The sequence below is a fragment of the Microchirus variegatus genome (genome assembly GCF_963457635.1).
Source record: "Microchirus variegatus genome assembly, chromosome: 16".
NCBI classification, from domain to species: domain Eukaryota; kingdom Metazoa; phylum Chordata; class Actinopteri; order Pleuronectiformes; family Soleidae; genus Microchirus; species Microchirus variegatus.
The window spans coordinates 16,822,908-16,960,012 of NC_139817.1; the positions used below are offsets into that span (position 1 = coordinate 16,822,908).

The 137,105-nt window shown below is 41.5% G+C and overlaps 1 protein-coding gene across 1 annotated transcript; it reads left to right on the top strand.

Annotated features, from left to right (window-relative positions):
* The first annotated feature begins 58,082 nt into the window (after window positions 1–58,082).
* On the top strand, window positions 58,083–116,433 carry LOC310937894 (paralemmin-1-like). The gene is made up of 7 exons (XM_083902279.1): window positions 58,083–58,350; window positions 76,472–76,552; window positions 97,638–97,759; window positions 112,381–112,495; window positions 113,208–113,229; window positions 114,200–114,331; window positions 115,278–116,433. Exons 1-7 carry the CDS (start codon window positions 58,300–58,302, stop codon window positions 116,126–116,128), a joined length of 1,374 nt encoding a protein of 457 aa, XP_083758405.1. The 5' UTR covers window positions 58,083–58,299; the 3' UTR covers window positions 116,129–116,433.
* Window positions 116,434–137,105: the final 20,672 nt, after the last annotated feature.

A 137,105-nucleotide genomic window follows, 5' to 3' on the forward strand; every position in this document is an offset into this window, starting at 1 on the left:
CAACAGGGAAAATTGATTTGCAGCCGGGAAGATCCACACATTCAAACACATACACAAATAGACAACACCAAATAACATGTAACATATAACGTATCATCATGGGCAGATTAAAGGGACCTACTGCAAGATAAGATATGATTCAAAATGCCAATAATGTACACTGTACAAACAAATAAATAATAAATAAACAGCAGGGGCCTAAAGTGCAAATACAACAGGTTACAACAGCCATAAACAGTCTGTATATACATACAATTAATTATCTACTGTTTAGCAACTGAATGGCCGTGGGGACAAAGGAAACCTTAAATCTCTTGGTGCGAAGAGCAGGCACCTTCCACCGACGGCCTGAGGGCAACAATATAAACTCAGACTGGAGGGGGTGATCCACACACTCCCGAATCAAGGGAGCCTTCCTAAGAACTTGCCTGCTATACATATCAGTAAGCTGCATTTGACTCCTCCCTGTAACCTTACTGGCCACTTTAACAAGGTTGGCGAGCCTGTTTTTATTGGCCAGAGTCAGGTTTCCATACCAGGCAACCACACAGAACATAAGAACAGATTCAATGAAGCTTCTATAAAAGAGGGTCATCATCTCCGAACAGACATTAAAAGAATACATTTTCCTCAGAAAATAAAGCCGTTGCTGTACTTTCTTTGTTGTGGAGGCAACATGAGCGTCAAAACACAATTTATTGTCAACGACCACTCCCAAATATTTATAGCTGTCCACCAGCTCAATCTCTGCACCTTTAATGCTGGTTAATGCAGGACAAGGTTTGGACTTCCTAAAACTGATAATCATGTCCTTCGTCTTTGACACATTAATATGAAGAAAGGATTTATCACACCATGATACAAAATCATTTATGACGAACCCATGCAACAGCTGATCCTCTTCAAGAAGACTCACGATGACGGAATTTAATAATGTGACTGTTAGCATAGTTGCTGCGACAATCATTCGTGTACAATATGTATAATAAAGGGGAGAGACAACATCCTTGAGGAGATCCAGTGGAGGACTGCAGCTGATTTGAAAGGGAGCCATTTACCCTCACACACTGGGAACGGTTTGTTAAAAAGTCTAATATCCAGCCAACAAGATTAAAATCCAGATTAAAAAGACTGATTAATTTCTCTGCCAAGAGATGTGGCTGGATAGTATTAAAAGCAGAAGAAAAATCTATAAACAACAATCTGGCCTGAGTTTTTGATTCCTCAAGGTGACGATAAAGAAAGTGTAACAATGTGACAGTGGCGTCCTCCACACCTCTACCAGCCCTATACGCAAATTGCAGGGGGTCCAGTAATTCCTCTACCTGCAGTAAAATTTCATTTTTAATGAGCTTCTCTAGGGTCTTCATAACTAGAGATGTCAACGCCACAGGCCTGAAATCATTTAGTGATGAAGGCTTTTTTATCTTTGCAACGGGGACAATAGTGGAATGTTTCCATAACTTAGGGACCCTTTGTTGCTGGAGGGATAGGGTAAAGATAAAATGGAAGATGCTGCTCAGCTGTTCAGCACAAGTTGCGAGAGTATGGCCACAAATGTTATCAGGTCCAGGACTCTTCCTCTTTTTAGTTTGTTTTAAGTATCTTTTGATATTTTTGACATCCAAAGAAAAAGCAGGAGGAACTCTTGTTGTGTCCTTTAATGTATTCACCGTATCGGTGAAGTCATGATTATCAAATCTTGAATAAAAACAGTTTAACTCATCAGCCAACTGCTTATCAGAATTAAAACCAGTCAGGGCAATGTTCCTGTCACCTCTATCAGTACACCCAGTCATAAGTTTCATACCATTCCAGGCCTGTTTTAAGTTATTACTGCCAAGCTCAGCTTCAATTTTGTCCTTATACACAAGTTTGGACCTTTTAATTTCAGATCTAATCTCCTTCTTGATTTCTCTAACCTCAGTAACATTACCCTCCTTAAAAGCGTTTTTCCTTTTCTGAAACAAGCCTTTAAGGTCTGACGAGGTCCAAGGTTTATTATTAGGAAAAACCTTCACAACCTTGGTTGGAATGACATTGTCTCTGCAGAAGGAGATGTAGCTGCATACCACGTCCGTCAGTTCATCTATATCGTCCGAAGAGTCTGTGAAAACCGACCAGTCGGTGCAATCAAAGCACCCCTGCAGGGCGAGAGAGGACTCCTCGTTCCAGAGCATCACCTGCCTACTGCGCACCTTCTCCCTCCTCAGCACAGTCTTATAGACAGGGTGAAGATGTACCGTATTGTGGTCAGAAGATCCGAGGGGCGGACCCGCCACGGACCTATATGCTCCCTTTATGGAGCCGTAACAGAGGTCCAGCGTTTTCTCATAACGCGTAGGGCAATTGACATACTGATAAAAACTGTTCAGTGTTTTCTTTAAGTTACAGCGATTAAAATCTCCCAAAATTATATTGGGAGCATCAGGAGAATTTGATTGGAGGGACTGAATCACTCTCGAGATGGTATTGGCTGCAACTTCCACGTTTGCCCTGGGATGTATGTAAACAATAGTGACGTAGACACGAGGGAATTCCCTCGGAAGATAAAAGGGTCTCAGAGACACTGACAGGAGCTCAATGTCCGGCAGGGAGGAGCACACTTCAAATAAACCTTAATAAAAGGTAAAATGCCATCCCTTTACTTCAGTTTCTAATTAAACTACCTCTACTGCCTCTCTCACTATCTTCCTCCACCAAGTCCAACGATATTTACATAAAAACATAAATTCATCCTTTAGTTTGTGTTAGTGGAAGTTTGAGGAACATTTTGTTTGACATATTCTGGATCTACATTTAATAAATTTGCTAATTCACAGGAGACTCAGCATTTTATTTTATAATTTATATATCTCTATATCTTTATATAGCACCGGTTACTCCAAGAGAAGAATAATCTTGAGTGCAAGAAGCTGAAGTCGTGGGAGAAACATATTCCTCTGGAAAATTAAACTGTTGTTCCAGACGGTTGATTTGCAGAGCACATCTTCCTCATAAATGTGACATGCAGATGTTCCAGCATCTCCAGTGTCTCCGTGCTAAAGTGCTACGGAGTCCTGAGAAGTCTGAAAAGGCTTGTTGACAAAAGAGAGGTCAGACGAGAGTTATTCAAACTAAGCAGTTCAATTGAACCATAAGCACATAAGCTGCCGCTCTGTATGATGGCAGCGGCAATTCCACTACTTCTGAACTCGTCAGACCTTGAAGAAGAAACACTGAAAGTTGTTTTCTGCTCTACCAAATGTTTACTTTAACTGTCAAACAGTCCAGAGCCTTGAGTCTGTGTTTTAAGTTTTTTATGGTTAGTTTTTTGTCTCTTTATTGTGTTTTTCTATCTCTTTGTGGTCAGTTAGTCTCTTTAAGACTACGTATGGTCATTTGAGTTCACAAGGAGTCACTTTGCATGTTTTTTGAAGATATTTTTTGTGCTTTCTGTTGTTGTTTTGTGTCAGACTTTTGATAGACTTCTTAACCGAAGATAAAATCTCTGGTTATTATTAGTGGGTATAGATAATTTGACATACTGTATGTAGACGAAGAAACTGCTTGTGCACAAATGGTCGATGAAAGATAGTTGAACTCAGATGTTGACATTGATTTGTATGAAGTGGAAATTCTTGGTCACAGGTCATGTGTAGACTCAGTACAGTCTGAGTTTCCTTTCAGAAGTAAGCGATAAGATAGTCTGGATCAACATAAGCCAATGTCAGATTATGATGAGACTCTCAAGGCTATAGATGTATTATACTTACTTACTCAGGATGACTAAGACATTGAGTCGAGCATTTGTGGGTCTGTCCCTTTGCTGCTTGAGACACATAGAGTGGTCCTGTTGCACATATGAGTGAGTTATGAAGGTCTACTTACATACATTAACTTGTTTTTATGGTCCAAAACCTGCTATTTTCTGCAAACAAGCCGATCAAAATCTCCCCTCACTGACGCTCGTCTCAGCTGCGGTTTCAGACTGAAATCTCACACCCAGAAGACAGAGTGTATTGTGATTGACCAGCCAGCTTAGAGCCTTCCCAACTGTCTTGTGATTGGCCAATACCCGGGAGTGACATAATCAGCACACCCACTCTCAGAAGCGCAGCTCCCCCCTCTGGAACGGTGGATGCACTGCTACTCATTACCAAAGTATTGTTTTAACAATGTTTAAAAATAGCTTCGTCACAACTCCCCGCTGCAGACCCTTTTATGACTTTGACCCGGAGTAAGACCCAGAGTCAGAAGACACTGTCGCTCGTGAAACACCTCCACAATGGACGTTCTTCTTCTGTGGTTCAATATATGCAACCGGATGTACCCGGACTAGTGCCCGGAGCAGGAGGATCTGCTGTTCAGGAGAACTGCTATTCACTAGTGCTGTCAGGTTTAACTGACTAACGCGAAACCATTTTAACAGCGTAAATTTTTCTATTGCGCGAATAACGCTCTTTTTGGCCGAGCACACTGGATCTAGATAGACCGGAAATAAAACTACAGAAAATAAGCAGCACGAGCTGGTCGGGAGCACACACACACGATTAAATGCGATTAATCGCGCGTTAACTATGACATTAATGCGATTAATTGCGATTAAATATTTTAATTGTTTGACAGCACTACTGTTTACATAACCAGAAGGGAGATATCGCTGAGCCCGAGATTACAATAAAACACAGCGTTCTCAGCAATGGCTGAACTGTTTGTTTCGAAACTTCAGGGCTTCGTAAACGAGGTAATGATGCAGATACACACTAAAAACACAGCGTTAATTGGAACTTCCGGTCTAGGTCCGCTTTAAAGTACTGCCAAATCTTTTATTAGCTGAAATTATCGTAGCATTTTCCCCCTCAAATACAAAACTAATGTGTCTCATTTGATACAGTGTGGTGTGACGCGAAGGATAAGCAGTGTGTTTTCAGGAGTCATTTGACTGTCAGGGCCCTTTGTCCTCAGTCAGGAAGAAAGGAATATCAACTTTCACTTCATGACCCGTATAATAAGCTTATCATGTCAAATACTGTATTATTCCACAGTGACTCAACAGCAGCATGGTGTCCTATTTCTCCCACAACAACACGGTATAATTAAGACATTGAAATATTTATTATGATGCGTTTGTACCATAATGACATTTACTGGCAAAGAGTTCATGTTTTGAGTCTTAAAGGGACACTGTGTAGTATTTATGGGTTTATATAACCCAAAATCCACTCTTTTATACATATTATGTGCTTCTGCATTGTCTAGTCTTGGATAATATTTTTTGTTTCATTTTCGTAGGGTTTCAAAAAGTCATGTAAAATAACGCCATGTTTCTACCGGAGCCTGTAAGGACAAACGCGAGAGAACAAATCAAGCGTCTCTTTACTTGTAGCGGAAGTCCCGCCTCCTCTCTCTCTCCGCTTCGTCTGCTACGGCAGCGGTAGCTCGCCCTCTCCCTCGCCTCAAGAACCTCATCTGCTGACACGGAGAAAGACAACGAGGACGACATTTGACCGGCTATGATACCGTAGCGCTCAGGGAAGGGAGGGGGTGAGCAGAGGAGCAGTTCTTTGTTGTAAATTTCTGCTCTCCTCTAGATGGCACTATAAACTACTTACTTCACCTTTAAATAAGTTTAAAATATAGGTGAAAGTGACTTCTTTTAAAGGTCTCATCCTCCAACTACATTTGTGTGAAATGAATAACCCTCTTGCTCCATGATGTCCTCCTTCTTCTTCCTGCAGTGATTCCTCATTCTGGCTCTCAGTTAAGTGGCTCAGTGTGCTTCAAAAGACTCTTTCTCTTTTTTTCTTCCTTCTCCCCCTCGCTGCACTCCATCTGAATGAAGTGGCTGAATTTGTCTGGCTCTCAACGCTCAGCGATGAAGTCTCGGCGCAGTAGCAGTGACACACGGCCGTGTGAGTTTTCTGTGCGTCTACGGCTACGCTTTATTCAAGAAGCTTATTGATCCAAAGGTATTTGGTTTCCTCGGCGGCTCCTAAGCGGTGGGGGCCCCGTTTCCATGGCGACATAACAGGCTGGCCGTGGAGCTCCGGCCTTGGCTGTGATCAGCATTGCCAGACCAGACAATGAGGTTTTTAAATGCACTGCTGTCTCCGCAGAGACTACTTCCAACTTCATTTTCACAGCTGGAAAATACAGTCATTGAGAAATAGGTGTTAGAAAACACACAAACAGTGGCCTCGCTGCATTAATATGATCAACAATTACAACTTCACAGCAGCTAGGAAATATGTCCCACACGGTCTGCTTTACTATCGTCTTTCTATTACCGATTGTTAATTACGAGCAATTGTGAGTTTCAGAGGGACACTACTAAGTTTATTTTTTGTCCGAATCTGTTTGGGGCAGGGGGGGAATTATAAAAAACCAAAACAAATGTTCTGAATACTGAATTAACCAAAAACGAAAATGCAGAGCTGGGTTTTTTATGGGTTAACTGTCCCACATGCACTAAAACACTTACACACCTAACCCTAACAAACGAAAGTAACCTTAACCCAACCTAACCCTAACCTTTTCTGAAATTTGTAAAAAAAAAAACAACAACAACAATGAAAAACATGCATCCACACTGTTTTGGGGGGGGGGGGGGTCGCTGACCTGCTGCTATAAATAACTCAGCCCAGGAGGTTGTCATGGCAACCAATAAACTGATGCCAGGGTGGGGAACCGCTTTTCTCCCTTGAAGAGAAGGCGAATACAGAGAGAAAAGGGGGTGAAGATGTAAACAAGAGGGGATGGGATCATGGGAACGGAGAGGAATCCAGACTAAGAGGAGCGGGAAGAAAAATGAGATAAGAAAGAGGAGACGAGGGTGAGAAATAGGATAGGAGGGGGATCAAGGAGGATTGAGAAGAAGACCTCGGGGTGACGATCGAGGGCCCAAGGGCGTGGATAACTCGGAGGCCAAGCGGAACAGAGGGTTTGAGGATGAAAAGGAGCAGTCATTCATTATCTCATAGAATGCATCCAATTTAATGAGAGGCTTCAGAGCCAGGAACAAAAAGACAAAACATCTAATTTTCACATCAAATAAACTTAAAGAAAAATATGTTCTTTCTTAGTCTGGTGAAGGAATTGTTGTTAAAAATTTGGTTTTTCCTTCAGCAGACTTCTTAAAGTTGAGCTCAAACCACATGGATTTTGGGACCAATTTAAACGTTGATTTGACAACCTAAGAAATATAGGACGGCCTACAGTAGAGCAGTGGTTCTCAATCTTTTTATACCAAGCACCACCTGAGCTAACGCTAACACAAGTCAGCTGCAGACTTTTCACAGAAGTTAGCTGTAATCCCACTGAGATAATTTGCTCTGTCATCCTCCTCCTCTTCCTCACATATACTTCACACACTGGTATAGTGGTCAGTATTACTGATTTTCCTCCAAGTACCACCAAAGGAAGCTAGCTTATCAACACAGTTGAGAACCAGTCATTCTCAAATGTCCACCGGTGTGTAACCTCCATTTTCTAATCACGTCATTGACCTCCAGTGGCCTTCTCATGTCAGAAAGCACGTTAACGACTCTTTCACAACTCTATCAACTCTCCTTTGTTATTTCCTCCTTCTTCTTAATTGGCTAATGTAATCTTCGGTTTCAAAAGGGTTTATTCTAAGGTGAGGAAACCACTTATTTTGGATAGCATATTTAATTCCCACAAACATTTCTCCATAATGATAGCCCCTGGACCTTTGAATCAAGCTTTTCTTCCCTATTCAGTTGTCTGCCATGCCATTGGCAAAAAAAAAGTATTCAATACAGTAACTTGAGTAAATGTATTTTCGTTACTTTCCACCTCTGGCTAATTAGATGTTTGCATTATCGAGCAGTTGAACAGGTGTACCTTATAAAGTGGCTGTTATAAGTGTTCTTTTTCCAATATGTCTGCTCTTACCAGAGGCACCTTGTGTCACATTATTACTTCCTGCCTTTTATTGCACGTGTCAGGCAGACGCAGGGCGCTGACCTGGACTCCGTCTGCCTCCCGACTCCCATACTACATGCTGTCTGCCTTAATGTGTGTGGTGTGCTGCCGTGTGAACAGACACTAATGCTGACATGAAGCTTTACCAGGATCACAGGGAGAACAGGGGGAGGTGGGGGAGTCACAGCTGGGAAGCGAAAGGGTGCAGAGGGCAGGATTGATGTGCGAGAAGAGGGCAACGGGGAAGACGGATCGGTTTAAGTAAGTGTGGAGAAATTAGTCAGAAGAGGTTGAAGGGGAATGGAGGGCAGACGTGGAGTGGATGTGAAGGGGGGGAAAGGATGCAGTGAGAAGCAGCAGAGATGATGTGGAGGAACAGGCTGACAACAACAGTGAGGGGGGAAATGTGGGTTAAGGAAGAGAGAGCAGGGGGGAGTAGGGAGGATTAGTGAGGCAAAAACAAGAGCCCAGTTATACTGCAGAGGGAGCTGGAGCTTCTCATCCACGCCCACCATAAATCATCACAGACATTTTTCTCTTTTTTTTTTGCACTGTCCTACTTCGTTCTGTTTATCAGTGTGATCATAAACACAGACACACACTATCGCCGTCCATTTCTACACATCTCTTCATCAGTTTATCATCTTATTTCTTCAACTCCTTCATCACCTGTCCGCCTCTCAGCTTCACTCTCATGGGAGGAAACTAGACATTTCCTCTATTAAATCTGATATTTCAAATGTCTCCTTTAAGCAGTCCTCTTGTCCCAGTATCAGAACATGAGCCTTTCTGTATGGAGTTTGTATGATCTCTTCAGGTTCTTTGGGTTCCACCAACAGCCCTAAAACATGTAGATTAGGGAGTAGGTTAATTTACTTTGAGAGTGAATGGTTGTTGAGTGAATGTTGGCCCTGCAATGGACTGGTGACCTGTCCAGGGTGTACCAAACCTTTCACCCTATGAAAGATGGGACCGGCCACATGTAGGATAAAGTAGAAAATGAATGGATAAATATTGTAAGGGAAAAACATATTCTGCCTTCTCTAAAGTTATCAGCTCCCAGTCCTAAGCACAAGCCTAAACGGTGCCTGCCACAACTATCTAATCACGGCACTGGCACCAGTCTGTTGTCTACAGAATTTGTCTCTTCATGTTATGGCTGAGCCTAACCTACGGTGGCCGACAGGGGAAAACGCACTGCAAACCCCAAAACACCAGCAAATGAGAAAACACCGGCAAGTAACAAAACGCCAGCAAATAGAAAACACCAGCAAATAGAAAACACCAGCAAATAAGAAAACGCCAGCAAGTAACACAACGCCAGCAAATAAGAAAACACCAGCAAGTAACAAAACGCCAGCAAATAAGAAAACACCGGCAAATAAGAAAACACCGGCAAATAAGAAAACACCAGCAAGTAACAAAACGCCAGCAAGTAACAAAACGCCAGCAAATAAGAAAACACCTGCAAGTAACAAAACGCCAGCAAATAAGAAAACACCGGCAAATAAGAAAACACCGGCAAATAAGAAAACACCAGCAAGTGACAAAAAGCCAGCAAGTAACAAAACGCCAGCAAATAAGAAAACACCAGCAAGTAACAAAACGCCAGCAAGTAACAAAACGCCAGCAAATAAGAAAACACCTGCAAGTAACAAAACGCCAGCAAATAAGAAAACACCGGCAAATAAGAAAACACCGGCAAATAAGAAAACACCAGCAAGTAACAAAACAGAAGTGCTCCGGGTCTGTGGGGGCGCTGTCGTGCATGTCTTCGACCAACCTGTTGACTCGCAGTGTTGGAGTAGCATCCAGCTGCAGCCCCAGAGACCAACACCCTGGAGTGACAACAACACCCTGGCGTGATAATAGTGGTTTAATGTACAGGATTTTTTTTCTAAAAACTTTATATACACACCGAAACGACGGGAGTGGTTTGACAGAAGTGATTTTTATCTTAAACAAGAACGAAGGAAGAATATAAAAGTACGTTAGCCTGTCCATATATTGAGCGCCACAGCGGGGACAACGACCACCACCTAACCGCCTCCCTGGAGCCCCAGAGCGGATACAACAAGCACCACATACACACACCACCTGGAGCTCCGCTGTTATACTTTTTTCACCGTTTTACACATTTTTCACACTATTAACAAATAAAACATTGTCAGATATCAATGTTTCTTCCCTTTACTACTACTCACTGTTTATTTGTAAAACTAACTAAACTAAATCTTAAAAATAAAATAAAAAAAATTGTCATGTCATAATTTTACAATAAAGGTTTCTATTTTTTATTGTTTGAACGGTGATTATTGTTGTAAGTTTGTTTGTAAAACTAACTAAACAAAATCTGTCACGTCAGGGTGTTGGTCTCCATGGCTGCAGCTGGGTACAATCGCAGTGTTGGGTCAAAACATTTTTTTTTCAAACTTTATTTAAAGTTTTCCAGTACACATATACAAATATACAAAATACCTCAAAGGGAATATAAAATTGCATCTCATCATTTAGAAAGGATACCTCGAGTGTAACCTTGCCTTTATTGCCTTGTTGTGATTGATTTGTTTTCACTGTTGTATTTATTCTCAACAAAGCCTTGTAGATTTTATTTATTTTATTTTATTTTTGATATAAATAGATCGACGAGATGCAATTTTATATTCCCTTTGAGGTTTTTTTGTATATTTGTATATGTGTACTGGAAAACTTTAAATAAAGTTTGAAAAAAAAATGTTTTGACCCAACACTGCGATAGTACCCAGCTGCAGCCACGGAGACCAACACCCTCGTGACAGATTTTGTTTAGTTAGTTTTACAAACAAACTTACAACAATAATCACCGTTCAAACAATAAAAAATAGAAACCTTTATTGTAAAATTATGACATGACAATTTTTAAAATTGTATTTTTAAGATTTAGTTTAGTTAGTTTTACAAATAAACAGTGAGTAGTAGTAAAGGGAAGAAACATTGATATCTGACAAGGTTTTATTAGTTAATAGTGTGAAAAATTTGTAAAACGGTGAAAAAAGTATAACAGCAGAGCTCCAGTGGGTGTGTGTATGTGGTGCTTGTTGTATCCGCTCTGGGTCTCCAGGGAGGCGGTTAGGTGGTGGTCGTTGTCCCCGCTGTGGCGCTCAATATATGGACAGGCTAACGTACTTTTATATTCTTCCTTCGTTCTTGTTTAAGATAAAAATCACTTCCGTCAAACCACTCCCGTCGTTTCGGTGTGTATATAAAGTTTTTAGAAAAAAAATCCCGTACATTAAAGCACTATTATCACGCCAGGGTGTTGTTGTCACGCCAGGGTGTTGGTCTCCGGGGCTGCAGCTGGATGCTACTCCAACACTGCGAGTCAACAGGTTGGTCAAAGACCTGCACGACAGCGCCCCCACAGACCCGCAGCACTTCCGTTTTGTTACTTGCTGGTGTTTTCTTATTTGCCGGTGTTTTCTTATTTGCCGGTGTTTTCTTATTTGCCGGTGTTTTCTTACTTGCCGGTGTTTTCTTATTTGCTGGTGTTTTCTAATTTGCTGGCGTTTTGTAACTTGCTGGCGTTTTGTTATTTGCCGATGTTTTCTTGTTTGCCGGTGTTTTCTTATTGGCTGGTGTTTTGGGGTTTGCAGTGCGTTTGCCCCTGTCGGCCACCGTACTAACCGGACTGGGGCAAACGACTGACAACGCTACTGCAAAGTCCTCCCCAAGGTCAGCTCCATGTATCAGCAGAGAAAGCACCTTTAAATATCCTAACTCTGAGACTCACAGGCAGACTGACAGAGGATGCCCGACTGTGAACATACTTGTTTATGTTCGGCATTGTCTCAGTTCTCCTCAGATCTGAGCTGCTTCCAATAAAGCCTTGCTCGTCTCTGACTCCAGAAAACTCCATCCTTGGTCATCTCACCAAATAATCAAATCTCTGCAACAGATATGGTTTAGATTATAACTTCCTTCCACTTCACTTCAAAACAAGAGAATGCAGTTTTTACATTAACCCAAACATATTTAATTATGGATTTAGGAAAAATATAAAGAAAACAGAAACAGCCGCCCAGTCTGAGGCATTCTTGGGTGTTAACAAGAATAAAGCTCAGTAAATGAGAAATAAATGTACAAATCTTCATCCTTTCATTCATAACAAATGAGTGAGTAAAACTGGAGCAAAGGTCAAAGTTGACTCCACAGACTGGGAGAAGATCAGATGTCTGACTTCAATCGTCTTTGCTGCTCGTATTCTTGTTGACATGAATGGCAGCAGATGGAAGCATGAATGGTGGCCATGAGGTTGCGAGAGGAATGGATTGAAATGTAACCATGGCAATGCTGATTGAGCTACTTACGCTGTGAGACACTTACACATGGTGCTCACAAATAAAAGCCCCTCTTAAGGATGTTGTCTGCCCAGAGATCTAGACGGCACCGCACTATAAGGAAATTTGTCTTTAAAACGAAAAATCCCATCGGTTTTGTAAATGCATATCCTGTCCTTAAACTAATCTGAGAGTAAATGGATCGTTATTCTAATCTATAATCTGCACAATGAGTGTCTGGAACCCAAAAATAGCTTCCTAAATCCTTCCTAGCGTCCACAAAAGACGGATTTCTTTCAGGTTTTTCAATCTTGTGAGGACATATTGTCCAATTATTATACAAAGAGACACAGGCTTTGTGGGTATTCTTTCAGAAAGTCTGCACAATGTGGTCTGAAAGTTAATACTTTATAAGTTACATACGTTTCTTTGTTGAGTTTCTGCGCTGCATTCCACACAAAGGAGGTGAAGGGAGATGTCGACTCCGCCCCACACACCAAGAACATCATTTATTGCTGACCAGAGCAGAAATGTTCTGCCCCCGAAAGATAAGTATTGTAGACCAACATCTGCAGGAGATAAATAATGTAGACGTACACGCTTTTGTTTCCTCCTTCCCTCCCTTTGCAGGCATCTACATCCTCTCCTCCTCCTCTCCTCTTTGTCATCTCTCTCCTTCTCATACACAGTCTCACAGGTCAGTGAACACAGCACAAGTACAAATGTGATGCGATGATTCCAGAAGCCGCCGGTCTGTGCATGCTGCACAAGATTCATGCCTCGCACAATAAAGCTGACAGCTGACTTTACATACAGTATCGTGTGGAAACAATAAAAGGTCTCTGGAGCATTTTATTTTTATCCAGCAAAGGTCATTGTTGTCTCATTAGAATGATTTTTGGATCCACAAACGATGTGAACTGATGTGGACGCTACAGCGAGTATGAGGGGCCACATATGCAGAATAAGAATAGTAACATGTCAAGATTAAACCAAAAAGATTAAAACTCAGAAGTGGCTGTCATGTGAAAAATTAGTCAATGTAGATTTAAATCCCTACATTATATTCTAACTTTATTCTCAAAATTTGGAGTTGAATTGTCATCATGGCAAAAAAACAAAAACATAATGCTTTATTGCAGCTTAAAATAACTGTCCATGAGAACAATCACAAAACAATCAATTAAAACCCTTCTTTCTTGCATTTAAAAAATAAATAAATCACCTAGAAGCACAAAAAGTGAAACACTTATCTAATTATAACAATAAATACCTCTGTTTCATTCTAAACTAACACACCAATGAGAAAACAATTATTTTTTTGTACTCACTTCTGCAAACCAAAAATCCATTCCAGTCAGTCAGTGAAATCCAGTCCGGATTTCTTCTCCTGCTGCTGAGTTGAACACCTTCGTCCGTGAACAGACCATAAACAGACAGTTAGAGAGGATTAAACCCAGCGAATGTGGACGTTTACTTTGACTAATTAATTTTCGGGAGAAAAAAAATCATGTACATGAGGAAACTGTGTACATTTAAACCACATCCATGATTTAAACAGATTTAACTATGTCTATTTCACGTACATCCTGAAAACGCGGCGGTGCTGCGTCATCAGAGAACTGGTACATTCCGGAAGTTAATACAACGCAGAAGTTGAATATTGGTGTCCACGACCGACCAATCAGCAGGCAGGGCTGCTATAGCGGGAGCAGTTCAAGTGGGCTTGTACTTATTTGGACACATGATTTAAAAAAAAGTATAGTACAGGTAGTTGTGTTTCAAGGATTCTTCCACAGTTTTGAAGTCTAAATAAAGCTGCATCCTTAGTACAATTCCTCGAGAATTGTGGGTAATCAAAATGTATTATTTTAAATGAATAATACCTATAAATAGAATGCATTTTCGGGGGAACTGCAGAGTGTGCTTGCTCGGGTGCATTTCACTAATGTGAGCAGCTTGTAACAGCTGTTTCTCAATTTACAGACACACAAAACATATTTGTATACCATAATATCAACAGTAATTGTAATGATTTAACCGTGTTTAGATTTGAAATGTAACACCTAGTGTATAAATGCATTGACATTAAAAGTGTGAGATGAACCTCTTTTTTCTGCGATTGACAGGTTCAACATGTAATCTCTAATGTTGCCCATCGTGAAAGGATGTCTATGGATATATAAATATGCCTTTTTTACCCAGTGGATGCAAAGCAACTTAATAATGTTTTTATGGGTAATTTATGGCTTCGGTGAAATGGCTGCTGCCATAAGGTTGCCACCTGCCTACCCAGAATGCATTGCTAGTCTTTAAACACTGCAAAGCAACACAATAATACATAATCTTCCATAAAAGGAAGATTATGGAATATTAATTTGTATGCTTTTATAGATGTAAACATTGGAATATTATTCTCCTATCAACCTTTGTACTATCATCACAATGAAACAAGTTAGATTTGAACACCATGACTGTGAAATGTATTAAATTTGTTGGGTATATATAACATATGGTTCTCAAACACTGTTACATATAAAACGATGTAAGCCCATACAACCACATGGCATGATCCTCATGATGTGTGACAATGCAAATCTGCACTTCAAAAGATGGTTAGATAGTGTATGGACAATGATGACAATGTACAGTTGTTTGGTCATATAAATAAGTCTGTGAAATATCAATGTAATTTAAATGATTTTTTTCCCCAGATCTTGTGCTTCCTCATATTGGAGTCCCGAGTTCATGTACAAAGTTTGGTTTCGATACGTGAAAGTGTTCCTGATATATAAATATATATATATATTAAGGCTGTCAAAATTAACGCGTTATGTAGCTGTTGTATGTGGCGCTGCTGGCGCAGATAATGATATAATCATAACATTAACAGTCACTGTCTAACTAACGGGGACACAGACAGCAGCTAACATTAGCATCAGAATGCTAGCTGACGCTAACGCTAACTAGTAGAAGCAGTGCTTCAAAGGTGCTGATGAGGAAAACATCCTATTTTTTATTACATTTATTTGTACTTTTGGTGTGTAACTAACTGAAATACTGTGTTTGTAGATGCCTGATTTATAATGGAACATGACCTGAGTACCTGCGTGACATCATATCATGTGACATCATAATGAGCTTTTAGTGGTGACGTCAGACTGACAGGAGAGCAGAAATTAGATTAGATGATGTCACAGTGAGACACTGTAAACACACACTTGTACTGTCACAGTACTACATGAGTCCAATACAGCGTAAGCTGTACTAACCCTGCCTCCACCTTCTCCCTGTTTACAATATTTAAGACGTTATGTTATATTTATTTTTTTCCCACTGTTTTGTTGAGTTGTTTGAGGGCTTATTATCTTTATCAAATTTCTATATCTTTATATCTAACGTTGTTATGGTAAATTTTGCGTAACACTTCTTCATGCATCGCCATAACATTTGTGTTACTGGCTGCAACTAACTTTTATTTTCATAAATTATTGATCTGAAGGTTTTTTTCTTTATCGGTCAATGAAATTGTTGAAAAATGTTTCCCAAACCTTGAACTATTAACGTCCGATGCCCTGTTTTGTCCACAAACCAAAATGATTCAATTTTAATGATTTATTTGTGATATATAAAGCAAAACCTTACATAAAAAAATTTTTTTTATCAAAAAATTGCCCATTAATTAGTAATTTATTAATAGATGATTGATTGTTGTACTCGTCTTGGTTGTCAACTCACCAAAGCATCACATATTCTTATTTTAAATCATATTTGGATGTATATGTGAAAGTGTGGTTTGCATTGTGTGATTTTGTTTTGATGAAAAGCAGCGGTGCTTGAAACATCACCTTTCTTCTTCTTCTTTTTTGTTGTTGTGGTGCACTGAATAATTGAAAACTTCAGGTTTGGATGCTTCTAGATTTAGTGTCTTTTATTGCAAGAAGAAGGAGAAGAAGAAGAATGAGATAATTATGAAAAGAAAAATGTACAGAGAAAGCAGTGGGATTCAGACCCTGGGAAAAGGAAAAAAGAATTATGCAGGCAGCAGAGCAGCAGCAGTTATTATGAAACCATGTTGTTTTTAGCCTGGGCCTTGGGGCAACAATGTAAATCTGTTAGTGCTAACACACAAATTAGGTCAGTAATTTTGCACAAACACAGATAAATGCTAATTCTACAACTGATGACTATTTGTATTTTCTATTTTCATTGCTTATTCAAATCCTATTATGTATTTGTATCTTCTTATTTTGCCCAATGTCAGCTGGGATCGGCACCAGCGACCCTCATGTGGTAGATAAAGCAGTAGACAATGAATGAATGAATTAATTAATGAATGAATGAATGAATTAATGGAAATTCTTATTTTTGTCACTTCTCAGGTTTTAAAGTGTAGGACATTAACTGTACTTAAGTAACAAAAGTAATTTTTTTTTTCTGATTTAAAATGTACTTTTAAATAAAATAATACAAGTTTTTATGGTTAGGGTTAACCCCCCGTCTTAATACAAGTTAGTACTAAAAAATACACAGATAAGTTAATTAAATTATATATTTAAAAAAAATATTGAAAATAAACATGGGGAAAAATACATATGTATAAGAGTTGTGATTATTTTGACCGATATTGCGATTATTTCACGATATCAGAATGAATGGTGATTGTTTACACGTTTATTCTCACTTTAATTTGAAAATGATATTTGTGCAGATCAGATGCTCTCCTCAGTCTGTAGAACAAGATGTGTGTAGATCGTGACAATTATTCATCTAAAATGATATTTTGACACACATTTTAACAAATATTGCAATTTCGATAAATTGTTCAACCCCAGATGAAACCTGGGGTTGAACAATTTGAATGAATTGCACTTAGGTTTATATTGGGGTTAATACTTTGTTTACACTGTCAGAATGAATGGAAATCAATTTCAGTGTGTGTGTGTGTGTGTGTGTGTGTGTGTGTGTGTGTGTGTGTGTGTGTGTGTGTGTGTGTGTGTGTGTGTGTGCAGGCATGCGGTGCTGCTGCTGCTTCTCTCCATTTTAATGGCAATTCCACCAGAGCCTTTCCCATCTCCCTGTCGCCATGGCAACCGCACGGGGTAAGCGGCCACGTTTGTCTCGGGGGCCCTGGCCTTCTTTTACGTGCCACAGCTGCATACACACACGCACAAACACACACACACACACACACAGACAGAGAGAGAGAGAGAGAGATGACAATGATCTTCAATTCAAAAACAAACATTTTTCTGCATATTTCACACACAAATGATACAGAATCTTCTCAGGGAACCTCCATATAGAAAAAAAAGAAAAAATAGGGTTCTCCCCCCCCCCTCCTCCTCGAAACCAAACCAATGCTTGGGAATTTCCATTTTACTGTTTCTCCCATAAGAAGAGGCTCTCACTCTACTCTTTTTATCATCTGACTGGAGGTATTAACATGATCTATGTGTGTGTGTTTTCCAGAATTTACTCATGTTGTAGGAACCTATAGAGTCACATTATGGGGTCTTGTCTTCCTCATAGGGACAAAAATCAAGTCCCTATAATGTTAATTATAACATTTTAAGGTGAAAATCATTCCTGAAATCATGGAAACCAGACTCAGAGATGAGATAGTTCATTATTTTTATATTCTAGTTCACTGATTCACATTTATATGGGTTCACATCAGCCTCAGGCATGTGCTCAGTTTAACTGTGCTAACCTTTCACCTCCTGAGATGATGACATGACGCCAGAACCGCACTATCTCCTATCTAATTGGACTTTTGAAGGCGAACAGACGAAAAGGAAGCACGCCCGGACCTCTTATCTGATCGGAGGCACTGAAGTCTGCCGGAATACCTTTCAGTTTCTTATGGGGTGAGTTTTCATTAACGTTGTTAATCTATGTTATGTTAGTGTTCATTCAAAGTCACATACAGACGCACATAGGGACGCTGTTTTTTAATAATCCACTGTGCGTTTCATAACGCCGTTTGGCTACATTGTTATTAGCTATGCTTGCTTAGCTCGCTAGCTCGGTACTGTATTATTACAATGAGAATGATGCGCACATCGAAACTTTTGTTCGGTCAGATGAGCGTATTATAAGTCGTAAGGGGAGCATGTCACGGCCCTCTTTGAGATTTTGTACACCCGCAGGTTCAGTTTGATAATTCAAATGCTTTGAGACGAAACTCCCGTGTTCGAAACCTAACATTGCATTGAATGATGTGTGAATGCCACACCTTTGCATGCATGAATCACACGTGATTAACACAATGTGTGATGAACGTGTTAATTACACGTGCAATTCATGCACATAAAGGTGTGGCATTCACATATAATTCAAGCAATACTACTGATCAATCTATACTGATTCAGTGATTAAATGCCTGTTAACATGAACCATGATCTGAAACAAGTATTTTTTTATTTTTTTTCAGAATCCTGGGCATAAGGATTGGCATGTGAAGTTGCTGCCAATATACATGAGGTCGGCTAAGGCTCTTGGTATGTGTATAAATTGATTTCTATACAATAGCCAAATGCTTATATAGACTGCAATATGTAATGTGTAAAATGACTTCTTTTTTTAGGAAAAGTAAAATAATTATTTTCATTGTGGTTCTTGATGTCAACAGGTAGTGGAACACAGCTCTCGCCTCAATATTCCGCAGCTTGTTGGAACGGCAGATGGCAGAGTGATAGTAAAGACCATCGACTGGCAGACACATCTGAGTCCCTACATTCGAAAGCTCCCACAGATCAAGTTATCAGCACTTTAGGTATTTATATTCAAAATTCTGCAATTTATGAATAAAAAAATCACGAATGGACATGATATGTTTTAAATATCCTGTTGTGTGCTTCTATTCTGTCACAGCTTTGATGCCAACAGACCAGGTGTGGTGCTTGCTCAAACTCACAGTGATGCAGAGCCTATCGAGTTTCAGCTACTGCGCAACCCAGGAGTTCTGCCCCCTGTTGACAGTCTTCCCGTCCTGGCCCCACCTGGACTGACCATGGACAGGCAGACGTATCTTTTTGAAAAAATCAGGCCTTTCTGTTCTGATGAGGCAAAAGACTTCACATGCCCAGCACCAAAGGTTACAGCACAGAAGAGTAAGCAGAAGAGGGTGCGCTTGTGATGTCATCATTTAGCCTGCATATCAACTGTGATGGACAGAGTGGGTACAGCCACATTGTGGGGGAGGAACTGGTATTGAAGATGATAATATAGTCCATGGTCTGGAAAATATTGAACTCTCCTTCACACACTTAGATATATTTTATTTGATATTTGAAGTATGTATCTATCTTTCACCTTTCTTGTTTCTCATTTTTATTCAAGTGCTTTTTGTAACAGAAGAATTTCCCTCTGGGGATCAATAAAGTAAATTCTGATTCTTATCAGTCCACTGAAGTACTTACAGCAAGTGACACTACATTGACATGAACTACATTCATTCCTTTGTTTTCAAACTGCTACACTGTTACTGTCCTGTGGGCTAACAGACATCAGATGTCACTGACAGCTAGACTGGGTGGGGGGTTGTGACCATGTTAATGTGATGCAAATGAGCAGCTATTGGCCTGGCTCCTCAAGAAGGTCGAAATCTTTCAGGCTGAATTTCTCCCTAAAGCAGTTTGAGGAGTGCCTACATTCAAATGGCCACATCTTCTTCAAAAATGATCAGATGGACATGTGTTTCATTGTTGGAAAGCTTAGAAATCACACTTTCGGAATATGTAAATATCTCCAATTGTCCCAAAGTAGACTTGTGAACCCTTTTGCCATGGCTGGACACAAATATATAAATGGGGATAAAGGTGATGAAAAAGTCAGCTCTTCTTCCCTGTAGCAAAGCAGAAAAGAAAAAGAGGGAACTAAGAAGATAAACACACAAAGTTTGAACACCTGGGGTCCGTTTCACAAAGCAGGTTCAACAAACTCTGAGTCTAACCCTGAACTCTGAGTTGATCTACTCTGAGATAGGAAACTCTGAGTTTTCGGTTTCAGAACAGCTGATTTGAGTTAGTTTGTTCAACTCGTAGTTTCACCTCGAGTTAAGCGCGTGCACCACAAGTATAAAAAGACAGCATGAATGGAGCCCCGTTTTGACAAGTCACCATGACAACGGGAAAGCAGAGGGCAACGTTCTTCACTCACTGGAGTTGAAAATATTAATGTGCTCATACAATGAGTTTGAGCATGTTTTTAGCAGGAAGTGGAACACAGCAGCAAAAGAGAGGGAGACGGCGTGGGAGAACACTGCTGCTGATGCGGAAGTTTAAATGTTGTCCTTTGCACACTTAATATTACAGGGGGAAACTGCTTGAGTGGTAGACTATTCATTTATTTAATTAAGGTGAATTTCCACAGGGGAGAAGCGCACTTTGCAGCAGTTTAAGATGAAACATTGTTCAAACGGGTAAAACCTCGGCATAATCTCATGGGGGTACCTCATTTTGATCATGTTTTACATTGTGTTAATAAGTAAATATGAAGTGGCTGTTTGACTGTACAGTTGTTTTATCCCCAACATAATGCTGTTTTCACACACATAAATTACTTCTCATTCTTTATATCCCGTTCAAGAGAACGGTGTTCATTTTAGGACATCCTCAGACTCAGGTGTCAGACTCAGAAAAACATCTGTCAGACTCAGACAAAACTGCCTCAGCGTCAGCAAAACTTGTGTCAGAGTCAGAAAAACTTGTGTCAGAGTCAGAGAAAGTTGAGTCAGACTCAGAGAAAGTTGAGTCAGACTCAGAGAAAGTTGAGTCAGACTCATGAAAAGTTGAGTCAGACTCAGAAAAACATGTGTCAGACTCAGAAAAAGTTGAGTCAGACTCAGAAAAACATGTGTCAGACTCAGAGAAAGTTGAGTCAGACTCAGGAAAAGTTGAGTCAGACTCAGAGAAAGTTAAGTCAGAGTCAGAAAAACATGTGTCAGACTCAGAGAAAGTTGAGTCAGACTCAGGAAAAGTTGAGTCAGACTCAGAGAAAGTTGACTCAGACTCATGAAAAGTTGAGTCAGACTCAGGAAAAGTTGAGTCAGACTCAGAGAAAGTTGACTCAGAGTCAGAAAAACATGTGTCAGACTCAGAGAAAGTTGAGTCAGACTCAGAAAAACATGTGTCAGACTCAGGAAAAGTTGAGTCAGACTCAGGAAAAGTTGAGTCAGACTCAGGAAAAGTTGAGTCAGACTCAGAGAAAGTTGAGTCAGACTCATGAAAAGTTGAGTCAGACTCAGAAAAACATGTGTCAGACTCAGAAAAAGTTGAGTCAGACTCAGAAAAACATGTGTCAGACTCAGAGAAAGTTGAGTCAGACTCAGGAAAAGTTGAGTCAGACTCAGAGAAAGTTGAGTCAGAGTCAGAAAAACATGTGTCAGACTCAGAGAAAGTTGAGTCAGACTCAGGAAAAGTTGAGTCAGACTCAGAGAAAGTTGACTCAGACTCATGAAAAGTTGAGTCAGACTCAGGAAAAGTTGAGTCAGACTCAGAGAAAGTTGACTCAGAGTCAGAAAAACATGTGTCAGACTCAGAGAAAGTTGAGTTAGACTCAGAAAAACATGTGTCAGACTCAGGAAAAGTTGAGTCAGACTCAGGAAAAGTTGAGTCAGACTCAGGAAAAGTTGAGTCAGACTCAGAGAAAGTTGAGTCAGAGTCAGAAAAACATGTGTCAGACTCAGAGAAAGTTGTCAGACTCAGGAAAAGTTGAGTCAGACTCAGAGAAAGTTGACTCAGAGTCAGAAAAACATGTGTCAGACTCAGAGAAAGTTGAGTCAGACTCAGGAAAAGTTGAGTCAGACTCAGAGAAAGTTGAGTCAGACTCAGGAAAAGTTGAGAAGACTCAGAGAAAGTTGAGTAAGACTCAGGAAAAGTTGAGTCAGACTCAGAGAAAGTTGACTCAGAGTCAGAAAAACATGTGTCAGATGCAGAAAAAGTTGAGTCAGACTCAGGAAAAGTTGAGTCAGACTCAGAGAAAGTTGACTCAGAGTCAGAAAAACATGTGTCAGACTCGGAGAAAGTTGAGTCAGAGTCAGAAAAACATGTGTCAGACTCAGAGAAAGTTAAGTCAGAGTTAGCAAAGTCAGGTATTCTGCATTTACTTGTGTTATGGGGTCTATGAAGCATGCATTGTAGTGTCAATCCCATAATGCTTCTCAGGTATATGAATGAGCAGTCAGCATCATTGATTTGTTCAATGCATTCACATACAGCTAAAAAACATGTTGGGATTACATAGATGTCATGCCCTGGAGGATTTAATGAATACCAACGTCACGTTAACTTAGGGTGTAAACCATGGATTTGTTAATAAATGGCAAAACAATTGATAATGAAGTGAATACAGTAAGCTGAAAAGTAAACTGATGTAATTAAAGATTAAAATGATCAATACAATTGTATTATGTGCAGATTACCCATAAGGCACTGCAGGGGTATGCACAGGAAGTAGAAGGCAGGATTGTTTTGGTCTGGAAAGTAGCTCCATTTTTTTTTGTATAAAACGTTATTGAACCTTTATGAACATACACTGTAACAAATCTCTGTCATTTCTACAGTTAAGAAAATACAGTAGTGTTTTGTTCTAACATTCTACAAGATGTCACTGTATATTGCAATGCATTATGGGTAAAATATAATTACAGTAATTGCAAGCATTTTTCACAGTATCACGTTGTAAAATTACAGGATGGTCATGTTTTCACTTGGTTCTGACTGTAAACGATTCGTATTTCAGTCAGTGATAAAGTGCAGCATGTCAGTCTCCTCTCCTCAATGAATCCACACAGCAGCTCGTTAATACATCGATAATAAGTAAATAAGAAAAAAACCCTTATTGCCTTAACTTATTCACATTTCTCAAAAAGTTTTCATATCGTACGGTCCACTGACAGCAGCGCCGTTCCCGAGACGCCACATGATCGCGCTTCGCTGTGCTTGTACCCAGATATGCTCGTCCCCAGCTGTGATGTCAGCGTAGGTTTTGTTTCAACTTTACTGAAGCGAATTTCCGATATTTCTAATAATATTTGGCTTGTCTTAGATTCTGTCCTGATGATAGTTTAATCTTTTTTTTGGACTTCCATAAAGCCTTTGACACAGTAGAACATAACTTCCTATTTCAAGCTATTGAGAGAGTTGGATTTGGTGGTTTTTTTTGTAAAGCTGTAAAGTAAACAATGTACTCCAAAAAGGCAATAACTCTATCACATTAACAAATGGGACATCACCGAGATTTGAGCTGCAAAGGGGCATTCGGCAAGGCTGACCTGCCTCTCCCTACTTTTTCATTTTATGTACACAACTTCTTGCACACCCATATTAAAAATAGTGCTTTAAAGGGAATTTCAATTGCAGAAATAGATCCTTATTATCCTCACCCAACTAGCAGACACTATATTATTTTTTAAATTATTATTATTATTATTATTTGAAACTCCCCCTGGCTCTCTTATGTGTTTGTATGTATTAAAGACTGTCATGTAACACATTTCCTGTAGAATTTACAGCAACTTACAGTATATTACATTATATTCCTGGATATATTTTTTTGCTGTATATAAATTACAGCAATGTATTTTTGATTTATATTAGAAACAACCATTAATTGTATTTTAGTTTACAATATTATCTTGTATTCCATTCAAATTACATGATTTACCTGGCAACTAATTTTGCCAGTAAATAGCTGTTACTTATTCGATTCGATATTCGATATCTTATTGTGTAATGTTTTTTACAGTTAATCTTTGTTTGTCACATCAGCAAATTAAGCACACTGTGATTACTGATAATCCAAAATGTATCAACACTACATTAGATCTTCAGCTGTTAAATAAAACAAGAGTCAGTGCTGCAACAAAACCAAACATTTATTAAGAATCAATACAGTGAAAGATGGGTTTTCCTAAGCAGAGATACAAAACACAGTAGTTCAACATTGTTACCTAAAATGAAGCATCACTCCTTTTAAATTTAACAGTAGCTCACCAAAGTTAGTTACTATCTCTACAGTGTACATAGTTGATTCTAGCTTTGTAAATTTAAATACATGGTTGTGTTGAATGAGACTGGGTTATAAATGTTTTATCAAAAAACACATTTCACCCATTTACAGAATACTTTGCATGACCAACACTTTAAACAGAATCTGGAGCACAGCAAATGGTCCATATTCATAATCAATGCCTTATTTTAAGTGTACATCATCCCATTAATAAAAAAAATAAATACATAGAAGGCATAAACAAAGATAAATAAGACAGACTGCAATAAAACCATTGCAGCACAGCCACTCATTGTAAAACAAAATCAAATGTGTAAAATGTAAAAACGAACCATATTGGAACTTTGGTTGTTCCAACCACTTTTGTGGTTCCAATACAGGCTTAGAGTCATTCAAAGTCCACTATTCTTTTGACAAGTGCAGAGACATGAGGGCTGACAGTTGTTGCTCCTCTCTTGTACCTTCCCACTTCTTTGACTGTTCCACTTTGTTGTCTTCGTTCCAGTGGTTGGGTTGATCCCGATGAAGCATCTGAAGTCACAAAATCAGACAAAGAGACACTTATCAGTTTTACAAATATGCAAAACTGTAAAACAAAAATGTGTCCATGCAAACTGAAGCAGAAAAGTGGCTTTCTGATGCAATACAATGGAAATGCAGGAAGCTGAATAGAAGTAATACCTTATGTTATTTGTTATGGAAAATGTAACAAAACAGTAATCCACTAGAATCCCCTTCAAGCACATACCTTTGGATGAATTCCAGGGTGTTTGACGCCTCCTCTTGGTACACCAGATTGAACTCATAGTAGCACGTAAAAAATGCTGCCATTCCTGCGACAGTATTCTGGTGTGGACCCATGACCACTTTGCCCTCCATGCTCAGCATCCAATTTGTTAGAACATGACCTGAACATAAACAAACATACATAGAGGTGTGGATGAGAGACTGCTGGCAGAGCAGATTGAAATATGCCTGTAAGTTAGTGTTACTGTAACTGCATGGCTGTGTTTGGTCATAATGCATTCCCTCAGATGAGTATCTGACACACATGACGCTACTTTCAAATGAGACGATCAGTAAATGTCGCTTTTTTTGCCAATTTCAAGCTGAAGCATGGTTAGGTCTGCAGTAAAAGTTACCTTGATGATCTAGCCCAAAAAAGATACACACATTGGTCACACAGAGACTGTACATTCATTGATAATATCATATAGTTATTAGGTATAGATTAAGGTCATAAATTCATCAGACTGTCGTAGTATTATAATAATATAAGGCCCTCCGCTGTCTCTCCACTTGCTGCTCTGGGGTGTGTGTACTCGCGGTGTGTTGATCGCGCAGTGGGGCACTCTCTCTTCATTCAGTCTAGGGCAGTGCTTCTCAATTATTTCTGTCATGCCCCCCTTAGGATGAAGAAAACATTTCACGCCCCCCCACTCTCCGCCACGGCTATAAATAGTATAATTTGTCTATTAAATTGTACACTTACAAAAGTACACCTCTGCATAACATTGTATGCTTATTAACATTAAAGAACAAAATACATGCCACACGCTTACTGCTGCACGTAACATTGGTGCATTCAAGGTGTTTTTCTAGCATAGGAATTTACATACACGCCGCGCGGCGCATTAATCGTTTTTGTAATGGAGCCGAAATCGTGGTTAAAATTCCCCCCTGGCATCGCAACGCCTCACTATTTGAGAAGGACTGGTCTAGGGGGTCTCTCCTCCCAACTATTTCACTGTGAAAGCGACGCCACCAAATCCATTGTTTTCTTTTCGTTCAGCGTGCCCTCCTCTGCGTGTCACGTTTCTAATGTACGTAGCTAGCGTTAGCTTCACTTAATCAGATTTTTGCTAGCTAACATTTGCAAAAACGGTGCAGTCTGAGTCTCATACCCGTATATTCCACATACAACACGACTAAGATAAATAAAATAATGTGAATTACAGTCTCTCACACAAATAAAGAAATAAATAAGAAAGAAAGAAAGATTATTCTTACCAAATTGCTGGTTTTGCAGCTTTCTAATGGAGCTCACAACGTTTACATCGTCCCTGTAGGCAACACAGACATGTCTAAATTACACGCCAAGTTAAAATAGAGGCATTTAGAACACAGTAGGCTAACTAAATAAATTAAACGTTAGTGGCATTTTAACATTTTATCTATGACTACCATTAAATTGCTACGCCTGGGATTACTTGTTTGAAAAATATTCTTGAATTAACTTTACTTTTAAACGTGCAAACCAGGCTGATACACAGTCAAATTACATTGCATGAGGTTACTACTTGAATCACATTTTAATTTTGTAGGCTAATAATGTCTTACTTACACTTTATTGAGTGGATGGATGTGGTTGCACTCCCCTGATTCCGCCATCAAGTCCTCTGACAAGTCATCTTTTCAAAATCAAACTGCCTTCTAATACTAACAGTGTTTAACTGAAATACAAATCGTTTACAGTCAGAACCAAGTGAAAACATAACTATCCTGTAATTTTACAACGTGATACTGTGAAAAATGCTTGCAATTACTGTAATTATATTTTACCCATAATGCATTGCAATATACAGTGACATCTTGTAAAATGTTAGAACAAAACACTACTGTATTTTCTTAACTGTAGAAATGACAGAGATTTGTTACAGTATTCTGGTGTGGACCCATGACCACTTTGCCCTCCATGCTCAGCATCCAATTTGTTAGAACATGACCTGAACATAAACAAACATACATAGAGGTGTGGATGAGAGACTGCTGGCAGAGCAGATTGAAATATGCCTGCAAGTTAGTGTTACTGTAACTGCATGGCTGTGTTTGGTCATAATGCATTCCCTCAGATGAGTATCTGACACACATGACGCTACTTTCAAATGAGACGATCAGTAAATGTCGCTTTTTTTGCCAATTTCAAGCTGAAGCATGGTTAGGTCTGCAGTAAAAGTTACCTTGATGATCTAGCCCAAAAAAGATACACACATTGGTCACACAGAGACTGTACATTCATTGATAATATCATATAGTTATTAGGTATAGATTAAGGTCATAAATTCATCAGACTGTCGTAGTATTATAATAATATAAGGCCCTCCGCTGTCTCTCCACTTGCTGCTCTGGGGTGTGTGTACTCGCGGTGTGTTGATCGCGCAGTGGGGCACTCTCTCTTCATTCAGTCTAGGGCAGTGCTTCTCAATTATTTCTGTCATGCCCCCCTTAGGATGAAGAAAACATTTCACGCCCCCCCACTCTCCGCCACGGCTATAAATAGTATAATTTGTCTATTAAATTGTACACTTACAAAAGTACACCTCTGCATAACATTGTATGCTTATTAACATTAAAGAACAAAATACATGCCACACGCTTACTGCTGCACGTAACATTGGTGCATTCAAGGTGTTTTTCTAGCATAGGAATTTACATACACGCCGCGCGGCGCATTAATCGTTTTTGTAATGGAGCCGAAATCGTGGTTAAAATTCCCCCCTGGCATCGCAACGCCTCACTATTTGAAAAGGACTGGTCTAGGGGGTCTCTCCTCCCAACTATTTCACTGTGAAAGCGACGCCACCAAATCCATTGTTTTCTTTTCGTTCAGCGTGCCCTCCTCTGGTGTCACGTTTCTAATGTACGTAGCTAGCGTTAGCTTCACTTAATCAGATTTTTGCTAGCTAACATTTGCAAAAACGGTGCAGTCTGAGTCTCATACCCGTATATTCCACATACAACACGACTAAGATAAATAAAATAATGTGAATTACAGTCTCTCACACAAATAAAGAAATAAATAAGAAAGAAAGAAAGATTATTCTTACCAAATTGCTGGTTTTGCAGCTTTCTAATGGAGCTCACAACGTTTACATCGTCCCTGTAGGCAACACAGACATGTCTAAATTACACGCCAAGTTAAAATAGAGGCATTTAGAACACAGTAGGCTAACTAAATAAATTAAACGTTAGTGGCATTTTAACATTTTATCTATGACTACCATTAAATTGCTACGCCTGGGATTACTTGTTTGAAAAATATTCTTGAATTAACTTTACTTTTAAACGTGCAAACCAGGCTGATACACAGTCAAATTACATTGCATGAGGTTACTACTTGAATCACATTTTAATTTTGTAGGCTAATAATGTCTTACTTACACTTTATTGAGTGGATGGATGTGGTTGCACTCCCCTGATTCCGCCATCAAGTCCTCTGACAAGTCATCTTTTCAAAATCAAACTGCCTTCTAATACTAACAGTGTTTAACTGAAATACAAATCGTTTACAGTCAGAACCAAGTGAAAACATAACTATCCTGTAATTTTACAACGTGATACTGTGAAAAATGCTTGCAATTACTGTAATTATATTTTACCCATAATGCATTGCAATATACAGTGACATCTTGTAAAATGTTAGAACAAAACACTACTGTATTTTCTTAACTGTAGAAATGACAGAGATTTGTTACAGTGTATGTTCATAAAGGTTCAATAAAGTTTTATACAAAAAAAAATGGAGCTACTTTCCACAAGTAGGTCTAACTCCGGGCCGGAGTAACCACGCCATCCGTCCCCTTACCATTACGGGCACTCCCCTTACACGCGGGCACGCCTCCTCAACACTTTTCATACACGCAGGCACCTCTCCTCTGACGTGATGACGTTTGCTTTTGTCGAAACTTTATTTATACACGCGTATCCCATGCAAACTCATTGACAGAGACTTTTTACCACGGTGTGCGACAATAATAGAGACGAATAAAATACTCGCTGACATTTATGAACACATAAGTGTACTTTGTATGCAATTTATGAATAATTAAAGCCACTTTGTAAAGTATTAAATAATATAGCCAAACTGCTAAAATATATAAATGCAGATTATACACATACAAATAATATATAGTTTCTGATATAATAATCACGTTTACAAAATGAAGTATCACGTTCATAAAATATAATTATAACGTTTATAAAATGTAATGATCACGTTTATAAAATATAATGATCACGTTTATATATTACAGTATCACATTATAACGTGATACTGATCCCCAAAAAACATTTCCACTGTGACGGCAATAGCTTCTGTAAAATGTAACGTTTGTGAGTAATTTAATTTATTTTTGCAAACTTCCATGATCACAGCAAACTGTAGGTTATAAAAAGTTGTGTTTAATAGCCTACACTTTTTGAATGTCTTATTAGTCTGTTTGACAGAAAAAGTATTAGAACTATAGAAGTCTACTTGTTCTGTTTTTACACTCCCATGAGGTACAACTACGAAATCACTCAACAAAGCTTTCAACAAAATCAACAATAAACTAAACTATTGCTGATTATGTCATTAAGGAGTTGTTACCTATTTCCAGGTAGATATGTGAAACTCTGGTATCTGAATCAAACACAGTTGGACATCAGTGGATATTTTGATGAATGAAGTCATAAAAAAAGCTCTGAAACACTTGATTCTGCACAGAAAGTTGTATAACTTTCAAATCCATGTAATGAATACAAGAAATTAATGATATATTATTTTTATTCGTGTAACACAAAATAAACTTTTTACACTTTTGACAAAGAGCCCCTGCTGGAACAAGGGCCTTTCTGCATGGAGTTTGCATGTTCTTCCCGTGTGTGCGTGGGTTTTCTCCAGGTTCTCCGGCTTCCTCCCACAGTCCAAAAACATGCGATATGGGGATTAGGTGAATTGATCACTCTAAATTGACCGTAGGTGTGAGAGTGTGAGAGTGTGAGTGAATGGTTGTTTGTCTATATGTGGCCCTGTGATGGACTGGCGAACTGTCCAGGGTGTACCCCGCCTATCGCCCAATGTCTGCTGAGATAGGCACAGCACCCCCCGTGACCCTCTGGTGGAGGATAAAGCGGTAGATAATGGATGGATGGATGGAATACAAGAAATTAGTGATATATTATTTTTATTCGTGTAACACAAAATAAACTTTTTACACTTTTGACAAAGAGCCCCTGCTGGAACAAGGGCCTTTCTGCATGGAGTTTGCATGTTCTTCCCGTGTGTGCGTGGGTTTTCTCCAGGTTCTCCGGCTTCCTCCCACAGTCCAAAAACATGCAGATTTGGGGATTATGTGACTTGGCCGTAGGTGTGTGAGTGTGAGTGAACGGTTGTTTGTCTCTATATGTGTCCCTGTGATGGACTGGTGAACTGTTCAGGGTGTGACCTCGCCTATCACCCTATGTCAGCTGAGATAGGCACAGCACCCCCTGTGACCCTTCAGTGGAGGACAAAGTGGTAGGTAATGGACAGATGGATGGAAAACAGTTTGACTCGAATCACAGTCGCTGAAGAAAGTCCTCACTCTCTAAAGCGCTCTGGAATCTGGCCAAGAGGCTTTGGAGTTTGAGCCTTGCTTCATCAGACAGGTGGCTCTGAAGCTGTTCACTGAGCAGCGTTATCTCACTGATAAGACAAAATGATACAACAAAATGATGAAGTCATTAATGACACTCACATACATTTGGGAATATACACTGCTGTGAAAGTTGGTTTAACAGTTTTATAAACTATCTGACTTACCTCGAGTCAAACTGAGTTCCACATTTGTACATCTCAGTGGCTTTGACCAGGGAAATGGAGTGTACAACTGCCAGGGCGAATCTTGTTGCCTATGTCATGAAGATTAAGATTGTGTTGGACAGTGACCATGTGTTAAAAGGAGACATATGCAGTTATATAAAATATGTAGTCTTTGAATCAGTGTCTGATATCTCACCTCTGGCAAAAGTACATCCATGACTTCTTGTCTGTCTTTGTACTTTCAAGTACTCCAGACAAGAAGCTCATCACCTTGTCCACTTGGTCGTCGTCTTCAAAAAGAATGACGACCCTGTCCTCCTTCTTGGCCCAGGGAGACACTTTGCTGCCGCTGATGATTTTCTATAAATATATTATAGGTTTTTCGTTTGGGTATTCATATATAAATACAATAAATAAATAAATCCCACACAAAATGCTTTTTGACAAACTCACTTGAAGGTGTTGCAGCATGCCTTGATCCTCAGTAATTGCTTTAATTAACAGGCAACTGGACTCACGCCGTTTCTTTCTTGCCTGTTGGGCCCTTTCCTAAAATGAAATTATACAATGCATAAATATGCAACACTGTATATATTCAAGTACTTTGAATAAGACAATTTCTTTCCCTGATTATTTGCACTTCCTTACGTACCACAAGACTCTTTGTGGATGCATCATCGGAGCTGACCACAGTAACATCACTGCCCTAAATGGATACACAGATAAGTTTGAATGAGACGGAACACATCTGTGTGTTTACTGATGTATGAAAGAAATGCTTAGACTAACCAAGTCTTTTGCAGGAAAGATGTACGGCATCTTGCTGTATATATGGTCATCTGCATCCGATGGCACCTGTAGACGATCATCATCACAATCAGAATTGTGCCAGCATGTGTCATATGCAAATGTTGCAAATCTTCAAATGGCAAATCGGACACTGAAAAGTGTCTGAGTCACATTGCCTCAGCTCAGGGCCTGCTCCAACAGGAAAGGTCATGTTGCTCTGTAAGAGAATTTTAATATTTAATATTTAATTACATTTCTTTTGTATTTTTAATAGGGAACATGTTTCATCGACAATCCAGTAGAAATTAACTGCCTATAATTAATTTGCCTATAAGACTTTACCTGTCCTAAAATATATGTAGGCTAACTGAAATTAAATAAATTTAACTGTTGACTGTGATTCAACAGAACTTTTTATCTCTAAACGTGAAATATATTATTCATTATCAAATGTTTCATCTTTACAATTGTAGAACTGAGGTCACGTTTTCAAATTAGCAAAGCTGTGTGCAACTTCAGTCATTTAAAGATTTAAAAAAAATGACTAGATAAAACTAAATAAAGAGCATGTAGTTTATCGTAAACGTTTCTTAGTGGACAATGTGACTCACTTTGTCAATGTTATAACCTGTATGAGTAAAGGCATTTAAGAAATCATTAAAACAAACTAGAAAAAAAAATCGCTTCTCTTGCTTTCTGATACAGTCGCTACGGTTATAACATGTAGACACGAGTCACGACTGGTTAGCAAACTAAACTTAATTGACTTAATCTATAATGTATAAATAACGACAATAAATACAGTGTTCAATATCAAACTGTGTATTAAACCATTCTTACCTTTTCTTCCGTCATTTTTAGAACTTGCGTAGTTCTGCAGCTTTCCTCTCTTTCTAACTTCTTCGCTTCTAGTCCTTCTTCAAATACGACAACTTCATCACGTCAGGCGTGATCTCCACCCAATCAGTGTTGAGGAGGCGTGCCCGCGTGTAAGGGGAGTGCCCGTAATGGTAAGGGGACGGATGGCGTGGTTACTCCGGCCCGGAGTTAGACCCTTCTCACTTTCCAGACCAAAACAATCCTGCCTTCTACTTCCTGTGCATACCCCTGCAGTGCCTTATGGGTAATCTGCACATAATACAATTGTATTGATCATTTTAATCTTTAATTACGTCAGTTTACTTTTCAGCTTACTGTATTACTTCATTATCAATTGTTTTGCCATTTATTAACAAATCCATGGTTTACACCCTAAGTTAACGTGACGTTGGTATTCAGTAAATCCTCCAGGGCATAACAACTGTGTAATCCCAACATGTTTTTAGCTGTATGTGAATGCATTGAACAAATCAATGATGCTGACTGCTCATTCATATACCTGAGAAGCATTATGGGAGTGACACTACTATGCATGCTTCATAGACCCCATAACACAAGTAAATGCAGAAAACCTGACTTTGCTAACTCTGATTTAACTTTCTCTGAGTCTGACACATGTTTTTCTGACTCTGACTTAACTTTCTCTGAGTCTGACACATGTTTTTCTGACTCTGACTTAACTTTCTCTGAGTCTGACACATGTTTTTCTGACTCTGAGTCAACTTTCTCTGAGTCTGACTCAAGTTTCTCTGAGTCTGACATGTTTTTCTGACTCAACTTTCTCTGAGTCTGACTCAACTGTCTCTGAGTCTGACACGTTTTTCTGACTCTGAGTCAACTTTCTCTGAGTCTGACTCAACTTTTCTTGAGTCTGACTCAACTTTCTCTGGTCTGACTCAACTTTCTCTGAGTCTGAATCAACTTTCTCTGAGTCTGAGTCAACTTTTCCTGAGTCTGACTCAACTTTCTCTGAGTCTGACTCAACTTTCTCTGAGTCTGACACATGTTTTTCTGACTCTGAGTAAACTTTCTCTGAGTCTGACTCAACTTTCTCTGACTCAACTTTCTCTGACTCAACTTTCTCCGACTCTGACTCAACTTTCTCTGACTCTGACACAAGTTTTTCTGAGTCTGACACAAGTTTTGCTGATGCTGAGGGATGTTTTTCTGAGTCTGACACCTGAGTCTGAGGATGTCCTAAAATGAACACCGTACACCTGAGTCTGAGGATGTCCTAAAATGAACACCGTACCCCTGGTTAATTTAGATCCTGTTGTATTTCTGTTCTTTCTCCTCTGACGTCAGTGGGTCAGATTAAATCCCAGCTGGGTTTTCTGTCTTGTATCACTGGCTCATCTGACTTGACAGAGTTTCTGGATCCACAGCTAAAACTCACTGGAGCAGAAACAAACTCCCACCTTTTTTGAAGCATGTGTTTGTGTGTGTGTGTGTGTGTGTGTGTGTGTGTGTGTGTGTGTGTGTGTGTGTGTGTGTGTGTGTGTGTGTGTGTGTGTGTGTGTGTGTGTGTGTGGGTGTGTGTGTGTGTGTGTGTGTGTGTGGATTCTGACTTGGCAGGAGTTAGAGACACAGACTACTCTAAAAACTTGAAATATGTTGATCGGAATCTAACGAGTGAAACTAATCCGTTTACAATCACTATGAATTTAAACACAAACCTGTATTTTTAGTTGAAACATTCTGACTATTGTGTGTTTTTGAAGAGTTTCCAGTCACTCCCTCTCTTCTCTCATTATTGAGCTTCACCAGCTGATTTTTTCTTATTTAAGGTAATCAGCTGAATGTGAGGGTAAATACTAAAGACACGATTATAAATGCCTTAAAGCAGCTAACATATATAACATATCAAACATGAACACATTTCCTCCACTTTAAATCTGCCTAACAGCGCCCTCTAGTGATCATGTAGTGATAGTACAAGTGCATGGACAGTTATTTTACAGCATTATTCACATCTGGTACTGAAAATGTGACACATTAGTTTTCTGATTGATCGATTGATTGATTCATTCATTATTTTTTTAGGTGGAGCCAGGAGTTAACATAATTGTAGAATATAGCAGCAGTTAATTACTCCATAATTTTCCAGCTTTTTATCCCTGAAATAAATGTGTACATGTTTTTAAATAACATGCAAACACAAATGCAAATTTGCTGTCATCTTGATTTGGTCCAAAGTAGAGTATCATCTTATAAAAGTGTTTCCACATTAAAAATACACACACATATGTATATACATATATCATTTTAAAATATACAAAAATTAGGATAACTAATATCATATAATAATATTTAATGTAATATTTGTAGTAAACTACAGACAGACAGCCGGGGTCAGCGAGTTGCCAAAGTCAGACATTTTGAGTGGACGTCATTAATCCACAAGGTGGCAGTATACTCAAAAACAAACTCCAGGATAACAATTGATGACACAAGCTGTACAAGTTTGTACACTGAATGACTTCACATCATTGTGTGAACTCATTTTAACAAATGTTTGAATGTTACGAGACAAGTTTATGTTTAAGTGATTGGAGCTTTAACATCAGAAAAAAATTACTGAATTCCCCTGAAGACAACATTTTTTGAGTCATTGATTCATTTTAGCACAACGACCTGGAATAACTGCACTCACACACACAGAGTGAGACAGAGACAGAGAGAGGACAGCAGCTGCATGTGTGTGATGTCCATTTAAGGTCACTACCTAAACCTGAAGAGCAGCTTGGGAATAACTGACATACCAGGCAACATGATAACAGGAGCTGGATGTGAAGAGTCAGGAGAGGACGGAGGAAGCAGAGACGAGAAGAGGGCGATAAGTTGAGAAGAAGCAATCTCTACAAGTGTGAACGCGTGACAGACTCTTTGACTCGACCTTCACTCTTTCACTTAAAGGTCACATAGAGTGGTTCTGTTGCACATATACAGTTAGGCCCATAAATATTTGGACAACGACACAGTTCTCTTTATTTTGGCTCTATACACCACTAAAATGGATTTGAAATGAAAGTAACAAGTTGTGCTTTGACTGCACACTTTCAGCTTTAATTTGAGGGCATTTACATCCAAATCAAGTGAACGGTGTAGGAATTACAACACTTTATATATGTGCCTCCCACTTTTTAGGGGACCAAAAGTAATTGGACAATTGACTGAAAAGCTATTTCATGGACAATTGTGGGCTATTTCCTAATTATTTCATCTTCAATGACACAGGTAAAAGTTCTGGAGTTGATTCCAGGAGTGACATTTGCATTTTGAATCTGTTGCTGTTAACTTTCTATATGAGATCCAACGAGCTGTCACTGTCAGTAAAGCAAGCCATCATTAGGCTGAAAAATCAAAACAAACCCATCAGAGAAATAGTAAAAACATTAGGTGTGGCCAAATCAACTGTTTGGAACATTCTTAAAAAGAAAGAACGCACCAGTGAGCTCAGCAACACCAACTGACCTGGAAGACCACAGAAAACCACTGTGGTGGATGAGAGAAGAATTCTTTCCCAGGTGAAGAAAAAAGTGTCATGGCGTGGACATGTATGGCTGACAAACATAACTGGTTCCCTTGTGTTTATTGGTAATGTAACTGCTGACAAAAGCAGCAGGATGAATTCTGAAATGTTTCCAGCAATATTATCTGCTCATATTTAGCCAAATGCTTCAGAACTCATTGGACGGAGCTTCACAGTGCAGATGGACAATGACCCAAAGCATACTGCAAAAGCAACCAAAGAGTTTTTTAAGGCAAATATGGAATGTTATCAGTCAATCACCTGACCTGAATCTGATTGAGCATGCATTTCACTTGTTGAAGACCAAACTGAAGGAAAAATTCCCCAAAAACAAGCAGGAACTGAAGACCGTGTCAGTAGAGGCCTGACAGAGCATCACCAGGGATGAAACCCAGTGTCTGGTGATGTCTATGCCTTCCAGACTTCAGGCTGGAATTGACTGCAAAGGATTTGTAACCAAGTATTAAACAATGAAAGTTTGATTTATGATTGTTTAGTTTGTCCAATTACTTTTGGCCCCCTAAAAAGTGGGAGGCACATATAGAAAGTGTTGTAATTCCTACACCGTTCACTTGATTTTGATGTAAATGCCCTCAAATTAAAGCTGAAAGTGTGCAGTTAAAGCACATCTTGTTTGTTTCATTTCAAACCATTGTAGTGGTGTATAGAGCCAAAATAAAGAGAACTGTGCCGATGTCCAAATATTTATGGGCCTAACTGTATGTTAGTTATGGAGGTCTACTTACATACATTAAGTTGTTTTTATGGTCAAAAACCTCCTAGTTGCTGTAAACGAGCGGAAAGAAATCCTCTTTTCTAACGCTGTTCCCCAGCCGCAATATTTCAGACTCAACTCTCACACCCAGAAGACAGAGTCTTGTGATTGGCCAGTACCCGGAAGTAACATATTCAGCACACCCGCTCTCAATGTACGCAACCAGATGTGCCTGGAGCAGGAAGATCGGCTGTTCCGGAGAACCGCTGTTTACGTAACTATAACAGGATTTTCAGAGATCTCGCTGAGCCCGGGATTATAATAAAACACATCGTTCTCAGCAATGGCTGAACTGTTTGTTTAGAACCTTCAGGGCTTCGTAAACAAGGTAATGATACACACTAAAAAACAGCGTTAATTTGAACTTCCGGTCTAGGTCCGCTTTAAATCCTCTGAATCATGTTTTCATTATCCGCGGTTGTTTGAAAATCAGCCTCATTTTCTGACAATATTCTGCCTCTGTGGTCATATTTCTGATAAACTTGAAATTCTTTCCTCTCTTTTTTAATTATTTGCTTAGTATCTTGATTAGTATCATCTTATAACTAACTGACAACCTAATAACTTGACTGACAAACAGATCGTAATAAATAATCCTGACGTAAATGTCTTCTTCTTCTTTTTTGGAGATGACAGACTGGACGCAGCTTTTGCGTTATTCTGCCCCCCACAGTCTGAAGACGTATCTGCATTTAAGGGGTGTCCCATTTCTAAGTGACAATATAACCCTCAACACTTGGTTTTGAGGGCCAGTTAAGATAAGGGTTGAGCTTGAGGGTTAAGATAGGAATTGGAATTGGCCCTATGCATTATTTAAAGTCCGTACAGAGAAACATCCTCCAGTATAGAGGACACACTGCTCTCTGTGAGCGGGAAATGGAAAGAATATACTAAAGGGAAAAGGGACACAGAAGAAGGGGGTGAAATAAAATGGAAAAAATGAGAATCTTACTAAAATAAAAGAGAGAAAATGATTGAAAAGTGAATAAGAGACACTGTTTTCCATCTGTCTTCCACTCAGTGCTGTTAAACACTCAGAGTGCAGGTTATAGACCCAATAAAAAGGCTGCCGAGCTTCTTGTTTGGATAAAATATCTGAGGAAAGTCCCGACAGACTAAACACATCTCACCACACTCGCACAGTAGCGACGGATTTAAGTTTAAACTGGTCCACATTGAGCTCTGATGATTTTTCACTTTAAACATTGGCCAAATTGATCTCGCAGCTGCTGTTCCTCTTTTTACAGCACGTTAAAATTAAAGGGTTGGTAACACTTTGTATTAAGGAACACATATTCAACATGCACATAAGCAGCATACAAGCACTTTATTCGTAAATATTAAGAACATTAAAGATCTACATGGCCTTCACTTCAGGATAAGAATAGTAATCCCGGATTTCCATCCATTTCTATGTAGTTTTTAAATCATTTTACTCTTCTATTATGTCACTATTTTTCTATTTTATATAGATTTTTATGTGTTATACCTTTTTATGTTGCTGTGCCTTTAAATCTGTAAAGCATTCTGGTCAGTTTTTAAATGTGCTCAAGAAATAAAGCTCACTTGACTTGAGGTAAAAAAGAAAAAAGAAAAAAGGAAATCAGTCAAACTCCAACCGACTCGCTTTACAAGCGTAATGTTGCTGTTGCTGCCGCCATCTGTGTTTACGTGTAACGAATCAATTGTGAGTGGCGGGGAAATCTGGACACAACAAGCTTGAACTATCACTTTAAGGTGCAATGGCCAAAGTTGGCTCTTAGTGCAAAAAAGGTGATAATCTCATCTCTAAAACCACAGAGCCTTTACAGTGAGTTGGCCTCAGTGAAAGTCAGCGAGTAGTTGACTGATGTATGAGGCAGTGAAGGGACTGCATTTTCATGAACACAGTCCTTTCATCCTCCCTGCCATCGCAATGGGCCGCGGGCCGGTCCAAATTGCATGAAGGGCCAGTTCTGGCCTCCGGGCCTTAAGTTGAATAGCCTCGGATTAATCTGTTGATTATTTCCTCGATTAACCTTTTGGTCCATAAAATGTCAGAAAATGTTAAAGCAGACCTAGACCAGAAGTTCCAATTAACGGTGTTTTTTAGTGTGTATCTGAGTCATTACCTTGTTTATGAAGCCCTGAAGGTTCTAAACAAACAGTTCAGCCACTACTGAGAGCGCTGTGTTTTATTGTAATCTCGGGCTCAGCGAGATCTCTGAAAAAACCCAGTCCGGTTACGTAAACACTGGTTCTCCTGAACAGCAAATCCTCCTGCTCCGGGCACTAGTCCGGGCACATCCGGTTGTGTACATTGAACCACAGAAGAAGAATAACGTCCGTTGTTGTGGAGGTGTTTCACGAGCGACAGTGTCTTCTGACTCTGGATCAAAGTCATAAAAGGGACTGCGACGGGGAGTCGTGAAGAAGCTATTTTTAAACATTGTTAAAACAATGTTTTGATAATGAGTAGCAGTGCATCCACCGTAGAGGAGGGAGCTGTGCTTCTGAGAGTGGGTGTGCTGATTATGTCACTTCCGGGTACTGGCCAATCACAAGACTGTCTTCTGGGATGAGAGAGTTGAGTCTGAAATATTGCAGCTGGGGAACATCGTCAGAAAAGAGGATTTCTATCCGCTCGTTTACAGCAACTCGGAGGTTTTTGACCATAAAAACAACTTAATGTATGTAAGTAGACCTCCATAACTAACATATATGTGCAACAGGACCACTCTATGTGAGCTTTAAAAAACGTTGATAATTGTTTTTTCAAACCTGGAAATGACGATGTTCTTGAATGTCTTGTTTTGTCCACAAACCAAAATGATTCAGTTTTAATGATTTCTTCATTATGTGGAGCAAAGAAACACAGAAAATATTCACATTTAAGAAGCTAAAACAATCAGAAATCTTGTTTCAATCATGAAAAAAAGCTTCAAACCGATTAATTGATTATCAATTTGAGCATTATCAAGTTGACGATTAATAATCGCTGAATTGTTTCAGCTCTACGTTATATTTAAATGCGGCACGCTACAGTTTTAAAGTGTTTGACGTGTCGTTGTTTAATATCCTTTCACTTAAACTGTAGATCACTGCTTTATTGGATGGACCCAGGAGCTCAAGAGTGTTTTAGAGCTCATTTTGTTTAAAGAAAACACTGCAGTCATGCAGAATCACCACAAAAAGCACTGTAGGGTTTATAATAATCCTGACCTGCCTCTTTAAATGAATCCCTGCCTGCTTTCTATCTTGAGAGAGAGGGGGAACGCTTGTTCTCAGGGCAGCAGCCTGGCCTCTCCTTTCATTATACTCCATCTCCCCTAAGACTCTCTCTCTCTCTCTCTCTCTCTCTATCTGTCTCTCTCATCCTGGTTTGTGACTCTTTCACCTCAGTTTCCTTTCTTACGCTGTCTCACAGACATTAAACCTACACAGCTGACACGCATGCACGCACACACACACACACACACACACACACACACACACACACACAACACACACACACACACACACACACACACACACACACACACACACACACACACACACACACACACAAGCACTCGTCCCCTCCCACTGGCAGAGCCGGGCAATGCAGGAGCGGCGGCAGCAGCATCCTCTGCTCTGACGAGGACACACACTAAAAAACAGGCAAGGAGGAAAGAAGGAGGAGGAAGATACGAGGAGGGAGGAGGAGGAGGAGGGAGAAGAAAAGACAGGAGGACACAACTCTGTGAAGAGGACGACGGAGAGGACGAGGAGGAGAAGGAGGAGAGTGGAAGTGCTGCAGCCATGTCAGACACACCTTTGCAGGGGAACAGCACAGCAACAGCACCGTGAGTCTTCTCCTCCTTCTTTATTTCCATCCCTCTTTCTCTATCTCCTTCTCCTCCACTTGCCCGCATCCCTCCATCCCTCTTCTCCTCTCTCCTCTCCATCTGACAGGCTGGGTTGTCATGGGAACCCGGAGCTCTGTCATGGTTGAGGCTGCTGCTGCTGCTCAGTCATGACTGGACGAGGAGACACGCGGTACACCATGTACACTCCTCTCCTCCTTGTGTGTGTGTGTGTGTGTGTGTATGCTTGTATTTGTCACCTCTTTAGGATCCTCTCCTCCAAAAACACTGACCTTGTCAGGACCAGAAGTCCTCATGAAGACCCATACCGGGTCCTGATGAGGCAGAACCTCATTTCTGAGGGATAGTTAAGGGCTAATATTTGAATTGTGGTTATGGTTTAGTCGTTAGCTGCAGTGTTCTGAGGAGAATATCCACGCAAACCTGTGTGTGTTTTAGCAGAGTCGGTGAGAAGACTGCAGCTTTTGGTCCAGATTCAGACAGCCACCGTGCCGCAGACCCCTTCTTCCTGTGTGTTTCTACTGTGTCCTAAAGTGTCCAAAATCCCCGTAACAGCGGTAGACGCGAATATATGCAAGATATGATGTCTAAGATGTAAGAAAAGGGAACAGAAACTTCCCTTAAAAAAAACTACAGCAAAGATGACGAGTGTCAGGAAATGCATCATGAGTGTGTTTAAGAATGAAGTCACAGGCTGCTGAGTTTCTTTATATTTTTCTATATATAAATGTTGCTGATACAACTGTCAAGTCTTTGATGTCACTTCCCACGAGAAAGAGAAGCTTCAACGACTCAGCAGCCTTTAAAAAGGAGCAATCTGACCCTTCAGGTCCCAGCGATTTAAATAAAACTAGATAGATTTTGTAGCGCTTGTGTAAATTCGCCAAAAACGATGAACATGTGTACCAAGTTTTGTTCATGTATGCTAAACACGACAGGAGATGACCTACTAGCACTTTTTTGCGTCACTCTTTAGCCCCTCCCACTTACCATTTTCCACGCTTTTTCACCAAACCTTTTAAATACGTCAGTTTTCAGGCCTGACGTGCTCTCAAAAATCTGTGAGTTTTTGGGCATGGGAAAGGCCTCAAAAATGCGATTCATTTGGTGGAATAATAATAATAATAATAATGATAATAATAATAATAATTATCCCTACAGTTTCAGGAGGGTTCTTGCACAGTCGTGCTCGAACCCTAACAAGACAATAAGTGATGCATACTGGTGTTCACGTACACTGACGGGTGCACGGATGTTAACGTGATCGAGTCCTGTTTGACCTACGGTTTCCAGTTACTCTGTGGTTTTTGCAGCCACAGACTAATGGAAATGAATAGAAAAGAGGTTTTCTCCTCAGAAATGGACTCTTAAGTGGCCACTATACAGTCAGGTGTGACAGAGGATTTTAATAAAATATGATTTACCTATATTGCAAAATGGAAAAAATTCTGATAATTTTCAATTAGTTTTAGAGAAATACAGACTACGCTGCAGTTGTATTATTGTATTAAAGACAGACACAGTAACACAGAACTGAATAAGACAAGAAAAACAGATACAATTAGATTTAAAAAGATTAAAATCAAAGTCAATAAAGAAGCAGTAATGAATCTTGAATTGAGTTCTTTAAAATGCTCCTGTAAATCAGGCTTTTTAAAATAAATACAAATTTAGTCCAAAAGCACACAGCTATTTAATCCGGATGAAAGTGTGATTGCATTCACTCGGTTGTTGCTCCTGTGTTCAGCTGTGGGCTAAAAGAACTACTTAATGACGGCGATACTGTAGTACGAGCAGGCGAGTGGGAGTTGTTCTTTATTATTCACAGCTCAGAAGGTGTACTCCACCTTATTTGTGTTCTGGAAATGCTGAATGCACAGTTGCTGAGTTGAATTTGGCCTCTTTGAATTAAAGGAACTCAGAAATGTACAGTACAGTAAATATTATCTGAGCTTCTCAGTGGTTTTGGTCCTGTCCGAATTTGCCATGTTGTTATCGGACAATGTCCGTAAAGATTACAGCAGCTTTTATCTTAAAGGTACAATATGTAGTATTTATGGGTTTATATAACCCAAAATCCACTTTTGTATACATATTATGTGCTCCTGCATTGTCTAGTCGCTGTATAATAGTTTTTGTTTCATTTTCGTAGTGTTTCAAAAAGTCATGTTAAATAACATGACCGCGGACCATGGTTGCATTGCCAATGTTAGCAGCGAGACGCCATGTTTCTACCGGAGCCTGTAAAGACAAACGCGAGAGAACAAAACAAGCGTCTCTTTACTTGTAGCGGAAGTCCCGCCTCCTCTCTCTCCGCTTCGTCTGCTACGGCCGCGGTAGCTCCGCCCTCTCCCTCACCTCACGAACCTCATCTGCTGACACGGAGAAAGACAACGAGGACGACATTTGACCAGCTGCGGATACTGTAGCGCTCAGGGAAGGGAGGGGGTGAGCAGAGCAGCAGGTCTTTGTTGTAACTTTCAGCCTCTCCTCTAGATGGCACTATAAACTACTTATTTCCCCTTTAAGTAAAAAGATCCCGAAAATGACTAATCCTATGTGAATAGACCAGTTGTAAATAAGTCCATAAATATTCTGTCATATCCTGTTTACAAGTAGTTTTCCGCAGATTTTCAAGCATTGAAAAGTCTGTGACAAAGCTTGAGTGTTTTCGGTATACAATGAACGATTTTTCCAAACCAAAACTAGGTCGAAAGCTTTAGCTTTTGACTGCGGCATGTTGATGAAAGAAGCAGAGGAGCAGTTTGTTGTTTCAGCCTCTCCTCTAGATGTCACTATAAACTATTTACTTCACCTTTAAGAAGCTGAAATCAGAGAGAGTCACACAAACCGGTTCCTTATTATATTTTACACACTGTACATTTAACTGACACAGAGAAGCCTTACTGTTGGTTTGAGTGACAGTTTACAGCAGCTTAGCGTAGAGTGACTGTTTGTAAATTGTCCTCCTCAGAGAGACACAAAGCCGATTTTCTTCACTGTACAGTGGTTAATGTTAGATTAGGTAACAATCACAGTGTAATCCAGTTTGGTCTACTGTACCATCATCACAGGGAGAGAGATTATGTTAATACTGTAATCATACATGTATTGTAAATTTCACACTACAGTATGTATGTAGCAAGCTAATACTATCTACCTAACTTGAAGATAGATTAAAGACAGTCTGGGTGCACTGCTTTGCATAGCGTTAGCTTGCCAGCTCGGCAATAGCTATAGTGACTCATCAAGTGAGTATGACAACAGTAGCGAACAGACATGAGGCGTGTCCCAAATGCTAGGCTGCGGCCGACGTCGACCACAGCCGGCGGAGAATTCAAACGCTGCGAAACGGGATGGTCTAGCCTACGTCTTCTTCTACTACTTCTTCACGGCAGTCGGTAGGCGACGCTTGTCGCCACAGTATAATCTGATACTGTCACTGTAGATTAAACAAACCAGATTAAACCAGATTAAACCAGCCAGATGTATATTAAGTACTTAAATCTGAGCACAAACTAAAATCTACAGCAGTAAATTAAACAGTAATATTAATCCAAGCTCATCAGATATAATACAATTGACATGTCACTGCACCAGGAGTCATCAGTTCACTGTCCCTGTCCCCTCTTACTCCTCTGAGGTTCTGATCTGGTTGGGTCCTCCTCATCCTCCTCCTCCTCCACCCACCGTCCTCCTCTTCACCCACTGCTGCAACTTTGCCCTGGTCTGTCCTCACGGATGAGGTGCTGTGACAGAAGCACTCCATCGTCCTCCATCCCTGAGGACATCCCAGGGCAAAGATGCAGCAGTGGGCTTCCCATATAATGTAAAACACTGAACAGGATATCAAACTAATAATATTGCATACCATATCTTTACTTAATATTTGTTTTTTAAGTTGTCTTTTTAAGGGGTTTTTTTTGGCCTGCAAGGGAGTTACATTTTTCTGCAGGTTCATTCTTTCCAAAATACTATAAAGTACTATTCAGAGACAAAAGACAACAAGGGAAGATGTAGTTATGTAGTTTTAGCACAGGGGGTTTAAATGACACACGGTGCTGCCCCTTTTCACAGTTAAAATGATCATTATAGACATAACAATACACTTATCTGTTAGGAATGACAAATGCAATATGTATGTATTTGCCAGAGTGAAGAGGTGAGCACATCTCTGAGGCGAATAAATCAAGCATCATGATTAACGTAGGTTTCTTGGCGTGGCGAAATAAGCATTATATAAAGCTATGTTAAAGGTACACTGTTTAGTATTTATGGGTTTATATGACCCAAAATCCACTTTTGTATACATATTATGTGCTCCTGCATTGTCTAGTCGCTGTATAATATTCTTTGTTTCATTTTCGTAGTGTTTCAAAAAGTCATGTAGAATAACATGGTCGCGGGCCGCTGCATTGCCACGACGCCATGTTTCTACGGGAGCCTGTATAGACAAACGCGAGAGAACAAATCAAGCGTCGCTTTACTTGTAGCGGAAGTCCCGCCTCCACTCTCTCCGCTTCGTCTGCTACGGCCGTGGTAGCTAGGGTGACCACCCGTCCCGCGTGCAGACACATCGCTTGAAGCCATGCGTCCCGCAAATTGAGACTGTGTCATGCATAATCAATGCTTTCTCAAAAAAAAGTTGGTCGCTCTATATCCTGGAGCCCGAGGCAGCCAAACGAACATTACTTGACAGTTCAGTGCAGCGTCAAACGCAGCGACAAAAGCGTCATAAAACCATATCTAACTTTAACAAACACAGACATGCTGCATACCTACAGAAAGGTCAGAAACTCAGCTAAAAGCTCATATAAACCATTCCTATGTTCACGAAACACAGTTAAGACACCGATGGATCAAACAGCAGGATCGGGAAAAACCGCCACAGTGTTGAAAAGCGGCACCGGAGCGTCAGCGTGATTATGTCAAAAAAACCAAACATTTTTATCACTCTATGACCAAGATTCACGGATCCAGCCCCAAAATAAGAGCAAAACAACAACTGACTTTCAAGAAATACAAGCAGAAATGTTGTCTTACCTTTGCTGTTTATCAAAACAAGTTATTTCCACCGGAACAAAACCACTTCTAATGAAGAACTACACTTTCCAGCATGCTTTGGGAACAAATCCCGGTCTGATTGATTACAGAGCGACATTAGATTGCTTCAAATACATTTATGTCCTTTTGACTCGCTAATGAAGTGATTCACACGCATTTGGAGACGGGGGTCTGATTCTACCGGTTTAGAGGTTTAAAACGAGCTGTCAATCACCCTAATTGACCAAGGTAAGCCAGAGCTATGGCGCTGCGTAACTGAAGACGCTGCAGACTCACAGAGTTGTCATTACGCACAGCACAGGAAGCATTGATTTACAGCGAGTTATCAAACTTTTTTTCAAAACAAGTTCTTTTTAGATCTGTAGTGACAATAAAATGAAATTGTTTTTTAATAATTTGGTACCTAGAAATCTCAAATGGCACAGATGGTGCCAAGCTGTGCCAAAAGTGAGAAAGCCCAGACATCTCTTTAATAAAACCTCTGTAATTTCACTCTGCTTCATTTCAGCAGCATCAGACTTTGCACAGCTCATGTCCACATGTTGTTACATGACCTTCCATGTGTTTTTAAGCTCCTACTGCATATTTTAAATGTGATATTTGCTTTAAAATGAAATATATTTTTAGGCGAGAAAAAAAAATCCTTTAGTTATGCTGTGTTCCATGTACATTTACTCTGACACAGTGGCATCTACAGTGAAACTTACACCTCTGGTGAAATCTCACAAGTGTTATCTTCATTTTGATATCAAGATAATCCACATAGAGCTTGTAACTGCAAAGGGTTTACTCTATTTAGTTTGGGCATGTCATTTTCGAGCAGGGACTCCAAAAAGGGGGTGAGGGAAGAAGTGGTTAATATACCATGTAAGCTGATATGTGCTAGAAATGAGTAAACCACTATTAGTGAGTCTGCCCGTGAGGTGGGGGCACCGCCACGCCAGGCAGTGTCCCACATTGTCCCTCAGAAACATACCCCTTGTCCCCCCTTGGGCTTATTTGCAGGTGGTCATCCTAGTGGTAGCTCGCCCTCTCCCTCGCCTCACGAACCTCATCTGCTGACACGGAGAAAGACGACGAGGACGACATTTGACCGGCTGAGGATACCGTAGCGCTCAGGGAAGGGAGGGGGTGAGCAGAGGAGCAGTTCTTTGTTGTAAATTTCAGCCTCTCCTCTAGATGGCACTATAAACTACTTACTTCACCTTTAAATCAAGTTTAACTTAAAACAAAAGTTTGAAACTTACGCCATGATTGAAACTTCTGTTTCAAGGTGCTGACAGACAGCAGACAGCAAATGTGGCGGTCAGTCTTGTGGGTCCGTGTACGTTTTGACCGTTTGTTTTTTCATTGAAACCAATGAACGAGAAGAAATATCGCGGTTGTTTCGTTTTTCCGTTTTGAACCAAAAACGAAAAACCATGTTTTTCTCGCCGTTTTCTTGTTTTTGGTTCAAAACAAAAAACGAAAAACGAGAAAACCAAATTCAAATAAACGGCCCGATTTTGGTTTTTGCAAATTCCTTTTTTCATTTTTCGTTTCTTAATTATCAGTTTATGGCGGTGATACCGGAAGCAGAAGTGAGGCTTAAAAACTTCAAAATAAAAGCGCGCTAACTTATTTTCATACATTTTATACCGTTCTCGTTGTACACCGGTATGTAGTACATTTATTTTTGGTAAGTGAAGCTATAACAGCTGGTTGTTTGGAAGAAGGAGACTTTTTTTCCATTTCAGAACCACCCATACCTCCTTGAAGGGATGAGGATGTGTAGCAATAAATAAGGACTGTTGAAAAAGTAAAGAGTCATGTGGTGTCTTCTTAACAAACACCCTTCAGTAGACCTGGCTTCACTTACCACACAGTCACCGCACCACCAGTGCTCGTTTTTGAACTTCATCACTGTATCACCATCATCATCATCATCATCCGACCTCAGCTCAGACTTAAACCTGCATGTCCTTCTGGCCTAACTCTGCTGTCATCTTGTAAGCATCTTTGACAGCTCACATCAGATAGGTTTATCTAACGTAACGTCAGCTATTTAGTCAAACAAATCACACTGTGCTATAAACTGAGTCAACACTGTTTCACAAGATATTTCTCCATCTTCTCCCTTTACACTCCAGTGTATTATAAGACCAAACAAAGCATGATGTTATACAATGTGTATAGTTTCAGTGGAAAAATAAAAATGGGAACATACTCGTTTATAAGCACATTTTGACTAAAACTACAAGTCTTGAACCCCGGCCCATAAGTTACGAGACTAGTGCCCACTCACCCACCATGACTCCTTGTAAGTGCTCACACCCGGGTGTAAATAGACATGTCTTTAGTTTTGAAGATTAAAAAAAAGTATTCATTGTCAGTCAGTGATCGAACAAAAATTTCTTATCAAGTCTATCTATATCAGTCTGTAATAATACATATGCTGAATACACACCAGTAGGTTTTTAAGTTTGAGTCAATAAAATATGTTAAACACCTCATGACAACATGAAATGTAAATATGATTCACTGTAGTCACTATACAGTGTGACTGCTCACTGTATTGTCTCAGCTCACGATATATTTGGAGACTTAGATTTCACTTCTATTGTTTACTTTGCAGTGCTCAGATGTAAGAATGCTGTTGCACCCTATGCAACATAACATATCAAATGTGAGCTCAAAGGCCTGATTGACATTGCTAGATATTTTCAGCATTTGAAGACTGTTTTACTTTATTTTAGGCCTTGGAAAGTGGCCTTCCCTTTTCCTTCAAAGTCAGTGTTCTGCAGCTATAGTTTAATTTATGTTTATGTTGATTTCATTTGTGCGAGGCTATGATTATGTTAACATTACAAAACGTATTCATGCCACTGAAAGTATATACATTGTATAACATCTCATGTTTTGTTTTGTCTTATAATTCATTGGAGTGTAAAGGATAGAGAAATATCTTGTGAGTAGCTGAGCGCTCCACGTTTCAGGCTGATAAAATGCCATAGTTCTCTCCTAAAACAGTGTTCACTCAGTACATAGCACAGTGTGATTTGTTTGACTGAATAGCTTAGGTTACATTAGATATACCAATCTGAGCTGTTAAAGATGCTTGCACATGACAGCAGAGTTAGGCCAGAAGAACATGCAGGTTTATGTCTGAGTTGAGGTCAAATGATGATGATGATGATGATTCAGAGATGAAGTTCAAAAACGAGCACTGGTGGTGCGGTGACTGTGTGGTAAGTGATGAAGGGTGTTTGTTAAGAAGACACCACATGACTCTTTACTTTTTCAACAGTCCTTTATTTATTGCTACACATCTTCATCCCTTCATGGAGGTATGGGTGGTTCTGAAATGGAAAAATATATATAATATAGATAAAACCAATGGTGGATACAAGCCTAAAAGGTTGCAAAAAATACCAGATGAAATGAACACCTTTCAATAGATCTGTATCAATAACCTGGAAAATATCTATCTATCTATCTATCTATCTATCTATCTATCTATCTATCTATCTATCTATCTATCTATCTATCTATCTTTCTATCTTTCTATCTATCTATCTATCTATCTATCTATCTATCTATCTATCTATCTATCTATCTATCTATCTATCTTTTAAGCCGTGTCAGTCTTGACTGTGGGTGATGGGGACCCCTGCTGGTGCTATTTATTTAGGCAGGTTAAAAGTTTTCAACAATATGAATTCACATACTCAGTTAAAATAATTATAGCCTACGTCTCCTTCTTCCAAACAACCAGCTGTTATAGCTTCACTTACCAAAAATAAATGTACTACATACCGGTGTATAACGAGAACGATAAACAATTTATGGAAATAAGTTAGCGCGCTTTTATTTTGAAGTTTTAACGCCTCACTACGGTATCACCGCAGTGATATTGATAATTAAGGAAAGAAAAACGAAAAAAGGAATTTGCAAAAAACAAAATCGGGCCGTTTATTTGAATTTGGTTTTCGCGTTTTCCGTTTTTTCGTTTTGAACCAAAAACGAAACAACCGCGGTATTTCCGTTTCTCGTTCATTGGTTTCAATGAAAAGACAAACGATCAAAACGTACACGGACCCTTGTGACTTGTGCTTATTAATTACATAAATACAGGTACGACTTTTAAAACAGAAGAAACGTTTAATTTGTTTTGTTTGATTGATTTGTCATACCTGGAAAATTGGATTGGAAAAGTTTTGCTGCTGGCGCGCAAAGAATTGTGGGATATGGTCGGCTGCGAAGGATACCCCAGAGCTATCCTTCTCAAACAAGCTAACGTCTGACACAGTCACTGAACTAGAAATACAGCTACTGGGTTGTGATTCGGCTCACGATCGCCAGCTTTCGGCAGTGCTGGCGCTAATTAAATATTGAGATTTTAGACATTGCCTTGCTAAATGTTGGAGATTAATGCAAGTTTTAAGTCTTTTTAACTTTAATCTACAGTTCCGCATTGTTTGCTTTGACTCTTAAAGGGGAAGTAAGTAGTTTATAGTGACATCTAGAGGAGAGGCTGAAATTTACAACAAAGACCTGCTGCTCTGCTCACCCTCTCCCTTCCCTGAGCGCTACGGTAACCGCAGCTGGTCAAATGTCGTCCTCGTCGTCTTTCTCCGTGTCAGCAGATGAGGTTCGTGAGGTGAGGGAGAGGGCGAGCTACCGCGGCCGTAGCAGACGAAGCGGAGAGAGTGGAGGCGGGACTTCCGCTACAAGTAAAGAGACGCTTGATTTGTTCTCTCGCGTTTGTCCTTACAGGCTCCGGCAGAAACATGGCGTCTCGCTGCTAACAGTGGCTATGCGACCGCGGCCCTCGACCATGTTATTTTAAATTACTTTTTGAAACACTACGAAAATGAATCAAAGAATATTATACAGCGACTAGACAATGCAGGAGCACATAATATGTATACCAAAGTGGATTTTAGGTAATATGATCCCATAAATACTACATATTGTCCCTTTAAGTGACAAAAACAAATTGCTTAAGTGCCAAATATCATGTTGATACGTATCCTTTTGCACTTCTATATGGTTTATACAGAAATCCTTTCACTTTTTGTTGTGGATACACATTGTATACCTGCGTCTCATGTACACGACACCACTGACACAGTCATCCCATCTTTCCATTCTCACACTGCCGCCGTCTCCTTTATTGTCTGAGCTCATTTTTAATCACCAATGTTGTCTCTGCGGGCCGTCCACTGATTCAGCAGAAAGACAAGGTTGTATTTGTGGTCGCGTAGACTTCAGACACCACAATGGCAGATCGCCCATTCTTTCTTCTGCTGCTGCTATTTATGACACACTCAGTGAAGTGTGCAAGGGATAAGACACTAACGGTGATGGGATCCAGTCCTGCAGGGTGGCCGCGCAACAAAAACAACAAAGAGCATCAAAGAGCGTCGAACACATGAGGTCATGGTTATTTCTCACGCTAGTGTTTGTTTGTGCTTTGTTTAAAATGCAGACTGAGAGTCGTATGGGCTTTAACTCAGAGGTTTTATATAAGAAACTGAGGTAGCTTCTCAGTTTGATAAGCGAAGCCTACGAAAAAATATGAATATTAGGGATAAAGTTGTTTGGAATTATGAGAATAAAGCGTCAAGATGAGGACGCCCTTTACTAGCGCAATGTTGCTGTTACAAATATTTTGGTTTAGGCTCCACAAATAAGGAAATAACTTAGGCCGAATTCCAATTCCACCCCTTCCCCCTGGTTTTTGCGCGTTCATGTGAGGGGTAGGGCTGTCTTGTTTCTCATTAGGGTTAAGGGCTAGGGCCAAGCCGTAGGGCTAAGTAGCCCTTGAAATGAAGATTCCAAGCACTTGAAAAGGAGGGTTTTGAGGAATTTCCAAGCATCGCCCGCGTCACCTGTCAGCTAAGTTTGAAAGCCGGTAAATCTTTTTGGAAGCGATGGCTCAAGCCAATGACTCGCACAAATGTATTTTCAGCATTTTAATTATGACAGTAATGTCTAATGATACTATTGCGGTCTTCCTCAATTGTCAACGTTTTTTCTGAATCACAGTTTGTTTTGAATTACTAGCTAGTAGTAGCCGATGCTAATATGCCGGTGTTTCTTTCGTAAGTGGTTAGCTAACTGCTATCGCTATTTGTTTAGATGAGATATCCGATAACCCTTGACATGACACGTTAAGGTTTTAAGTTAAATTAGTGCGCAGTGAATGTGTTACTATTACTACTCCTTGGTTGATTATACCGGCGCACTGCTTTGATGTCGCTTGCCGACTCGAATGTCGATGTAGCAGTCCGCAAGCGTCAAGTGAGGATGTTCTTAGGGGAACATTATTACCCCTAGCGGCAAATTATCATGACCGTCAAGAAAAACTGAGTCTATTTTTAGGAAAGAATGACACAGACTTGGAGGAAATCGTCTCTTTTGTGGAGGAGGAAATAGCTGCAAGGCTACCGCTAGTTGTACATCTGCGTGCTATTGCTATTAATAATGAATAATGACAAAAAGCATCTCATAATATTACGACTTCATTCTTCAGTTTGGCCCTAATGCTCAGTCGTAGAAAAGTGACTGTCATTGTCACTCGATTTAAAACATCATTAAACATTTTCCTGTTGAGTTAATTGTCTCAATCTCTAGTTTCAGCTCTTCTTCAATAGAACACAATGTCATTTTTAACAATGATGTTCCAATTTGGAGGAAAATAGACAATAATGCACAACACAAGTGTGACTTTTAAGCTGGCAATGGATGTAAGTGATGTCTTATGGATGCAAAACGTCAACTTGGCTGCGTTTAACCGTAATTTATCCTGCAAGTGTAAACACAACATTCATTTTTATATACAGTATTTGGATGAACCAAGGATCTGAAGCCATGAAAACACATTGTTTTGAACACTATAGTACTGTTACAGTTGGACCAAAATCCCCCAGGCTTTTTAAACAACAACTGTCTTCAAAGAAACAACTAAGAGCAAGAAAATAGAGAGGGAAAAATTATTTTTCTTCTTTCTGCAGCACTGAACCTTTTATTATATTAATTACAGTAATACTGTGTCCTTGTGTCGAACCACAGAGAGCAACGTCACAACGCCCTAAAGGCAGAGAAAGCCAGAGCTGTGCAAGAAGAACACAAATCTTTTGAAATGTATTGAAATGATCTGGTTTTGGTGGACAGGATTTGTTTAAAAATGTTAAAAAGCCCCAGTCTACCACTTCAAGTAACAGGAACAGGAAAAGAAGATCCACCAAGAGGCACCGGATCACTAGCTGTTAATCAACCCTCATAATGAAAAACAAAAGAATACAGAAATAAGAAGAAACACCAGCTTCTCAGTAAATCCCCCCGTTTTTGTTCTCTCTGCATTACAAACCGCACAAAAATCATTCCAGTGCTTGATGTGTGTGCAGAGAACATAATACCACAGAACTAGAAACACACACACACAACCGTCCATTCAACTGTAAACAAATTGTAAACACATTACCTACTACACCAGCAGCCTGTTGTAAAATGAGACCTCCTCACCACCGGGCAGCAAAAAACTTCCATCCATTCCGTGTTAAATGAACATTTAACAAAATCCATGACACTAAAATATATTTTCCTCATCTTGACACCAACTAAAGCCAACAGAACTCTGTTGTGACCTCTATTACCTTGATTACACAGCAGTGATGCAACACCAGCTCCCCACACTAGTGTTGTGTCGGTCAGGAGTGATTCGCTTGAAAGTACGAATCATTTGAGTGAACGAACTGACTGGGATCACTTCATGAACTGATTCGTTCCATTTTTAGTTCAGTTGAGCTCAGCAGCGAGCGTGGCGGCCCATAGTGGAACTGCCGGGTCCTGTGAATCACTCGTGAATCTTCGGCAAACGACGCCAGCCAACGTGCGCTGAGCGGGGAGGGAGAGGGAGTGACAGTGAACTGTGTCTGCCCGGCCATGCTGCTGTAATTTGTACACTGTCAGTACACTGACTCACTCATGATTCGCGCGTACAAACGAACTGAGAGACAGAGAGCTGGTGAACTGACGCTGAGGTACGAACTGACACACAGAGAACTGGTGTACTGACGCTGAGGGATGAACTGACAAACAGAGAGCAGGTGAACTGACGCTGAGGGATGAACTGACACACAGAGAGCAGGTGAACTGACGCTGAGGGATGAACTGACACACTGAGAGCAGGTGAACTGACGCTGAGAGACGAACTGACACACAGAGAGCAGGTGAACTGACGCTGAGAGACGAACTGACACACAGAGAGCAGGTGAACTGACGCTGAGAGACGAACTGACACACAGAGAGCAGGTGTACTGACGCTGAGGACATGAATCTCGTCCGCGCTGTCACTCACTCACTCTATGACCCGCGGCGCACACGTACTGCACTCAGGGAGGAGGTGAGTCACGTCGTAGCGGGGCACTGGGCTCCTGCTTAGAACTGAACGATCCGGTGAACGAATCTTTTGAACGAATAATTTTAATGAACTGATTCAAGTGATTCAGTATACTCAAATGAACTGCCGATCCCATCACTACCCCACACAATTAGAATCACAGAACTCACACAACTTCTATAAATATAAAGTACTTTAACATGTTCACATGTGTGAATCCATCGTATTTCTTTCAGGTCCTTCAGTTCCTGCAGTAAAATAAGTAAAAACTTCCTCTAAAATAAAGATGTTGTGTGTGGACGCAGCAGCACATCATATAAAATGAAACAGGACGAGCTGGTGAGTGATTTACTGCTGAGAGAAACAAAGAAAGATGCTCTGCAGTGACAAGGACGACCCTATACTCACACTTTTATTGGTTCACACTTTGTGTGTTTGTGCGTGTGTAACTGGTCTTCCTCATGTTGTGGGGACCTTCATTTGGGAACGTGTCTTCCTTATAGGTACACAAATCAAGTCCCTTTAATGTAAATGACTACATTTTGAGGTGTTTTACAGTTAAGTTAAGGTCCTTTGAAGTCAGGGAAACCAGTGCATGGGTGTGTGTTCTTGTATGTATACCTTTGTGAGGACCAAAGGGCTTTTTGGTGGTTAAGACTTGGTTTTAGGGTTAGGGTTATTAATTGGGTTTAGGTTTAGGATTACGGTAAAGGTTGAGGTAGGCAGTTAGTGTTGGTTAAGGTTAAGGTTAAGGAGCTAGGGAATGCATTATGTGTGTTTGTGTATCTTTTCTACAACCAAAAGACGTAAACAATAGGAAATTAGGACATTTTTGGGTGAAGTGAGGACATTTTGGCTCGTTCTCACACCTTTTTGGGGGGTTAAGACCTGGTTTTAGGGTTAGGGTTAGGCATTTAGCTGTGAAGGGACTCGGGAGTGTGTGTGTGCGTGCATGTGTGTGTGTGTAGACAGACAGACACAGTCCCTCAGTGATGTATAAAAAATGAATGAGATGAAGGTCGGGCCTCCTCTCTCTCTCTTTCTCTCTCTTACACACACACACACACACGTTTTCTTTGGCCATTTTTGTTCATTCCCTCGCCCTCGTACTCACTTTTTGCATGTTGTTATATTTGTGTGTGTGTGTGGTTCCACATCTGGAGGCCATTACATCTGGGCCCGGCATGTGTGGGAGGCGGGGCCCAGGCTGGCTGTGCAGTGAGGTCATCGTGTCGTCGTGGCGATGCAGCAGGAACAATGATGCTGTTGTCTCCAACGACGACCAGCCAACGTAGCTGACACCAGAATTAAACGACGGTTATTTGGGGGGTAGGGAGGAGGTGAGAGTGTGAAGACAGAGGAGAAGAGCATGAATGTAAAAGTGTGACCGTGGAAACGACTGCAGTGTGAGGACTGCCAGGATTCTGTTTTTGGAGCGGCTGTAAAGTCAAACAGCTGCACGGCTAAATCTGTAGTTGGGTTGAACTGCGCGTATGTGCACACTTGAAAGATGCAGCTCTGTTTTAGTGAAATATGTCGCAAAATATGCGACAGCAGCAAGCGAGAGAAAACCAAACAGAGCAAAGTTTGCCTTCCACTGGAAAAAACTAAAAATAAGCCGTTTATAAGTGATACTTAAACATAAACTGAGTCAATCTGTGAAGGAAGAAATCACATCATTTGAGGTTATCAAAACAGTGTTGCAGTAAGAAAGCACAATTACTTAAGTACAAAATTCACGTATCAGTGCTTTACTTTGTTATTTATATTTTTAGCAGCTTTTACTCCACTACATTTCCCCTAATTATCTTCGTTACTACCAAATAAGATCAGAAGAAGAGTTGGTCTGTAAATGGAGCTTTTGTGGTCTTGATGAGCTGCTTTAGACTACAGTTTTCACCCATTCACAAGCTTCAACATGGGGTTAACATATTAGATGAAAAAAAAAGTCAGGAATTTAACTCACAACCTTCCAGTTATTATGTTATGTTATGTTTGTAATAGAAAACGAAAGAATATCTATTTTTTAAAAGTGTTTTTCACTCCACAAAGCGCAGCAAATAAAACTGTCAACACTGAGTCCACACTCAGACTTGTCCGCGTCCATTATCTCGGACGCGGGAACTTGGACCAAAGTGACCGTTAAGTGCTCCCCGGTGGCCCTTAACACCAAAATCCCAGAGAATTTAAAACGGCGAGTGGTTTCACGTGCAAATGTGGACGCTGACATGATCTATGGCCAAGGATGAACATGGAACACGTTTGATTTATACGACTGATTCAGTCCAGCAGCTGCAGCCGTGCTTATTTACTGTGTACTTTTGTCCTGTCAGAGTAATGCAGTGGCTGTGAGTGTGTGTGTGTTACGTGCTTCTGTATTCCCTAAAGACTTGGCCGTCGACTTCTGCTGCTGCTGCTGTTTCTCCTTATAAGGTTGTCTGCTTGTGGAAGGAGGGATGGTGAAAAAGGAGGGAGAGAAAGAGAGGAGGAGGAATTTGAAGAAGTGGAGGAGAAGGAAGAAATAGAATTGAGGTGGGACAGGTGGAGAGAGATGGGAGCAATGAAACGAAGTAGGGGGGGAAAAAGTTTTTTGGAGGATGAAGAGCAGAGAGGGAAAGGTTAATCTGAGAGGAGAATAATATATACAAGATGTAAGGGAGAAAAGAAAGAGGACGTACATGGAATGAAAGAGCGAAGGAGATGATTAACAGTGTGGATGGAGAATTAAAAAGAAGGGATGTCCTGTGTATGAGGGATAACAAGAAGATGATACAGTGGGCAGGGAGGAAGAAAGATGAGGAGAAAGGAGAATGAGAAAGTGAAGCAAAGTATAATAGATGAGGTAAATAGTTAAACTCGATGAAATACTAACATGTGTTTATTTGCAGCCATCAAATCACACAGACTCACTCGTTTGATTTCAATTTGTCTGTTGTGTGCATTTCGTTGTACCAGATATGAAACTCTCAGGTCAAAATAAAAGTTTTAGGGCCTTAGTAGCAAATATGTGTCAATTTACACAAATAAATTACAATAATAATTGGTCAAAGTTGATTATAAATGAAAAAGCATCAGAAAAATCAGCAATCTCTACCTAACGGGTGAGATGAGGGGGGGGGGGGGGGGGGCATGTGGCAAAGAACAGCTAATTACAACAGTCCACAGTAATGACCGCTCATAAGGGAAGGCCATTAAAGGTCCAGTATGTAACATTTAGGAGGGTGTACTGGCAGAAACTCAATTTAATATGTGTAAAATAAACATTGCTTTTTAATGTTGTAGCCTTAGAATAAGCCTTGTATTTCGACAAGGGCCTTGCTTAACAGAGGCGGCCATTTTGTTTCTACAGAAGACCAAATTTCAAAATCAGCAGATTTTGCAGCAAAAGTGTTTTTGTTTTCTACACTCTCACCAGTAGATGTCACTAAATCTTACACACTGGAACTTTAAATTATGGGGTGACTGTACTGTATGTACGTGATTCTGCAAAAAAACCTTGTTTTTCTTTCATTCCTACGGAGCTCTGCTAGGGTCAGGTGTGGAAAAAATAAAAATCACTTGTAAGAATAAAACACAACATAATTCAGTGATTTACTGTAATAAAAACCAAAACAGAGTAACTGAAGCAAAAATAAAATGTTTTTAAAATATAACAAATGACTCGTTTCCCCTTTTCCTCTATACTTCTGCTTTAGTTTTTCTCCTCTTCTTGCTGTCACTTATTCCCTCTCTTCTCACCCGCCGTCCGCCCACAATCACCAACTTTTTGCCACCTCTCCTCCCCTCATCCTTCTTTCTTTCTCTCTCTCTCTCTCTCTCTCAGCTGCTCCTCCCAGCTGTTTAATCACACATGGCTCATGCCTTAAAAAAGAGAGGGAGGGAGGGGACAAATGGGAGGAGAGACAGGGAGCGAAAAAGAAAGAGTGGGTGATAGAGGCAGAGAGAGAGAGAGTGAGTGGAGTGTGAGGCACATGAGCCAGTGAATGAGAGAACTGAGCGTCCACTGTCTCCTCACTGTGGTTGGATTACTGAAGACGAACCTTCATCTGGATCCTGGTCCTCTTCTCTTCCCTCCCTCCTGAACCTTTCTCCTCGTCTCTGTCTCTCAGACTCAAAGGGACTCCCAGCTCTCTTGTTTCCCCATATCTCACCTCTTGTTCTCTCGTTTCACCTCCCCTCTCTCCCCTGCTCCCCCCCCCTCCTCCTCAGGATGTCGTGTGAGGAGGCTCAGCTCCATAAAGAGAGGCTGCAGGCCTTGGCGGTAAGTCCAAGTGTTTGTTTTTTAATCTGATGTGACCTTCTGACTGTCTGTCTGTCTGTCTGTGTGTGTGTTTGTTTTGTCAGCTGATTTTCTGTCTCTGTCATCCACTACTCGACTTGACCTCATTGCGCTCATCGTCATTCGCAAGACGCAGTATCTCACCTAGAACTTCCACATTGCTTTGGAGGTTAAAAAAGTTCTCTGCATCTTTGTTTGTCTCTTTTCTCCAAAAACCAAAGTTCACATTTGTTTTTATTCGGAAAATTGATTTAATGTGACGCAAACTGAAAGCCTCATATTTGAGTCTGACACTGTTAGCAGCTTGAAATCCTTGAAAATCATTAAAACTTAGGATCGAGTGCTTAAAAAAGCTGTATGCATTTCTTTCACAAAAAAGGATTATTGGCTGAATAATTTGCTTATTAGATTGAGGAATAAATAAATAAATACTGGACCTCATCACTATCTCTATCCATACCAAACATTTGATTTGCTAAACATGTCTGAAAGTGCAGCTACTTCCTATTACTGATATTGTTGTGTTTGCAAACCACCGAAAACACGAAAGAAAAAGAAAAAATGCTTACACTAACCCCTAACATGTATTTATATGTATAATATGCAAATCTACTTAAAGTAAAACCAACATTATTTAAGTAGCCACTTGAATCTGGGTTTTGTCGCTATATTTGAAATTTTGTCGCTTTATTTGAAGAATAAGAAGACAGTGAGAAAAACATAGTGAAAAAAGACAGGTACATTTCAGGTACATGACTGCTAACTTTTGAGAAAACCTTGGAGTGAGACATCTTGGCATGCGGGGCAAATGTATGGCTGGTTCAGTCGAGGTTACCACCACACACCCAATAGTAATATGTTATGCATTCCAAGCTTATTAATGCTTTAAACACTATGCTTTATGTATTATTAATGCTTAATACTTATAATGTTTTATACAATAATAAGGTAAATAACATTAACACCCTTCGGATTCAATCCTACGACCTTCCCGACACAAGACCACCTACTTAACCACTGGGCTAACAACTGCTATTCCTTTCTTTAGGTGTCATTTAACAATTAGATCAGATTAGGAAAATAATAAAAGACGCAAAAGAAGATGTATGCTGTAATAATGTGGTTGGAACGTCATTACCGACCTGTACTGGAAACTCGATCCGTTCTGCGCATGTGCTTGGCTGAATTCCTAGAACCATTGACGCTCGGACACCTCTCTTGCCGCTCAGTACGATGCAACTGATCGTGACTGAACAGCGGGTGCGAGCGGTTTCAAACGTTTCAGAGGATGTACAGTTCAATATTGTAGTCCTCGCAGTCTCTACAGGCATAACTTATCGATCACGAGTGGCTTTTCTCAGGTTCAACAGATTAGATAACAGATAAACTCAGCTGTAAGATATATTCAGAACCGCTTTTAATCGTGACATGTACTTCAATGTGAGAAATCGGAGATGTGGTGTGAGAGCTTGAGAAGTCAATCAAATGCGTGTCTCATGGCCAATGCGTGAGTGTTGGCAGCTATGATACAATGTTTTCAAGTCCATGGAGTATAAGAATAGCATAACGACACGCTAACAACTAGCAGCAAGCTAAACCAGAAACCACCTACTGCTAAGTGGAGGCTAGACACACTTTACTTATTAATAAATTAATATCTTGCTAGCTTAGTTTGAGCTACAATCATTAGCCCGTCATTAACTATAGCTTCTTTGGTGGGAGACTAAACACTAACCGACGTAACAAAAGCTAAAATAAACAAAACATGTAACACGTAATGTTCTTCCATTACTATTTTATTCAAAGGAAAAGTAAAGGTGGAAAATCTCCTTTCTGACCACTCTTTTTAAAATAAGCTTCTCTCTCTGTGTGTTTGTGTTTCGATGCAAAACATTATTGTGTCCCGTAATCGGTTCAGGCATCTGCTGAATGTTTTTTTGCTCGGGCGCTGATAGCGACTTCAGAGCAACAGTGAAACCAGGGTTCACTGCCTGCGACTAAATTTGGCGCCAGCAAGGAACCACAGCATACCACACACGCTCAAGGTCCGACACACACACACACACCCACACACACACACACACACACACACACACACACACACACACACACACACACACACACACACACACACAGTGGAGGCTACAGCAGCAGCAGCAGCAGTGGCAGCAGATGGAGAAACTATTTTGGCCACGTAAAAAACATGGCAGCCATACCAACCAGTCAGGCACTTAAGTACAGAAGGAGAGAGTGGAAAGTTCTCATGACTCTTGCATCATAGTTTTGTTCGTTAATTGGTCAAAACATCTGTAAAAATCACTGATGAGCTTCATGTTTTTAAGTTGTGGTTCCTACGGTGTATAAATATGAAGGGCGTTTTCCAGTTTTAAAAGTCAAGCTCAGGAAGTCGGATGGAAGTTTGTTACCAGGGAGAAAAAAAAATCCACAGGTTGCAAAAAAAGAACTCCACGTCTCATCACGTCATTTCCAACATCTGTAAACATTTCCATGACAAGTTAATGATCTAAATCACTACTTTCAGCTCTCATTCAAGAGAACATGATTTCAAATTTTGGAAATTGTGTGTTCCCATTTAGAGGAAAATAGATGTATTGTACTGTATAAGTGGACACCAGGAGATTGACAGTTGGTTTCGTCCAATAGGAGCCTGGTTGCAGGTGTTTTTGTTGACTACGCCAATCGCTTAATCAATTAACCGTTGCAGCCTTGCCTCATAATAAGTACTTTAGGCAAGGGCCTTGCTTTTTAGAGGCGGCCATCTTGTGACACCATGTTTCTACAGCAGTCTAAACAGACGACATGGCCCAGAACATGCTTTTCTGATACACTGAGATTGGGTATTGTATATACAAATTGTATAGGTGACCCCAAACTTTTGAACGGTAGTGTATATGAAGGCCACGAAAGTCCACTTGGGAAATTGGGATGATTGGGCAGTTATCAGTCACGATGAACTCTCACACACTGGACCTTTAAACGTCTGTGTTATTTTTACGCCAAGAAAAACCAAGGCTTCGTTCGAAAAAATTTACTGCTGGCAGCTGCCGTCCAACGTTTCGCCAAAAACGCCACAAAGAGCACTCTGTGTAATCCCCGCTCTATTCTGAGGTACGACTTTTCTGACACTGACCAATAAGGTCAAGCGTTAGACACGAGTACAACGTTTATGCCTCTTTGTTTTCCGTCCAAACGAGCCTCTGTCTCGCGTCAGCCCGAGTGTGTGCGTTCGCTATCAAAGACAATAATAGTACCACAAATAGCTTTCAAGCCCTTGTTAAATGGAGAGAAGGGCCTACAATTACACTAATAGTAATAACAACTGTGCGAGACAGCTCAGCTCCCAGTGACACAGTGTAAATACAGACGCCGGAGAAAGTTTCCCAGAACACGTCTGAGGCGAGCAGAGAGGACTTTGTAGCCAACGTCATCAGAAACCTTAATTAAAAGAAAGCATTTTCAATCTGGTGGTGGTTAGCGCTGCGCGATGAGTCACTGAATAATCAAAATAAAGTGCAATAAAAGACAATGCAGTTGCTTGATGAAGACAACATTTTTGACAAAATGACAGAGCACAGTGGACGGATTCCAGAAAAATGTCAAAGCTAAGATGAAAATTACAATTAACGTAACGCAGTAATAATCAGTCGTACCAGTTATGAATCATATGTCAAACACAATTGATATAACAGACGTGAAGTCTTATAATCTGTGTTCTATGAAGACAAAAATCTTAAAAGTTTGTCATTTCTTTTGTACTTTATGATTTTTAAACATCAGTAAGAGAACACCTGACTCACTCGGTCTGACATTGTCCGTTTCCCAGACTAAAATTCCTGCTGAGTGATGATGAAATAATCCCTGTTGCTGACTTACGTGTGAGCAATGAATCGCTTTCAAATCAAAAAAGTTGCAATTTGAAATAAAGCAATCTGCAAATCGGAAAAGGCTGCATGTTTGACTGTTCTGTCAAAGCAATTTGTAAATGAACACAAATGTAACACAAAGATGTTGGAAACTGTTCATATCTTTATGTTCTCATCCATATATAATGTCTGGTTCATGTCATGTGACTCATGTCTCTTGCTGGGATTGTAAGATTTTATAATTCATCTTTTGTTTCAGTATACAAAAACAAATAAAGTGGATGAATTATCATAATAAATGGCATTACATAGCACTATTATCATTATTTCATTATAAAAAAGACATTTATCTTTACGATTTTAGATGGAAAGAAATGAATTCTTCATTTAGTCTCATTTTGAACAAGTATAAAAACACAACTCCCAAACAAAGACAACACAGTGACACATAACAACGAAACAGCTACACAAATCACAACAGATATGACAAAGTATGGCTTTAACAGAGATGTAACGTTCAAGGTATTTGTCATTTAATGTTTATTACGGTACAAACAAACAATTATGCATCGCTATCATATCTTTGTTCTCGGCATTGATCGCTTGTAACACAAAAGGTCGGAGATGTATAATCTGCGTGCTTATTACCACACACACAGTGTCTGATAGTGATTATCTGCAGCTCCACGTCCAAATAATTGCTCAGATTAGGTGAAGTGGTGAGGTCATGTTTCTGTAATTGCTATATTATTAACATATAATTACAGCAGTTAGAGGAAGCAAAGCAGAGTTGAGGGTTTACCCCCCAAAAAACTGATTATGTTTGTCCGTGTGTGTGTATACTTTTATTTTGCGTGTGTGTAAATGTGTGTGTGTTCTCACCAAAGCTCTGCCCGTGGTTTTAAGATAACCCAATGAATGAATGAATGAATGAATGAATGAATGGTGAGTGTGTCACCTTTGTAAAGAGCTGTTGCCTGTGTGGCCTTCTCACCACAAAATAAGTGTGTGTCGGTGTGTGTGTGTGTGTGTGTGTGTGTGTGTGTGTGTGTGTGTGTGTGTGTGAGTCTGCGTGTGTGTGTGTGTGCGTGGTTGCGTGCGTGCGTGCGTGCGTGTGTGTGCACTCATTCACTCACTTCTCTATAGTGTCTTTGATATGTTTACACAGATGACCTCAGCTCTTTGGACTCCTCTCCAAGTCTAAAGCGAATTAGGAAGTGATACTTGAGGATTGAAATGAGGATGATGAGTGGGTACCTGGTGTTCCTCATGTTGTGGGGCATTTTTAGCCTTTTTTGTGCCTAATTTGCCCATGATTCTGCTGATTCTGACATGTTTAGATCTCTGTGAAGTAGTCTGTGTCATGTCAGGGTCGTACTGGAGGCTTGACAGAGGTGAAGGTGTTAAGGTGGTGATTCTATGGCTGCTGGTGTAGGTCTGAACTAATGGACTGCATTAATGGCGGTAAATAGTGTTGGGGGCGAGGATAAACTTGAGATAAGATAAAACAACAAAAGTTGAGGTAAGATAAGATTAAACATGATAAGCTTGAGATAAGATATGCTGAGATAAGGTAAGACAAAACATGATAAGCTTGAGACAAGATAAGATAAGATAAAACATGATACGCTTGAGATAAGATAAGACACAAAAGATAAGCTTGCGATAAGTTAAGCTAACCTAACTTTATTGATCCCCATGAAGGAAATTCAAATGTAAACAGTAAAGTTAGATAAAACAACAAATGTTGAGACGAGATAAGATGAGGTAAGATAAGATTAAACATGATAAGCTTGAGATAAGGTAAACCAAAACATGATAAGCTTGAGATAATATACAATAATATGAGGTAAGAGAATATAAAACAGAAAAAGATAAGCTTGAGATAAGATAAGACACAAAAGATAAGCTTGAGATAAGTTAAGCTAACCTAACTTTATTGATCCCCATGAAGGAAATTCAAATGTAAACGGTAAAATTAGTTAATATCAGTAAACAGTGTTGTGGCCGGAGCCTGATTCTGCATGTGAATTTGATGTTGTCTCTGTTGTAAACCTGACTGACACATTATATCAAACACGTCTGCAGCTCTGAAGAAAAATCTACTCAGAATGATTCAGATTACAAATAATAACCTGTGGTTTGACTCGAACGCAGAATATCTGAAGATTTTTCCAGCTCTTTCAACAGAATCACGTCCACATCATGAGGATCACATTAAACTCATTCAAAACAATTCATACATTAAAAAAAAAGTGCCTGAAGGAAAGAAGCAGCTCCCAGATTTAAACTCAATCATTTGTTACAGATTAACCTTTGACTCTGTCATTTGCTTGAATCTGCAGCTCATTTTATTTTGAGTCAAATAGAGCCCGAGTGATTTTTTATCCCCGTCTTATATTATTTTTGTGTAAATTAATACCATATTAATGTGGTAAAAGTTCAATAATGTGGTGAAAGTTATTTAAATTGATCCCTGTTTCTCTGGGCATTGATGTCTTACAACCAACTGTTATAGAAATCCATCAAAAAAGCAGTTTTATACATTTTTAATGGGGCTTATTTATTATATTATACAATAATACATAGTTATCATACAATAATGCATATTTATCATATAGTTATTTAATCTCAGGAGACATATACAAAACAATGTGATGTACAGATAGCGTTTGAAAGACTAAATCCCTCAGTATGTCACACACTAAGTCAGTAAAGGACTTAATATGTGACGGCGACATCATGGTCCACTATTTTTAAGAGTTTTTCCTTAGAGTTTTAGAGTGTGTGTGTTAATTTAGTTTAATTTTAACCTATAACATAAAGGTTTGTATATTATCGTTGTTCGGTCTGTACATATCACCATATTTATACTCCTATATTTATTGGTAATTCACTGGTCAGGGATAATTCCTGTGCTAATATTTGAAGCTAAATTGTTGTTTTCCTCAGTAAATTTTGCTCATAAAGCCTCAGTCAGTGCACATGGGCGGGGGCTCGGTTAATGGGGGTGGGGTTAGTGTGTGCCGCTCGGGGGCAAAGTCATTCTGATGGAGGAGGAGGAGGAAGGCAGGGGTGTGTGAGGTTTGTTGGGTCTGGGGGACGCCAGGCTTTACATGGCGTCTAAAATTAGCAGCAGCTGTCTTAGACCTACTGGACATTCTGGTGTGTGTGTGGGGGGGGTGGGGTGTGTGCGTTTCGGCATACACATGCTTCCGTGTGTAAGTGAAGTTGATGGAGACAGCAGAGGTCGTAATGCCAGCTTGAGTGGAAGAAATTATTTTGAGCTTAACTGGACGGGGAAACAATGCAGTGAGTGACAGAACAGAGATATACTTAAGACATTGGTTCTCAAAGTGCGGCCCGGGGGCCAAATGGCGGCCCGCAGAAACATTTCCGGCCGCCCACAATGAATTACAGTTGATAGTTTTAATCCAGGAGCTACTAAGCTTGTTAAATGTTTATTGGACATTACTGGATACAGACCAATAAGTGTAAACAAAAATTCTGGGTATTTACCTGGTTTCTATATGGTGAAATTTAGTGTATTATTGGGTTAGAAGGTAAGAACAATGGCCAAAATACTGGGTAATTACCCAGTAAATTATAAAAAGTGATATAAAGTGTTATTATATTAACGCTTAAATTACTTTATATTAACGATTATATTACGTAACGCTAAAGTGTAGAACTGCAATCTGGTCATTAAAATTATTACAAATGGGATTTATTTCTGGGATTTTTCAGTTTTTTTTCTTTGGCGGCCCTGAGTCCAATGTTTGGGTTCCTAAATTGGCCCTCAGGTATCAAAACTTTGAGAAACCCTGACTTAAGAGGACTCTGAGGTCATTTTATCAGCTTTAGCTTTAGTCACATGGTTGGTACTTATTTTCTTATATATATATATACTACATATTTGCATTTAAGAAGCTAAAAATTACATATTTTTTCTTATTTAAACAAAAATAAGACCACGTGTCTCTGTGCATATGCAGAGACATTCACGGTGGACAGTGATGTGTATAGTTGCCACCTGCTGTTATCGCATGACAACGGTACGCGGGTCATGTCAGCGATGTGCCGACATTGCATTTGTGCCGACACAAGCTCCGCGCCACGGCGGCAGGAGTTACCAGGTTAGCACCTCGGTGCAAACCAGCTCCAATAAATTAGCATTGTCTCAGGAGAGACACGCTTTAAAACTGTCAAAGTCCAGTTTAACCAGGATCAGTTTGGTATCAAAGATCACTGATCAAGACCACTGCACTGGAAAATGAGGAAAATGAAAAGGTTAAGTATTAGTTGTGAAGCCTAGAAATAAGATAAATCTTGAGATGAGATTAGTGAAGATAAGATAAGATAAAATAAAACTCAAGGTTGAGATAAAATAGAACAAGTTATGCTTAAGATAAGAAACAAAATAAGCTTGAGATAAGATAAGATGAAACAAGATAAGCTAAGCTAATAAAGGCTGAACTAAGCTAACCTGAATGTTATTGATCCCCACAAAAGAAACTCAAAATGAAACAGCAAAATGTCATAAAGATAATTATTTTTATTTAAATGTTATGGAAAAGAAACAGAAACCAAGTGAATGTCTGATTATGTGGCAAAACAGCAACACTACTTTGTTATTAACAGGTATTATTATTGAATAGAAGAGAGTTTAGTTAGTGAATATTTGAAATGATTAATTAATTGACTATTTTTAAAACTCAAACTAGATTTAACGATTAGAGACAACCTGAAAATAGTGAATAAACAGATAACAGAATTGTGCTGCAGAGATGTTGATGTGGACATCTCAGAGATCTCAGAGAATCAAAGTTGTGACATTTAAAGCATCAGGGACTGTGTTTCAATCAGTCTGTTCTCTAAGTGTTCAGGTATGACCGACTGCTCCCTGACAGGAAGACGATCTGCTGGGCAGGGACATGTCTCCTCTGGGTGTGTCGACATGTGCAGAATGTGACCCATGTGGACCTCGGCACCCACTTCTGTCCATGCGCACATCATCAGCATCAGTACAGGAAACCAGGAGGTCTGACACAGTAGTAACACACAGATGCATCACTGATACTGAGTGTGTGTCTGTGTTCTTGTATTTGTCATCTCTATAGAAAGTTTCTGGTAAACCTTTTCAGGACCAGTAGTCCTCATGGAGACCAAAACCTGGTCCTCATGAGGCAGGAACTCGTTAAGTTTGGGACGAAGATTTGGAATAGTGATTAGGTTCAGATTAGGTTCAGGTTCGAGACTTTGCTTATGTTGTCCAAATGTATGGATGTCAATGTAGTATCCTCAGGAGAACTCCTGAAACCAACCAGGAAATAAGGATATATAGAAGAGCCACTGGATTTGAATGGAAGTCTATTGGGTAAATTAGCTTCTTCTACTTTACTCCATATATATCATTAGTTAACATTTTCCTGAGGAGTTAAAGCAGAACTTTTACCCTAATTTAACAACAGTCATTGTGATGGTTAAATGTCTTGTTACAAGGGGAATTGGGGTCTGTCACCACTGCCCCCTACTGTTTGTTAGTGGTAAAACCAGGCTTGAACGATCGGTCCTCAGAAGCTTGCAAAGTTGTGAGAAACAGCTATAAGGTCAAGTAGTGATGGGAATTCCGGCTCTTTTTAGAGAACCGGCTCTTTCGGCTCGGCTCACTAAAAAGAACCGGCTCTTTTGGCTCCCAAGCGCCTCTTCAGGTTGTTTTATTGCTTTCATTAATTTATCTACAACAATATAAAATTATGCACAAAATGAATTACTAAGTAAAAAAACGTGCTTTTTATTCATATATGTTTTTATTTATACACTCCACATAACATGTAAAAAATAAATTATAAAATACAAAAACAACTATTTACAATTCAACTTTTTCCTTTTAAACAAATTTAAAGTGAAACAACACAAAACACTGCAAACCACAACATAGTAAAATATAGATTAAAATATGCAAAACCAAAAGAAAAAAAATGAACACCCAGATCTTTAATTAAGGTCGAGGTTGGCATTAAGAAATACCAAGTGCCTTAGCTGTGCAGGTTGTTTGTGGAGCCGGCTCTGTAGGATATTCTTTTCTTGCAGACTCTACACTCTGCCACTGTTGTCAACAAAATTGAAATGGTTCCAGATTTTGCTTCTTTTCCTGGTGTCACTCATTTTCTTACTATGGTAAATGTAGATGTAAATGTGTCGATGTTGTCTCTTCTTTCTCCCTCCTGCTCTGTTCGTGTGTTACTGCTGCGAGTGTAACTACCGCCCCTCCCCCCGCTGCTCAGCGCAAACACAAGGCACACATGCATATTGACCAATCACGTGCGGTGCGAAGAGAAAAAAAAGTGAGAGAAAGAGAGAGAGAGAGAGAGAGAGAGAGAGAGAGAGAGAGAGAGAGAGAGAGAGAGAGAGAGAGAGTGACAAAAAAAAAACAAAAAGAAAAAACACGGCTCCCAAGAAAGAGCCGGCTCCCGTCGTTCACTTCAAAGAGCCGGCTCTAAGAGCCGTTTCATTCGCGACCGACCCATCTCTAAGGTCAAGGCCGCACTAGCGTTATTTTAGATGTTTACACACATGCGTAAACATTGGACTGGCTTTTATCGGATTGCGAGAAGTAAAAGCATTGAGGCTAAAGAGGTGAACAATTGTTGGATGGATGGTTATGTTGGTGTCTTACTCCGAAACTGACGGAAACTGACGGTATCGACAGGTAGCAGTTCTATTTTTATTTTTGCTGTCGCGCCAAGCTCAAAAGAGCAGATCGCACCAGACAGCAAGTCCGACACGGGGTAAGGGGAGCTCCGTAGAGAAAAAGGCTCCAGAAAAATATCAATCAAAAATCAATCAAACTTGCTAAGTTCACTATAGTTACAGGTTGTCGTCAGTAGATTATGATGATGTAGATTTTCGTAAATTATGGTAAAATTAGGTAAATTGGACAATCAAAATTGACGGTGAGTGTGAGAGTGGATATATGTGTCCCTGTGATGGACTGGCGATCTGTCCAGGTTGTGACCACGCCTATCGCCCTATGTCAGCTGAGATTGGCACAGTGACCTGTATGTGGAGGATAAATTGGTAGAAGATGGATGATCAGAGGAAAATAGACAAGTGAGCTTGACAGATGTTCACTAATATGTGTCCACAAAGACAAATCGCTCATCATGAGTGAAAGATGCTTGTGAGCGACATCAGACTTGGTCTTCGTGCACCGCTTCTTCTCCTTTTGTTTTCCTTTATTCTTGTCGCTCTAAAAATAAACCCATCAAACCAGAACCTGTCCACTAACTCTATGATGTTTTGTTCCAGAAACAAGTTAGAAATCATGACTCATGATGTATTTATTTGTCACTGAGTCATCCAGAGGTGTTTGAAATGACAGGAGAACACACGGGTGGAGACAAAGTGTGAGGCTTTGTCCATAATGAGACAAAAGGTTGGAGACAAGCACGTACAGATTATTACATACAATAGTTTGATATTTTGGGGCAGCCATTGCAGCTGCTGTTTAGAAAAACATGTAACCTTATCTTTGTCTACAGTTTTTCTCTTTTTCAGTGAATTCTGCTGAATGTAAACCTCACTTTTATCACTTTTCTGTCCCGCCTGAAAAAGTGCTGTTAAAGACTTTCTGAGGGCTGATAACTTTATGCAAATTTTAAACACAGGAAACCACCAGAATCTCAAGTTTTCTGGTAATGAAAATAAAAATACCGCAGAAGAAAACTGAAAGTTCACCGTGCTGAACTACAGGATTATTTCATAGTGTAAATGTTTGACTTGGTCTCTGCTGCCAAAATCTTTAACCCTGTGGTATGAGAGGTCACTACACTCTGGGCCTGATTTACTAAAGCTTTGCGCGTGCAAAAACGTGTGCAAACTGGATTGCACACGCAGATTAGCGTTGATGCTGATCTACTAACAGGGCGCAACGAGGAGCTCATCCCTCAGACGGGCAAAATAGCACCCGCAACCCATTTAGCGTTCTTGCCTTAATGCATATGCAATATGGGGCGTTTACACGCTATTTTGCGTGTGATGGGAGGAGAAAATGTAAATATGTTATTTTAGCACGCGCAAAGTGATTTATCAAACCTGAAACTGATTGCGGTGTTTATTTTTGCGTCTATATTTAGCACGTTTGAAAGGCAGGTCTTAACTGGCACAGCGGTGCGCGGCGCGCACATGGCTGCGGTTATTTATAGTTATATATATTTGTAAATCAGGAAATTACGCTTTTCCAGAGCATGTTCAACTACGCGTTCACAGATGACGCACATTCATTTCTTATTTGGTATATCTGAATAAATTAAACATAGATATCCAGAGGAGAAATGCGTGTTTGTACTGGTATGGGCTTACCTTGGTCTGCAGTTTGTGGTTCAAGGAGGGGTCGTACCTATGTTCCCCGGTTAAGACCGGAGGAACGGCGAACCCCGCTTTACCTTAACGGGTCCAGCTCTAACCTGGTCTACTCTCGGTGCACGGCGAAGCGCAGGTGGCACAGTGCGCACACGTCACCAAAACCTCACAGGCAGGTTACCCTAACTCTAACCCTTCCAGTTCCAGGCACATTTAAATGCAATAAATAATCACAACAATCACTATTTAATGTAACTATCTGAATCAGCTATAGATATGTAATCTATATCGATTGTCCCGTCGCCTCTGACGTCAGATCAAAGGCTGTTGGCACGCGTAATGGAAACTCAGCATGACTGAATGAACACAGATTAAACCAGGGACGGACTGGGACTAAAAAGCCGTTGTGATGATCCGCTTTATTTATTTATTTACTTATTGATAAGAAAGTCACTCATCCATTAGATCCATAGAAACAGCAGAACTCGCTCCCTGGCAGCTGTCAGTGAGCTGCAGGTGAGTCAGGAGGAGAGCGCAGCACCTTTTTTTTTTACGGCAACATCCATAGTCCATAGTTTCCTTGTTTGATACGTCAGGCAATGATGGAGCTGTCCAAAATACCGACGCAGGATAATAATAATAATACTATAAAAAGGTCGTATGGACCCGGGGAACAATATGTCATATTTGCCTCGATCCCAGTTATCTGCTCATCGCAGAACGTCACTTTCTGTTCAGTGGCTTCAAATTTAATTCAGCGCTTCCGTCTGCTCTTTCTCCATGTTGACTCTTGACTCGCGCAAAATCCTCATTTAAATAGGGCGGTCTTAACCACTTCTGCGCCTGTAGTCAATTGCGGCCGCAATCTTAGTAGTTCACCCGCAAAATGTAACCCAGTAGCGGGCGCAGTCTTTCTGCTCGCGCAAACAATTTAGCGCTCTCTATTTGGAATCTTAGTAAATCAGGCCCTCTGTGTATAACAGTGTAAAAGCCTTTTTTGTAAATAGTAGAAACAAGACACAAGTGTGTCCATTTTTTCCAATAATCGTGGGGGAAAGAGACATTTTCTACTTGAGCAGAAAAAAAGCCAAGTGGGGCCAAAAAAAGACTCCACTGAGTCACAGTGGAGTGTGGGAAGTCATGAGTGTGTGTCACCAGGAATGTCCACATATTTTCCCGAGGGGGAGCAGACGCATTCACACGAGTGTAAGACAGTGAACATAAGAGTCATTTCAGCTTAGTTTCAGGATTTATTTCTGTTTTTTGAGTGATGGAGGCAGCAAAATCACTGATTTTTCTTTTTGAATTGTGTCAGGAGATTTAGCTTTAGTCCACTTACTGCTTTACTACTGATGAGCTTCTTGTTAAAAAACTAGCACTGTGAGTTTAACGCGTTATTAACGGCATTAACACAAACCCAGTTTAACGGCTTCAATTTTTTATTGCGAGATAAATGACTTGCCAGCCAAAGAGTTGTAGGCTAGCGTTACATGTTGAGTCGATGGTGAGCGCTGTACGTTTCTCCAAGCGGGCTCTCCATATCTAAGGAGACCTCCGAAGACTGCTAGCTCCTTTAGCTCAGGCTAGTTCATTATGGCAACAACACATTAAACCACGGGACTGTCTGCGTTGAAGAACGGATCTTTATTCACACACACAGCCTCTTTTGTAATTGTGTGGCTCTCACAATAAGAGGAATAACTCAAAATATGAAGGGTGACAGATATATTCACCTGCGGCTGGCTAATGTAAACACACGAAACACATTACTTTCTGCTTCACCTACGCACCTCTCTGACGTCACACGCAATAGTCAGTAGTACACAAACGTCTCAATCCTACAGCGCACACACATACACAACAATTTGCTTCGTGTAAAAAAAAGAAAACTTTTTTGACACAAATTTCTATGTTGATAAGAATATTAAAATGAGGAAAAATAATGGTAGAAAAAGAAATCAAGGGACATTTAGAATAGATAAAAAAGTGCGATTTATTGTGATTAATCGCAAATTAACTATGACATTAATGCGATTAATTATAATTAAATATTTTAATCGTTTGGCACTACAAAAAACACAATTAGGTTTGAACACTAAAGTCAAAACGGACTGAGCCGTGGGTTTTATTCTTCCTCATGCTATTCTTTTTTCATGTGCAGTGCTTGTTTCTTGGCAACACTGCCCCCAAATGAGCAGCTGCAACTCAGGGTGCTTTCACAGCCAGAGCTGTTTAGTCTGCTTCAAATGGACCCGATTTTATCTGCTTGTCATATTTACCATATAATACTGTATTTACAGGTCCAGTGTCCAAAATTTAGTCTGAAATAATTTTCATTTGGCCGAAATTGAAGATAAAAGAATTGCACTTTTTACATTTTTATTATATCATTGAATTGTTGTTTTGACGGAGGCTGACATCGAGAAAACTCTTCTGCAAACTATACAAATCTTACACACTGTATCTTTAAAGCAGAAGCAGAAAAGCCTGTTTTGTAGAGTTTATTTTGAAAAGCAGATTAAAAAAAGATAAATGGCAACCAGACAGTGAGTGTTTGATGTGAGGATGTGGAACTTCTGTGAGTCAAGGCCTTGTCAGCACAGAACACACACACCGATTTATCAGTGTGTGTTCGTGTGTACAAGTGAGATTTTGTGCTACTGAGTGTATTTACCTTTGTGTCTGTGTGTGTGTGTGTGTATGTGTGTGTGTGTGTGTGCGTGAGTGCGTGTGCGTGAGTGCATGTGCGTGTGTGTGTTTTAGCCATTCCTCGACCACGTTCCCAACGTTCCCTGACATCTGGTGACCAAACCTGTGTGAACCGTTGCTGTGAAGGTTGAATCAGTGTTTGTGTGTAAATGTTTGTGTGATAGAGCTCAGACTTCAGTGCAGCTGTTTTCGCAGCCTGATTAAACCACGTGTCATCAGATTGTTTCGCGCTTGGTTCATACTTGACGTCGCGCTCCAGAAATTACGCCATCATCTCTGTCCCGCAGTGACACACACACAGGTTATAGAGTCAGATTCAGAAAAATGTGGCATTGATTCAAACCTGACGAAAACAAACTATATAAACTATTTTCAGTGTTTTAATCCTGAGAAAGCACAGACTAGACCAGGGGTGTCAAACTCATTTTCACTGAGGGCCACATCAGCATAATGGTTACCCTCAAAGAGCCAGATGCAACTGTCATACAGAATAAATGTAACTAAATGTAACCAAATATAATGTAAAATAAAGGTAACTACTCCGTAACATAGTGCGAAATAACTTTCTGTATTTACTACTTATTCAAGTTACAAATATGATGCATTATAGATGTAACCCGGTCCGCGATGGTGTTTCTTGACAAACTAACAGTTTTAAAAGTCTGTATCTGGTCAAGGCAGACCTGCTCACACACCTTCAGCATGCACTGCTTCAAAAACACATCCTCAGAAAAAGACTTTGAAGCACCGGTGATTTATTCAGTCACTTTAAAGCTAGATATCACTGCCTCATCGTTTTTGGTTGTGGCTTTTGTGAACACATTCTGCTGCGATCACAGTCTCAATGTCAATTTCACTCGTCGCATGATGCATATACAATGATGCACTGTGATCTCGTGGCAGGATGCTGTCACTTTGCGGGTAACGCAATCGCCATGCATTGTGGGAAATGTAGTTTATTATAATGCATGCCTTAAAGCAGCATAGACCTATTTTAACACAGATTTTTAAGACCAATTAATCACTCGCGGGCCACATGAAATTACGTGGCGGGCCACATCTGGCCCCGGGCCTTGAGTTTGACACATGTGGAGATTCCAGGGATTTGGGATCTGATTTAACGTGACTTCAGAATACAAACAGACTGTCAGCGTCGTCAGTTAATAGCTGTTGTGTGTGTGCAATGCTTTGTGCAGAGAAGACCATATGACAATCAGTTATAAATATCACACATGTTAAATCACGTCTGTTAATCCCTCATGCTACAGGATAATTTGCGAGATAATCTGTTAAAAACAGGCTAATTATTATTGATAATTTATTGATAATGCATATATGATTATATGCATTATCTCGTTGATTTCCTGTTGTCATTTGCTTGCAGTATGGAAGCAGCGTTCATAGGCAAAGATTTTACTGTGAAAAATCTTCTTTTTTTAAATTTATTTTGTAAAGAACACTCACCTGCTAGCTCTCAATTTGCCTACTTCCAAATAATACTAGAAATATACAGTGTTTTGCATCAGCTAGGCCTGAAACTATTACTCATTTAATTGATTATGAACCAATTACTAAATGAATTGTCAACTAATTTGGTAATCGGTTAGAGATTGTGTTATTTTCATTATTAAGACAACTCGAAAATATTCACATTTAAAGGTAAGGGCAAAAATAGCTGATAATTAAAGGTACAATATGTAGTATTTATGGGTTTATATAACCAAAAATCCACTTTTTTATACATATTATGTGCTCCTGCATTGTCTAGTCGCTGTATAATAGTTTATGTTTCATTTTCGTAGTGTTTCAAAAAGTCATGTAAAATAACATGACCACGGACCGCGGTTGCATAGCCACTGTTAGCAGCAAGACGCCATGTTTCTACCGGAGCCTGTAAGGACAAACGCGAGAGAACAGAACAAGCGTCTCTTTACTTGTAGCGGAAGTCCCGCCTCCTCTCTCTCCGCTTCGTCTTCTACGGCCGCGGTAGCTCGCCCTCTCCCTTGCCTCACGAACCTCATCTGCTGACACGGAGAAAGACAACGAGGACGACATTTGACCAGCTGCGGATACCGTAGCGCTCAGGGAAGGGAGGGGGTGAGCAGAGCAGCAGGTCTTTGTTGTAAATTTCAGCCTCTCCTCTAGATGGCACTATAAACTACTTATTTCCCCTAAGAATATGATGTGAAAATGTGAATATTTCAACAAAAATGATCATTAAATCATTAAAACTGAATCATTTTGGTTTATGGGGGAAATAAGACATTTGAGAACATCATCATTTACTGGTTTGACAAACATAATCAACATTTTTCAACTTTTTATGGACCAAACAAGTACTATATGAATGAATGCACTCTGTTCAGCTCTTTCCTGTCTTGCTGCTCTTGACTCCGCTCTTATTCTCTCCTTCTGCAACAATCCTCACTTCTGCTCTCCTTCTCTCGTGCATTAATTCATGCTTTGGGGTTTTTCCCTAAAGGTTATATATTTAGCAAACAGGAAATGTCCCAGAGTTTTGCTCCCACTGTGAGACAGAGAGACAGAGATGAAGCCACAGCTATGTCTCATGCCCTTAAGCCCCACATCAGGTTGTCCTGGGATCTGCCTTGTTTATATCACTTTTTATTTTGTCTCTTTCTGTTTTGTTTTTTTTAATATTTGTCCTACGCATTTACTGTCACTTCGCCTACACATAAACGTCAGCCTCGTTCATCTCCAGCCTGAGTTTAAAGGATTGTTTTCTTCTCACCTCCACTTTAATCTAAGCTGAGACTTCAAGGCCCCCCTCTGCTCTCCAGATGGCCTCCATACCCTCATCCCACTCAAACCTCAATAATCCCTGACCTCTGACCCTCTCTAAAACATCACTTCCTTCCTGTGCACACCACACGGATCATTTTTCTGTTCAAATATGAGAGGCTGACAGTTACAGATACTGTACACGGACAACCAATATTCAACTTTTGGGATAAGGATGATGTCATAGCTCCTCCCTTTCTCTCTCCACATCTTCTTCTCCATTTATGGTGTATTTCTGTGGCAGGGATGAGACTTTCGCGACGTTTTCCTGCCCTCGTGTGAAAACAAACAAGTGAAATTTTATCAAATTAAACCCCTCTTTTTGTTTCTGTTTAATTTCGCAGGAGAAGCGAAAACGGCAAAATGAAATTGAAGACAAAAGACGACAGCTGGACGATCTGGTGCTGCAGCTACAACATCTCAAGGTTGGGTGTGTGTGTGTGTGTGTGTGTGTGTGTGTGTGTGTGTGTGTGTCTGTGTGTGTGTGTGTGTGTGTGTGTGTGTGTGTGTGTGTGTGTGTGTGTGTGTGTGTGTGTGTGTGTGTGTGTGTGTGTGTGTGTAGATTTACATAAATCTAGAATTGGGTGGTGCAGTGGTCAGCACTGTCACTTTGAAAGGGTTCTTGGTTTAGTGAGGTTTTCCTTCAAGTACTCTGGCCTTTTCCCATGTTCCACACATTTGGGGTCTACACCCATATTTTTACACAAGTTTTCATTTGAAAACAAGCATTTACAAACGGAAATGATCTATCCAGAGCAGCTGTGGCTACACGTAGCTTACCACCACCAGTGAGAATGTGTTCATTAATAATGGGTAATTTGTAAAGCGCTTTGGGTGTCTAGAAAAAGCGCTCTAGAAATGTAATGAATAACAATAATAATAATAATAATAATAATAATAATAATAATAATAATAAAAACATACCGAATATAAGCTTCCTGTAAACAGAAAAAAAGAAAAAATAATTGAGAAATTGTGTTATGAAGCCAATGGCCATATAAACCTGAAAGTCAGCAGTGATTTACAGTGAATTTTTAAGTTCGTTTTCACACCTAATAGTCAGCTAGACACCGTATAATTTGGGGTTGCAACATTCAGCACAATGCAGGAAATGTAGTCCATTTCCTGCATTGTGTTCACATGAAGCGAACTGAGACCGACACTACCGTTCAAACTTAGAAATGTCCTTATTTTTTGAAGGAAAAGCACTTTTTTTTCAATGAATATAACATTAAATTAATCAGAAATATACTCTGAGAAATGCAAACGTCGGTTTTTTTAATGGAATATGTACATAGGTGTATAGAGGTGTGGTGTTCTAATGGTACATTGTGTATGCTAATCGCATTAGAAGGCTATTGGATGATTAGAAAATCCTTGAAAACCCTCGTGCAATTATGTTAGCACAGCTGAAAACAGTTTTGCTGGTTCTTTGATGAAAGGGCAAAATTATTATATTGAATAGAAATCATTATTTCTAATCTTGTCCGTGTCTTGACTATATAACTAAAGTGTGACATTTAATGGAAAACACAAAAAACTGTAAAGGTGACCAATCACCATTTCTGCCCGTCCAGACGAAGTTACAGCTCTGTGGTTTTCATACGAATGATGAAAAGCAGCACTTTTTATTTTCTTTTTTCAAACTTCTCCATTTTCAAACTTCTAAAAAAGTCAGGCTGTTATGTGGATGTCGTCTGGGATCAGAAACACTAAGTAGTAAATACGAACGGTCAATCTCATGCACATTGGCCTTTAGCTGACCCCGAACTCTGACCTTTGTGGAATCTTATGAATGAAAAGGCCATCACAACCAAACCCCTCCACTCCCCTCCACCCCCAGAATAAGTCATTAAAAATAGGTAGCTATTAAAACATGGTTGTTTGGTTTTTTTCTGAACCACGTCAACAGTCACAGCATCACTGTGCTAAATAAAAAGCAGTGTGCGGTGACCTAGCGGTCGTTTTCCTCTGAGAACCAGCATGCTCTCTGCTCTCTCTCACGCTGCTTTTATAGACTTTCCATTTCCTGTTGAGCTGTGACACACAGCCACTCATAACCGCTATGTTTTTCTTTAAAAGAAAAACATATATGTTGAAATTCTACCGTAACATCTCGAGGGGATGAAGCTGTGCGAGGTGAACTCTGCGAGCTCTGAAGTCCCCGCCGTGTTTACGGCGGCTCCAGACTCCGCATCAACACCTCCCCCCGTCTGAAAGACTTGGATCAGGCAGCTCCTTATCAAGTCTCTGAGCTCCAGATTCTATTTCCTGTCCCAGGCCACAGCCGCCACCGTCTCTGGAGATCAGACTACAAAGACGGCTTCATGCTGCTTGTCGGTGTGGCACTCAGAGGTAATGGCCATTAAATGGGATTGTGTGACCAGACGCTGATTACATCTCCACTTCAGGCCTGATGGTGTCGTGTGCAAGAAAATACAACAGTGTGTGGATTTTTCTCAGATAAAAGTCACACTTTTGAAAATGTTCATATTATTTGAACAGATGCAAACGCAGACTCTGTCATATTTATTTTTTACACAAAAAAGGAAGATAATTGCTTGTGAAACTCTCTAAATTTGAAAGTTGTCCAAAAAAAATAGCTGATAATGCAGGTTACTTCATTTCCTGTGCATCTGGGAGATTCCAAGTGGGATCATCTCCCATAGCCGTTGACCCACGGTTAAATCGTGATCCTCACTCTATACCTCTGACTTCCTGTTATCACTTTCAGTTATCTGTCCATCCATCCATCCGTCCATAAATCCACAAGACTATTTGGCCAAACTGTTATTGTAATAAGATTAACCACATTTATGTAAAACAACAGGGAGTGTTATTTTGCCTAATTGTCATTATTACAGTGGACAGTTAATGTCATGTCATTTTTTCATCATAATTATCACGTATAATGTCCCAATCGATAACATAGACTCATAGACTATTTAAGGCCCATTTCCAAGAAGCAGACAATTTTGGTGCGGTTCGTTATAGGTTATTATTTGGATTGTGATTGTCAAAGATTTGTAAAGGACACCAAAATAATGAATTTATACTGTACTTCCCACTTTTTGATCACTTTATGTTGGCGTTTATTGGCTAAAACTAACTTTAATTGTTAATTGTAAATTACTGTTGGCCCTGAAGCCTCATGTAAGTACTTAAGAGTAAGGAGGGGCTTGCATTACGGAGGCCACCATCTTGAGCTGCCGTGTTTCTACATAACCACAAAAATAATATTATGCAAGTGAACCTTGAACAACATTGTCCACATAAAACCGCGGCATCATTAAAAATGAAGAAGAAGTAAGAGGAAAAGAGAAGGTTGTCTGTGAAGGCCACTGTAATTAGCTGAAGGGCCTCGGTAAAAGGGGAGGGGTTTGCTCCATTTATTGCACTGTGCAGTCTCACCAGTAGATCACTAATATCAGTAATTCTATGAAGGTATATTTGGTGCAAAAGTCACAAGCACATGTAACTGTAGATTTCACATGCGCACACTAAAGTCACAAATGCGTAACCGTAAAGTTGAAGTTGTACATTAAAGTCACAAATGTGTAACCGTAAAGTTGAAGTTGTAAAAAAAATGGTATACCTTGTTAACACAAATCCTTGTTACAGGTACACAAATCCTTATTACAGGTACACAAATCCATGTTACAGGTACACAAATCCATGTTACAGGTACACAAATCTTATTGCTCCAATAGTTGCGGTGCAGTTGGTGCAAAACACATTCACACACCTGTGTTTCATAATCTGCAATATTTGTGCATTTGTAAACCGTAAAGTTGAAGTTGTAAATTTTTTTTTATACCTTGCTAACATGAAATAGGACTACAGGTACACAAATCCTTGTTACAGGTACACAAATCCTTATTACAGGTACACAAATCCTTGTTACAGGTATACAACTACAAGTCAATTGATACAAGTGCTCGAATCTGCTTCTACGAGTTTCAGATACTTTTTTTTCCTCGCTAGGTGGTATAAGTGGTGCAAAAGGATTTGTAACTTGTGCAAACCGAGCGAATCGATCGATAAGAAAACAAGGCTTAGAGTGGGCGGGGCTTAGGAAGCTCTCTGCTCAGTTTTGAGTGACAGCTCGGAGTCGCAGATTCACGACACTAAAAGTGTCAAATATACGAGAAATAAAGTCGCAGATTTATGAGATTAAAAGTACATTTCCATTTTATTAAATATATAGACTCACGCCCACCATTTCTCCCGCTGTTTATGTGTTTTATACATATTGTAATGAGCAGAGTTAATGTGTTCCTGTTATGTCGTTGAGTGTTATGCACTAATGTTACCAGCAGGGGTCAATGTTGTTCAATTGAGACTTAGTGGGGTGAGATGGCCTCGCGAGAGGGGGGGAAAAGAACGAGAGTTGGGACGTTGTTGTTGTTGTGCGGCTAAAGTGTTCGGCGTGGTCACGGCCAACAGTGATCGGAGTTAAAGCCTAAATAAATGCACAGAAGTTACCATCCAGTCGTCGCCTCCTTATTCTTCGCTGCCGCACTGGGGTGAGCGTTACACTGGTGTCAGAAGTAAAGTGACGGACTGGTTGGATCTCCGGTGTTAGCCTAGCCGGCTAGCGGACCTACGGAGCAGAGCCGCTGTTTGTAATGACAATGGAAATGCCGCACGAGAGAGGAGCACGGCCCAAGGTTAAGGAGGAAGAGGGGAGCTACACTTTCGGCCGTGCGGAGGGTCTGGCGGAGGAGTGGGAGCGCGCCGCGGAAACCAAGACCCGCCTGAAGCTGGCGGCGAGGCGCATGGCCAATGACGCGGGAATGGGCTCCGCTGATCCCCGACGGCGCGGAAGACGGGAGGACGACTTCCTCACTTGCACGTCGGCTCCACCACAGCAGTATGGCAGAGAGAACGTGCAACCTGTATGGCGGAATAACAGTGCCCCATGTAAAACACCTAAGTACTCTGGTAAGGCAGATTGGCAGGCATTTCATGCCCAATTTGAACTACTGTCGCAAGCTGCGGGCTGGTCAGAGAGTGATAAAGCGCTACAGCTAGCGTTATGCCTTACAGATGATGCACTAGCATGCCTTTTACTGCTCAGCCCAGAAGAGAGAAATGATTATGAGGCTCTTGTTGGAGCCCTACAGAGACGTTTTGGACACTGTGAACAGCCCGGTCTCCTGCGCTCTGAACTGTCCAACAGACGCAGGCGGCCTGGGGAGCCCCTCCGTGTCTTAGCTAATGACATTGAATCTCTAGCCCGGAGGGCTTATGCCCACATGCCCCCTACGGTACAAACAGAGCTTGCCAGGGACCAGTTCATCCAAGCCATAACCCCCAGGGGGCTGCGCATCCAGACTCAGCTTGCCCATCCCCGCTCCATTCACGAGGCTTTGGAGCTGGCTCTAGAGAGAGAGATTGTGGAGGGCGGGACCATTGACAGCGGCCCTGGAGAGAGTGGTCCTGTGGTGAGAACTGCTGCTTGCGCTGACACAGCCCAAGTAAAGCCTGCTTGGGTCGATGAAATGACTGAACTGATCCGGGCTGTTGCCCTAAATTTGCCGCAAAGTGCCACACGCCCTCGCCAACGCCCTCTGGTCTGCTGGGGATGTGGACAACATGGCCATCTCCTCAGACAGTGCCCCAAACGGTCGAACGACCAGGGAAACGGACCAGGGCCCGTATAGATGGAACGGTACGGGCCCCTGGCGTTATGTTCCATGCTGCATCATCGAGAGAAGGGGGGGCCCAGCAGCGCAGCTGGGGCAGAGGGGCTCCACTCACCCCACAGGAGGACGAGAACACAGAATCTGCGATGGTGGTGGGTTGGACTCATGCTGGGAATTTCTGCCACGTTCCCGTCACCATATGTGGGGCCCCATGTACCGCCCTAGTGGACACAGGCTCCACAGCAACGCTGATGAGACCAGATGTGGTTCCTGAGGGGACGCAGTTGGAGCAGACTACAGTGCAACTGAGGACAGTGACAGGTGAGCTGGCCCCTATGCTTGGTAAGGGAAAAGTGACGTTGGATGTCGGAGGTCGGCCAGTGGATTTTTCAGTGTGGGTGGCGCAGGTGCAGGACCCCTGTATACTGGGGCTGGACTTTCTGAGGTCTGTGCGCTGCCTGCTCGACCTAGGGGAGAACACATTGACCTTCCCCGGGGGCCCCACCATCAGAATGACACCCCCCTCACAGTCCCTGAAGCCGCACCTCCTGGTCGGGACAGCCGTAGAGATGCACTGCTATGACTCAAAAAGCCCAGAAAATGGCAACAACTCCCCAGTCTGCAGCACCCTGCCGCTAGTTCAACATGCCCTCAGCAACGATCAGCCCCCCTCTGCACACTCATGTACATCCCCCCCAGCCCAGTCAACTACGGTGGAGGGGGCGGACAGGTTGGCAGCAGTGAGAGAGATATGGAGACAGAATTGTGACAACCTGGAGCAATGGCAACAGGATGAGCTGTGGAAGGTGTTGTCTGACTTTATGGATATTTTTGCACTATCAGATGATGAAGTGGGCTTGACACACCTGGTACAGCATGAAATAGACACTGGGGATGCGCAGCCCATCAGGACGCGTCCCCGGCGCCTCCCCATGGCTCACCGTGAGGCTGCAGACAGAGCGGTGGAAGAGATGCAAAGAGCTGGCATTATCGAACCGTCAGACAGCCCATGGGCCTCGGGGGTGGTGATGGTTTCGAAAAAGAGGAGCCCCAAGATGAGATTCTGTGTGGACTACAGACCGCTGAACAGTGTGACCAAAAAGGACGCATATCCATTACCCAGGATCGATGAGTCACTAGACTTGGTGTCTGGCTCCTCCTGGTTCTCTTCACTTGACCTGCGGAGTGGATACTGGCAGGTGCCCCTCAGCCCTGAAGCGAGACCGAAGACCGCCTTCTGTATGGATAGGGGGTTGTGGCAGTTCCGGGTCCTCAGTTTTGGCCTGTGCAATGCCCCAGCCACCTTTGAAAGACTCATGGACCGAGTGCTTGCTGGCATCCCCCGGCAGAGATGTCTGGTGTATTTGGATGATATCCTGGCCCATGGGAGCTCCTTCCAAACAGCTTTGGAGTCGCTGAGGCTGGTGCTGCAGAGAGTGTCGGTGGCGGGCCTGAAATTACACCCACAAAAGTGCCGCTTCATGAGGAAGGAGGTGGAGTTTTTGGGCCACAGACTGGGGGGAGAAGGTATCAGCACACTGGAAGAGAAAGTGCATGCAGTGAGAGACTGGCCCACACCCACTGACCAACGACAACTGAAGAGCTTCCTGGGCCTAGCCTCATATTACAGGAAGTTTGTGCGAGGTTTCTCCTGCACAGCTGCCCCTCTGTACCACCTGCTGAAAAGGGGAGGGGGCTTCGCTTGGACGCCACATTGCCAGCAAGCCTTCAACTCTCTCCAGAAGGCACTGACAGAGGCCCCCATCCTCACTCCCCCTGACCCCATGTTGCCATTTATTCTTGACACAGACGCCAGCGATGTGGGCATGGGCGCGGTGCTAGCTCAAGCGGGGCCAGAAGGAGAGAAAGTTGTGGCGTATTTCAGCAAAACCTTCAACAAGGCTGAGCGCCGCTACTGTGTCACACGCCGAGAGCTCCTTGCCATGGTGATGGCAATAAAGCACTTCAAATACTACCTGTGTGGCCGCCACTTCACTGTCAGGACAGACCATTCAGCGCTTCAGTGGCTGATGTCCTTCAGGGAACCAGAGGGCCAAGTTGCTCGCTGGATTGAAATGCTTCAGTCCTATAGTTTCACAGTGGTGCACAGGGCCGGAGCCAGCCACGCCAATGCAGATGCCCTGTCCCGCCGCCCCTGCGCCCTGGGGGGATGCCGATACTGTGAGCGGAGAGAAGCACGTGAGCAAGAGCTCCTTATCGAGGGGGAGGCATGTCCCATGCACGAGGAGGCTGGACCAGTCTGCCGGGAAACGCGGATGGTTGACGTGGCTGAGTGGCAGACACAACAGGGGCAAGACAGGGACATACAACCAGTGCGACAGTGGGTGGAAGCAGGACAGAGGCCCCCCTGGGAAGGGGTGATGGGGAGCTCCACTGCAACAAAAGGACTGTGGACAATGTTCGATGCGCTGAGAGTGAGAGATGGGGTACTGCAGAGAGCATGGAAGGAGCCTGCCACGGGAGAGGAAAAGTGGCAGGTGATAGTCCCCAGTTCACTGAGAGACGCTGTGCTGAGAACATCCCACGGGACCACAGGGGCGGGACACTTTGGTGTGGCTAAAACACTCCGCCGGCTGCGTCAGGGATTTTACTGGGGGCGGGCCAGAAGGGACGTGGAGGACTTTTGCCGCCGCTGCGACCTCTGCGCGGCCTACAAGGGCCCCACAGACCAGTCCCGCGCACAACTTCAGCAACAGGCAGTGGGGGCTCCCATGGAAAGAGTAGCTGTGGACGTCATGGGCCCATTTCCCCGCACGGATACAGGCAACCGGTACGTTTTGGTCGCCATGGACTATTTTACAAAATGGCCTGAGGCATATGCAATACCAAACCAGGAAGCAGAGACAGTGGTTGACGCTCTCGTAGAGGGCATGTTCAGCAGGTTTGGGGCGGCAGAAACCATCCACAGTGACCAAGGGAGGAATTTTGAATCCCTGGTCTTTGCCACCATGTGTGATCGTATGGGCATGCATAAGACCCGGACCACAGCTCTGCACCCCCAGAGTGACGGCCTTGTCGAGAGGTTCAACAGGACCCTGGCAAAGCAGCTGGCAATCCTCACTGCGGAGCATCAACGTGACTGGGATACCCACCTACCCCTCGTCCTCATGGCCTACAGGTCTGCTGTTCAGGAATCCACCTCATGCACACCTTCCCTCCTCATGTTGGGGAGGGAGCTAAGGACACCGGCGGAGGTGGCCTTTGGAAAACCCCCTGATACCCCTGCTGTTCCTCCAGGGAGAGAGTACGCCAGGAGACTCCAGGATCGGATGGAGTCTGCCCACACCTTTGCCCGAGACCAGCTGGAGAAAGCGGGCATGAGACAAAGAAGGAACTATGACATAAGGTCAAAGGGGAGACACTTCCAAGCCGGGGAGCTGGTTTGGGTGTACAGCCCACGCAGGAAGAAGGGTCGGTGCCCCAAGTTGGATTGTCATTGGGTGGGGCCTTGCGAGGTGGTGGAGCGGCTGGGTGAAGTAGTGTACCGAGTCCAGCTGCCTGGAAAAAGGAAGAAGGTCGCACTCCACAGGGACAGATTGGCCCCGTACAGAGGAGACTCCCTCCCTACCCGAACGCCTGTACGGAGGGGCGAAAGCACAACCACTACCCACAGACACGCCCACGAGCCCCATCAAAGTCCCATTCCCCCTGCAAACAGTTCCCCAGAAACAGTGCCTGACCCCCCTGTTCACACTCCTCCTTTCCCCTTCCCGTCACACACACCTTTCGCTGCACAGGGGCGTAGCCCCATCCCCCAGGCAGAGGCGCCTGCATTCCCCACTCGGCCACGGAGACGTGGACGTCGGCCAGGCCATCTCAGAGACTTTGTGTAGTCCCTCGGGACGAGGGACTTTGTTGAGGGGGAGCTGTGTAATGAGCAGAGTTAATGTGTTCCTGTTATGTCGTTGAGTGTTATGCACTAATGTTACCAGCAGGGGTCAATGTTGTTCAATTGAGACTTAGTGGGGTGAGATGGCCTCGCGAGAGGGGGGGAAAAGAACGAGAGTTGGGACGTTGTTGTTGTTGTGCGGCTAAAGTGTTCGGCGTGGTCACGGCCAACAGTGATCGGAGTTAAAGCCTAAATAAATGCACAGAAGTTACCATCCAGTCGTCGCCTCCTTATTCTTCGCTGCCGCACTGGGGTGAGCGTTACAATATGAACCGTTTCTATATCAGTTCAGTCTGTGGGCTCCCGGCTGCCTCGCTGCGCTGGAGGAGAGACGGTGTTTGTGGGTGACAGCGGCTGGATAACCTGCCTTCACCAGCTGACTGACAGACATTTATACCAGAATAGCTTTAATACCGGCTGCATGAGAAGAAATCAACAGTGTTTAACTGATTAATTGACTTTTTTTCTTCGCCCAGGCAAAGCCGTGATCGTGCACCTATCTTTGGGAGAGGCGGAGGAGGGTGCCGTGTCTCGCCAAGCGTAGCGACAACAGTAGTGACAACACACTGGCGTGACAAATTTTTTTTTGGTTAGTTTTACAAATAAACTTACGACAGCAAGTGAGTAGTAGTAGAGGGAAGAAACCTTGATATCTGACATGGTTTGATTAGTTAATAGCGTGTAAAAATGTGTAAAAAAAAAAAAGTATAACAGCGGAGCTCCAGGGGGTGTGTGTGTGGTGCTTGTTGTATCCGCTCTGGGGCTCCAGGCAGGCGGGTAGGTGGTGGTCGTTGTCCCTACTGTGGAGCTCCAGGGTGTGGGGCAGGGAAATTTGTGAGAATGAAGAAAATAGCAAAGTTAAACTAATGTAAAACAGTAAAAAAAAAATCACTTCCGTCAAACCACTCCCGTCGTTTCGGTGTGTAAATACAGTTTTTAGGAAAAAAAATTAGGTATTGTCACGCCAGGGTGTTGGTCTCCGGGGCTGCAGCTGGATGCTCCTCCAGCGAGGCAGCCGGGAGCACACAGACTGAACTGATATAGATACGGTTCATATGTATAAAACACATAAACAGCGGGAGAAATGGTGGGCGTGAGTCTATATATTTAATAAAATGGAAATGTACTGTTAATCTCATAAATCTGCAACTTTATTTTCTCGTATATTTGACACTTTTAATGTCGTGAATCTGCGACTCCGAGCTGTCACTCAAAACTCAGCAGAGAGCTTCCTAAGCCCCGCCAACTCTAAGCCTTGTTTTCTTATCGATCGATTCGCTCGGTTTGCACAAGTTACAAATCCTTTTGCACCACTTATACCACCTAGCGAGGAAAAAAAAGTATCTGAAACTCGTAGAAGCAGATTCGAGCACTTGTATCAATTGACTTGTAGTTGTGTACCTGTAACAAGGATTTGTGTACCTGTAACAAGGATTTGTGTACCTGTAGTCCTATTTCATGTTAACAAGGTATAAAAAAAATATTTACAACTTCAACTTTACGGTTTACAAATGCACAAATATTGCAGATTTTGAAACACAGGTGTGTGAATGTGTTTTGCACCAACTGCACCGCAACTATTGGAGCAATAAGATTTGTGTACCTGTAACATGGATTTGTGTATCTGTAACATGGATTTGTGTACCTGTAATAAGGATTTGTGTACCTGTAACAAGGATTTGTGTTAACAAGGTATACCATTTTTTTTACAACTTCAACTTTACGGTTACACATTTGTGACTTTAATGTACAACTTCAACTTTACGGTTACGCATTTGTGACTTTAGTGTGCGCATGTGAAATCTACAGTTATGTGCTTGTGACTTTTGCACCAAATATACCTTCATATAATTCCTACATACTTGAGCTTTAAAGGGAGGAGCTAGACACACGACAATCCAATTATTGACACACAATAAATCAGAATTTCCGACTGATAATGACAAGAAAACACACAAAAAACAATTGTTTTAAATAAACCAAGCTAAATCATTGCATCCATACAGTACGGACCGTTTACTGTCAAGACAGAGATTAAATAGGTTGAATTTACTGATGGGTAGCGATGTGTCTGTTTACGTGGCTGATAAATGTGTCGCAGCCTTCACTCGCTGTGGTGGAAAAAAACCCAGGCCAGATCACGGTTTAACAGTTTCAAACTATACTGAATCACTTACTGCATTTTTAGTGTCTCTTCTCTACTATCTGTGTTGTGTTTTTGGATTATCATAGGACAAACAATCCCACGCAAAAGTGAAGAATATGCTAACGCAAAACTTCAATCCTTGTTCCTGTGAAGGCTTAGATTATAGTCTCATGTAAGACTGAAATTTAGAATTAAGACTGAGATTAACCTTCATTAAAAATCTGCACCAAAGACTCTGTAATACTTTAATGGTCCAACAACAAACAGACACAAATGGCTTTAATCTTTGTCCTCCTCCGTCGATATTTCCGTAAGTGGGTGTTTAAAGCTGGAAGACACCGGTGTGCGGGAATCAAACTCTCTTAATAAAATGATTTATTCATGCCAAATGTGTTTAAAGGGTTTAATTACAGAGCGGAAAGTTTTTTTCTTAAATTGCCTGTATTAAAAGAAGTGGCTGCTCTAGTGTAGTTTAATGCAGGGTAATGGTTACCCACAGCTGCTTCCACACCCACTGGGCATGTGTGCAGCATTTGGGTCAATGGGATTTTTCCACACAAATTCCCTTTGCTGCAGAAGCAATTATTAAAAACTCATGCAGGGACTTGATTAAACTGTGATTTAACTGTTTAGGTGTGATAACCACCGGACCTTGAGTTTACTTTTGATTAAGTGCTTTCTTCATTATTGAACTTTGTGTTTTTCTCATGGAATGTTGAGTTGACACTTCCTGGTTTTACTTGTGTCTTGCTAGTTTCTTGTTGTAGTTTGTAATTTATTCTTGAACTGGGAAGCACAGTTAGGACAAGGGCTGTCTCTTTTTATTCAAGATTTGGATACACATTAGGGGGAGAAAGCTTGTTTTGATTGTAAGGGTTTTTGTTTTTTGGGGGATTATAAATCACACACTGACAGCTAGAATAAGCTTAGCATTAGCTTAAGCTTCAGCCTACACTTTTACGGTCGATTCCACACCAGAGATGACAAATTACAAGCAAATGTGTGGACTCACCTGCTAGCTTAGCTGTTGGCTCCACTACACGAGGGTAGCTAATTATATGTGAACGTCTTTGAAGAGAAAAGGATGGCATGTAGAATTTGCTGTAGTGAACACAGGTGAAACACATGAAGGCGGGGAACTAGACAACAGGAAGTCAAGGTACAACATTGGACACTGCAAAATAAAACAGTGATTTATTGTAACTTTGTCATGTGGTGTAACTCTGACCTTGTCTGACCGATTCCTCAACAATTGAAAGGTTGAGGAAAGGTTGTGAATTATTGATTTGCGTGAAATGCATTCACCATGTGTTAACAGGTTGTGTTTAATTTTCAGTACTGCCCTTGTGATTTTTAATGTCTAATAAATCTCTGTTTACATGAAACACACTATTAGGAATTCTGTTTATGTGTGTTTTAGTGGGAAAGAAAAAAAGGGAAAAACATTCCTGTCAGCCAAAGGAAAAGTCAGATTTTCAATCTGGACGTGAAGATGGAATGGAGCAGTGTGTCTGCCAAAAAAAAAACCTGACTAAACCCCATTCATCTGTACACAAAACTACACACTTATGTGTATTAAAGTAACACACTGTTCCAGGTCAAGGCAAGAACAGTGTTTAGGAAAGGAAAGAAAGAAGGATTGAGAAGATTTAAGGGGATGGATGGACGTGTGTCACTCACATCATCTTACCTTCACCTTGAACCTTCTTTTAACATGTATCCGGCTGGTACTGGTGTCAGATTTATGGTCACAAACATCATTTGAGGTCGTCATCAACAATAACCACCAGCATGTTTGAAGACGCACAGACACACAAACAAGATTCCCCCTCACTTATTGACTCTAGTTTCTTGTCCCTATAATTATAGCTGCATTTCTGCCTCACTGACACTAACTCGAGCGGTTGAAGCCGCACAAAAAATAGCAAAAACGTAACAATGATGTGAAAACGAAATGAATGAAAGCTAACATATTTATAGCACATCAGTACATCATTGTGTCAGACTGACTTTTAAAGTGAGTTCTAACATTTCTTGGCCTGCATTCTTGGCAAACAAGATGGCGCCGCTGTGTGAGGCTGGCCGTCTACCTCTGCTACCACTTCTGTATATTGTCCTGTTTTTGTCGCTTGTATCTCACAAAGTGTCATCACTGCTGGTGTATGATCGCCTGAGTCTTTTAAATATCCGCGATTGTGTGGACAAACTACCGATCCAGGACTTTAATGGTCAGACGAAGCCACCGCCACCGGTTCTGGCGTCTGTACCCTGTTTCCTATGGCGTCTACCTGCTCGGTTGCTACGCAACAGCCGTCGTAGAAGACGGGGAAAGAGAGGTGGAGTACTATGCCGGTTGAGAGCTTACCTGGCTTCATCCTTCACATACAACCCTCGCCGTCCGCCGTCTGATCTCTCCTGGGATTGCGCCGGCTACGATATTCGTGGCTCCGCGATCTACTCCTACCGGTGCCTGCTGCCGGCTATACCGGAGGCCGGGCTTCCAGTTCCATGTCGCCGGCCCGTGAGGATCCGCAGACGGGGATGCGCACCGGAGAATCTCCGCCCGGTAAACCGGGCCTCCCAACTGACGGGTTGGCGTTTGGTTCGTATGGCGTTAATCAACGCCAGATCTGTTGTAAATAAGACTTTCATACTAAATGACTTTTTTACTTCACATTCCTTGGATTTTTTACTGCTGACTGAAACCTGGCTGAAAACGGGTGAAAACAGCGCGTTCTCTGAGCTCCTCCCACCCGGCTGTTCTTTCTACAGCTCACCGCGAGCTTCGGGCCGAGGAGGGGGTCTTGCTGCTGTGTTCAGGGACAGTTTTAAATGTCGGCTTCTTCCCACAGGTACACATTCCTCTTTTGAACTGCAATTGTTTGTGGTGGAGTTTGAAAGTCCTGTGTTGCTGTTGTCTATCGCCCTCCGAAATATAATAAGAACTTTATTCATGAGTTTTCTGAGTTTCTGGCAGAAATTCTCCCAAAATATGATAAACTTCTGATCTGTGGGGATTTTAATGTCCATGTTTGTTGCACATCTGATCAGTTCGCCACTGACTTCAAAAGCTTGTTGGCAACTTTTAATTTAATTCAATCCGTGGATAAACCAACGCACCATCTTGGGCACACCTTGGACCTTGTTATTTCGTCTGGGCTCTCAGTCTCTCTCAAAGAGATATCTGAGACTGCAATCTCAGATCATTTCCCTATTGTGTTTGAACTAATAGCCCCCCAAGCAATTGGTAAACCTCCTGCTCCATCCCATCGGCGGCGCATCATCACCTCCTCCACAGCTGTTGAATTCACTGCTGCCTTCAATGACTCACAGTTTTTTACCTTGAACGGTCTGGCTTCCCCGTTTTGCCCTAATGAGTTCCTTTCCATCTTCCACTCTACCTGCTCTCGAATTCTGGACTCTGTTGCCCCTCTTAGGCAAAAATCTGCCAAGCCAAGAACAGATCCCTGGTTGAATGACACTACCCGGGCCGCCAGGCAGCGTTGCAGGCAGGCAGAACGCAGATGGAAGAAGGACAAACTGCATGTGTCTCTGGAAATGTTAAGGACCTGTCTTAGTGACTATCAGAGGGCTGTACGAGAAGCGAAGTCTCAGTACCTCTCTAATATTATTTCTGCCAGCAGTCATTGTCCCAAGGTGTTATTCGACACAATTAATGCTGCTGTTAATCCACGCATTTCTGCTGTGACTGATGTCTCAATTGCCGCCTGTGAAAATTTTCTCTGTTCCTTTGTTGACAAAGTTGATTCTGTCAGAAAAAACACCAGTATAGGTGTCTCCACGAGTTTTAACAAGGATTTGCTTGCCTCCCCAACCCATTCTGCTGTGTTAGACCAGTTTGAAGTGGTTTCTCTCTCCTCTCTCGGTAACGTAGTGAAATTTTTGAAACCTACGAATTGCCCATTGGATATTGTCCCTGCCAAAGTACTGCAAATGGCTTTTAACACTGTGGGGCCCAGTCTACTGATTTTTATCAACTCCTGCCTTAGATTAGGAACTGTCCCAGTTGCTTTTAAACATGCTGTGGTCAGGCCTCTTCTTAAAAAGCCTAATCTTGACCCCTCAGTTTTATCTAATTTTAGACCTGTTTCCCATTTGCCCTTTCTCTCCAAGGTTTTAGAAAAAGTTGTTTTTATACAATTACAGTCCTTTTTGGAAGACAACTCTATTCTGGAGAAATTTCAATCTGGTTTTAGGTCTCGTCACAGTACTGAGTCTGCACTGTTAAAAGTGCACAACGATATTGCGCTGTCTGTGGATGCCAAGAGCCCTGTTGTCTTAGTGCTACTTGATCTCACAGCAGCCTTTGACACGGTGGACCACTCAGTCCTCCTGTCACGTTTAAATAATTACGTTGGCATCCACGGCACTGCACTAAGGTGGTTCACATCGTACCTGTCCTGCAGGACCTTCTCTGTTATGGTTGGTGATCTGTCTTCTTCCAGTGCTCCTCTCTCCTGTGGAGTCCCACAAGGTTCTATTCTTGGCCCCATACTCTTTTCATTATATATGTTGCCACTTGGGTCAATTATAGCCAGGCACAACCTATCTTTTCATTGCTATGCAGATGATCTACAAATCTACCTGCCAGTGAAGCCTAACAGCAACAGCGCACAATCCTCCTTGTCTAGCTGTCTTGCTGACATTAAGCAGTGGTTGGCCCAAAACTTTCTTAATTTAAACAACGAGAAAACGGAATGTATTGTGTTCGGGGATACTGTGATGGATGGCTTTGGCTCCTTGTCCTCAAAACTCAGTCCGAACATCAGGAATCTGGGAGTGACCTTTGACAGTCATCTGAGGTTTGATAAACAAATTAGTTACGTTGTCAGGACTAGTTTTTTCCAGTTGCGTCTGCTGGCCAAAGTTAAAGCGTTTTTAAGCCGTCACGACCTTGAGAAAGCCATACATGCGCTAATCAGTTCCAGATTAGACTACTGCAATGCACTGTATGTTGGCATTTCCCAGACTTCTCTCAGTCGCCTTCAACTTGTTCAAAACGCTGCTGCCCGTCTTTTAACCAACACTAATAGAAGAGAGCACATCACCCCTGTTCTTCACTCTCTCCATTGGCTTCCAGTCTCTTTTAGAATCGATTTTAAACTTTTAATGTTTGCCTTTAAAGCTCTTCATGATCTTGCCCCATCTTATTTATCTGAGCTTTTAACTGTTCGTGATCCGGGTAGAGCTCTGAGGTCAAACAACCAAATGTTGCTGGAAGTGCCCAGGTCAAAATATAAACACTGGGGTGATCGAGCCTTTGCTGTTGCTGCTCCCAGGCTCTGGAATAAACTCCCTGTTGAGATGCGTCTTATCTCTGACCTGGGCCTCTTCAAATCAAGGCTAAAAACCTATTTATTTAGGATGGCTTTTAATACCAAGTAGTATGGTGACACTTTTTATCTTTTGTCTTCTTATCTTTTATCTGATTCTATCTTATTTTATTTTGCACTATTTTATTGTTTTTATTGTTTTTAATTACTTTTATGTGTTTCCTCTTTATTTATTTATTCCTTGTAAAGCACTTTGGATCACCGAAAGGATTGTTGTAAAGGGCTGTATAAATAAAGTACATTTACATTTACAAAGTACATTTACATTTTAGATACATGGAATAAGAATTCCTGGATCTCAGTTGCCTCCAGGTCATAGGTGAACATATTTACCCAAAGATTACCTTGATAGAATGTCGACTAAAAGACTGTGCACTTGACTTATCTTCACCTCTTCACCACACTAGTACCTGGCAACTGTCCTTGACCTGCCAACTCTGGACGCTCCGTCAAACATAGCCGCTAACGTTGGTCTCCTTCTGACAATGTTGACCTGATGTTCCACAGCTTAATGTGGGTTCTTTGTCTTGTTTTGTTTTCGAGGTAGACAGTAATAGGAAAGAAAAATAACAATCCAGCCACTATTTATCAGCAGGGACTTCCACCTCATAGGACCTTAATGCTGAGCTGGTGAAGAAGGTCCAGCATTAGACTCTACATCCTGAGAGTTCTCATGGAGAAAAACAACCTGCTGGTGTCCTTCTACGGCTGCTTGTACTGCGTTTCTCTTCTTATCTTTTCTTGTTCTCTTCTCTCTCTGGAATAACTTTTGAACAGTTTCTGCTGCCTTGGAAGAATCCAAAACATTCTGCAGGATTCATCAGACAATGGTCTAAATCTGGTGAAAACACAGACTAAAGAGAGTTTTTTTTAATTAATATATACCTGGTCAGTCCAGGTGGGGCCAGGACGTTCATCAGTGTTTGATTATGTCAGTCAGAGTGCCTTTGCCAATTCTGAAAGAAAAAAAAAATTATACTTTATCACTTCATCACTGAATCAGTATAGATTGATCAGTAGTATTGCTTGAATTATGTGTGAATGCCACACCTTTATGTACATGAATCGCACGTGTAATTAACATGTTCATCACACATTGTGTTAATCACGTGTGATTCATGCATACAAAGGTGTGGCATTCACACATCATTCAATGCAATGTTAGGTTTCGAACACGGGAGTTTCGTCTCAAAGCATAAGAATTGTAATAAGAACCTGCGGGTGTACAAAATCTCAAAGAGGGCCATGACATGCTCCCCTTGGGACTTATAATACGCTCATCTGACCGAACAAAAGTTTCGAAGTGCATATTATTTTTAACACGCCAATAGTAAGCTAACCAATCTCTAGTATAGCTAATAACCGTTATGGCAACATAATGTTCTGAAACGCACCAGAAGAAAGTTATTCTTGCACAGCAGAGGTCATATGCTCCCGTACATATCGATCAGATGATTGTAGCTTATAATACGATCATCTGATCGAACACAAGTTTTGATGTACGCATCATTCTCATTGTAATAATACAGTACCGAGCTAGCAAGCTACGCAAGCTAGCAAGCATAGCTAATAACAATGTAGCCAAACGGCGTTATGAAATGCACAGTGGATTATTAAAAGACAGCGTCCCTATGTGCGTCTGTATGTGACTTTGAATGAACACTAACATAAATATATAACAACGTTAATGAAAACTCACCCCATACAATAACAAGAAAAAACGTCCCTGTATGTGACTGAATACTAAGGTTATGTATATGAAAACTCACCCATGAGAAAATAGAGCGTTGCTGGCGTCACGTCATCATCTCAGGCAACTACTGTGTCTGTCCTGCTCTCTTTCAGCCGCTGAATAATCCATCTGTTTGTTGTTTTTGGGACGATGAAGTCTGCTAACACGTTAGCATAAAGATCGCTAGCTTAAAATGCTAACAGTCCACACACCAGCAGTCTCTGTGCTTTCTCTGTCCTTGTGAAGATGTTCAGCCACAGACAATTATTGTCCTGTTCTCCTTGCCTTCCTGTGTTCAACAAAGCTTTGATGACGACTGCTTTGATGACAATCACGCTTTAATTTTGCACTGCACACACACACATACAACTGCTGGAAATTTCCAGACACTCACTCTCTCCCTCTCTCTCTGTACGTGCATATTAATTAGCCATGTGTATTCTCCGTGATTGTCAGCTGATTGGCTGAATAAACAACAAAATCTCTGGAATGTGAGATCGCCACACCCAAATTAGGAATGATTCACAGCGATAAAACAACCTTAATTCAAACACAAAGTTTATGGTTTTAAGACCCACAATACTGTAATTTGAAGCATGTAGTGGCTTCTTCAAAACTTCAACTTGTGTAATTTTGAAAAAAACGGAAATCCCTAATTTTGAAAAAAAACAACTTTTTTCTGTTTTTAATCGTTTTGAGCTTTGCCGACTTGTTCCCGCTTGGTCAGTGGCGGGTCACATTTATTCTATTCAATGAAGTATGCATGTAATAATTTGGTCTTTGTAGCCTTTTGTATAAATGCAAATGACAAAGAACAACATCCTTTCTGGTATGTGAAGGCCACCATAGTTACCTTTGTTACTGCAATATGCCGTCTCACCAACAGAGGTCATTAATTCAAACACACTGGACCTTGAAAGTCAGTGGCGACATCAAGTTAAGTCTAAATTGAGTCCAGTTGACTTACACAAACAAACCCAGTGACACAAACAAACCCAGTTGCCACATTCTGACAGCACATGGTAAAATGCTGAGGAATCATTTTCTGCAGAGCTCAGTGTGTGTGTGTGCGTGTTTAAACTCCAGTTTGACAGTAAACAGCCAAAAGGTGAAGCTTAAGTGTCGCTAACTCTCGACTCTGTTGTGGAAACGAAACAGAGTTGGAGACGTTAGTGAGCGTAAACCACAGATGATACGACTGATACTTTCATGCATGTCGTCTTTTGTGCTCTTGTGATAATGATGGGGCCACTTCCAAAAAATGCGTTTATACGTCCAACTTAGTCATAAAGTGAGAGGAAAAGTTTCTTTTTAGCCTATTTCCTGTTGAAATTGACAGTTTTACGGGGTCCTCAGGTGCCGCCTGGAAAACAGATTATTTCACTTAACTCTAACCTCTTTTTCTTCTTACTCAGCCATGAAACGATCGCTTCAGAATTTCTTTTACTCTGTGTTAAAATAAAATCTAATAGAAAAGCAGACGTTTCCCCTCTCATGAAATTTCTAAGAAAATGAGGAAGAGTTAAGGCCACATTATACTTCTCCGACTGCGTAATGCGTTATCCGTCTGCGTCACCACGTAGACCACTCGAGCCTTTATACTTCTGCGTCGTGGTGACGGATAGGCGCTGCAATTTCCTGCCCGATCAGTAGGGGTCGCTGCGCAAGGTTGTTGTGCTTTTGGCTACAGCGAGCAATGGCGTCCGAGGGAGAAAGACTGTTGTTGTTGAAACAGCGGCCGTTTGTCACTTTTCTGTGATAAGATAATTTGAGGCGAGAAATTGGCCATTTAGAGTCTAAACATGTGCTGTGTGTGTTAAGATATGACGTATTTATAGTTCGGCAGCGACGAAGTTGGCGGTCTTCAGCTCCGCCCTCTGTGGACGCTCGCTGCTCACTGTGAGCCGGCACAGAGCAGCTTTGCTCGGCCTGTCCTGAGGACCAATCGCAGCTCTTGCCGTCTCCGTTGTCCCTTGACGGAGTGACGGACACTTAAAAAATATTCCGTGCACCCGGAGACGACGCAGAGGCTCTTCGACAGGTTCTGCGTCGACGCAGAGGACTCTGCGTAGCCTACGCAGATCACTTTACGCAGGAGTATAAATTGGGCTTTAGCCTCTTAAGACTGAACATCATGACGATGAAGTATTGCCTTATTCCCCTTTTTTTTTGGCAAACAGTAGTAGTAGAGTTAATGTGTTTGTATATAAGAACTACTGGGGCTGCTGTGTTTGTGCTTAGCAGACACCTTGTAAATCTCCCACAGATTTGAGTCAATAATAAAACTGTTAATAGAGTCTAACGTTACACCACGACAGGCTAGTCGAGGAGTGATGAGCTGGTGTCGATCTGACTTAATCAGACCTGACTGATGGAGCTTTTGTGCGTATACAGCAGCAGCGCACAGGCGGGCGGAGACCAGACGTGTATACTGACCAAACTGCTTAGTATATTTAAGAATTTACTGACTCAAACTTTAACCTACCTGTGCTGCCACATTGTTAGTTTGCCGTTTGTCAAAACATAAAAAAAGATCACTTCCTGTGTGCAGAAATGGAATGTCACGACTAAATCTAAACATTCCTCTGCTGAGAAACGCAGAGAGAGTCACGTAAAGTTGTTTAGACTTGACACTGCTTTGATCGTAACAGACATTTGTTTACGTTTAAAAAGTTACGTACGACAGCTTTAAGTGTGTGTGTGTGTTTTTGTCTCCTCAGTCCAAAGCCATGCGGGAACGATGGCTCCTCCAGGGAATGGGAGCGGGGGTTGAGGAGGCTCGACGGAAACAGCTGGAGCTGGACGAAGAGCAGGGGAAGACGCTGGAGCTGCTGATACACAGGTACATTGTTTACCGTTTACAACACATGTGCACAGTAAAAACTGATCTCACATCTGTTTTTGTTACCACACATCTGCTTTTCCCCATTCCCTCATTCAGTGTTGTCAGTTCCAAACTGAATAGACATATTTTCAAAAAAAAAAAAAAGAAATACCAATCAAATTTTCCTCTTCTTCTTGGCTTCTGTCTTTGTAGTCGTACATCCCAGTCGTCTGCACTGGCACACTGGCATGGAGTTGTAGATAAAGTTTATTGGCTGATTTGTGTAAAATTTTGCAGCGTACAACAAGGTACAACAAGCTTGGCCTGTAACACTCATCACGTTAGCAATTAGCCGTGCTAGCAAGGCAAAAGTCAAGCTACAACCGCAACTTGACTTAACTGTACAAAGAAAATGTGTGAGTGTAACTTGATTTGTGCTCTGGAATCTAACAATTTTGTAAGTTTAGACTAAAATCTCATCTAAGTGCCAGTGGAAAACTAGAAACTAAAGTGGCTTTTCCGGGACCGTATCTATGTTCCCGGGGTCCTATGTTCCCCGGGTCCTATGTGCCCCGCTTTGTATGTGACCGGGGATCATAGGACCCTTTCTCTAAAAAAAACATAGGAACTTTTTTTAGAAAAAGGGTCCTATGTTCCCCGCTTTCACTCAAAAGGACCCGGGAAAATAGGACCCTACCCCTTACCCTAACCCCAACCCCAACCCCAACCCTAACCCTTTACCCTGGAGCTCCACACCCAGGCTTCCTGAAAGAGGGGAACATTGTACCTTTTTTGGGAAAAACGGGGAACATAGGTTCCGGGGAACATAGGTACAACCCCGGCTTTTCCCACGATATAGTCAAGCTAGCTACTAAAATGTGACATCTACAGACATCGAGTCATGAGTGAACAATGCCGAAGTGTCGATTAAAGTTGAAAAGACTTAAAACATCCTGAAAATGTTTGTTAATCTCCAACATTTAACAATGTTTAAAATATCAATAGTCTGGTGTATTTAGTGACAGTGCTGCTGAAAGCCGCTGATCATGATCTGAATCACAACGTTGTATTTATTTTAGTTCAGTTCTGAACTAACTGATTCTAATGATTCACTTACAGCCAAAACAATTGCTTTACAACTTGTGTCACGTATAAAACTCAGAGGTTGGAGAGTTTCAGGGGCGTCACTGATGGAGGAAGAGGGTGAGATACAGATAAGGTGGAAAAAAGACAAAACATAAAACCCCAAAAAGAGAGTAATTCTGATACTTCCTGCGTTTGTGTCCCTGGGAGGAGCTTCCTGACTCTCCCACCGAGCATCACTGTGAGATCACTCACTCACTCACTCACTCATACCCCCAATGAAGATGAGATCATTGGTGAATTAAGTGACAGGAAGATCTCAACGCTTCAGTTTCCACAGAACCAAAAAAAGCATTGTGATGATAATAACCACACAGCAGCGATTGAGCTATTTACACTTGTATGGAATCAGGGATTGGTTTTCCAGTAGCTTCCTTAGCACTTTGGGATGTGTTCCTTATAAGAAATGGTGGCGCAAATCATTGCAGTGTGTGATTTAATCAGCTCCGTGTGCTGTGTGATGTTCCAAACATTTGCTACCATGGAACCAAACAAGCTTTAGGAAGTCAAATTAGGGGTAAAGAGTGCACAGGATGTTCACACGATAGAGTTAAATTGATTTAATGTCATATTTATGTCAGTATGTCATATAATTCTCTGTTGCAGTTTGGTTTTCTTACAGAAAAACACAACAGTCTGCTTTAAATATACTCTTTTAAATTGTTCACCACATTTGTGCTGAAATTTCTTCCATGTGACTCGTTTGCTTTTCCAACCATGAGGGTGTTGAAAGCCATTGTTTGGTGTGGAAACCTCACAGTAAACAGCTCTGACCGTTGTGTTTTTTAATATTTACAGGAGATTAATATATTTTTCTCCTAAGGGGAATTGTAGTTAATTGATATCGAGTGAGAAAACACTCAATAAATGAATAAATAGATTACTTTATTTGGATTGTGTCTGCACTGTGGTCTATTTGGAGATAAAAGGCCTGAGAAGAAAGATTTTCTCCTCTCGGTTTGATCGATGGTGACTCCACCTCCTCGTTTATCAAACCTCTCCATGAAAGGCTGTACTGTAAATTATCACCAGCTTCTTTCTTTTTCCTTTTTTAAATAACATCAACATTGAGCAGTGTCTGTGTGTAAACAGAGCAGCAGTGAATGGTCTGTGTTGTCGAGCAGAGGACAGTTGTGATTGTTTGAATCACTTCATTCAGCCGCCGCTCAATAGACCTCACTGTCTGGAGAGCGAGATGGTGGCGTTTTGTGGTTTTAATTAATTGCGAAAAGCGAAAATCATAACGATAACAGTGAAACACCAGTTTATGGTGTGGTTTCACTCGGTTTGTTTTTTTTGTTTTTACATTGTGGGCCTCACTGTGGTGAAATCTTACTTCACTTAGTTCCTTAGGTTATGTCAGTAAATTAAAAACAAACTGAAATGGTTCAATCTGCTCACTATCCACTTTATTAGGTACACTTGGTCTACTGTTCTTTAACAGAAACATCTGATCAGGCAGTCACATGGAAGTAACTTAAGCATGTATGGTCAAGACGACCTGTTTAAGTTTAAACTGAGCATCAAAGTAAGGGGAAAATGTAATTTAAGTGACTTTGAACGTGGCAAGGCTGTGAGAATTTAAGAAAATGCTAATCTACTGGGATTTTCATGCAAAACTATGACAAGATGTCACAGAGTATGGTCTAAAAAAGTGGGCAGCAAAAAAATCAAGAGGTCAGAGTCGAATGACCGTACTGGCTCGAAATGACGGAGAGGCAACTGTGAACTGATATAAAGAAAGAAATCTGAACATTGTTGTCAAAGCCATGAAGCAGACGGACAGCAGCAGCAGAAGTCCACACTGTGTGCTACTCCTGCCACTGTACCTAATAAAGTGACCAGTTTATTGTTAATGCACTGAATTCTGCAGACGTTTAGACAGGAAAAGCAGTGAAAAAGTGTCACTGATAGTGAAAGTTAAAGGACACGAAAAATAAATCATTATTTGCACCTGTGGACAACGATAATGTGAATTAACTCTGTTTTTCCAAACCTGAGCTTCTCAAGTCAAAAGGATTTGTTTGCGCAGTCGGTTATAAAGTCTCCCAACTTTTAACGCGGGCGTTCATATAATGTTTGTCCGTCTTCACAGACCAAACGTTCACTGCAACTCAGATAACCAGACATTTTCTCCCTTAAAGGGATACTTCACTGATTTGCATGTGGCTTCGTATTGCTAGAATAGGGGTAGTATTTTTTAGAAAATGTGCTTCCCTCCCGCAGTTTTTCACTGAGCTGTAAAGAATCCGTTTTCCCTTTTCCAAGAGGACCCTAACACACGTGACAAACCAACGCGTCATTTGACGCGATTGTGTCACGTGTGTTAGGGTTCTTAGTTTCAGTGTTGAAACTACAACTCTAGTTCTGCACTTTTTAGACTCACCCACAGGGGGACGAGACTTCCCTTCAAATATCAACATTTTGACGTTTTCATTGCAACACTTGCTAACTTTGCAGTGCCACCTAATTGACAAATAAGGTTTCCCGTTGAATGTCTCACCTGATTCGAATACTACAGCTTCTCACCTTCCCAGTTATGCCCCATATGTCCATATTTACTGTGGAATTTTGGAGAAAATCCATTTCAAAAATCATAATTTTGACGTTTTTATTGCAACAATTGCTGAATTTGCAGTGCCACCTAATGGACAAATAAGGTTTCTCGTTGAATGTCACACATTATCACTGGGAAGGCTGTAGTATTCGAATCAGGTGAGACATTCAACGGGAAACCTTATTTGTCCATTAGGTGGCACTGCAAAGTCAGCAATTGTTGCAATAAAAACGTCAAAATTATGATTTTTGAAATGGATTTTCTCCAAAATTTCACAGTAAATATGGACATATGTATGTGTTGTATCAGTAACAATATAACAGTTTGTATCAACAATATCCCCCTGACAGAACTAAAAAGATATCAAAATTAGTAATGATTAAATATTAAAATGAGTAAATATTATTGAATGCTGTTCTTCTAAAGTGTTTAATTTGTGTTTTTTTTTAATAAATACAAGTGTTTTTATCTATTGTATGTGTATGCACCTGTATATGCTGGCAAGTATTTTTGAAAAAAAAACAAACAAAAAAAACACCCCGAGCAACAGCCGTGTGCTCTGCAGAATAGCTCGCCACCCAGTGGCCGAAACTTGCATTTTTTAAGGTGGAACGGAAACTTAAAGAGAATCGGAGGCGAATGTGGGGCCAACTTCAGCGTCATGCTAGTTTCCAGGTTTGTCTTCGGTGACTTCTACAACACTCCAAACAAGCTTAGCATAGCTTAGAATCTCTGAGAATGGGAACTTACTGCTTGTCCTTTCCTTGTTTTTACTGCACGTCCCGGTATAATTTAGCACAATAGAGAACAATCCTGTGTAACCTATATTTGATGTATCTGCCAACTAAGGCTTTTCCCCTCGGGATTTGTGCTGTGTGTCACGCTGTCTGCTCATGGACACGTCTGTTTCTCTCGGAGCCAGGTAGATGGCGGAACTTCTGCCAGCGAAGTCACGGAGGAAGCGAGCGCCGTGCATTCTGGGAGTTGTTGTCTTTCGTGTACATGAGCGATAAATACATTTTTCTGCATTTCTCAGCCAAGAAGGCACTTGCTTCAAATATTATTTCACATTTATACTACATAGATGACCTAGTTTTAATAGATATCCATCTTCTCAACGGTGAAATATCCCTTTAACTTGTACACATAAGTCTATCAAGAAACAAAGAAGGTGAAACGCGATGAAGAAAACACAAACTAAACACTCCTGACTCTGACTGCACTCACATTAAGATTAACTGACGCAGGCAGTGAAAGGTGAGCTTGTGGTTAAATACTGAGGAGTCTTAACTGAAACTAATTGAGGATTAGCAGCTTGTCTCAAAAAGGGTGGGAAAAAACAGGAAGTGGTGTGATTTGAATGTGGGTTGCCAAAATAAAAGAGGAAATTACATTTTTTTTTCTGGAAACTGCTTGAAGAGGGGTTAATCTGTCTGGGATTAAACTGTTAAACCCTTATAACAAAGTTGTGTTTACTGAATTATCTTGAAAAGTGGAAGTGGAAAGGCCAAAAAAATAATTGTTCACATTTGAAAATGATCAGTGTGTGTGTGCGTGCGTGCATACAAACATTTTTACGAGAGGGTGTGGCATCTATATTTTCGCTCTGTGGCACACCATGTTAGAATATCTTGTTATCCAGAGTCTGATAGGGACAGAAGTGAAGAGTTACTATGGGTGTGTGTGTGTGTGTGTGTGTGTGTGTGTGTGTGTGTGTGTGTGTGTGTGTGTGTGTGTGTGTGTGTGTGTGTGTGTGTTATTGAAGTGGATTTCCTACAAAATATGGCTTCTGTCCACTCCACACTGTCCCACAGTTGCTTATTATGGCTGTTAGACAAGTGGAGGCTTAGACGTCTACGCTCGACAAAAAGAAGCACAAACAGCTGTGTTTTGTCAGAACAGAACAAATGGAGCTTTAAAAAAAAGGAAAAAAGAACAATAGTCCCTTTCATAATATCTGTGTAATACGTTAACTTAATAGAAAACACATTTTAGCCAACAGAGACACACAAGGACAACAGCGGCGTCTTTGTGTGCTGCGTGCTGTCGACCTTAAACTGGAAATGTGTGTGTGTGTGTGTGTGTGTGTGTGAGAGAGGAAGTGAACAGTGAGAGCTTTGTACTGTATGTCAGCTCACTGAGTGTGGACAGACAGAGAGAAATGAGGCAGTTTGTTTGGTTCTTTTCTTCTTGTTTTGACCCAGTTTGATGAAGAAGAAGAAGAAACGGTGGCGGCCATTGTGTGCTGACTTTGCAGAGTGTGTGGCTCTGCAGCAGCAGTGGTAGTTTTACAGATTTCACTATGATTACATGGACAGGCAAAGTAAACACAGATACACATGCAGAAGCACGTCCTCACAACCATGTGTGTGTGTGTTTGTATGTGTGTGTGTGCGTTTATTCTAGAAATTAGCAGAGACACAAACAAAAGTATATTAATATGATTTATATAGGGGATATTAACTTTGTCCTACAATAGCAAAATAAATCACATTTATAATAATTTGTTTTATTTGTGTGCTGTAAGACTATCATATAAGGCTCAGCACTGACACATATTCCTCCACAGTGGATCAATAACAATTTAATTTACTTTAATCTAAGTATCAATCACAAACCAGAGCAGGAAAAGACAAATGGAGTGTGAGTGGACGAGGACGAGGACAAGATCCAGAAGCTTATCTTCATATCACAGATGATTTTATTTGCACTTCAAACAAAAGTGGAGACAACTGCTTTTTTTTAACCATGAAGACACCGTTGTGTTTGGACAGAAAAGTCACATCAAACGCTGTCTCAGTTTACAGGAAATGTCAGAGCTCAGTTTGTGTTTGAACCGCTGTACATTTGGTATCTATTTTCATGTCAAAACAATTTTTCTTTTCATACATGTGGAGCAGAGATGATAGTGTGGTGTGTCATGGTCATTCCCACCAACAAAGCACACACACACACACACACACACACACACACACAAACATGATCTGCCTTTTTTCCCTTTAATAGAAACAGAAAATAGAAATAAAAGACTCACTCAACTCACTGCTGAGATGAATAGGAACACATCACATCCTTTAATTTTTGCCTTGTAGGCTTTAAAGTTTAAACAATGGGGGCAGAAGAAAGCGTACGCATATATATATATATAAATATACCTTCAGCAGCAACGGCGGCAACTGCCCAAGAGTGTCTGGTTACCTCACAGCTCACACATACCATCCTCATGTGAAGTGACTTAAGTCAATGCTCATGTGCAGCGCCTATTATTTATTTCAGGGTGAAATGTTGCTGTCAGAATCCTAATCCTCACAATCTGGATCATGTTCAAGAAAAACAGTTTTACCACAGTCACATGTAGTGCACTTTTTTTCTTTGTTTCTGACAAACACACACACACACACACACAGTGTTGGGGAGTAACGAATTACATGTAACGATGTTATGTAATTTAATTACATAATTTACATAATTGTAATCAGTTACCTTACTGGGAGAAAATATGTAATTAAATTACAGTTGTTTTTGGAAATTTCAATGATAACAACTTAAGTTACATTTGAAAAAAAAATCGCCACAAACGCTCGGATTTATTAGTTTTTTCTTCCCTATGTATTCATGTTTGTTTTTAGTTTTTTTCAAATCAACATCCTCCTTCCAAAACTGACGCTTGTGATTAGCTCTCTCTGGTCATGTGCCATTCGACTCAACCGACAAACTGTACGGCGGCAGTCAGACTCAGCAGCGATTATGTCGGCAGCACACAAGATGTTCCTGGGCTGGAAATACAAAAAACACTTCATACAGACAGAGCAGAACCTGGTCCCGACCAGTTTAATCATAACATCGGATATAAAAGCGCCGCTGTTTCACTATTGAACTCATTTACAGCTGGTGTCACCAAAGTCCAGTTCAATGTAGAGCTGTCAGAAATTAAAATCAGCCTCTTGTCATATTTGCAGCAACACTTTTGCTTAAGGCTTTTTTGTATTGCTCATACTCTCTCCATTAAAACAACCTGCTCCTCCATTTAGTGAGGAAGTGAGCCTCCTTCACAGTACAGGCCTAAGGCCTAAGGTCAGACTCATAAGGTTAAAAAGTCTTTAAAGAGTCTTTTATGATGTTGTTTTTATATAGTCTTAAGTACTGCTGAAAGGTTTATCACACTTTAGGTCTTAAAATGAGAAAATGGTTAACAGTTGAGAGATTTCATTCAAAATTAAGAAAAGTTATCAAAATGTAATCAAATATAATTAGTTACATTACTTTGAGAAAGTCATTGAAATAATTACACTACTATTACATTTTCAACAGGGTAACTTGTAATTGTAACCAACTACATTTCCAAAGTAATCTTCCCAACACTGCACACACATTCTTGTACTTGTTGCATACTGAGGACTGGGTTGCTGACAAAGTGAGGACCAGCATTTCCACTTTATAAATCAACACAATTACAAATATCTACTTCATGAATGACATCTACAAAGAACTACTGGTTGTAGTACCATAAAATGCAGGTGGAGCCCCAGAGCAAAAAGGGCTGGAAAACTTTTTCGATTTTTTATTATTATTATTTTTTTGGTACAAAATTTTACTAAAACATCATACTTATACTATGTCTACCAAAATTCAGATTTTTAAACTGTCACTTTCTGCCACTGATTAAAACGCTGCTGCTCCATCAGCTCCACTTCTGACACTTGACCATTAGAGGGCGCCAGACACAAGTACAGTATGACCACTGTGTTCACCTCTTTAACTGAAACAGCAGCCACTTTATTAGGTACAGTGTCACCTGGTGTCTTCTGCTTCATAGTCAGTGTGGTGTTTGACCTCTGATCTGAGCATCATCCAGGCATTTTTACCCAGAAAACTCTCTGTCCTAAATCTCGTTTCTTCCCATGTTGATGCTCGTTTTGAACTTCAGGATGAAGTGTCAATAACCAGTTGCACCTCATAAAGTGGAAGATTAATTGACTGAAATCTAATCTGACAGTCCTGTAGGCGTATGCTCCCTTATCCTGTACATACATTATCTGTGCGTATTGGACTGAAATAATGAGTCTCTGACTTTGTCCAAGATCTCCTGGACAGTCACTTTCTCCAAATGCAGAGCATGCTGCGAATGGACGCCATGGATGAAGACGAAGCTGTCCTCCACATCTTAGGGCCAATTCCAATTACTATCTTAACCCTCAAGTTCAACCCTTTATCTTAACTGGCCCTCAAAAAACCAAGTGTTTAGGGTTATTTTGTCACTTAGGAATGGGACACCCCTTAAATGCAGATACGTCTTCAGACTGTGGGGGGCAGAATAACGCGAAAGCTGCGTCCAGTCTGTCAACTCCAAAAAAGAAGAAGAAGAACACATTTACGTCATGATTATTTATTACGATCCGTTTGTCCGTCAAGTTATTAGGTTGTCAGTAAGTTATAAGATGATACTCATAAAAATATCACAACCACGGACATATTCAGCTGACAGTTACCACACACCACAGCTTATTGAAAAGTAAACCATAGCAAACGATCGCTTGTCCACACTGGCCGGCTATTGACAAAAGATCGTAAAATAAAAATAAATGTTACGCAACAATGACATAAGTAATCCATAAAATGAGCCTAAACTAAGATAATACAATGGTTTTTATCATTTTTATATCTCTTTTGACAAAGAAAATACTACTAGTACTACTACGAGTACTTGTTCCGCTGCTTTCGGCGCCATCTTTGTTATGTTAAAACACGCAATGCATTCTGGGTAGCCCTTGCTCCCAAGGGTGGTCTCAGTAAATCTGAATATTGAGGGCGATACAGCCCTTAAACTTGCCCCTCAACTTAATTTTCATGAGAATCGGGACAGCACTTGCACTAGAGGGAGCACACATTTTTGAGATTGAGGGTTAAGCAAGGAATTGGAATTCACCCTTAATCTGTATCAGCATATTTGGTCCTTGAATTTGAGGGAAATTGGTCCTGCAAAGACCTTGAAAAGTCCTTGAATTTGATGTCAACTAACATTTGGTAACCCTGAAAACTTGGGACTTTTGTCTTTCAAAATAGTACATCTATTCTTTTTGTTAGTGTGTATTTATAAAACTGCATCTGAATGATTAAGGAGGGTCTTCAATCGATTCTTGTCCATGTTGGCAAGAACTCGTGAAACTTCACAGGAAGCAGAAGTTAAATCCATTTATTGCCTGAAAGGGAAACAAAGGTGGAGGTGTACTGGGGAATGTGAGTGGACTGGACTTTAACTTTTATTTCTAGTGTCACAGAAGAGCAAACAGATTAAAAATGACAGCTAAATGTCAATTATTATGGATTTATAGGTTAAGATCTGGTCCAGTTTGATCTCGATAAGCTTTTTACTGAATAATAGACTCTGATAACATTCTCTCTCTGTGGCTTTTTCAACCACGTTGCTATATTTGTTACATTCTCAGCGAAGGCCGTCCATGATTGTTTTTCAGCGTCAAACTCTTGACATGTTGTATTTTCCAAGATAAACAAAACACAATAACAGTTGACCTCGTGTTGTTGTTGATGGTTTAGGATACTCACAGACAATGGCTTCAAGGCAGAGCGAGCGGCATCCAAACAAGGCCGGCGTTATAATAAGAAAGAGGTGCTCACTCGTGCTTTTGTTTAAACATCTCTCAGATGTAAACAGACTTTCTTTCACATGAAGGCGCTCGGCAGAGACAAACAACGGCGGGCGACAGATGAAGCAAATAAAAGCTTCTCGCTTAAACCCCGCAGCTGCTCCAGCACGGCACAATGAATCGTTTGGCACAGTTTAAGGGCTGTATCGCCCTCAATATTCAGATTTTCTGAGACTACCCTTGGGAGCAAGGTTCTACCCAGAATGCATTGCGTGTTTTAACATAACAAAGATGGCGCCGAAAGCAGCGGAACAAGTACTCGTAGTGGTACTAGAAGTATTTTCTTTGTTAAAAGAGATATAAAAAAGATAAAAACCATTGTATTATCTTAGTTTAGGCCCATTTTATGGATTACTTATGTCTTATGTTGTTGCGTAACATTTATTTTTATTATTATACAGTTATTACAGTCTTTGTTTGTGTTTGAGATGGACGCAAATCCAACGGTTGACTTCCTGTATGGTCAAAATTATCCCAAAAAAATTAAAAATAATACAGGGAGGCATTTTAGAGCGTGGGCAACACAGTCAACAAGTTTAGTTCAAATTGAACCAACTTTGGAAAATTGCTACTTACATTTGGGGGGGCGCTGTTGAGCCATAATGCCAATGCACAGGTCCACACACTTTGCTAATATTGCATTTTCCAGAGTTTTTATGCATGTTAAGCCCCTCAAAAATGACACAGATTAATAATTAAGTAAAAAAACGTTTGGTGGCCATAATAATAATGCTGCCCCCTGCAGGTCAAAGTTCTTCATCACAGTTCCTTCCAAGTTCTTTATCACAGGTCAAAGTTCTTTATCACAGGTCAAAGTTCTTCAACGCAGCTTAACATTCTTTCCCCGACTGCTTTCTCGTCTCTTCATCACAATTTGAAGTTCTCCTTCATCCTCATCTCTCTCAATCCCACCTGGATTCTTCATCCTCTCATCACCCAGACGTGGTCTTCGAGATTTGATCCGCACTCTGTGGCGTGCTTTATCGTCTAATTTCCTCTCAATAAAAACGTATCCTAATGTTATAAATTAGGTAAAAAAGTAGACCATCGTCCACCACTGACTAATAGCTACCCTCCAATTTACAGATTCCAAACAAGAAAACCATGTCCTTTACTGTATTTCTTTTTTTTTTTTAATATAAGCAGACTGTCTGTTTAATGTGGGCTTTTGTTCACTGTGAGTAGAAACACGGGGGCAGATGGTGACATGCAAACTGTGCAGGTTTAAGTCGTTAAACTCCACTGATCGACACCAGAGCGCCAGTGTCTTCTTCTGTTGCTGTTCTGTTCCAACAGATCCAAATGTATCCCGTGGTCTTAAATCATCACAGCTGACAGTCGGACCGGACCAAGTGTGAATTCCAATTCCTTGCTTAACCCTCAATCTTAACCCTCAATCTCAAAAATGCGCGCTCCCGCTAGTGCAAGTGCTGTCCCGATTCTCAGAAAAATTTAGTTGAGGGGCAAGTTTAAGGGCTGTATCGCCCTCAATATTGAGATTTTCCAAGACCACCCTTGGGAGCAAGGGCTACCCAGAATGCATTGCGTGTTTTCACATGAGAAAGATGGTCGAAAGCAGCGAAGCCAGTGCGATACTTATTACTAATAACAATACTAATTAAGTATTTTCTTTGTTAATAGAGATATAAAAATTATGAAAACCATTGTTTTATATTAGTTTAGGCCCATATTATGGATTGCTGACGTCATTGTTGCGTAACATTTATTTTTATTTTACGATCCTTTGTCAATAGCCGGCCGTTGCGCACGCGCGATCGTTCGCTATCGTTAACCCTTCAATAAGCCGTGGTGTGCAGTAACTGTCAGCTGAATATGTCCGTGGTTGTGGTATTTGTATGAGTATCATCTTATAACTGACTGACAACCTAATAACTTGACTGAAATAAAATAATAAATAAATAATTGTGACGTAAATGTGTTCTTCTTCTTCTTTTTTGGAGTTGACAGACTGGACGCAGCTTTCGCGTTATTCTGCCCCCCGCAGTCTGAAGAAGTATCTGCATTTAAGGGGTGTCCCATTTCTAAGTGACAAAATAACCCCCAACACTTGGTTTTTAGGGCCAGTTAAGATTAAGGGTTGAGCTTGAGGGTTAAGATAGGAATTGGAATTGGCCCCAAGTCTCAATTTAAACATGAACATCCATATTTTTGCTCAAAGTGCTTCCAGTAAACAAACAGTGAACAGTGCAGTGTCGTGTGTACATGGTCATGGTCAGTGAAATAGTGATTGTGGACAACTGTGGGAAGACACCCCCCCCCCCCCCCCCCAACATACCACCACACACACACCCATTTATGGCATTGTTATGAACTGTAATATCTCTGTTATACACACACACACATACAGTGACGCACAAATTCCTTGTATCCCAGAGGAGAGTTTTCTGAAGTGGTACGAGCTCTCTGGCAGTCGGTAAGGAAGCGACTCTGGTCCTCCTCCCTTACTGCTTCCTACTATTGTTTGTTACATCCATGTCTTAAATGACCTTATGAATGTGTGTGTGATTGTGAATGTGTGTGTGTGTGATAAGAATGGGACGATATCTTTACCGATATCAGTCCAATTCAGTCGTTTTAGAGTCTAAAATGACTCACAGTTCATAACCTCATCGTTCATAAATGGTCTAAATTTTAGACCATTTATGAACTATGACAATTGTGCTGAGTCATTTCAACTGCGTAACAAATGATAGTGTAGAAATAAATGGCCCAAACATGACTCAGCTAAAATGCTTTTGCATTTTTATTTATTTATTATTTACCATATATAGGTTTTTTGGATGGTATCAGTGTTCATATACTGTGCATGTTAAAAGTCCGATTTTTAGACTTGTCAGACTAAGACAATCATTCGGTTTTCTTAATGTCACGTAAACACGTTAGTCCGACTAAAATAGTTGAACTAGTCTTAGTCGGACTAGCGCACCTGGATAATGCGATTCATAGTTGCGCCTGCATGTATATACTTATTTGAACTGAAGTCGGACTTCCATCCATCTCTCTGTTCATCGTTTGTTTTTCAGGAAACTTATTCAATTGACACTAGCTTAGCGAGATTGATTGTACATGGCCTATAAATCAATTTTCTCCCCCGCATGTATGCTCTGCAAGTTGTTCAACTGTCTGTCATAGTCAGACTATGACCTTAGCTTGATTAAGCTGTGCATGTAAACTATACTGAGTGACATTGGCTTCATGTTTAAAGTGACGACACACAATGTAGTTGGAGTTTTTTTTGTAGAAAAATAATAATAATAATAATAATAATAACATAATGCAGTTTTTAAAATGAACAATGCTTCTTAAAGTGTAAATGTAATTTGCCATAAAAGTGGGTCATCATTCTGTATCGCATTCATCAACAAAAATGCTGATCTAAATTTTTCCCATCTGGCAAATATCTCGGCCACGTGTTCGTCCAGATGTACGATCTCTGTCATGTCATGTCCTGAACATCTGGATAACATCACGTCAGAATTGTACATGAATAGTTGAGTGTAAACAGCCTAAGAGACGGTGGGAACTAACTGGAGTTTAATGGTCTGGAGAGGTGGACTAAAGTGAGTTATACACAGTATAATATTGTAACCAGATGATGTATGACTGCATAGACCTGTGTCATTTTAACCATTACACCTGTCGTAATAAAGCCACACGGCCGCACAGTGGCTAGCATTGTTGCCACACAGCAAGAAGGTCAAGGATTTGACCGAGGGCCTTTCAGTGTGGAGGTTTTCTCCAGGTTCTCCAACTTCCTCCCACAGTCCAAAAACATATAGAGGTTAATTGGACACTTTAAACCAGAGGTTCCCAACCTGCGGCCACCCAATTGATTCCATGCGGCCTGCTGTTTGAGTCAAGCTATAATGTTGTTGTTTTTTATGAATAGATTTGTTATACATCATAAATACATTTATATTGTGAACTATTTATCAAAACAAAAAACTTTAACTTTGAAATTATTTGAAGAATCATGATAAATATTATTATCTTATTATCTTTTATATATCCTTGATAGTCTTTTTCTCAAAAATGTGCCTTTTTTTCTACTTGACCAGCCCACTACTGACCAAACTGGACACTGAGTTTGAGAGCCCGACATTAAACTGACCATCATGAAGAGAGAATGTAGTAATAAAGTATCTCATGACACAACCTTCTCTTCACATGACACGTTCTGCTCTCTCCCCGCATGTTTTTGACTCTGAGTTCCCTCACTAAAGATGTGGTCTCGTCTGGTTTTGTGTCCACAGTCTGGAGTCTGACATTGGTGCACTGGAAAGCGAAGAGTCTCTGATCTCCGCCAAAGAGCAGGTTCTACGGGAGCGTCTGAAGGAGACCGAGCGCTCCATAGAAGATCTGCAGAAGGTAAAGAACCTTTTGTTCTTCTTGTGTCGTAGCCTCGCTGTCCTCGGAAGCATAAAGTAGATTTTCATCTGATGTTTAGTTGTGACCCCTGTTTATTTGCACCATTATAACTGTGTTACAGTGATAAAAACAACATGGAGCTTTGCTTTCTCATTGCAAACACACAGAGCTTTTGGTAGACAAAACAGAGTTGTTACATTTTAATTGCGCCGTGAAACATTGATTAAAACGGACTTAGTAGTTTTACTGCTGCAGATGCAGAGTTACAATCCAATCCAACTTTATATATAAAGCACTTATATATATAAAAACAACAACAGCTGAAACAAAGTACATCTGTACATCAGAGATAAATAAATAAAACAAATCAAACATACATATAAATGTGTGACCTAATAGACCAAAGAAAAAACAATAAAACAATACAAAATACTGTCGAAAATATAAAAACAACACAAATAAACACAATAAAAGTATAAAAAAGAACAAAACAACATCTCATACTGGGTCGAAAGCCAGAGTAAAAATCTGTGAGAGTTCAGAGAGAGTACACATTTTAAACTGTTTTTCTGTTGTAGTTGTATTGTATGTTGTATTTAAATCATTTAGAAGTGTAATTTCTAATAGAAAATCTTTATTTGAATTTTTTTAATCTTTATTGTTTGTTCACTCCACTGCATCTCATATGAATTTCCTCCTGTTTCTCTTTCAGAGTCTGATGACCCAGGATGGAGGTATATGAACACACGCACACACACACACGCACAGACACACACATCTGAGTTACTGTTGTATCCTCGTGTGTGTATTTGATAATAGTCTCGCTGAGGCAGGACAGACACAGGCCAGGGAACTAAACCCCCAAACACACACGCACACAGACACACACAGACACACACAGGTCAGCGAGACTATTGAGGCTCTCTCACACACACACCACACACACACACACACACACACACACACACACACACACACACACACACACACACACACACACACGCAAGGCCATGACTCTGCAGCCTGAGGCCGGCAGCCTTTTATCCTGCAACCATTCACATCTGTGAGCCCTGTAAGCCACTGCAGCTTTGTTCCACACACACACACACGTGCGCGCGCGCGCACTCACTCACTTCTGCTGCATAAGCAGTGGACCTCAGGGGTGCGAGAGTTGCTATGGACATAGAAACAGAAGAGGTGTGTGTGCGTGCGTGTTTGTGTGAGGATGAAAAAAAAGTATAAACAACAGGAAGTGAGGACAGTTAAATTAAAAGTGAGGACATCACATTCTGTCAGACCTGGTTTCGGGGGTTTTAAGGTTAGATGTCCATGTGTTATGGTTAAGGTCCCTGAGTTTCCTCACTAAATTAGCAAGACCAGTAGTCCTCATAGAGACTAAAACCTGGTCCTAATGTCCGCACAACATCATTTCAGAGGAACTGTTAAGGTTTCAGTGCATTGAAAGTGTGTGAGTACTGGAAAAGGGGGCGGGCAGGGTCACTTAGGGGTGTGGTCACTTTTTGTTTTTTTTGTTTAGAGGCTGGGTTGTGTGTGTGTGTGTGTGTGTGTGTGTGTGTGTGTGTGTGTGTGTGTGTGTGTGTGTGTGTGTGTGTGTGTGTGTGTGTGTGTGTGTGTGTGTGTGTGTCCTCTCTCGGGCCTTCTCTGACCATGTGTCATTCCCCCTCCCGTGCTCCTGCTCGCTAGATGCCACCTGCTGCACGTCCGCCCCCTTCTCCGACTACACGGTCGAGCCCGATCCCAGCCGCCGCCTCGTCCTGGCCACGCAGCCCCGGAGCTGCCCACCTGCCTCTTCAGAGCACACCATACCAAGACCTGGTAAGACGGACGGAGGGAGGGAGGGAGGGAGGGAAGGAGAGAGGGGAGAGGAAACAAGGACGGAGGGAAGGAAGGTTTTGGGCTGCAGTCAAGTGGACAATTTCACACGTGTCACACATTATTTATTTATTTAAACTTATTTGGTCAAAAATGTGGAGACAATACAAGAAAACTAATAGAAGCCTCCATGATATGATCACTTTTTAAAATGTTTCTATGCTTATATATGTGCATTATATTTACTTTAATTTTGGTTTAATATGAGTTTTTACTGTATTTCTTCATCATGTTTTAGTCTTAAGTTTCAGTGACTCGCTGACACTATGGTCTATTGTTATCTGCTGATGTGTCTTTGTACTACTGCTGACTTTGCAGCTCTGGGGTGAAGCTCCACAAAATGGAGCCAGCGTGATTTTAGAATTAGACTTTCTTAGTTCTGCCTACTGTGCAGATTTAACAACAGAATGTAGAGATTTATAACTCACTTTTGAGTTTTCACACCTGCTTCTAAATACTAAATGATCAAAAGAGTTGACCAGAAGTAACCTCTTGTTAGTTCAGTTTCTTGTTTCCATGGTTTTAGTTTCAAGGCCTTGTTCAGACTGTCAGAATCAAATATTTTTTTATTTTTTGTTTTGTTTTTAAGTTTTGCTTCACTCTCAACAAATTGTGTTAAAAAAACAGAGCTGCAGACACTGAAAGCAGTCACTCGTTCCAACCAGTTGCTGAGTTCATAATCAAAGTTTGGTATTTCTGGATCACAGTCTGATTTGAGACAAAAGTCCAATGTTCCTACAGTCTGAACTGAGCCTAAATGTAACATTTCCTCTTCTGTCAGTTTGATTAATAACACTCTGAATGTGAAACTAATGTTTCCACATCCTCACACTTCACTCCCTTCACCTTTTCCCTCCCCATTCACCCCCTCCTCTCCCCTCCCTAACAGCCATGTTTGCCATGGAGATCAACGTGCAGCACGACCCGCACACCTGCGAGCAGCGCATCCTCTCAGCCAACTGCGTGAACCCGTTGGACGCGGCGACGCGCGGCGTCAAGGTCTACGACGACGGCAGGAAGGTAGTCTACAAGGTCACGTCCTCGGGCGGCGTGTCCACCACCACTGCCGCGATGGAGAACGGCTGGAGCTTGGCGCAGGTGGACCAGCTCATCCAGCAAGCCGCCAGGCCTGCCGCGCAAGGAGGAGATAGCGGTGGGAGGAGTCAGGTGACAGTGACTCCGGCGACACGCGCGGATTTCGATGATCTGTCCCCGCCCTCCTGCGCCCCGCCATCCATCCCTTCCAGCCCGCCAGCGCAGGTCGTCCTCCAGAGGGAGACAAAGCTGGGCATGATGCCGCCGTCTGCTCCCGTCACGACCCAGCCAGCCTCCTCTGGCCACACGTGCCAGCCCGAAGCCACCGCAGAACACCCGGTCACCATGGTGTTCCTCGGCTACCAGGACATTGAGGACACGAGCGAGAGCAGGCGTCTGCTGGGCTTCAACGGCGCCGTCAAGGCCGAGGTGGTCCTGATTGACGACGACGACGAAAAGTCCCTGCGTGAGAAGACGGTCACCGACATGTCCATCGCCGACGGCACGGCGGCCGACCTCGTGTCAGGGCGGCCCGCCACATCAGAGGGCGCCAGCACTGAACTGTCGTCTGACGGCCGCGAGCCCGACAGCGCCTCCTCGCCGCCGGCAAACACCGACGCCAACGCGGCACTGCCGCCGCCGGGCCTCACCCCTGCCACAGGTACAGACAAGAGGAAACGCTGCGAGTGCTGCATCCTCATGTGACTGAGTCTTCCCGCTCTTCCACGCTTTTTATTATTACCCACAACACCCCTCTCCTTCTCCTCTGTGTCTGGATGATTACTAACAGAAGCCCCGTCTTCCTCCTCCTACTCCTCCTCGTCTTCTGGACACTGATCAGCTGTCACACACACACACACACACAAACTCTTGTCTGATCTTTGACCTCTGCTCTGTCATGACGCACTCTGTCAACATGGGGGCGCTCTGCCGTCACGCTTCCCTTCCCTTCTCCTGCCACAGTAACACGGTACATTTGACGAATTCAGATTACGACAGGAAAAATAAGCCGTTCTCGTGCTGCTGTGTCTGTGACAGACGGAAACAAAGTTTCAGTTTTTATTTTAGAGACAGCTCAAACAAGGTTCGGTGACACTTTGCGGACAATCAGTCACTTTGCCATTTTGTGTGAGTTTGGCTCCAAGGAATATCGACAAGGTCACCACTTTAAAAAAAGAAAAAGAAAAAAAAAAGCCAATTTATAAAACATTTAATAAGCCAAACACGGACTCATTTATTTTTAATTTCTCTTCACAGACACTTGTTTTTTTGTTTTTTTTAATCCAAACACACACCACACATTAAGACCCTGCCTTGTACTTGTACTCTGTCTGGTTCGGGCAGAGAGGAGGGAACTACTTGTTGCCTTGGTTTCTTTATGTGCCTCTTCACTCTTCCACATTGACTAAGATTAGAGATAGCTTAGATCTTTTTATTTCAGTTTGCTGTTGTTATCTGAACATTTTCATTTCGTTTTATGAAACTTTTTAAAAAGTATATTGAATTGTTAGAACGCCTGTTTCCATGGGGAAACTGAGGTTTTTGACACTGTAGTTTGTAGTAATTCAACTCTCACCCTTTCCCTCAACTCTATCTTTCTCTTTTTAGCCTGGTCCCATTTCACAGTTTGTTCCTAAATGTCTCAATCCCTTGGATTTGAGTTACAAGAGATAGTGGTTGGAATCTTCAACTAATTAAGAAAACCACTTAAAGAACGTGACACGTCAGTCACTTCAGTTTCGTCATTATATCACTAACATTGACCACGTTGGACATTGTGTCCAGCAAAGTGGAGACTTGTCAGAAAACGTCTTCAGCCCCAGAGACTACTGATGGACCAGTTTATGTTATGTACGGTGGACTGCTAACAAGTTTTGTTGTGGTTAGCATACTTTCACAACATCCTTTTGTTGTGGTTAGTGCAGCTACATCTGAAATTTGTTGTTACAAGCGTAGCTACACAACATGCTAAATTTGTTAGGATTAATGTAGCGACACAACCTACATTTGTTGTGGTTAGTGTCGCTACACAACCTACATTTGTTGTGATAAATGTAGCCACACAACATGCTAAACATGTTGTGGTTGTAGCCACACAACATGCTAAACATGTTGTTGTTAGCGCCGTTACACATTATGCTAAATTTGTTGTTACAAGTGTGGCTACACAACATCCTAAACATGTTGTGGTTTGATTAGCACACAGTATGCTACAGTTGTTGTGATTATTGTAGCTCCACAATGTGCTAAGGTTGTTGTGGTTGTAGCAACACAGCATGCTAAACATGTGGTTATCATAACTACACATTATGCTAAGCATGTTGTGGTTATCGTAGCTACAGCTACAACATGTCATCCTTCCCTTCTACCTCAACAAATATCAAGAAACTACTTCCTACGAGCATGCTGTAAACATGCTAAAACAGAGGCATTGGGCAAAGTTTTAGGGGCAGGGGGTGAAATGGAATCAAGCTTTTCTCTCTTAAATCTCTCTGAGCTTCTCTCAAAACTCCAGCTATTCCACTGCTGAGGTCATGTCCTCCTATTCTAGTACTTCCTAACTCAGCAGCCAATCCGAAGCTGTGATGGAACACCTTCTCTGGCAGCCACTTTAGTTTCTACAAGCGCCAACTTCTTCTCTCCCCCCCAGCGTTGTCTAAACACTGTAGAGCACAGGAAGCTAAATGGCAGCTTTAATGATTGACGCTGTGGCTCTGGTGGAAGGAAAAACACCTTTCCAAGCTTTGAAAAACAAACAATGGCTAAACACAAACAAGCCTGGGCACAAAGGTATACTGAATAATGAATATAAATAAGGACTGCCTTTTTAGATTCTGTGCAATTTACGTTCATTTACGCCCCGTTAAATTTACACAAATACACACAGCTGCAGGACGCTGCCACACATCCTTTACAATTCAGAGACTAAAAACCACTGCCAGCTTGTGCCATAGTCACCAGCCGGGCCCTCGTTTACAAGGGTGCTTCACAAAGTGTGGTCTGGGTGCCATTTTAACATCGCGCGTGCTGTATATTTACATACAGCGTTACACTGTCGCTCTCCCCCACTCGAAACGACGATAATGGGGCTTTTCTGCATTTACATACAGAGGCGGCTGGAGTCTCACCAGAGCCAAATAAGGAAGGAATTAGGGAGTATTTTGTGGCTCAGGTGTGTGTGTGTGTGTGTGTGTGTGTGTGTGTGTGTGTGTGTGTGTGTGTGTGTGTGTGTGTGTGTGTGTGTGTCTTAATCAAGAGATCCCATGGGTCGCCGAGCACGCCCACCACGCTTGTGTAGATAAAGAATGTAAATATACTCTATATTCTATTTAGTGAATGATTCTTATTTTCCATTATCTATATATATATATATAACATATAAATATATATATAGCGAGAGATCTTATGCCATGTGATGACATTGCATCGTTTCATTCTCTAATTTCACTGCTTTGCCGTGTATAATTTAACAATTAACCACAGTCTAAACCCTCACACACGTCCTCCGAACCATCACCAGCTTAAATGAAGCATACACACAGATTTGCATGGGAGTTAAAGGTCCAGTGTGTGAGAGCTAGTGACATCTAGTGGCAAGGCTGCAGATTGCAGCATACAGAGGAGGAGGAGGACACTTCTTCCACCTGTCCCTCCCATTTCACCCCCAAGCATGTCAGGGAACTATGGTGGCCTTTAAATGCCAGAAAGTATATCATGAGGTTTATGCAACAAGTGTAAAAATATTTTAAATTAAAAAAAAAAAAAGTAGTTATACAGTAGAATATTACATTTTCAGCCTGTGAACCTTCTGAAATGTTACATACTGGACCTTTAATGAGCTACAATGAGCCACCAGAGGAATCCATGAAGCTCATCATGGATTTCTTGTTCTCTTTAAATGATAATGTAAACACTTATTTATTTCCCCTTATTTATTTTATTTTTTTGTTGTTCTTTCATGGAAGAGGTTGTTGATTGACGACCTGCAGGGTTAGCAGATTAGACAAATTGTTTATTTATTGCATGCGCAGACTATGCAGATAGAAAATAAAATTGTGTGTTTAGTGTGTAGTTTTACCCCCAACACACACACACACAAACACACACGTGATGTGCAATGAACGACAAAGCACTTACTGTACAAAAATAAAATAAATATGGTCACAGTTTCAATAAAAGAAAAATTTGAGGCTGAGATTAATTTTAGTGGAGCTCGACTGATCACGTTTGCTTGTTTGAGTGTATGTGTGTGTTTGTGTATATTTGTGGGGACATTTTGGCAAATTTATTCAGTTTGAATAATTTTCTTTGTTATGTGGAGCAAAGAAATCAGAAAATATTCACATTTAAGAGGCTGAAAAAAAATCAGAAAGCTTGTTTTAATCATGAAAAAAGCACTCAAACAGATGTAGATTTATCGATTATGAAAATAAAAAAGTTGGCTTTGAAATGTCACAGCCTTAGTTTAGAATGAGGTTACAGCCCTACTAGACATTTAGCCAAATATTATTTTACTTTTTTAGTTAGAAAAATAATCTGGTGCCAATGGTGTAAGTAAATTTTGCCTGGTTGGAATATTTAAAAACGAGCTTGTAAATCTGCAGCCGCTGTCAGACTTTCATGTTTATGACAGCAAAGAGATTCTCTAATGTAGGAAATGTTTACTGCAAACCAAAGTTTCAGCTTGTTATAGGAAATTAAAGCTTAAATTCAGCTGTAATATCTTATTAAGACAAACCTAGATATTGTTTTTTTTTTTAAATTGAATTATGTAAGTACAATTTCCCTGAAATGAAGATGATTTTACTTTCTTGAAAACCATTTTTTTTGCAGTGTAGGCACTTTGTTGTGATGGTTAAAGTTAAGGGTAAGGGGCTAGTGTGCGTGTGTGTGTGTGTGTGCTAGCGCGCACGTGCGTGTCTGTCTATAAGGAGAACAGGTGTGTTAAGGTGGACTAGCCCCACTGCCACACCTGCAGTACTTCTCTGACGACGTAGGGGTCGCTCTGTTTCTCTCGCTCTCTGTCTTCTGCCCTCATCATGATTGTATGGACTGTTTAAACAAAAACAACAAGAAAAAAAGGCGCCATTTCCTATTGTTCACACTTCTCTGACTCTTTCTCCTCTTTTATGAACAACTCACTTTCTCTCTCTCTCCCTCTCTGATGTCCGTATCTTCTTTGGTCAATAAAGCTGAGTTGCTCCACTGCCCCTCTGCTGTCTCCTGCTTGTTCTTTCCATCTCTCGCTCTATAACATTCACTTTTTCATCAGCTGCTGACAAAAAAATAATAAATAAATCACAAGCTGTTCTCACTGCATCCCTATCTAACTAACACACACAAAGAAGAAGAAGGTGAGTGTGTTCACAGGAGCCTCAAAAAAACACATTTTACATCAGTTTAACTGGTTTTATCTTGTCTTGTGCTTCATTATGATCACTTATACACACTAAAGTCACACACTCGAATAAATCACACTTTTTATCACTGCAATAGAAAAATAGAAGAAAACCCACACCGATGGCAGACGTTCAGCGTTCACATAGTGCAGACGCGTTTAATTAAGAGGATTGAAAATCAGAGTGAAAACAAATGTGGACACGGGCGGACATTTTGTTCACAAAGATGCAACAACTTGCTATCTCACAGCTGAATTAAGTGACAAATCTGCTTTAAATCACAAAGATTTATCTTATTGAGGTGACTTTAATGTTAAGAATATTAATAAGAATATGTGTTAAAAGGCAGCAAGAAAACATGGATGAAATGCAGAAAATTGCCCTTAATAACCTAAATATGCTTTGTTTTTGTCATTATTGATGAATTAAAAATGTATTAGAGTACAATAATAACCTGTGAGACTAATATTAGAGTGTAAAACTTCAACCTGCTATATAGTATCAGTATAAGCATAAAATATTGGTATACTTGTGGGAATATTTAAAGAAAAATACAAGAATAAAAGAGGAAATTCATGTGATTTATTCACACTTTGTAATAAATAAGTATTTAAGGCACATAGGCACAGGCAAGATAGGAAGGTAGTTTAAGGTAAGGGAGAATAAAAGAAAGGAGAAAATGAGTTGGTAAATAAATAAATAGCAAAATTAATTAGCTTATAAATGAATGTCCTTGTTTCCCCGTGGCTCTAGAGACAAGATGTAGCAGTTACAGAGTAAAAAAAAAATGTCAATAACCACATTTTTAAAAGCAAATTGTGTTGAAGTTGTTTGAATTTTGATTGTAAAAATGTCAGGAGAAACACAGATTGTGCTTTAATGCACGGCATCAATCTACGTTTCCTACAAGAATCAGTTCAATAAAGACTGTATTTGTTGTTTCATGTCATCTTTTATATCTGACAAAAGTGAGTTTATCTTAGATGACAGAATCTTCCTGAGAAAAAAAAACAAAAAACAAAAACAAAATGAAGGCCATTTCACACACTCACAAACAGGACACAGGCATGTTTACTCTAATAACGGCCACTAACTGATTTAATCTAATCTGGAGATGATTACAGACTGCATGCTGTGTGTGTGTGTGTGTGTGTGTGTGTGTGTGTGTGTGTGTGTGTGTGTGTGTGTGTGTGTGTGTGTGTGTGTGTGTGTGTGTGTGTGTGTGTGTGTGTGTGTGTGTGTGTGTGTGTGTGTTTTTCACAGAAATGACACAAGGAAATAAACAGCGAGAGAGTTGTGTTATGTTAGTTTATGTTTAATACATGAGCCAAGTTTAATTTCCTGGTATCCTCAAAGAGTATAGCACCACTGCTGCTCCTGTTACAGTCAACAAAGACACACTCAAAAACAGTATCTGAGGTCATGAGATGATCCAGTGATCAGATTATAAAATAAAAATACAGCACACTGACTGTGTCTGAGTTAGGAAATGTCTTTTGTAGGTGTATAAAGTAGGTCATCGAGGGTAAACAAGGTTTGTTCTTACTTTCTTTAAGACAGTCGTCAGCAGGTTACCGCAACAACACTTCCTTCAAAGAAAATAAAAGGCCTACTTTCTCTTCACTGGGTTTCTGTAAATTATAACAAGTATTGTATAAGTAAAGGATCTTAAATAAGAAAAAATATATACTGTAATATTCCATCACAAATGCAGGGGGCTGATACAGGTGCTGTTTTTTACAAGTATTTATCAACTCAAATAGTGCTTGAAATACACAGGAATTGACACATCAGTTTTAGAAAAAAAACAAAAAACAAGCACAACATGTCTACTGCAGTCAGCTGTGACCATCAGGCCTTTTATACTGGAACTTTCTGTGCAGGACCAATCAGCTGCATAATTTACACAGTAATAGTCTGCTTTCAATATATAGGTGCAGAATCTGTTTTAATGATATCAACACAAAATCAACCAAAAATAGCCAGTTTAGTCTGAAATTGTGTTTATTATTACCTTTATTTTCACAGAACACATACAAACAAGCAGTCTGTGTTCTCTGTATAAACAGAAATGTTTATTAATGTTGAATATAAGAGTACAATAAACCAATAAATACATGAAAGAAACAGTAGCAGCAGTAAAAGGCAAAAGCATACAGTGATGTACTGTTAGACTCATTGATGTCCGTGTTTTCTGCTGCTGCTGCATTGTTCCTGCAGTGTGAGTGTGTGTGTCAGGAGGTTTGAGGATGAGTAGAGAAGAAATCACATGAACTTAAGTTCTCACGGTAGAACTGGGTCAGACTTGTGTACAGAACAGTGGAAAAAACTGCTGAGTACAAACGACAAAAATAATGATGGTAATAATAATAATAATAATTATTATAATAATCATAATAATAATAAATTGTTTTCTCACAGGGTTCGATCAAACACCAGAGGTTGCCGTGACAACAGAAAATGGCCATCAAGCTCCCATTCTGACCAGACATCCTCACACTGCCATGGTGAGTCGTCTGTGACTGTCATTTTGTGTGATTATATTATACATTTCGATAGCATTGTCTGCTGTATTTGGACAATGTAGAAGTACATGATTACACGCACTTGCATTATCAGCTGTCTGATAGGAAAAAAACTGTTGTCATGCAGTGATTAAAAGAGATCATATCCATTATCTACGTTTTTATCTACTACTTTTGTTGTGAGAAAACAGGACAAAACAGGTTGTTCTTCTGCTGTGACTTAGTAATAAGCAACATTTTTATTTTACAAAAGTGCATTTTCTTTGTGGGAATACTGTGTGGTAATGTGTGTTTTCAGCTTGGTACACTTTTAGTGCAGCTTCACTGCAGACCATATTTTTTTGCTTGTCCATGGGTTGAGACATTTTTGAAAGGAGTAGTTTTATGTTTGGCATCTCTGACTCATAGCTGCAGCTCACTGTCAGCTAAAAGTCTGATTATAGTCATAATAATAATTTATTGTTCTTAATGTCATGTAAACACGTTAGGCCGACTCAAATCGAGCTAGTCCTAAGGCTGAATCCCAATTCCATCCCTTAGCCCTCCCCCTTCCCCCTACCCCTTGTTTTTGCGCGTTCATGTGAGGGGTAGGGCTGTCTCATTTCTCATAAGGGTTAAGGGCTAGGGCCAAGCCGTAGGGCTACGTAGCCCTCGAAACGAAGCTTCCTCAGGACCACACTTGAAACGGAGGGCTTTGAGGAATTTCGCAGCTTCCGCCGCGTCACCTGTCAGCGAAGTTTGAAAGCCGGCCCTTAAAGACTCGCACAAATGTATTTTCAGTATTTTAATCACGACAGTCATGTGTAATGATTGTATTGTGGTCTTCTTCAATTGTCAACGGTGTTTCTGAATCACTAGTCAAGTTTGTTTTGAATTACTAGCTAGTCGTAGCCGATGCTATCCCGGCGTTCCTTTCGTAAGTGGTTAGCTAGCTGCTACCGCTATTTTTTTTTAACATTAACAAATTGTGCCGGAGTGCACAGTTACGTCTTCAGGACAGAACAGGAGATTCTGTCCCCGCTCTCCTCCGCTCTGTCTGCGAGCAGCTTTCTCCCTCTGCACCGTGTGTGTGTGTGGCTATGGTAATGCAGCGGGTCTGCAGTCGCTGTAACTGTGTGTGTGAACACTCCTCACAGCGTCGCCGCCGATGTAGTTGGTTAGCAGCTGACAGTCGTAAAAACAGAAAAATAGCCCAGGCAACAGACATTACTTGTGAGGACGGCATTTTTGGATTGTTACATCAACAAGCATCGCATCGGCTTGTTGATGTAGCAGTCCGCGAGCGTCAAGTCCGGACGACGTGATGACGTAATGGAGGTGTGTCACATTTCTTAGGGGAACGTTCGTACCCTCGCTCCCTCAACGCTGTTTTGAGGGCCAAGGGGAACTCCGACAAAGGGGTAGGGGGAAGGGGGAGGGCTAAGGGGTGGAATTGGGATTCAGCCTTAGTCAGACTATACCTGGATGATGTGATTTATAATCCGATTACTCCTACATGTATACGCTTAGGGTGAATTCCAATTCCTTGCTTAACCCTCAATCTCAAAAATGCGCGCTCCCGCTAGTGCAAGTGCTGTCCCGATTCTCAGAAAAATTAAGTTGGGACCCTTGGGAGCAAGGGCTACCCAGAATGCTTTGCGTATTTTCACATAAAAAAGATGGCGTCGAAAGCAGTGATTACGCTACAAACAATTGTACGCTACAAATTAAGTATTTTCTTTGTTAATAGAGATATAAATATAAATATATAAATGATGAAAACCATTGTATTATCTTAGTTTAGGCCCATATATGGATTACTGACATCATTGTTGCGTCACATTTATTTTTATTTTACGATCTTTTGTCAATAGCCGGCCGGTGTGGACAAGCGATCGTTTGCTATGGTTTACTTTTCAATAAGCCGTGGTGTGTGGTAACTGTCTGCTGAATATGTCCGTGGTTGTGGTATTTGTATGAGTATCATCTTATAACTTACTGACAACCTAATAACTTGACTGACAAACTGCATTTAAGGGGTGTCCCATTTCTAAGTGACAAAATAACCCTCAACACTTGGTTTTGAGGGCCAGTTAAGATTAAGGGTTGAGCTTGAGGTTTAAGATTGAGGGTTATTGGAATTGATAGGAATTGGAATTGGCCCTTAGTCGGACTAGAGTCGGACTTTGACCCAGATAATATAAACAGAGTATAAACTGTGCTCTTTTCAATACACACTAGTTTATAGGAGTCACAGGTACAAAGCCTGAGGTTTCTCCTTCGTATGTATACTCAGACTCGGCAATTTGTCCAATTGCCTCTCTTAGTCAGACTATGACCTTAGTGCGATTAAACAGACTAAAACAGTTTAAAGCCAGTTGTTTTAATATAAAATTGTGAATTAACAGGCTGCACTTCAGCATTTCAATTGACTTTATTTCCTTAATCTCTGGTGACGTAGCATGGTAACTTTATGATTCAATAGCACACATTTCTGACTGTACAAAAACAGGCTTTTGTTTCCTAACTGCCACACCCCTGCTGAACCCTGTAATCTCTGTAAAGTCTGACATGACTTCACGTTGGTCAAAAGTGCGATAATCTATGAGAATAATGTGCAACAGTAAATGTGCTGGCTGGCAACACTAGGAAAGCGCTGGTGACTTCCTGCCAACATGGCGGCAGCGGTGGTGTTTACTTGTTTTCAGCTCTTATTTTGAAGGTTATCTGTTTGTTTTTTTGTTCGTTTTTGAAACAGTAGACTATTTTTGAATTGTTATTGTTTTTTGTGTTGTTATATGTTGATTGTTTGTTTTATGTCTTGATATTTTGAATACACTTAAAAAGGAGCTGTCCCAATGACAACAGAGTGATACAATATTGAAACTTAAAGGGACACTGCGTAGTATTTATGGGTTTATATGACCCAAAATCCACTTTTTTATACATATTATGTGCTCCTGCATTGTCTAGTCGCTGTACAATATTTTTTGTTTCATTTTCGTAGTGTTTCAAAAAGTCATGTAAAATAACATGGTCGCGGGCCGCTGTTGCATTGCCACGACACCATGTTTCTACAGGAGCCTGTATAGACAAACCCGAGAGAACAAAACGAGCGCCGAGACGAGGCTGAGAGCGGATCTTTTTACGCGTTTAGAATGGAGGAGCACACGTATTTTACAGCAGATAAAAGGAACACCAGTACCTGACCGTACGCCCACACCACGGAGAAAGACGACGAGGACGACATTTGACCGGCTGAGGATACCGTAGCGCTCAGGGAAGGGAGGGGGTGAGCAGAGGAGCAGTTCGTTGTTGTAAATTTCAGCCTCTCCTAGATGTCACTATAAACTACCTACTTCACCTTAAAATGAAAGTTTAAAGCACAAAACTAAGTACATTTCTTTTAGGTACCACCTGTTTCTGGAGTGTTCTGGAGTTTTTTCTTTTGTTTCTATTGTGTGAAGACACCAGCAGAGCAGAAAGGTTTGGATGTGGAAGTGGACAGACAGAGGGGGGCAAAAAGAAGGAGGAGGAGGAGGAGGAGGAGGAGGTGCAGTGAGATTGTTTAGCAGCTGAATAAATGAATGAAAGGCAGCTGTAACCCGATCCTCGCGGCTCGGGGCCTCTTTGTGAGCGCTCTTTTGATTATCTGTGGAACGGGACAGAAAGTACTCCCGGGAGCTCACGAGCCCCCTGCATTATTCAGAGCGCGTGCCTCTCAGAGAGAGAGAGAGAGAGAGAGAGAGAGAGAGAGGAGGTGCTGGTTGTTGGAAAAGCTGGCGCGTAAAGGGAGCTCAATGTCATCCCAGTCATAGGCTGTGGTCACCGTTACATCCGCTCCTCCTGCTCCTCCTCTCCTCTCCGTTTGTTTCATGTAACCTCCTCCTCCTGGTGCAGCATCTGCAGCCGCGTTTCTTTTATTCCGGTCGTGCAAGACAAGAGAAGAAGGACAAAGACAGAGAGAAGAGGGAGAAGGAGAAGAAGTGCGGTGCGCAGGTCGGTTACGCCAAACTAATCCCCGGTTATTATTAACCTGTGGTTTAAGAAGCTCTCACAGGGATTAACTGCTGTTTGTGTTCTTCTTCACACAGGTAGATTAAATTAATTTAAAATGTATTTGGATGACATTTAAAGTTAAAACAGGCACGAAAAGCGTGTGTGTGTGTTTGTGTGTGTGTGGAGAAACACAGGTTGTAATTACACTGATTGTTTCTAAAGTGAGGAGGACACTGGATACTGGAGAGAGAGAGAGAGATCCAAAGGAGGTCAGTGGACCAGACAGTTTGCTGCAGTATAGTGTCTCCTCCTCCTCCTCCTTCTCCTCCTCTGCATCACTTTAACTCACATATGATGTGACCTTAACCTGATTGTTGTCCTCCACATGCTTCAGAACTTGTTGTTGCTGCTGCTATTGCTGTCACAATATTCTCTGTCAAACATCGTTACGATGCTGTTTTAGCTGGATTATCACTGTTTAAAGCCCATAATGGTATTATAATTTATATGCTGCCTGTCGTGCATCTCTCCATTAGAGAACAAGCTGATGGACGGGTGATGATATAATTTATGGAGGAAACGTGTTAATGCAGGATGATTCTTCACTTTTCAATTGTGATGCACTTAAAATGAATCATTTCAGACCAACCCACCTGTGGCTGTGTTCACGTGGGGCAAAGTGAGGTTTTAATGCATGAACAAACAACGTTGCCATTAGAAATATCAAGTGTCTGTCTGACATTCATGCACACTATAGTGCTTCACTCTAGTAGTTGTGGGGAAAATTGCAGCTCTTAGTGGACAGCGTGGTGGAAATTAGCGGGAAAAGCTAGCTGATAATTGCTAAGAAGCTAGAGTTAAATGAGTATTGCCAGTCTTTTAAAAGAGTTTCAATATGTGAGGAAGTAACAGCATACCAGCTTAATTAAAGCAATTTATAACATTAAAGGACACACCACTGACTAATTCATAGTGCATTTAGATCAATAAGTGTCATAATGGTATTATACTAACAATATAATATATACTCCTGCTAATATAACAATAATAAAAAAAATTTTTTACAAAGAGGAGTTTGTCACAAACATGTGCTATCACCGACCACACCGAAGAAATACCTGGCACAGACTTTATTCTACGCTCAAGATTATCGTGTGTTTGATATTCAGTCTCTTTTTCAACCCCTGTCACTGTTGCCAAGCAACTTTAACTGTATGAAGCGAGGGACACTGTCCTGCTGCCTGTCATTTGGTTCTGTGGATGAAGGACATGAATTGAGACCTTTTCTTTTAAACAGATTAAATCTGAAATGTTAATAAAACGTCAGTAATCTTAAACTAGATGACTGCTATGAGGCAGAAACAATCCAATAATGAGATTCGTACCAGTCCCATTTAAAAACTGAGATGTAAACAAAGTCATTGGTGGAGGCTTACGTCTTTTTTAGAACAGAACTCACTGTTTTTGTTTGTTCATCATTTGACATCAAGAGGTGATTCTGGAAATAACGAACCGGAGCGGCAAACTGCCGATTCAGACTGAGCATTTGCCAATAACTGTGTTCGGCCCAGGGACAGAACACAATCACAGCCAGCTCTCTAATTTGATTGGCCGGGTAATGACAGGAGGAACCAGCCACACATTGACTTGTCGGTCAGTCACTGTTTCTGTGTGTGTTTGGTGGACGTGCATTTTCCGTCCTCTGCTCTCGTATAGTGTGGGAACATTGACGAGGAACAACAGGAGTTATCAATGATGTCGTCTTCCTCTGAACCACACCCTCTTCCAGGAAATCACACACACTGAATTACACATAATCGCAGGTTACGTAACAGCCGTGTGGTCAATGATGCTGAAGCTTCTGAGCGGAGTCACGGGAGGTGGAATTGTGAAGGTAAAACGACTGACATGTATGGGTTTAAAGTGAGGGTGAAGGGAGGTGCAAGTATTAGTGTGTTTGGGGGTTAGTTGAAGCAAGGCGAGGGAGGACAACATGAGGCAGGGAGGAGGAGGGGGAGGGTTGTAGGAAGTCTGTTCAGTCTCACTGAGCTCCAAGTGTTGTTGACATTAACTTGCCCGATGGCCTTTGAGTGGCTGATCCGTTGATGGTCCTCTGCTGGCTGACTTTCAGGAAGAGAGGTTCACTCCACCTTGTGTTACCGCCTGGATTCAGTCCCAAACTTTCACATCAGGGCTGAACAATTCTGAATAAATATCTAATTGCGATTATTTTTGATTGAAATGTTCATTTGAAGTGATTACTGAGTGATATTTGTGCTGATCTGTGAGAAACAAAGATGTTTTCTTCAGTCTGTAGAATGATGGATGTAGGCCAGGACAATATTAGTAGTGTGCAAACTTTTTAAAGAGCAGTTTGCTTCTTCAAAGCTGTTTGAATGTCAAGAAGAATTGGTATATTTCAGTGGTCCAGTGGCTCGTATTGTTGCCTCACAGCTGGTTCAGATCCCGGGTTCTAATGCGGGTCTTTCTCTGTGGAGTAAGAAATAAGACGTGATGTCTTCTGTTTGTCTGTGCTTGGAAGTCACGTGAGCGCTCCTGCGAGACTGAGGCTTGAAAGTAATTTTTTTTCAAGTCTGATGTCGCTGGAATTTTAAATTGTTATTTTCATTTGTGTCTGACACTTTGTGGCTAGAGTTCGCTGGAATTCGATGACAGCTCAAAGAGATAAAGAGACGCAGTGGTTTCCCCATGTCTGTGTGTGGTAACTTGACTTGATCATACTGTGTATAGAGGTCACCTTGACCAGCTTGAAGAGATGATTGCACTTGTGTTATATGCTGTGAGTGAGAGAAGGAAATGAACCATAATGAGCTTGACTTCATTTAAGGATGAAGTGGATATGATGCATCACGATGGCAGATGCTTTTCAGGATTCAGTCTAACACTGTGCATTAGTCCCATCCAGGCCAAGCTTTCTATGCAGATGACTTATTCATCCTGGCTATAAGCTTTTATTGGCGCAGTTGTTTTCACAGATGTGGATCCTCCATCTGGCCTCGTAATTTGTGTCATGACAATTAAGATCCTTTCCTTCCTTTAAAAAGAGAGCAAAACAAATAGAATCAGAGATGAAGATATTCAAGATTATCGCCGTCAAGTCTTGTGTGACCACAAAAGTCTTATGACATTTGTGCAGAGGATACAGGATTGAAGGATTCTATGAATCGATCTACAAATCTCTGAAAAGAAGGTCAGTATCATTGGGAATATCTCCAAAAAAAAATATTCTTGACATAATCTTTGACATAACCCATGGGGAAAACATGCAGACTCCAAACATGAATGGCCCTGAACAAACCCGACTTTGGACCAAAAACCTTCCTGCTCGGTGCCGCCACCATATCATTAACTCAAATCACTTTGTCACATTCCATCATAGGAAATAATTTTGTTAATTTTTTTGTGCGAGATGTTTGCGTTCCAGAGAGGAAGAGAATAGGAGGGATACAGGAAATGCAACAATACAAACTCGGCCATGTGATGGCCTCCATTACACAAAAGCTCCACCACCCACTATTGTCCATTACATCCACCGACTATTGTTGTGCCGCGCGACAGAAGCCATTCATTGAACTCAAAGTGAAGCACATACCACCTATTTGCACAAACACCATGTTTACAACAAACATGTACCGAGGCAGCAAAAAATGACAGGGGATGAGAGACATTAACATTCTTTGCTACCACATAACTTGTACTTCTCTGACAGGAGGAGAACGAGCAGGATAGTATTTATCTTCAGAATTCACAACAAACTGGCAGAACCTTAAGCAAATACTTTTTTCAGTGACTCTGTGATTCGGGGAAGTCAGCGGGGAGGTTTGACCTCTAATGTCAGGGCCTCATCTCACAACACACAGCGCCGTGTTTGGTGTTGAAAAGCTGAAAGTCTCTTTTATCACATTCCAGCTTCAGACTGGAATGTCAGCATGCCATGTGGGCTCTAGGTGTTCCAGAATGTGGGTGTACTGTGCGGGGCTGTGTTTTCATAATCTTGAAAGAACTCTGTGCTGTGGACACTCAAAGTCAGAATTACAGGGAGTTATTACATTTTTGACATCCTCTTTGAGGCTCTGTATTATGGTTTTGGTTTGTATACATGGGATTCAGTGGGAAAAATGTCTGACATGAACATTTGTGTCCTTTTAATTTCGAGGAAACGCCGTAGAGATGCAGTGATACCAGTATTTGTATCCGTAACATTACCAATATCACAACCCCGAATATCTACTGACATCAAAGTAGATACTACCGTTCAAAAGTTTGGGGTCACTTAGAAATATCCTTATTTGTGAAGGAAAAGCAAATTTTTTTCAATGAATAAAACGTTAAATTAATCATAAATACACTCTATACATTGTTAATGTGGTAAACGACTATTCTAGCTGCAAACGTTTGGTTTTTAATGGAATATGTACATAGGTGTATAGAGGCCCTTGTTACGGTTGGTGGCGTGGACCCGAAAGCAGACGATGACGACAGGTTATTTCAAACAATACTTTTATTACAAAAGGGGGGTAACACAAAACGTCTTCCCAAACAGGGAAGTGATAGTGGATAGTGCGAAGAGTGGAAAAGAATAAAGTCTTTGCAGCGGCTGCGAGGGGAGCTGACTCAGGGCGCAGGGAGAGTCCAGCTTGAGGAAGTCTTAACTCACAACATGGCTTGGAGATTCCAGGGGAGAAGGAAACCAGAGAAGCCAGGAGAAGACGACCGGCAGGAGACGTGACGACCTGGAGCGGAGACGGAGTGGTGAGTATCTTTTCAAGGTAAGTATAGCGAGCGAGCAATGGCATGACTTTACCCATGAAAGTACGAGAACGATCTGACACCGGTGAGGAGGAATGACTCCGCCTTTAAGCTCCGCTGATTGCTCATCCGGAGCAGGTGAGGCGGAGCCGCGCAGGTGTAGACGATCACCGGTGTCTGACAGTAGATCAGTCACGCCTCCTGCAGAGTCAGAGTGGGAAGGAGAGCAGCAGCCACAACAATACAACAATAATAATAAAATTGAGAGGAAGGTGCAGGTGAGATCGTGACAGTACCTCCCCCTCAAAGAGCGCTAGACCAGGCTTGTTCGGATGGGCCCGGTGGAAGTCCCTCAACAGGTCCTTGTCGAGGATGAAGTGGCGTGGAACCCAAGACCTCTCTTCCGGACCGTACCCCTCCCAGTCGACGAGGTACTGGTGGCCACGACCCCTGCGTCGGCTGTCCAGGATGCGCCTGGCGGTGTAGGCCTCTCCTCCGTCGATGAACCTGGGTGGAGGAGGAGGGTTGGAGGGCGGGACCAGGTCCGATTCCTCCACCGGTTTCAGGAGGGAGACGTGGAAGGTCGGGTGGATCTTTAAGGACCTGGGGAGTCTCAGGCGGGCGGCGGAGGCGTTGACCATCCTCTCCACGACAAATGGACCAATGAACCGGGGCGCCAACTTCCGGGACTCGACCTGTAAGGGGAGGTCTTTTGAAGAGAGCCATACCTTCTGGCCGGGTCTGTAGTCGGGAGCCGGGGCGCGGTGGCGATTGGCCTGTCTCTGGCTTCGGTTGGAAGATCGTTGGAGAGAAGACCGGACTTGTCTCCAAACAGCGTGGCACCGTCGGAGGTAAGTCTGGACGGACGGGACGGCCACCTCTTCTTCCTGGAAGTCGAAGAGCGGCGGTTGATAGCCCAGAGTAGCCATGAAGGGGGAGACGCCCGTGGAAGCAGAGACCAGGGCGTTATGGGCGTATTCCACCCACGGCAGCATGGAGCTCCAGGAGGCGGGGTGACGGGCAGCGACACAGCGGAGGGCACTTTCCATGCTTTGGTTAGCACGTTCAGTTTGGCCGTTGGACTGTGGATGGTACCCTGAAGTGAGGCTGGAGGATGCTCCGATCGCCGAGCAGAATGCCTTCCAGACCTGGGAGGTGAATTGGGGACCCCTGTCGGAAACGATGTCCAGTGGGAATCCGTGGAGCCGGAAGACGTGTTCGACCAAGAGTTCCCCCGTCTCGATGGATGTAGGAAGCTTGGGAAGTGGCACATAGTGTACAGACTTCGAAAACCGGCCCACCACCGTCAGGACCGTGGTGTTGAGGCGAGACGGCGGTAGACCGGTCACGAAGTCCACTGCTATGTGGGACCAGGGGCGACGAGGAATGGAGAGTGGCTGGAGAAGACCTGCAGGAGGATGGTTAGAGGTCTTACCCCGGGCGCAGACGGGACAGGCACGGATGAACTCGGTCGTGTCCTGGATCATGGAGGGCCACCAAAACCGCTGACGGAGGAATTGGAGGGTGTGGTTGTTGCCGGGGTGACAGGTGAGCTTGGAGTTGTGTGCCCACTGTAGGACCTCCGAGCGAGCCGCACCGGGCACGAAGAGTCGATTGGCCGGACCGTTCCCCGGGTCCGGTTCCTCCCGTTGGGCCCGCCGAACCCTCTCCTCCACTGGCCAGGAAGCAGCCCCCACGATACAGGAAGGAGACATAATGGGCTCAGGGGATAGAGAAGGTGGATCAGGTGAGAATATTCTAGACAGTGCATCAGGTTTAACGTTCCGGGACCCAGGTCGAAAAGTAAGGGTAAACGAGAATCGCCCTAGAAACAGGGCCCAACGTGCCTGCCTAGAATTTAGGCGTTTAGCGTCTCTTAGGTAGGCTAAATTCTTATGATCGGTCCAGATAATGAAAGGAAGGGACGCACCTTCGAGCCAGTGTCTCCACTCTTGTAGGGCCAGAATGACCGCCAATAGCTCCCTGTTGCCCACGTCATAGTTGGCTTCAGCAGGGGATAGGCGACGACTGAAGAAGGCGCATGGGTGAAGCTTCTGGTCGGTAGTGGAGCGTTGTGAGAGGACAGCTCCAACTCCAGTGTCGGAGGCGTCGACCTCGACGACGAACTGTAGAGAGGGGTCAGGGTGTGAAAGGATAGGTGCGGAAGTAAATCGTACCTTGAGTTCTTGGAAGGCTGCGTCGGCTTGGCAGGACCAGAGGAAGGGTTGCCGGGGGGAGGTGAGTTGGGTGAGAGGGTTAGCCACCCTGCTATAGTCTCTCACGAAACGACGGTAGAAGTTGGCGAACCCCAGGAACTGTTGTAACTGTTTGCGGTTGGAAGGTGTGGGCCAGTCCCTCACCGCGCTGATCTTGGCTGGGTCCGGTGATAATTTTCCTCGGTCGACTATGAACCCCAGGAAGGGCACCGAGGAAGCGTGGAAGGTGCATTTTTCCGCTTTGGCATAGAGTTTGTTCTCCAGCAGTCTTTGCAGCACCATGCGGACATGCTGGACGTGTTCCTCCTCGGATTTGGAAAATATGAGAATATCGTCCAAATACACAAAGAGAAATTTGTCCAGCATGTCACGCAGAACGTCATTAACTAGGTGCTGATCCCACCGGAGTTGCCCAGGGAGGATCACACGCTTTCTGGGAGGCACAGGAAACGGCACCGCGGCTTAGTCTTTTGGGCGAACTGGGCAGATGGCACGGAGGTGGCCCAGTTCGCCGCAGTAGAGACAGGCTCCGCTCCGAACTCTCACCGTCCGTTCTGCGGAGGTGAGTCGAGTGCGCCCCAGCTGCATAGGTTCAGGTGAACCAGGAGAAGTAGGAAGAGAAGGGTGAAGAGAAGGAACCGGATTAGCGGGGCGTGAGTGGTTAGTGGGGTGACGGGCATGAGCTGCTCTTTCGCGGTCTCGTTCCTGAATGCGGTTATCCAAGAGAATACAAAGCTCAATCAGGGAATCAAGATCGTAGGCGTTATTTCGCGTCGCTAACTCATCCCGTATCTCCCTCCTTAGATTGCGTGTGAACATCGCACGTAACGCCGAATCATTCCAGGTACTTTGTGCCGCGTGAATACGAAATTGAATGGAGAAGTCAGCCACTGATGAACGGCCCTGTTCGGTGTTAATTAGTTTAGTGGAGATATCTGATTCTTGGGGCGAATGGTCGAAGACCTTACATAAATCATTGGTGAAGGATGCGTAGCTAACGGAGCCGGGTGCCGTATTGGCGAGAGACGCCGTGGCCCACAGAGCGGCTCGTCCAGACAACAGATTCACAACGAAGGCGATTTTAGCGTGATCATCCGGGTACGTGCGTGGTTGTAAGTTGAAGACTAGAGAGCATTGGAAAAGGAAGCTCGAACACCGCCCTATTTCACCCGAGAAACGCTCGGGAATCGGGACGAACGGCTCCCGTGGCATGCTAGTGGGGGGAGCTAACTGGCTAAGGTTAGCAGTAGTAGCCTGTTCGGGAATAGCGGAAGCGGAAGCGGAAGCAGCTACCGGGGAATTAGCCAACCTAGCGGCGTTAGCAGTTAGCTCTCGGAGGGATTGAGTGATCTCCGAGAGGGCCTGACTATGGCGCCCGATTAAAACGCCTTGAGCGGAAATGGCCTGTTTTAAAGTGTCAAAGTCCGCCGGGTCCATTTTGGTCAGATCGCTATGTTACGGTTGGTGGCGTGGACCCGAAAGCAGACGATGACGACAGGTTATTTCAAACAATACTTTTATTACAAAAGGGGGGTAACACAAAACGACTTCCCAAATGGGGAAGTGATAGTGGATAGTGCGAAGAGTGGAAAAGAATAAAGTCTTTGCAGCGGTTGCGAGGGGAGCTGACTCAGGGCGCAGGGAGAGTCCAGCTTGAGGAAGTCTTAACTCACAACGTGGCTTGGAGATTCCAGGGGAGAAGGAAACCAGAGAAGCCAGGAGAAGACGACCGGCAGGAGACGTGACGACCTGGAGCGGAGACGGAGTGGTGAGTATCTTTTCAAGGTAAGTATAGCGAGCGAGCAATGGCATGACTTTACCCATGAAAGTACGAGAACGATCTGACACCGGTGAGGAGGAATGACTCCGCCTTTAAGCTCCGCTGATTGCTCATCCGGAGCAGGTGAGGCGGAGCCGCGCAGGTGTAGACGATCACCGGTGTCTGGCAGTAGATCAGTCACGCCTCCTGCAGAGTCAGAGTGGGAAGGAGAGCAGCAGCCACAACAATACAACAATAATAATAAAATTGAGAGGAAGGTGCAGGTGAGATCGTGACAGCCCTTTTCCAGCAACCATGGTACATGTTTGCTAATCACATTAAAATGCTATTGGATGATTAGAAAACCATTGAAAACCCTTGTGCAATTATGTTAGCACAGCTGAAAACAGTTTTGCTAGTTCTTTAATGAAAGCAAAGTTTGAAGGGCAAAATTATCATTTTGAAAAAAAAAATCATTATTATTTCTAATCTTGTCAATGTCTTGACAAGTTGTAGAACTTTCCAGCAGGTGAAATCTGGACAGTTTACATCTAGTTTGATTCAAGAATCAGTAGGCCAAGTGGGATGTGTAGAACTTTCCAACCTATTGGAAACCTAGTGTGTGAAATAAAACTTCATAAAGACACTGGAATTGTCTGACGTACTTGTTCTGGTCACCCTTCCCAGAGTTCCCAGAGGGGAGTTTATTGAGCTGTAGTAAGCAGTTTAGTAAAAATCTGGACAGATATGTAATGACTGGAATGTAGAGAATGTGGTGGACTCTGTGTTAAACACATTTTGCGGGGAGTGTTCCTTTAAAGTTCAGTTCAAATCCTGGTCAGCTGCAGCTGGAGTTAAAATGTGCTGTCTATTATGAAGTAATAGAAAATGATGATATGACACATGGGGGATTTTCTGGGGATTAAACCAGGGGGTGACACAAACACGAACACTTAGCTTTAGCGTAAATACAGCATAAATAGGACATGTTTGCTGTTACAGGCTGCTTTCCTCCTTCCTCTGTCTTACTACTGC

Coding starts and splice junctions, on each gene's coding strand:
- LOC310937894 (XM_083902279.1), top strand. CDS start 58,300: ATGTCGTGTGAGGAGGCTCAGCTCCATAAAGAGAGGCTGCAGGCCTTG. Junction 58,351..76,471: donor AGAGGCTGCAGGCCTTGGCG/GTAAGTCCAAGT, acceptor TTAATTTCGCAG/GAGAAGCGAAAACGGCAAAA. Junction 76,553..97,637: donor TGCAGCTACAACATCTCAAG/GTTGGGTGTGTG, acceptor TTGTCTCCTCAG/TCCAAAGCCATGCGGGAACG.